Below are 143,813 nucleotides of genomic sequence, written 5' to 3' on the forward strand. Positions count from 1 at the left end.
AGCCATGAAATGACAACCATTTCCTTGAATCATACCAATTACAGTATATAAATGGATTTGGCCCATGCCATGAGGAGTTTCATGCCCCTCGTGGAAAACATGCCTCCTTCACGGAAGGAACACATTATTACCCACAATTCCCATGTAATGCTGAGACATAAACAGGAAATGAGCTATAGATTGATTATGAATATAAAGTAGCTTACAGATAGGTATACAGTGCCTTCAGAAAGTATTTAGACCCCTTGACTTTTTCCAAATGTTGTTACATTACACCCTTATTCTAAAATTGATTCAATAATTGTTTCCCCTCATCAATCTACACATAATACCCTATAATGACAAAGCGAAAACAGGTTTTTACATTTTTTAGCAAATTTATAAAAAATATTCAACAGAAATACCATATTTACATAAGTATTCAGACCCTTTTCTATGAGACTCGAAATTGAGTTCAGGTGCATCCTGTTTCCATTGATCATCCTTGAGACGTTTCTACAACTTGATTGGAGTCCACCTGTGGTAAATTCAATTGATTGGACATGAGTTGGAAAGGCACGCACCTGTCTATGTAAGTGTCCCACAGTTGACAGTGCGTCAGAGCAAAAACAAAGCCATGAAGTCGAAGAAATTGTCTGTAGAGCGCCGAGACAGGATTGTGTCGAGGCACAGATCTGGAGAACGGTACCAAAAAATCTCTGCAGCATTTAAGGTCCTCAAGAACACAGTGGCCTCCATCATTCTTAAATGGAAGAAATTTGGAACCACCAAGACTCTTCCTAGAGCTCGCCGCCCGGCCAAACTGGGCAATCGGGGGTGAAGAGCCTTGGTCAGGGAGGTGACCAAGAACCCGATGGTCACTCTGACGGAGCTCCTCTGTGGAGATGGGAGAACCTTCCAGAAGGACAACCATCTCTGGAGCACTCCACCAATCAGGTGTTTATGGTAGAGCGTCCAGACGGGAGTCTCTCCTCAGTAAAAGATACACGACAGCCCGCTTCGGAGTTTGCCAAAAGGCCCCTACTGAATGGCAAGCGTCACGTCTGGAGGAAACCTGGCACCATCCATACAGTGAAGCGTGGTGGCAGCATCATGCTGTGGGGATGTTTTTCAGCGGCAGGGACTGGGAGACTAGTCAGGATAAAGGCAAAGATGAACGGCGCAAAGTACAGAGAGATCCTTGATGAAAACCTGCTCCAGAGCGCTCAGGATGTAAGACTGGGGCGAAGGTTCACTTTCCAACAGGACAATGACCCTAAGTGCACAACCAAGACAACGCAGGAGTGGCTTCGGGACAAGTCTCTGAATGTCCTTGAGTGGCCCAGCCAGAGCCCAGACTTGAACCTGATCTACCATCTCTGGAGAGACCTGAATAGCTGTGCAGCAACACTCCCCATTCAACTTGACAGAGTTTGAGAGGATCTGCAGAGAAGAATGGGAGAAAGTCCCCAAATACAGGTTTGCCAAGCTTATAGCGTCATACCCAAGAAGACTCGATGCTGTAATCTCTGCCAAAGGTGCTTCAACAAAGTACTGAGTAGAAGGTTTGAATACTTATGTAAATGTGATATTTCATTTGTCATTATGGGGTATTGTGTGGAGATTGATGAGGGGGAAAAAACAATTTAATACATTTTAGAATAAGGTTGTAGCGTAACAAAATGTGGAAAAACTGTCTCATAGGTTTAGCATTGTAGCAGGGTTGGGGTCAATTGGAATTGAAGTCAGTCAATTCAGAAAGTAAACTGAAATTCCAATTCAATAATTGAAAAATGGCCTTATATTTTCAATGACTTCTCGATAAACTAAAATGGAGAACCTTCTGTATATCATAAGTTTTTTTACATTAATTAAAATCACTTCCTGAGTTCACTGACTTTAATTCGAATTGACCCCTGAATTGTAGCACACTGTAAACAGAGGAAAGTCAAAAGTACAGCACCTGATCACCTACTGTATATCCATTATGGTCTGGATTAAGATAAAATACTGGATTAAATTAACCTGAACCAGCATAAAGGTTAAACTTTATCTTGATGTATGGTTCTGTTCTACTAATCCATTAGTGGCATTGTGATTAGTAGGAGGGTTCAGTGAGCAGGATTACAGGGATCTAAGGCTACGTTTTCACAGGCAGCTCAATTCTCATATTTCTTTCCACTAATTCATATTTTGACCAATCACATCAGAACTTCTCACAGATCTTTTTCAACACTGATCTGACTGGTCAAAAGATCAATTAGTAAAAAAAAAAGATCAGAATTGGGCTGCCTGTGTGAAAGCAGCCACAGTGAACTGCCCCCAGAACACCACCCAACCATTAAATTCATGACATAGCACACCGAAGGCACAGTCCACTATGATTTGTGAGTTCTGGAGCATAATGGAGAGGTTATGGGGCCTATATTATTTAATTACAGGAGAGAAATTAAATGCGTAGTGTAGACATGCACACAAAAACACACACACTGCTACAATTCCTTCTCCAACTACTTCATTTTTATCAATGGGACTATGTGTTGACATGAGACAGACTCTAAGACAGAGTCAACCTGCTGAAGGATATGGGACAAAAGATTCTTATGTTAGATGATGCTCCTACAATGACTAATGTAAAATGGATCAGTTGTGTAATGCGCAATAATCCTTTCTTGCCACTAGGTGGAGGTACATGAATAGCAATGTCATTCTCTGCCTGCAGCATCAAAACGCAGTGGCTGACAAAGTGACAGGGATTTCTTGAAGTAGGCAGCCTAGCCACTACGGCCTACATAACTACTGATATCATTGAACCATGGTAGGTTTTGACAGAAATGGTTAATTCAATTTAATCTTGTCTGTTTTGAATGATGACCGTTTGATGATGTACATACCAACATTTATCCATGTTGGCTTACTGTAATACATGAATCACATGTAGAAGCAAGCAACATGAGATCAGGATGGCAGACTGCAGATTAAACACACTAGTGATGACCCTTACTGCATCACATCACAGGAGCTTTGAACAATTGCATAATATATTGCATCTGTTGTGTACACAGATTTGGACTGCAAGGAAGATGGTGAAAATCAAAGCATTACGTCTCGAAGGTAATAGGCAACTGTTCCAACTATGTACAGTACCAGTGAAAAGTTTGCACATACCTACTCATTCAAGGGTTTTTGTTTATTTTTACTATTTTCTACATTGTAGAATAATAGTGAAGACATTACAACTATGAAATAACACATGGAATCATGTAGTAACCAAAAAAGTGTTAAACAAATCAAAATATATTTTATATTTGAGATTCTTCAAAGTAGCCACCATTTGCCTTGATGACAGCTTTGCACACTCTTGGCATTCTCTCAACCAGCTTCACGTGGAATGCTTTTCCAACAGTCTTGAAGGAGTTCCCACATATGCTGAGCATTTGGCTGCTTTTCTTCACTCTGCGGTCCAACTCATCCCAAACCATCTCAACTGGGTTGACGTCGGGTGATTGTGGAGGCCAGGTCATCTGATGCAGCACTCCATCGCTCTCCTTCTTGGTCAAATAGCCCTTACACAGCCTGGAAGTGTGTTGGGTCATTGTCCTGTTGTAAAACAGATGACAGTCCCACTAAGCGCAAACCAGATGGGATGGTGTATCGCTGCAGAATGCTGTGGTAGCCATGCTGGTTATAAAATATATTTGGATTTGTTTAACACTTTTTTGGTTACTACATGATTCCATATGTGTTATTTCATAGTTTTGATGTCTTCACTATTATTCTACAATGTAGAAAATAGTAAAAAATAATGAAAAAGGCTTGAATGAGTAGGTGTGTCCAAACTTTTGACTGGTACTGTATGTCTCTATCTTATTCCCAATTATGGTCGTAATCGATAGTCCCCTATTGGAACAGGTACATATAGGTTAATTGTATGCATATTGTCATGTCCACATACTGTAGACTACCCATATTGGTCTATGGGTAGTCTATGTGGGCATCATGCCCTCCCTGGGACACCCTGGCAGCTATCAGGCTTGTTATTTATGAATGACAGCTGCTGGCAGGGGTCGGTAGGAGCTGGCAGGGGATGAAGTGGCGCCAGTGCAGTTGGGCAGTGCCAAGGCGCCAGTCAGAGCTCCAGGTCTGGACACAGTGGTAGGGAAAAGAGTGGGAGGGGTGAGGAAAAAGCACTGAGTATCCAACCAGTCAGGCAACCAGTCAGGCTCACAGGCAACAATATCAACCAACCTTCTAGAATGGTGGAGGCTTTGTGTGTGTGGGCGGGTGGGTGCGTGCACATGAAAGCATGCCTTTGCGTGGTTGTGTGTGCATATGCATGCATGTGCAAGCATGTGTGCGTTTAGATACACTACATAACCAAAAGTATGTGGACACCTACTCATCGAATATCTCATTCCAAAATCATGTATATTAATATGGAGTTGGTCCCCATTTGGTGCTATAAAAGCCTCTACTCTTCTGGAAAGGTTTTCCAGTAGAGGTTGGAACATTGCTGCGGGGACTTGCCTCCATTCAGCCACAGGAGCATTAGTGAGGTTGGGCACTGATGTTGGTCGATTAAGGCCTGGCTCGCAGTCGGCGTTCCAATTCATCCCAAAGGTGTTCGATGCGGTTAAGGTCATGGTTCTGTGCAGGCCAGTCAAATTCTTCCACACCGATCTCAACAAACCATTTCTGTATGAACCTCACTTTGTGCACGGGGGCATTGTCCTGCTGAAACATGAAAGGGCCTTCCCCAAACTGTTACCACAAGTTGGAAGCACAGAATCGTCTAGAATGTCATTGTATGCTGTAGCATTCAGATTTCCCTTCACTGGAACTAAGGGGCCTAGCCAGAACCATGAAAACAGCCCCAGACCATTTTTCCTCCTCCACCAAACTTTACAGTTGGCACTATGCATTCGGGCAGGTAGAGTTCTCTTGGCATCCGCCAAACCCAGATTCGTCTGTCGAACTGCTAGATGGTGAAACTCCCCGACGTACCATTGGAACACAGGAGTGATGGTTGCTGATAATTGGCCTCTGTACACCTATGTAGATATTCCATTAAAAATCTGCTGTTTCCAGCTACAATAGTCATTTACAACATTAACAATGTCTACACTGTATTTCTGATCAATTTGATGTTATTTTAATGGACAAAAAATTTACTTTTCTTTCAAAAACAAGGACATTTCAAAGTAACCCCAAACTTTTGAACAGTAGTATGTGTATATTTGCAAACATTTCTAAAAACCTGTTTTTGCTTTGTTATTATTGGGTATTGTGTGGAGATTGATGGGGGGGGGGGGAAATATTTAATCAATTTTAGAATAAGGCTGTAACGTAACAAAATGTGGAAAAGGTCAAGGGGTCTGAATACCTTCCGAGTGTGTGTGTCTGTGTGTTTTGACATTTTGAGGTTGCTTGGAGCCATCAGGCTTCAAACCACAATTTTTATACTGAAGATAAAAGATTCTTTAAGAAACACAATAAATATTAAAATACACCTTTCATCTGTTCAAATGACCTCGTTGAATGACTGCATGTGTGATTAGCAGCCTGCCACAGGGAAGAGAACAATGGACTCTGCAATGATCAATGTCTAAATGTATGAAATCAATCTACTTAATCACCTCCCTCACCTCAAGGACTTTTAAGGTCACGTGCGAGCGCTTACGTTTCACATCCATAGCAATTCCCAATGTTATTCTAACGGTGGTAAAGCAACTTTTAACAGACGTGAACTGGAAACAGATGTGCCACAGTAGCCATACACCAATCCTAAAACACTAGAAACAAATAGCAGTGAATATATTATCTGCCCATTCCATTATCTGGGTAAGCGCTATTACACAATTACTGATTCTGATTCTGATATCACTTGCTGCCGTCATACACTTACCAGCACTGTGTGACGCACCAGATTGAAAGCAGATAAAAATGTGTTGTTTTTTATGGGGTTGTTTTAAAGAATGACTTTGGGGGATTATGCACCCAGCTCATAAATTGAATTGGGGTAAAGTAGCAACAGTAATACACAATAAAATGGTACTCTGATATGCTTTATGAATATGGGCCCTGCAGTTCAGCATGTCCATAATAGAAACAGTGAGAAGTCTTAGACGACAGCTTCTCCTCAGGCCAGACAGACACCACTAGGATTTGGCCTATGTGAGCACATTAGTCTGCTTTTTTATTTCCAACAACATTCTCTCCTTATGGCAGTTTAATTTATATATGTATTGAGCTTTTTCTGCCTACTCTGGCAGTGTTGGGATGTTTATAAATTACCCTTTCACTGCTGTGTCCATGGCAACCCATTTCCCTTGCACTGTTCTGTAGTAGTGGGGCCTGTCCTCATTCTAACTCTGTCTTTGTTGTGTTTCCTGTTGTCCCGATTCTTCCTCAGCGCTGCAGTAAGCAGTAGCGGAAAGACAATGACGAGAGAGTTACTACTAAAATGACTCAAGTGTTCTGTGGCTGTCCTCTTTTTCATGGCCCTTGGGGAAGAAAAGGGGCCTTGTCTGGTCGCATTAGGGGCCTGAGCTTTTGTCAAGACACTAGAGAAAGGCTGCTCTACGAGTACTGTGAACAGTGGTAGAGTTGGCAAGCGTAGTCAATGCATTCAATGAGAGAGAATTCTTCAACGCTTTACTCCATGACTTTCAGGCCATACAGTAGGTTTGAGATATAAAATACAGCTATGGAGAGAATTCACTGAATTTAATGACTGGTGCTGTTCAACTATTGACCATCTTTAAAACCAGACTATATACATCCCCGTTGGCACAGGGTGCAGATACATTTGATCTACTAGTACTGGTGAAGATAAAGATCTTATGAGGATAAGGATAAGACAGGTACATGACCTGCATTGGGAGAAAGGGAGGGCGAGCATGATACAGAATGCAAAAACACAGACACCAACACAAGTTTAATATTATATTATTTATTTATCTTTGTACAATGTAATTACAATACAAATATGTAGGTTTAAATACAAAATTCTGTAAATAAAGAATACAAATAAACTCCACTAGTTTGTTATCACTACACTGTGGTTTACAATCAAGTTTAAGAGGTAATTTAGTTCTTATTTTGAACATAATTAACCTACATTTTAATTTAAAGGGCGTGCAAACAAGGGTAATTTAACGAAATAAAAACAGCAATTTCATGAATGACTATGTCTTTTCTCTTAAAAGACGGGGAGAGAATTCATTTAGAAGATCTATTTGTCTAACCGAGCAAAAGCATGGCTCCTCACTACTGCTTTATATCTTTGGGAAAGCAAATGGATGTCAGTCAGTATTGTGCCACGTGAAAATGGCAAACGCCTGATTGGCCGAGTCCTAATGAGTTAATGACCAGGAGAGCGGGATGGATGAAGCCTGTTTATCTAGTTGTGATGTCCATTCAATAACACTGGTCCCCTGGGTCCCACTCCGTCTCACTCCCATACAATCCTGTTGTTTGGGGCAGGATCGTACATAAAGCATTATAATGGCAAATAGCATAAAGCATCCCATCTAAGCACATGCGTTTGCTCCGTCTTGACCTGCCATTGGAAGTCCTGCCAAATGGGCAAAAATTCCGATATGGGGTTGTAGCTATAGTATACTGCACATTTATTGTCTTTGTGTGTTTAAACTAAAGTCACGGAAGGAAATGCTTGCCTCTTTTGAGAATATGATCAAAAAGTAAAGTATTGTTTCTATGGAGCTCTAAATGCATGGTGAGTATCATTCTAACAGAAGTACCTTTGTTTGGGAGCAGTGAAAGGAGTTTAAAGGAATGAAACAACCAGTCTGTTTAACGTAACGTTTTTCTTCTTTCATCTTTTCTCAGTTCACCACAGCCCTTCAATAGTCCACTTCCTCATCTCATTCTCGTAAGTATGCCCTCGATCTCTCCGTCTACCTTTCACCTTCCCGTTTTCTTTCCCTCTCCCCCGACTATCCATATCACTTTCATGTCTTTGTTTTCCCTCTACAAAGATGGATGCTTTCCTCTGTCTGTTTAAAGTGGTAAATGACTCATCACTTCCTCTAGGCATCTTTATTCAGCCTGGTAGAACACACACAGCAGGTGCCATAACGTCTTCCTGTCACAATGGCCTCAGGACAAGAGCCTGGATCCAGAAGCCTCTACAAACTGACTGTAGTCCCACTATGTCAGAAGTGCAGCTTGACCAAGCCCACTGGGCACACACTGGTTGAATCAACGTTGTATCCATGTCATTTCAATTAAATGAAGTTGAACCATCATTGAATTGACGGCTGTGCCCAGTGGGAGGCACTACTTTTGACCAAGGCCCTATATAGGAATAGGGTGCTATTTCAAACCCAGTCCCAGTGACAAAACAACAACATAACTTCCTCTCAAATAAAGCCAGCCTCGCCCCAAACTCCCCATCTTTATCTTACGAAGTGCTCAAGCTCTTCCCTCCCTCCTCTCTTGAACATCAGGCTCAACATTTCCAAATAGACCCTCGTAGTGTTGACTGACTAAACTCGTAGTGGGGGTGACTATTACCCTGTTTCAGAATATAACGCGAGTCAGCCAACCACGTTGGAGTGTGCTGTACTATTTGGACCATTTGAACCCTTTCCAGAAGGTTCTAGGGTTCTAGTGTGTCTGCCGTGCAGGTGGATTGGCACTGGGACAGAGAGGAGTGTTAGGTCACCATGGTGATTAGCTAACAGTGACTCATTTGGGTTGAATAGCAAATTGACGGTTATACGTGGATTGGTAATAAATAGAGGGTGAAAAAAGCATGCTATTTACACTCGTTTCCAGCCTCTGGTTTCATGACTCATTCCCTCTCTTTGCTCCCTCCGCTGCCAGTTACAGTTGCTAGTTATTTCCCTCCTCTCTCCAGTTCCACAAAAATAAATACAGGGAGAAACAACCTTTGAACACTGATGAAGACATTTTTTTTAATGTAAAACTATAACGGTTAAAATCAAAGTAAAAATAATAAATAAAACAATTTTGTCCGTCAAACCTGTCACTCTTATTGGTCGACGCCTCCTTTGGGGTCTCTACCGTCAAGTCGTGTCATTGGCTAGTCAACCAGGGCCTTTGCTGTGCTTGGGTAACATCAACGTAACCTCTCTGTGTCTCATCTCAGTGTCCTGTGATGTGTCCATATTCTCCTGCTCATCCACAGATCCCCATGCAGAACATGATTGCTAGAAATCCCATGGAATGCATCGCGAGGAGCCCCATACACAGTCCCCCCTGCATTCATGTCCCCCCTGCATTCAGACACAATTTACATCCTGGGGTCTCAACAGAGGAGGAGAAAATTAAGAGGGGGGGGGGTAGCGAAAGCATTTAGGGCAGGGGGCTGGGGGGGAGTGGAGTGGTTCAGTCTGGTTGAGGGTCTGCATCATCATAGTCTATGCAGTGGCCTGACCTGGGTTAATACCGAGTTTAAGCTCGATCTCAAATGTCTTTTGCAAGTCATTGGAGAAGGGGTTGGGCGCCGCCTTGGGTTGCGATTTGGTCTCCAGTGCAGCCCACTTTGCCTCGAAGCGATCAACCTCCTGGGCATTGGCTGGGGGCGGGTTGGCCAGCTGTGCGCTCTCTGGTGGCCAGCTGCTGCTACTGCCACCGTTGCTGCTGGTGCCGTTCTGCGTGATGGTGGCGAGGGAGGAGGTGGGAATGTTGTGGGGGAGGCCGTTGACGGTGGGATGAGCTCCAAAGGGTGGCATAGGGAACCCGCCCGGCTGGCCGGAGAAAGAGTGGCGATGCCCACCGCTGAGCGTGCCCATTTTAGGCCCTGAGCCCATGCCCATGGAAGGCCCGCCGGTAGAGCCGCCTGCCGTGCAGAAGACATTAGCCACCATCTGGGAAGGCGTGATGCCCACCACAGGCACACTGGCGTTGGAGTACGTCATGCTGTTGGCCAGGGCGGGCATGTAGGCTTGCATGGGTACAAACGCTGGCTGCAGGGGTGGCTGGGTATACATGCCCACAGGCGCGGGAGTGGCATCAAATGCCAAGGGAAAGGGCTGCATGGAAGTGGGCAGGGAGCCAGGTACCCCTGGCATGGATGCCCCCATTAGGGGCACACAGGACATAGGTGCGCTTGACATGGGTGGCCCTGGAATGGCAGGGGTGGGCTGGATGGGTGGCGGGGGCAGGTTGGGGGTCTGTTGCTGGGCCTTGACGGCCTGGGCCACCTCCTCCAGCCAGCGCTCAGCCTCGGAGGGCGTCCTCCTGTGCCCACTGTGGACCACCGGTGGAGGGGACTGGACCGGGGGCTCCGCCTGCACCCAGGAGGACGTGGCTGTGGAAGAGAAGCAGAGAACCACATGTCAATCACATGTTACATCAACCCTGCTGCTGGATCTCTCTACCGCTTTACCATGTCAAGTACAGAGGACACACACACCCTATTCGGCAGCCTTTTCTGATTAGGGCCGGGATTCAATGCAAGGCGTGCCATATATATAACAAACTTTTTAAGGGTTGAGCCGACATGCACAGCATTTACCATGAATATGACCTCCACAAACATTGGGTAAAAGGCCTTTAAAAAGCTGCATTGACGGCTGTATAGTGACCTGCACTATAGCACATCACAGACTGAATCCCTGCCTAGAGATAACTGACACTTCGCAGGCAAATCAGCCTTACAAGCATTAGAAGAAATACAGCATTAGAAACATTACAAATACAAACACAATACAAACGCATTACAAACGCAATACAAACGCATTACAAACACAATACAAATGCAATACAAACACATTACAAACACATTACAAACGCAATACAAACACATTACAAACACAATACAAACGCAATACAAACGCATTACAAACGCAATACAAACACATTACAAACGTAATACAAACGTAATACAAACACATTACAAACGCAATACAAACGCAATACAAACACATCACAGACTGAATCCCTGCCTAGAGATAACTGACACGTCGCAGGCAAATCAGCCTTACAAGCATTAGAAGAAATACAGCATTAGAAACATTACAAATACAAACACAATACAAACACAATACAAACGCATTACAAACGCATTACAAACACAATACAAACGCATTACAAACGCATTACAAACGCATTACAAACACAATACAAACGCAATACAAACGCATTACAAACGCATTACAAACGCATTACAAACTCATTACAAACGCATTACAAACACATTACAAACGCAATACAAATACATTACAAACACAATACAAACACATTACAAACGCATTACAAACGCATTACAAACGCAATTCAAACGCATTACAAACGCAATACAAACTCATTCCAAATACAAAGTTGGAGTTGAGCTGTACACTACATGTTAAGCCAGACTAGAGCTCATAGAGAGAGAATGATAAGGTAGTCAGTGAGTTACCTTGCAGGGGGGCGGGGGGAGGGGGGATGGCTGGGGGCACAGTGCAGGCTGGCAGGCCGTTGGGGGTGGGGTTGGAGAAGAGTTCCTCAGAGGGCCTGGTGAAGGAATGGTTGATCTGGCTGCAGAGAGCGTTGATGCTGCTGTCTGCCTCGCCACACACAGACAGATCCATCTCTGGGACTACGGGGGGGAGAAGGGTTGAGGATTGGGTACATGACACCGGATGTAAACATTTCTAAGCCTTTTATTGAAGGTCCACATAATCGTTTGTACTTCAAAGTAAGAAAATAAAAGTTCCTCTGTAACACCTGACCAGTCTGTTTTTCATGCATGAGATTCTTTATAGCCTAAATCCTCAGTGTAGAAAACAGAGGGAACCTCTCAACCTATAGCCAGTAGATATAAATAGCTCAGAATTTGTGTAAATCCCCTATCAGTGACCTGTCCCTGACAGAGAGAGAGCAAAGCCTGTGGAGAGCAGAGAGAGCTGTGGGGCCAATCAGAACCAGAGGGGTCAGTGATGGATGTAATCCCTATGGAGCTGCTGCTGCACCGTCCCTCTGTTGGGTCCTATTAATTAGGGCACAACGTAGCAAAACCTTTTGCAACGAAAACAAAAATGGGCATTTCTTATTGGACAAGTTTAAGTAGTCACATCCTGTTTCAGTCTGTTTTCTTCTGTTTGGTGCCTAATGAATATGACCTTGCTTAGAAGAACTACTCCAGGTGCAGATGTAGAGTGTCTTTCTGTCTGGAGAGCCCTGCTGCTTTGTTCATGACTGCCTTGTAATGTCTCTCTTTCTGAACATTTCATTGGCCTATAGGGTTCAGAGAGGACGAGAGCAGCTGTGGGGTTTCTCTGTGTAGTAGTGTTAGTGTGCATGCATGTGTGTGTGCGTGAGTGTGTGTGTATGTGTACTACAATTTCTGGGTCTATGGCTGTGAGAGGGGCTGGCTGGGGGCTGTCTCTGTGGACATGACAGCTTTAAGGGGATGTGCAGGGACTGGTCTAGTGGAGACTGCTCATAGACACATTGTTCACTGAGAGACCAGTGAAATTAGCTGCTACTGTGTGTGTGGGTGGGTGTACATGTGTCCTGTGTGTTCATGCTCGTGTGGCTTCTATTGCTAGCTAAGTGCGTGTGTGGGTGTCTTCTATGCATGCGTGGGATTCAAATAGGTACAGATCCTATACGAAAGAGAGAATATCTGTACACTATGCTAATACTGCTACTGCTGCATACATGAATGTAAATAGATGTCAGGCACAATTGTGCTGCAACCTTCAGAAATGTGTGTTTGTTAATTATTAAAAGCCACGGTCTGCCACCATAAGCCTCATAATAACTATAATCAACATAACTGAGAGGTTTAATCTACCTCACTACAGCAGGAACAAAGCCGTGCTGGGAATCCTAATTATTATACTTATAACCATTACATGGACTCAGCAATCAGCCACAGCAATTAACAACATCCTTAATAACGCACTCATTTATTTATTTTATTTGACCTTTATTTAACTAGGCAAGTCAGTTAAGAACAAATTCTTATTTTCAGTGATGGCCTAGGAACAGTGGGTTAACTGCCTTGTTCAGGGGCAGAACGACAGATGATCAACTCCACTGCTATTATGACCTCAATCAATCTCTGGCTTCACTTGTTCCTGGTCAAATACTACTTTGGTGTAATTATAAACACCACCATACGTTGTCATAAGGGTCCAGAGTTTTTCCTGACCCATGATCTGACCAGGAAATAGCCCTGAGTTAGCCTTGGTCATGTCATGAAGGCAGGAAAACTCCAGGCTCTGGTTGACATTAGCCTTGATTTCCAGGTTTCCTCCGAGTGATGAACACAACATGGAAGGGTGGCACTGCAGCACTATGTTGTCCTATACTGGAGAGGCTAATCACTCTTTGTCCTAGGTCATAGAATGCAGAGACTTAGCTAAGCTAACATGAAGAGGTGAGGCTAACCACTCTTTGTCCTAGGTCATAGAATGCAGAGACATAGCTAAGCTAACATGAAGAGGTGAGGCTAACCACTCTTTGTCCTAGGTCATAGAATGCAGAGACATAGCTAAGCTAACATGAAGAGGTGAGGCTAACCACTCTTTGTCCTAGATCATAGAATGCAGAGACTTAGCTAAGCTAACATGAAGAGGTGAGGCTAACCACTCTTTGTCCTAGGTCATAGAATGCAGAGACTTAGCTAAGCTAACACGAAGAGGTGAGGCTAACCACTCTTTGTCCTAGGTCATAGAATGCAGAGACATAGCTAAGCTAACACGAAGAGGTGAGGCTAACCACTCTTTGTCCTAGGTCATAGAATGCAGAGACATAGCTAAGCTAACACGAAGAGGTGAGGCTAACCACTCTTTGTCCTAGGTCATAGAATGCAGAGACTTAGCTAAGCTAACATGAAGAGGTGAGGCTAACCACTCTTTGTCCTAGGTCATAGAATGCAGAGACTTAGCTAAGCTAACATGAAGAGGTGAGGCTAACCACTCTTTGTCCTAGGTCATAGAATGCAGAGACTTAGCTAAGCTAACATGAAGAGGTGAGGCTAACCACTCTTTGTCCTAGGTCATAGAATGCAGAGACTTAGCTAAGCTAACATAAAGAGGTGAGGCTAACCTGGGTTCTTGCTTTGGAAGTCGGCGGTCTTGCGCTGCAGGTTGGAAGGCAGGTCGTTGAGGCGCAGCGAGAGCTGCCTCTTGAACGGCGAGTTCTTCCCGCTGAGGGCCGGGAAGCCCCGGAAGGAGCCCTGACGCACCAGTTGCTCAATGGGTGCGTGGCGCCTCGGTATGGCGTGCTCCACCCCCTGCCCCACAGGCGAGGCCGCACCCTCAGGGGGTGAGGAGGTGCCAGGGGGGATGGCTGGGATGGTACACGGGGGCTCTGGAGACAGAGAGAGTACAATGGTTAATGTTGGACTACAATGGCCAGGGTAAATGTTGGACTACAATGACCAGGGTAAATGCTGGACTATGTGCTGCTCTCCATCTCCTGATGAGTCATACCTTTCTTCTTGTCCTGCAGCTGCTTCGTGATGTCATCGCGCTCGCCCCCCTGCTGGCTGGACGACGTCATGCGGAACGAGCCCTCGCGCACGAAGGAGGTGCGGCTGGCATCGAATGAGGCTGTGACGCCGCACTCTTTCTCGCGCCGCTGCTTCCTCTCCAGGCAGGCGGCGAAGGCACAGCCCACGGCGTGGCTCATACGCTCGCCCTGGTGACCGCAACACACCCGGTCAACACCCCTCCTCAACACCCCTTTGGTGTGTGTGTACGTGGGCGCATGCATGTTCGCGTGTGTAAAACTCTATTATGTGTGAATAGCCACTAATACTGAAACATACACATTGACAAACCTGAATATAGCCTAAAGCCAGTCAATTTCCATACTGGAAAATGCTTTATCAAACCAAAGCCATGTCTTTGAGCAATGACTTGGCACTATAAAAGTGGTTATCACCCTGTAGAAAATATGTCTCCGAGTGCCAGGAGGTCACAGTGGATAGCGCTCCAAGAAGCAATTCAGATGGAGATAACCCTAGAGTAATCCTAATCTTAATCCCTGGGTGAGCGATGCGGGGATTGGACTAGTCGCTGGGCCTGGGCCCACTCACACACACACACCCTCACCGAGTCCTTCAGGGCCATGAAGCAGTGGCAGATCCAGCGGCGTGTGGTGCCGTCACGGCAGATGTAGGAGAAAGCCTTGTCATAATTGCGGTCGGGCGCGCAGAAGGACACCTTCTCAATGGTCTGGTCTACGATGAGGTCCTAAAGACAAAGACATTACGTTTTAAAGAAGGCTGATTTTGTCACGTCATAAATTAAACGTATCACACATAACATGGTAGCCTATAGAGAATGCATATGATTAAAACACACATACTAAAATATCAAATGTAATTATTTGGTGAGGAAAGATAATCTACCAAGAATCAACCTTTGTTACTCTCAAGCACTAGATCTTGTTCACAGCTCTACAAAACATGATGTAAAACATGATGTAAACATGATGTAAACATGATGTAAAACATGATGTAAACATGATGTAAAACATGATGTAAACATGATGTAAAACATGATGTAAACATGATGTAAAACATGATGTAAACATGATGTAAAACATGATTAAAACATGATGTAAAACATGATGTAAACATGATGTAAAACATGATGTAAACCATGATGTAAACATGATGTAAAACATGATGTAAAACATGATGTAAACATGATGTAAAACATGATGTAAACATGATGTAAAACATGATGTAAAATTATGTAAAACATGATGTAAACCATGATGTAAACATGATGTAAACATGATGTAAACATGATGTAAAACGATGTAAAACATGATGTAAAACATGATGTAAACATTATATAAAACATGATTTAAACCATGATGTAAAACATGATGTAAAACATGATGTAAAACATGATGTAAAACATGATGATGTAAACACTTTGTTTTTCTCTTGTTCCAGAATCTGTATCAGTCTCATTCAGGAGTTTCGGCTGGTGACCATAGGGAACTATCGGGTGAGGAAGGGGCCCCCTCTCTTACACCCCCCCCCACCCCATGCCACTTTGTGGCCCCATGGTTCCTGACACCCTTTGAGTCAGAGTGGAATGAGTGGGAAACAAGCGGTGAAAGGGAAATGGGGCTCACACTCCTCTAGGGACTTCCACTCTTCATCTGGGAATAGGAAGAGGGGGATGAATGAAGCGGGCAAGGAATAAATAACAGTCTATTCATTCAGAGCCAATTAGTAGATGAAGAAAGGCTGGTGGTGGAAGTGAACGTCTGGTTATGTGTGTGTGTGTGTGTGTGTGTGCGTGCGCGTGCTGGACTGGGTTTCCTCTGGGTGGGTGGAGGTGATGGGGATAACAAGGGGTGTGTGTGGGGTTGTGGGGGATCACTCATAGGCATGTCACTGAAAAACTGAAAGGGGGCACAGTGCTGAGTCATGTCACATGGGTCAGATACGGAGGGAGAGGGGGCTTTCTTTCTCTGTGGCGGTGGTGTTCTTTGACGCTGACTGGACCGGGAGAGGGAGGGAGGGGAGGGAGGGGAGGGAGCTTTAGGAGACTGTGCTGACTCAGTGAGGGAGGGGATTACAATAAAGAGGGGAGGTAGAGGGATGCTGAGGGGGGATGGGGGGGATGGGAGGAAACAAAAAAGACTACTTAGTGGGACTGTTTCTCCTCCTTTTTCTTTTCTCTGGCCTGACAAGAAACGTGTGTAATTGCACTCGCAATAGGGGCCCCTGGCGGCCAGACAGTCCTGTGCTGAGGTGTGCGTGTGTGTTTCTGTGTGTGTGTGTGTGTGTCAAATCAAATGTTATGTGTGTGTGTGTACTGTGTCTCCCTCCCCCACCCAAAGCCCCCTTTGACATCCATCAGTAACACATGTCAAGTGTGAAAACTCAGCAGTGCGGCCTAAAGTAAGTCTAATCTGGCCAGCGAGGATAAACACAGTCATCGGGACAGGCACGAGGTACGGTCCTTGTGCTCTGAGTCTGAAGGGTTACATCATCAATCTAAGCCCAGACTGAGAATGGCAGGTGACCTGGGAAAGTGCTGGGGTAAAGAGAGACCTGCAGTGTGGGTAAGGAGAGGGGGGAGAGTAGCAGCCGAAGGGTGGAGAAGGTGGAGGGTAGAGGGGGAGAGTGAAAGACGAACGGGGGAGTAGGGGGAGGGTAGAGGGGGAGTGCCAGCTTCTCGCCTGCTGAGCAGTTTTCTCTCTTTGTCTTTCCAACACACTTTCCCTACCACAGATGTAGGATCTTAATTTGAGGCAGTTTGCTACAGCATAAAAATGATCCTGCAGCAATCAGAAATGGGAATTATTATGTGGATTATAATTATGGAAATGTTTGTAGGGGTTGAAAGATTTCCCTGTGGAAATTACAAACTTCAGAAGCCTTTTTAAACTTCAAAAACACTATATGTTTCAAATGTCCAGCATTGTAGGAAAGTTATCCTGCATCAGAGTGATCAAATTATGATCCTACATCTGTACACTTGCTCTGTCATACGAACTCTGGACTTACTGAGATAGAGACCACCTGCAGGGGTAACTATGGTCCCAGGCTGCTGTTTCATGTTTAGTCACTGTTTACATCTGGAAGCAGACTTTGTATGTTTGTATGTATGATTAGCACACACTTTTATGCTAACAGCCCTGCAGGCACACTCTTACCTTGGTTTTGTCATCCACCACTCTGAGACCGTCTGCTGAAACCCACAGCACTGCTTTCACTGTCTTCTTGCCACTCTGTGGAGAGAGAGCGAGATAGGGAGAGAGAGAGCGAGAGAGAGGGAGAGAGAGAGAGGAGGGGTGAGAGAGAGAGGGAAAGAGAGATAGGGAGAGAGAGAGAAAAGAGAGAGAGAGAGATTTTCTGCAGTATTATAAATGTAAGAGTTTTATACTTCCTCAATAATTGGATTTATACCAAAACATTGCACAACTGATCATATTTCCACCCTACACACCCTGATAGATAAACATGTCCACCACAATAAGACCAAAATGTATGCTTGCTTTATTGACTTCCAAAAAGCATTTGATTCTATTTTACATTTACATTACATTATCCAGAGCGACTTACAGTAGTGAATGCATACATTTCATACATTTTTTCCCCGTACTGGTCCCCCGTGGGAATCGAACCCACAACCCTGGCATTGCAAACACCATGCTCTACCAACTGAGCCACACGGGACCCCTATTCTGGCATATAGGACTGTTCTAAAAGTTAATGAAGGTGGTGTAGGGGGTAACATATAACATAATTCAATGGCAATACGAGTTTTGTCAAAATGAGCAAGAAAAGAATACAATTCTTTAACCAGGTACAAGGCCTTCAACAGGGTTGCAATATCAGCCCCGCGTTCCTCAATATTTACATCAAAGAATTGGCCAATATTCTAGAAAAATCCTCAGCCTCTGGTCTAAGTCTCCACAATTCAGAGGTTAAATGCCTGCTATTCGCAGATGACCTGTAGCTGCTGTCACCCACAGCACATGACCTACAGCAGAGCCTGGACCTGCTAGAGCAGTACTGCCAGACCTGGGCCCTGGCAGTAAACCCCCACAGCACATGGCCTACAGCAGAGCCTGGACCTGCTAGAGCAGTACTGCCAGACCTGGGCCCTGGCAGTAAACCCCCACAGCACATGGCCTACAGCAGAGCCTGGACCTGCTAGAGCAGTACTGCCAGACCTGGGCCCTGGCAGTAAACCCCCACAGCACATGACCTACAGCAGAGCCTGGACCTGCTAGAGCAGTACTGCCAGACCTGGGCCCTGGCAATAAACCCCCACAGCACATGGCCTACAGCAGAGCCTGGACCTGCTAGAGCAGTACTGCCAGACCTGGGCCCTGGAAGTAAACCCCCACAGCACATGGCCTACAGCAGAGCCTGGACCTGCTAGAGCAGTACTGCCAGACCTGGGCCTTGGCAGTAAACCCCCACAGCACATGAGTTCACAAACCTGTTCTACTAACACACTGACGCCTCAGGACCCTCATCCAGCTGGTCCTGGGGCTGAGTTCACAAACCTGTTCTACTAACACACTGACGCCTCAGGACCCTCATCCAGCTGGTCCTGGGGCTGAGTTCACAAACCTGTTATACTAACACACTGACGCCTCAGGACCCTCATCCAGCTGGTCCTGGGGCTGAGTTCACAAACCTGTTCTACTAACACACTGAAGCCTCAGGACCCTCATCCAGCTGGTCCTGGGGCTGAGTTCACAAACCTGTTCTACTAACACACTGACGCCTCAGGACCAGAACATCCAATCAATCTGATTAAACCAAATTACAACACAGTCTAAACAAGACTACATGACCTATTGGGAAACACAAGCACAAAGCAAAATGCTGTGCTATCTGACCCTAAATCAATAGTACACCATGACAAACTATTTGACCATGGTTACTGATCAAAACCATAGAAAAACCTTGACAAAGTACAGGCTTAGTAAGCACTGCCTTGCTATTGAGGAGGGTAGACACAGGAAAACCTGGCTCCCTGTAGAGGAAAGGCTGTGCAACCACTGCACCCCAGCAGAACTTGAGACAGAGCTGCATTTCCTGACAAAATGTACAAAATACAGTATAAAACAATTAGAGTATCATTTAACCAAATTTGAAACGCTTATTAAAGGTTTCAAAGACCTCTCTGACGAAAATATGTCCTGTTGGGGGAGGACGCAGAGAGCTGTGGGTTAACAGTGCACCACATTGCTGCCTGCCATAACATGAGGCAGTGTCTGACAGACCAACCAACCTGCACATGTCCGCTATGCCATTGCTATTGTTATTGTTGTTACTGATTATCCCGTTGACAATCTTGATTATTATTATTTTGATTATGTTAATATTATAAATGAATGAATCACTTAATTTCCAAAGTATGCTTTGGCAATATGTACATTGTTACATCATGACAATAAAGTAATTAAAATGTAATTGAATTGGGAGGGAGGGATTGAGGGGAGAGAGAGAGAGAGAGAGAGAGAGAGAGAGAGAGAGAGAGAGAGAGAGAGCACCAAGGTGTTTCCACTCTCATCCAACACACTCACACCACAGGACCATTCAATCACTCTGGCCTGGCATCATCAATTGTGCACTTATGTGACTGATGCTGCAGGACCGGTGCAGTCAGATCACCAGAGGCCTAAAACATATGGCTGTATAGTAGATCTAAGGGTTTTCATTGTCCTCAAGTGGCAATAGTGGAATGCATGTCCCAGTTGTTCTGTTTCTCTGTAGGAGGCAGTAGATAAAGAGAAATAGAGGCGGGTATCCTACAGAGAGGAGCCAGCTGGCTGTCTCTCTTCACAAGCCTCTCTATCTATTCAGCAGGGGGCACCAGAACAAGGCCAGGCTAAAAATACCATCAAAATATGAGGGTAGCTGGGAGAGCAGTATTCCTGCAATCCTACTGAGGGGCTGAGATGTGTGTGTGTGTGTGTGTGTGTGTGTGTGTGTGTGTGTGTGTGTGTGTGTGTGTGTGTGTGTGTGTGTGTGTGTGTGTGTGTGTGTGTGTGTGTGTGTGTGTGTGTGTGTGTGTGTGTGTGTGTGTGTGTGTGTGTGTGTGTGTGTGTGTGTGTGTGTGCGCGTGCGAGAGAGAGAGAGTAAGAGAGAGAGAGAAAGAGAGAAAGAGCGAGATGAGGGAGACTGAGAGCGCTGCAGGAAATGACTTTGAAAAGCGTGGCAAACCGATGTCAGTATTTTGCATAATCCCAAAGAGAAAGCGCGAGGGGAGAGTAAAGGAGAGGGGAAGGAAGAGAGTTGAGGCAGTGAGAGAGATGAACTAGAGGAGAGGAGGAGGACGATGTAAAAGATTGAAAAGCACGTGAAAAATAAGGTAAAGCGATGGAGAGAAGGTAGCCGGAGAGGAAGAGGAGGCGAGCCTCTGAGAGAAGCTAAGAGTTGCTCCCTGACTACCAGCCAGAATTACAGCCAATCACTATACTGCAGAATGGAGAGAGAAAGAGAAAGAGAGGGAGAGAGAGGGAGAGGGAACTGAGTGTGTGGATAGGTAAAAGAAAAGTGACAAAGGAGACGACAGGGGTGCAGCAGACTTGCTGATGAAGGCTAAAGGATAGAAGAGATACACACACACACACACACACACACACACACACACACACACACACACACACACACACACACACACACACACACACACACACACACACACACACACACACACACACACACACACACACACCACACACACACACACACACACAACTACCCTGCTGAGCAGTGGACAAAGCCCATGAAAGACGATGAGAAGAAAAGGGTCAGTCTGGGAAAACAAACAAGACAGTGAAACACCGGAGCCGTCCAGGCTTCTCCATGGGTCTAGGCCTGCTCTCCCAACTCCTTCCCCATAGACAGAGCCCCGAGGTCAGGGGAGCCTGGGAGCTGACAGGGGGGTGTCTCCTCCTTCCTGACCCCCCTCTGACTGCATGCCACCCTATCCCCAAGACCCTGTCTAGTATACCAGGCTTCTCAGCAGCATTGGCCCGGGCAGCAGCACATGCTATGGTCGCTTTCTCGCTGTTTGCAGCTTGTGCTTGTGTGACCCGGCCTGTTCTGTGTCACACTGTTCGCACGGCCAGTCTGACACTGCCTTCCCAGAGGGCCGAGTGGCGGGCGGCTGTTCTAAAGCTGTGGTACGGGGATGGTCAGGTCTGAGTAGCTGAGCTCATTACTGAGACTAAGGAGGGCTCAGCCCCACCAGGAGAAGGAGCAAGGGGCTTAGATTAGGAATTAAATGCAGATGCTTGGGGTGGGATTGGGCTGAGCTTAAAGACAAAATAGAGGTAGGTAGAGGGCAGAAGAGGAGAGGAAATATGGATCTGGGGATAAGAGGTAAGAGGTGAGTAAGGAGAAAAAAAGGGAATTGGAAGGAAAAAATCGAAATGGGTGAAAAAAGCTGAAAAAATCTTGAGATGGAGCAAGAAACTGCAGTGGTATCGGTGCGCGTGTGTGTGCGCATGCGTGCGCGTGTGATTGAGTGTGAGTGCTTGCGTGCATGTGTGTGTTAAACTACTGCATACGTGCACGGTGCAGGATATCTTATAATGAGTTGATAACTCCACCAGGATAAGAATACCTGCCTATACAACAAAACATGGCTGCTTACGTAAACAGAAATACAACAGAGGTACCTGCAGGGGGTTAGAGTGGAGGGATACTTACAATTTTGAGCTTTTTGACAGCCTCCTCACACACATGCATCCCTCTGGATTCCTCCACCTCCACCAGACCCAGGTACTACAGATAGAGATGGAGAGAGAGAGAGAGAGAGAGAGAGAGAAAAAAAAAGAGAGATAGAAACAACGAGAGAGAGATGGAGAGAGAAACAACAACAGAAAGAGAGAGAAAATGTGAGATACATTAAAACTCAGAGGGAGATGCAAAGGCTATTATGAAGATTCATACAAACTGCATCAACACACAACTGTGCCCAAGTAACCTATGCAATCTAGTTCATATCCTCTGCATTCACATTATCACAAAATAGTGTAAGTCCTTCCATTCCAAAGTGAGCCACCAGACTGTGTTAGTTGCTAATAATGAGGATGAATGAGGGAGGATAAGAGACCTTTTACGGGATTAGATTTCCTGTCCCACAGAGTTCCCTGTGGAGTATCGGCCACAGGCCTTTTGAAAGCATGAGTCACTTTATTTAGCCCATTTAGAGTTGTGTGGCTGACTGAAGGTGGACAGAGAAAATGAGAGAGAGAGAGAGAGAGAGAGAGAGAGAGAGAGAGAGAGAGGGGGGGGAGAGAGAGAGAGAGAGAGAGCAAGGGAGAGAGAGAGAGATAGAGAGAGGCAATGTTCTCTCAAAATTGTTTCATCACTGAGCAAATTTCAGGTCTGCTGAGCTCAAACTTGAACATTGTGTAACTTTGTGCAACTTCCGGCATGCTTTTGCTGTGAACACTGAGGCTGTACCCACTTTAAGTTAGTTTTAACAGTGGTCAAGTAGGCTTCTGTGGCTATCATAATGTAGGCCTAACAATGGAGGAAACACATCCAATAACATTTTAACATGGAAATAGCTGTTCTATCGTTCAGCCTACAGTAGCAGACAATGTGTGTTGTCCAATGTAGGCCGACATTCCATGAGACTTTGAAAAAAACATGCAGGACTTGACATTAACCTGTTTATCCACTTGTCCTTCAGATAAGGAGGTGAATGAAAATGTTGTGTTGTTTGATGCAAGAAACCACTTTACAAAATAAATGCAGCATTATTTCCATACCATTATTACAGAGAATTAGACAAATTATGCTACCCTCTGCCTATTGGCTACTTAGCTTATTCAAGCCTCTCTCAAAATACAACACTGCCCTTTTAGACAAAAAAAGCTCTTTACCCATCTCGCTTTTCAAAGATGTCTAGAAATACACACGTTTTGTGCTCTTGTAGGAAGCAATCACTCCCCCATTGCTGACTACAAAGGATCTATCACTGGGTTAATACCTCACTAACTAGCAAAGGATATGAACAAATGTACACACGTCACTACATGTAGCTCTCACTTTTATCTCAAAACAAGCGTATCTACCCACAACCGCTGATGCTGTAAACACAGTCCAGTTCAAAGTGTATGGCACAGATCCATATATGGCAATGGTCTATTTGCATATAGGGCTACTGCAGCTCTGATTGGTTATGGCGCACCGGTCTGTGTAGAGTAAGGGCTGAGTAGTGGTGTCAATGCAATAGAATCCTACTCCGATGTGTTCTGCCTACAACAAAATATCTTATATAGTTAATTTTGCATACTAAGTCTTGCATAGTTCGTTTTGTTTCGGTATGTTGCATTAAAAGTGGCTAATATTTTGTTGATTCGATCACAATTCCCACAGTAAAGGGAACCGTTGATAGTGTTAACTAACAGGGAAAACTCTAGAAAGCTGAGTGAAGTTAAATCTTGTGCTTCTCTGCGCGTGCTGATATTTCTTCTGTGCAGCAGTCCCGGGGAGCTGCGTACCCACGCAAAGTTTAGAGGGAACATTGGAGAGAGGGAGATAGAGAGAGAAATAAAGGGAGCGAGAAAGAGAGAGAGAGAGAGAAACAGAGAAAGACACCTTGTGTAGACTTTGGCCTGCCTCCAAACACTGCTGCTATGCTCTTGTAGCAAGATGGCACCGACAGACATGGTCGCCTTGTTTCTAGTTCTATAAACATTTCGCTGCGTACGCGACCAATAAACTTGAATTTGTATAGACCTTTTTAACAGCTTTTTGAGGAGGACCCCAAAGAACTTCCAATGCGTTTGTAAACAACAGCTGTTCCGTCGCGGCTGTAAACAGCTAGCTAGCTAAGCTAGTGAACTTAGTATAATTCAGGGGTAGACCGCGAGCTAACAGAAGCTCGCCAAGCAATTATGAAAGTACCTGCATTTTTTTATTTGTTCCATTACAAACTGTCATAAACATAAAGCTCCCAGCTACTATCCAATCAAAGCCACATTTACATTTTCCCACCCCAGGTTTGCCACTATTGGCTTAAAAAGCAAAATGTAAACTAATATCTGCCAATTAATTTCCAGCAATATTTACCAACTGTCTGTTTTGTGTGCGTGTTTGTTTATCACTCCATGTAGCCAGTTAACGATGCTAATGATAACCATCTTGTGGGTAGACAGAAAGACTCCCCAATAACCTTCTCAATTAAATGTTAACTGCAAAGTAGACTTACTGGAATTACAGTACCAGTCAAAGGTGTGGACACACCTACTCATTCAAGGGTTTTTCTTTATTTTTACTATTTTCTACATTGTAGAATAATAGCGAAGACATCAAAACTATGAAATAACACATATGGAATCATGTAGTAACCAAAAAAGTGTTAAACAAATCAAAATATATTTTAGATTTGAGATTCTTCAAAGTAACCCCCCTTTGCCTTGATGACAGCTTTGCACACTCTTGGCATTCTCTCAACCAGCTTCACCTGGTTGAGAGAGTACAGAATGAAGATAGGCTAAAACTGCTTTTCCAATAGAACTCCCTGATCACACTTGTAGGTGATGTCATGGCGACAATGGCTAGCTAAGCTCTTGCATAGAAACACGTCATCGGGTCAAACGGTCGTCTCACGCCGAACTGTGCATGTGCAGGCCGTGAAATGGAAGGCACTCATTTGATATAAAGTAGTTTATTGACCAAAATGAAAACGTGTCAGTTTGTCAATCACGAGGTTGGAGTAATAACATGTTCAACTACTTAAGACATTGTCTCTAATCTAGGTTGTGCCTTTAGATTTAGAGAAAATTAACAACTAAGGAAGATTTTTTCACTTCTCTCATTTACTTCTCAAACCCCAAACCTTGGCCTGGTCTGTTTGATCTATTTCACAAGCGTTCCTGTAAGTCTTACGAAGTTGTGCCTCTGGGTTTAGAAACTCTGTGCCAACACATTCCTCTCTTGCTGGATGCACAATTAAAAAGGAATTACACTCAAAAATCTTTGTTTACCTAAAAAATTGTCATCTGATGTGATTTAAGCATTGACATGGACTCAGAAGATCAATTTTCGTTGTTTCTCCATGAATAATTGTACTATTGAGAGTAAAAAAGCGAAAAAAGATTCTACACCAGGAAAAATAAACCAGCAAAAACAGAATTCAGGAAAATAGAAATATCATTTTGATACTGTTTATTAACAACTATTTTACCAGCTATAATGACATCTCTTGTACACTAAGGACAGAGGGATGAGTTGCAGGGTAGAGTAGAAGAGAAGAATGTGCCTATTTAATAGCTATAACAAAATTAGTAGCTCGCAATTTGTTTTAAGTATCTCTCATGCTAGAAAAAAGACCCCTGGTCTAGTGGTTTTCTCAAGGTTAAAATTAGCATTTTGACCATAGTATTTGCACGTGGGATGGTCCTGGCAACCAGAGTTTCATCTATTTTCATCTATTTAAAATGAATGTTTATAGATTTCTCAAAGAAGCTGCATTTCCTGCATGGATAGTAATGCTAGCAGCAGGAGGTGGTGGCGCTGGGATTATGTGCAGCACACAGGCAAGTTGTTTATCAAGTTAACCATCTATTCCAGGTAACGTCAGCTAGCTAGCTAGCTAGCTTGCTACATATTTTTATGACACAAACGTTAGCTTGATCTGCTAAAAACAACAACATTAGCTACCTAGCTAGTAGCTAAGCTAGTTAGCTAATGAACAGATTTCCAGTCCCAAAGAGAGAACTATGACAACACAAAAACACAATTGCAACGAAATATCAAATGCTATATCACTTGAGAATAATGAAACAAGTCCTGGTCTAATTTCTATGTTTCCTAACCTCAGATTCAGAGACCTGTGAAATCCGTTGAATCCTGTCTATGGATGAAGGTCCCAAAGAAAGTCCCAGGTCCTGGATAAACTGAAGGGTATATCTCCAATGGGCTTCGGAAAGTATTCACACCCCTTGAGTTTTTCCACATTTTGTTACGTTACAGCCTTATTCTAAAATGGATGAAATCGTTTTTTCCCCTCATCAACCTACACACAATACCCCATAATGACAAAGCAAAACAGGTTTTTAGATTTTTTTCCCAGATCCTTTACTCAGTACTTTGTTGAAGCACCTTTGGCAGTGATTATAGCATCACGTCTTCTTGGGTATGACGATACAAGCTTGGCAGAGTTGGGGATTTTCTCCTATGCTTCTCTGCAGATCCACTCAAGGACATTTCGAGACTTGCCCCAAAGCCACTCCTGTGTTGTCTTGGCTGTGTGCTTAGGGTCGTTCTCCTGTAGGAAGGTGAACCTTCACCCCAGTCTGAGGACCTGAGCACTCTGGAGCAGGTTTTCATCAAGGATCTCTGTACTTTGCTTCGTTCCTCTTTCCCTCGATCATGACTAGTCTCCCAGTCCCTGCCGCTGAAAAACATCCCCACAGCATGATGCTGCCACCACCGTAGGGATGGTGCCAGTTTTCCTCCAGATGTGACGCTTGGCATTCAGACCAAAGGGTTCAACTTGGTTTCATCAGACCAGAGAATATTGTTTCTCATGGTCTGGAAAGAGTTAGGATAAGAGTAAAAGTCTGAACTAAGTTAGAGCTAAGGCTAGAGTTAGGTGTGATTTTGTAAGACGAAATACAACTTCCTTCCCTGTTGTTCCAGATAGTGTGCCAATTGAATCTTATCCCTGAATATTTTGAACCAAAAGATTAAGAGTGCTAAGAGTTAGATTGAGGTTTAGTTAAGAGTCAGTTTAAGACCAGGTCCCAGGACAGGGGTCTCAGTCTTACCCTGACAGGGAAGTTGCATTTGCCCTTGCGTACGGCCTCCTCGTCTGCCTGCCACTGGTGGGGTCTACTGGCCTCCGGCACGTAGGTGGGCTTCTTCCTGCGCAGGCTCTGACGCAGCTTATTCATCTCCGGGGTCTGGGGCTCCCTGTTGCTATGGAGACAAAGACACACAGGGGGGCAAGGTCAGTATGGGTTAAGGGTGCACTCGTGACAGCGAAGTGGCGGGAGGGTGTTATCATAGAGGTGAAACGACAATGACAAGAAATGACACCTCTGCTCTGAAAGCGAGAGAGACAACATGGTGGCCCAGAGGGGCAAACCCTATTTTAAAGAAATAAAGTGTTTGCCCCTGTAGACAACACTGTAACACGTGGAACGTTTTAAGTTCCTTGGCGTACACATCACAGACAAACTGAAATGGTCCACCCACACAGACAGCGTGGCGAAGAAGGCGCAAGAGCACCTCTTCAACATCAGGAGGCTGAAGAAATTTGCCTTGTCACCCAAAACATTGACAAACTTTTACAGATGCACAATCGAGAGCATCCTGTCGGGCTGTATTACAGCCTAGTACGGCAACTGCACCACCCTCAACCGCAAGGCTCTCCGGAGGGTGGTGCGGTCTGCACAACGCATCACCGGGGGCAAACTACCTGCCCTCCATGACACCTACAGCACCCGATGTCACAGGAAGGCCAAAAAGATCATCAAGGACAACAACCACCCGAGTCACGACATCTTCACCCCGCTATCATCCAGAAGGCGAGGTCAGTACAGGTGCATCAAAGCTGGGACCGAGAGACTGAGAAACAGCTTCTATCTCAAGGCCATCAGACTGTTAAACAGCCATCACTAATTCAGAGAGGCTGCTGCCTACATTGAGACTCAATCACTGGACACTTTAATAAATGGATCACTAGTCACTTTAAACAATGCCTCTTTAAACAATGCCACTTAATAATGTTTACATACCTTACATTACTCATATCACATGTTTATACTGTATTTTATACCATCTATTGCACCTTGCCTATGCCGCTCTGCCATCGCTCATCCATATACTTATATGTACATATTCTCATTCACTCCTTTAAATTTGTGTGTATTAGGTAGTTGTTGGGGAATTGTTAGATTACTTGTTAGATATTACTGCACTGTCGGAACTAGAAGCACAAGCATTTCACTACACTCATTTCGCTGCTAATGTCACATAATGTGTATGTGACCAATAGAATTTAATTTGATTTGATGATTTGAAATGAATGACAGTAGTGTTTTACACACCTACCACAACCTAGTAATTGAATCCATATTATCATCATTAAATATCTATACAGAGCTCTCTCAATTAGATGTGTCTAATCACATTTCCATCAATGTTTAGAGTCAAAAGGCTTACAGGTAGATTATTCCCCATACCCCAGACGATCCTTTCATCCTGTGGGCTTTGAACATTGGAATTATTTAAAGCGGAACAGACAAATGATCTTACCATCTTGGGCATCTCAGATCTTGGGCATCTCAGATCTTGGGCATCTCAGCGGTCATGCCCCAAGCTTCGGCATTCCTTTCTCCTGGCTTTCACTAAGTATTTGTCTAGTTGGTGTGTTGAAGTGTTCCCAAAAGTTTGATCAGAAAGTATAATCAGCTGATCTAGATAAAGCTCTTCCAAAGCAATCTGTCAGCCCTGTAGAACTGTTCTCCTCCCTTAAAACACACAGGCCAAGGTTTATATACTGACTCAAACACACTGCTATTAGATAAGTCTGGGACACACACATACACACAGCTCTGTCACCTTACGGGATGGGTAGCAGGTGTGAGGCATGGCTGAAGTGAAAGGTGTGTGTACGCGCACATTGGGATCTGTTTACGGGGTACACTCAAAGTGTCTTTACTCATCGCTGGCATGGCTGGCATGTGGCCTCTGCCAAGAGTGGCATGTCCCTTAGAGGCCGAGAGGGAGGGGTGTTTCTGGGCAGCATGCCGGCAGCGTGGCATCTGGCCGGCGCCCCCTCTGGAGCAGGTGCACGGGGGCGGCTGGCGTCAGATGGCCCCCCAGGGAAGGAGCAGTGGAGTGGGCTTAGCGCTCTGCCACAGGCCCCGGGACATGGGGAACCAGCCCAGCTCAGGGAGGGGCCAGGGCTGGGGGAGGCAGGGCAGGGAGGGCCCAGGAAGGGGCCAGGGCTCTGAGTGTTGTGCTCCAGTTTCAGGGCTGATCTAATCGACTTGCTATGAGGTCATGTGACCTAACGGCTGAGCTCCTGCCAAGGAGGCCGCAGAGGAACAGAGGGGAGGGAAACGAGAAGTATGGAGAGAGAGAGAAATAGATAGAGGGAGAGACGGTAACAGAGAAGGAGGGGAATGAGAGAGTGGGAGGGAAAGTGTCAGAAAAGGAGAGGAGAAGAGAAGTGGAAGAAAAGATGAAGACGGGGCAGAGGGAGGGAGGGAGGGAGGGAGGGAGGGAGGGAGGGAGGGAGGGAGGGAGGGAGGGAGGGAGGGAGGGAGGGACTTTGAAATCTCAATCTCATCTGATTGAGGTCACAGTGTTGGTGCTTGCTTCTCTCTGCCAGGGTATCAACCCCCTGCACCCAGCGCCCTGCCACTCACCCCAGTCAGTACAGACCCAGCATTCAGAGGGCGGCACACTTGCAATGCCAGACCAAACTACAGCCAGAGTGCAGTGAAGGAAACTTTGACAACACTTCATCCACTTTCACACGCAACCTCTCACAATTACCGTCTAACTTCTCATAATCCTAGACCACTGTAGCTTTACAAAACATGCATCTCCACGGCTGAGTACAGACAGACCGACACACAGACACAGACACAGACACAGACACAGACATGCACTCAAGCCCAAGTCTCATCCAACTCCTTCCTGCAATGAGAACCAGCTGGAGTTCACAGTTCAGCACAACAACAAAAAGTAAGGAAGAGGGAGAAAAGAGAGCGTGAGTATCCCAGTCTACAAATCACTCACATAAATAAGACACACATGCATATTAATTGCACAAAAAATACACACACACACATATTTGTTTTACTATCTTAGTGGGGACCAAACAATTGATTCCCATTCAAAATCCTATTTTCCCTAACCCATAAACTTTAACCTAACCATTAACCTAACCCTAAACTTAACCCCAAAACCCAAACCCCTAACCTAACCTTAACTTCTAACCCTAGCACCTAAGTCTAAAATAGCCTTTTTCATTGTGAGGCCCGCCGAAATGTCCCCCGAATAGATTTATTTTGAGGATAGAAAAACACCCAAAAAACACACACACACACACACACACACACACACACACACACACACACACACACACACACACACACACACACACACACACACACACACACACACACACACACACACACACACACACACACACACACACACAGTATAGGTCTATGCCAAGTTTCAACTACGAACAAATAGTTGCACCTCGCCCAATATTTTCATTTGAAGACATCTGGAGACATCTGGAGTACATTGTACTGGGAAAGTGTGTTTGGTCGGGGAATGACTTATGGCTTTTTGTCTTTCTTTTGTTTACCGTAGACTGAAGTCATCCTCCCGGTTTGCTCCCTCCTTCACCCCGTTTCTTACTTCATGTCTCTCTTTCTGCCTCTCTTTGCCTCTCTCTCTCTCTCTCTCTCTCTTTGCCTCTCTCTCTCTATGCCTCTCTGAGATTCACATTCACAACTAATCAGGCAGGAAACATGTTGTTTAAACACTACTAAAATATTGCACAGCACAGTTTAAGAGACTAATGTAAACATTCTGCACAGCACTCCATGTTTGGCAACGGAGACCTTTGAATGAAACAACGACAATATAGGAGTTATAGCTTGGGAGTCATGTTTGTTAGCCCAATGTTGATGTTACATTGGCGGCAGGAGTGTGTGTGTGTGGTGTGTGTGTGTGTGTGTGTGTGTGTGTGTGTGTGTGTGTGTGTGTGTGTGTGTGTGTGTGTGTGTGTGTGTGTGTGTGTGTGTGTGTGTGTGTGTGTGTGTGATGAGTACGCCCTTCAGCCAGAGCAGCACCATTAGAACAGCATACAGCTCGAGCTTGAGGGCAAACTGTCAGGGCACCAATCACAGCCAATCAAAACAACCAGGAGGAGCCGCCTCAGAGCTGGCCAATAACACATATACCAGTCCTCACTCACAGACTCCTCCTTCATACACACTCCTCCCTAAAACCCACTCCCCTGTTTGGCTGGCAGACACAAACACAGCGGCGCTAGAAAACGCATTCTAACGCGCCAAGAAACCTGTACTGAGGAGAAAGCTGCATCTGTCAGCATCCAATGCCAAGTCCAACCCTCCCTGCATCTTAAGGTGTATTGTCTTGTACAGTGTGAGGCACTGTGGGCTTCAGATATACATTCAAATCCAATAAATAGTATTAGCTTTATTCATTATCCTTATCAACACAAAACAGCAACTATAAATGTCTGTAGACTAGCCGCAAGGACTCTATCCTCTCTCCCCCTCAGATACCCATCTCTCTCGCTCTCTCTATCTAAAAGGTGTGTGTGTGTATTAGTGGTATCTTCTCTATCTCTCTCTCTCCTCTCTCAATCGATCTCCTCCTCCTCTCTCGTGTGTCTGTGTCTGAGGCTGCAGGAGGGAGTTGCAGCAGTGGCCTGTCCCTTTAAGAGTGTCTCTCTGAGAGTTGGACCTGCTCCATGGGTGGGAGGGAGAACGACGAGCGAGAGAGACAGAGAGAGAACGAGAGAGAGAGAGAGAGAGAGAGAGAGAGAGAGAGAGAGAGAGAGAGAGAGAGAACGAGAGAGAGAGAGAGAGAGAGAGAGAGAGAGAGAGAGAGAGAGAGAGAGAGAACGAGAGAGAGAGAGAGAGAGAGAGAGAGAGAGAGAGAGAGAGAGACAAGCTGCAGCCGTGAGCTGGGAAAGCGACAGTCCTCTCCCACTGTGCGTCCCTGGCCAGCTTTACCGTAAGCCATCCAGACACACAGCTAGTAGGGAAACATACCACCCCGTATGGCAGTGTCTCCACATGCAACATGGGATTGGGCTGGCTTAGGGGTTGGGTATTATTGTGTGACAGTGTGCATAAGCAACCTGTCTCTCTCTCTCTCTCTCTCTACATCTCTCACTCTCTCTCCCTCTCTCTGAATGTCTCCCTTTCTCTCCCTGTATCTCTCTGTGCATCTGTTATACAAACCGTGACATGTCGAATACCTCTGTTCTTACACCCTTTTCTAAGATTTTCTCTCCTCTGTGACTTAATCAACCTTCTTCCTATTTCCATCTCTGTCAGTCTGACCTATATCCCTCCTTTGCATCTCTCCATCACCTCCTCCTCCTCCTTGTTCACCTTGCTCTAGCCACAGATACACAAGCCTGGAATCAGAGCACTAGATTACAGCTACATGGGCTTTCTTTTCTCTCTCAGTCACGGTGCACATAAACCTCTGCGATATTAACAACAGGAATCAGAGAAGTAGAGCAGGCAGGAGGGAGTGTGTGTGTGTGTGTGTGTGTGTGTGTGTGTGTGTGTGTGTGTGTGTGTGTGTGTGTGTGTGTGTGTGTGTGTGTGTGTGTGTGTGTGTGTGTGTGTGTGTGTGTGTGTGTGTGTGTGTGGGTGTGTGTGTGTGTGTGTGTGTGTATGTGTGTATGTGTCAGAGAAAGTGAAGTAAAAAGATATTAAAACAAGACCAGTATGCAGTTATGAGAGAAGCCAAACGGGAGAATGACAAAACAAAGATGAGAAAGAGGTGTGTGTGTGTGTGTGTGCATTAGTGGTTGGAGGTAAACGATGGCAAACATATAGAGAAAGAGAGAAAGATAATTTGTATTGTTTATTATCTATTTCACTTGCTTTGGCAATGTAAACATATGTTTCCATGCCAATAAAGCTCCTTAAATTGAAATTGAATTGAAATTGAATTGTGAGAGAGAGGAGGAGTGGGAGGATAGGCAACTGGAAAAACGGTTGACAGATAGTGGTGAAACCTGAAGCCTAATAAAACTAGGATGGACTCTAGCATAGTAAATCATCAGTAAAACAGAGTTGTGCCACCACACATAAACACACAGCATTGAGGCTATTCACAGTGGAACATCAGAGTACACACACAAAGATAGTGAATTTAGAGCTAAACCATCCTAAATTAATTTGAGAGGAACAGAATTTCAATTTGACTATGGAAAATACGTATTCCTGTTCAAGACTTTGGAAACAGTGTTTGAAACAAAACCACTCCACATAGGGCTTCTCGAGTGACGCAGCAGTCTAAGGCACTGTGCCGCAGTATTGTCACGTCAATACAACTTGGGGTTCGATCCCAGGCTGTGTCATTAACGGCCGTGAACGGGAGTCCCATAGGGCGGCACACAATTGTCCCAGCATTGTCCGGGTTAGGGGAGGGTTTGGCCGGGGAGGCTTTACTTGGCTCATCGCTCTCTAGCGACTCCTCCTGGCGAGCCGGGCGCCTGCAGGCTGACTTCGGTCGTCAGCTGAATGGTGTTTCCTCCAACACAATGGTGCAGGTGTTAAGAAGGTTCGGGCGGTTTCGATGACTTGACCTTCGCCTCTCCAAAGCCCGTTGGGGAGTTGCAGCGATGTGACAAGATTGTAATCACGAAATTGAGGTAAAAATAAAACAACATTTAAAAAAACACTCCACATGCACACTAGGTTAGTAGAACATCAGTCTAGTTCATTCAGTAATGGTAAGTCTGTAGACGAACAACAGAGTTGACTGAGTTTATTACCGTTACTGAGGTAATATAGTTATTATCTCAGTAAAGTATCATGGTCTCCCACAGTTAGAAAAGCCTGACGGCAGGGCAGGGAGCAGGGAAAACGTTTATCAAAGCAAATGAGAAATAGACCAACTAGCCGTGGTCAGGGGTAAGCAGCCGCCACACTGTGAGAGACAGCTAATGCTTAGATTCTACTGGAGATCAGGGAGTGTTGCGGGAACATTCCCCCGGCCATGGCAAAAATGATTTACTGAGGGACTGGTGAGGGACAAAACGTCTATTCTGTAAAAACAGGAATCTTCTTTATGATGTTACCTGCATTCTATTTTTTTTGTGTGTGTATTTATAAAAAAATGTAATAGATCACATACACACTGTGCTGCCTCAGGATGATCCAATTTCCGGGGCCTCTCGGACACTAAATGTAAATACTGAGCGACCCAGAGAAAGAAAAGAGTCGGCTTGTCCCCACGACAACCGTCTGTTTCCGCTCCCCCCTCTCTCCATTCCACATATCCAACCCCCCCTCCCTCCACCCCTTCTCTCTCTGTGTGTGTGTGGTTGTGGAATGAGGGAGCGGAACCAAGCCCACATAAACAGGGGCAGCAGTGTTTTGACTGCTTTCTGACCCTGGGAGAAGAGGTCGGCCCCACTTCATTCCAGGGATACGCAACTCTGGGGTCAGCGGTCCTTCCTGTCGATGTCACATTAGCCATAGTTCATTTGATACAGAGAAACCCCTGAGGAGAGGACAGGCCAGAACTGTATCAGAACACTACTAATACATCACCATCTGTAGTCTGTACTGGAAACACTGAACAAATACAACATTGACGCTCTGGTGGTTACAGTACAGTATGAAGGCCTATACTGTGTACTGGAACGGGATGGTTATGCATATTATAATGAGCGTGGGCTGTGTGCTGGTGCGTCCGTGGGTGGGTGTGTGTGAAAGCTGATGTGGAGAGACAGCTGGAACAGAGGCTGTCATGTGTAAAGGCAGTCTTCAGCCTGACGGACTGACACTCTCTCTAACCAGCACAGACTTCCTGTCTGCCTAGGACGGTCTCCTCTCTACCCCCCACCAACCCTGTTTATCCTCAGTTCACCAGCACTGGGTCTTATTCATTAGGCACCAAAGGGAAGAAAACAGGATGAAACAGGGAGGGTATACCTGAACTTGTCCAATATGAAATGCACATTGTCATTTTGCGTAAAAATAATTGCTTGTGGGTGTGTCGTTATGAATATAACCCAGCTCTCTCCACCATTGTCACAATGCTAACTAGAGGTCGACCAATTATGATTTTTCAACGCCGATACCGATGCCGATTATTGGAGGTCCAAAAACCCCGATGCCGATTAACCGGACGATTTGTTAATTTTTTTATTTGTAATAATAACAATTACAACAATAGTGAATGAACACTTATTTTAACTTAATATAATACATCAATAAAATCAATTTAGCCTCAAATAAATAATGAAACATGTTTAATTTGGTTTAAATAATGCAAAAACAAAGTGTTGGAAAAGAAAGTAAAAGTGCACTATGTGCCATGTAAAAAAAGCTAACGTTTAAGTTCCTTGCTCAGAACATGAGAACATATGAAAGCTGGTGGTTCCTTTTAACATGAGTCTTCAATATTCCCAGGTAAGAAGTTTTAGGTTGTAGTTATTATAGGAATTATAGGACTATTTCTCTCTATACGATTTGTATTTCATATACCTTTGACTTTTGGATGTTCTTATAGGCACTTTGGTATTGCCAGTGTAACAGTATAGCTTCCGTTCCTCTCCTCGCTCCTACCTGGGCTCGAACCAGGAACACATCGACAACAGCCACCCTCGAAGCAGCGTTACCCATGTAGAGCAAGGGAAACAACTACTCCAAGTCTCAGAGCGAGTGACGTTTGAAACGCTATTAGCGCGCACCCGGCTAACCAGCTAGCCATTTCACATGGGTTACACCAGCTTAATCTTGGGAGTTGATAGGCTTGAAGTCATAAACAGTGCAATGCATTGCGAAGGGCTGCTGGCAAACGCACAAAAGTGCTGTTTGAATGAACGCTTACGAGCCTGCTGGTGCCTACCACCACTCAGTCAGACTGCTCTATCAAATCATAGACTTAATTATAACATAATAACACACAGAAATACGAGCCTTAGGTCAAATCCGGAAACTATCATTTTGAAAACAAAACGTTTTTCCTGTCAGTGCAATACGGAACCGTTCCGTATTTTATCTAACTGGTGGCATCACTAAGTCTAAATATTCCTGTCACATTGAACAACCTTCAATGTTATGTCATAATTACGTAAAATTCTGGCAAATTAGTTCGCAATGAGCCAGGCGGCCCCAACTGATTCATATACCCTGACTGCGTGCAATGAACGCAAAATGACACAATTTCACCTGGTTAATATTGCCTGCTAACCTGGATTTCTTTTAGCTAAATATGCAGGTTTAAAAATATATACTTCTGTGTATTGATTTTAAGAAAGGCATTGATGTTTATGGTTAGGTACAGTCGTGCAATGATTGTGCTTTTTTCGCAAATGCGCTTTTGTTAAATCATCCCCCGTTTGGCGAAGTCGGCTGTCTTTGTTAGGAAGAAATAGTCTTCACAGTTCGCAACGAGCCAGGCGGCCCAAGCTGCTGCATATACCCTGACTCTGTTTGCAAGAGAAGTGACACATTTTCCCTAGTTAAAATAAATTCATGTTAGCAGGCAATATTAACTAAATATGCAGGTTTAAAAATATATACTTGTGTATTGATTTTAAGAAAGGCATTGATGTTTATGGTTAGGTACACGTTGGAGCAACGTGTACCTAAGTGATTATATGCAACGCAGGACAGGCTAGATAAACTAGTAATATCATCAACCATGTGTAGTTAACTAGTGATTATGATTGATTGATTGTTTTTTATAAGATAAGTTTAATGCTAGCTAGCAACTTACCTTGGCTTCTTACTGCATTCGCGTAACAGGCAGGCTCCTCGTGGAGTGCAATGTAAAGCAGGTGGTTAGAGCGTTGGACTAGTTAACCGTAAGGTTGCAAGATTGAATCCCCGAGCTGACAAGGTAAAAATCTGTCATTCTGCCCCTGAACAAGGCAGTTAACCCACCGTTCCTGGGCCGTCATTGAAAATAAGAATGTGTTCTTAACTGACTTGCCGAGTTAAATAAAGGTTAAATAAAAAATAAATAATAATAATAATAAAATCGGCCAAATCGGCGTCCAAAAATACCGATTTCCAATTGTTATGAAAGCTTGAAATCGGCCCTAATTAATCGGCCATTCCGATTAATCGGTCGACCTCTAATGCTAACTACTGCCTGTAGCACCACCATCCATCACATAGCACCACTCTCTCACCCATCATTGTGCAACTAAACATTGTTTCTCCTCAATCCCGACCATATATCATTCCACCGTCACACTTACATACAGTACCTTTCCAGCCCTCTCTCTTTCCTGGTCTCTCTCTTTCCCTGTCTCTCTCTCTTTCCCTGTCTCTCTCTCTTTCCCTGTCTCTCTCTCCATCCCTGTCTCTCTCTCCATCCCTGTCTCTCTCTCCATCCCTGTCTCTCTCTCCATCCCTGTCTCTTTCTCCATCCCTGTCTCTCTCTTTCCCTGTCTCTCTCTCTTTCCCTGTCTCTCTCTCTTTCCCTGTCTCGCTCTCTTTCCCTGTCTCTCTCTCCTTCCCTGTCTCGCTCTCCATCCCTGTCTCTCTCTCCATCCCTGTCTCTCTCTCCATCCCTGTCTCTCTCCCCATTCCCTCTCATAGTTCATCCAGCAGACAGTCTCTGTCCTTCATTCATGTCACTTAGGCCATGCCGTAATTCAATCACCCTCCAACACAGTAACGTGGAGCATGCATGCCTTGTGTAGGCTGTGATGGCAGTGTGGGCGACAGCCAGGACTGTGGACTCTGATGTACAGCAGATTATACTGATACATAACCTCTGATACAACACAAACACATCACACACGGCGCGCGCACACACACACACACACACACACACACACACACACACACACACACACACACACACACACACACACACACACACACACACACACACACACACACACACACACACACACACACACACACACACACACACACACACAATCTTACCCCCCACCCACACTTCCAAACAGCGGTGACCCGGATGACCCGCAGTGGTGGAAAAAGAATCCAATTGTCATACTTGGGTAAAAGTGAAGATACCTTAATAGAAAACGACTCAAGTAAAAGTCACCCAGTAAAATACTACTTGAGTAAAAGTCTAAAAGTATTTGGTTTTAAATATACTTAAGTATTGAAAGTAAATGTAATTGCTAAAATGTATATAAGTATAAATCATTTCAAATTCCCTATATTAAGCAATCAAGATGGCACCATTTTCTTGTTTTTTAAATGTACGGATAGCCAGGGGAACACTCCAACACTCAGACGAATGAAGCATTTGTGTTTAGTGAGTCCGCAAGATCAGAGGCAGTAGGGATGACCAGGGATGTTCTCTTGATAAGTGCCTGAATTGGACCACTTTCCTGTCCTGCTAGCCATGCAAAATGTAACGACTACTTTTGGGTGTCAGGGAAAATGTATGGAGTAAAAAGTACATTATTTTCTTTAGGAAAGTAGTGAAGTAAAAGTAAAAGTAGTCAAAAATATAAATAGTAAAGTAAAGTACAGATACCACAAAAAACTACTTAAGTAGTACTTTAAAATATTTTTTACTTAACTACTTTACACCTCTGATGACCCGGATGGGTGTGGGGGTCAGAACACACAGGGCATCTGTTATTGTGGTCAGATAGTTGATGTACCTCGGCATGGCAACAGACATAATTAGCTTTAAACAGGCTGCGACACAACCCACCATCAGTCCTTCCTGTGGCCCTAATGCAATTAGGAAGAAGAAGCCACAGGCCGAGGGGCTTCTGGGAAGACCACTGCTGAGAAGGTCCAAGGCCCAAACTCAATTAGACTGAACCACAGGCTGGTCAGAGAGTAAGTCAGTTAGTATAATGAGAGTGATGCCCTGCCTTGGTCTCTGACTGCCTGTCACTCACACTGCTCTGCTCTGCTGGTCTCTGGGATTCCTCAGCGTATAAAGTACATGAATAAGCTGCATCACCATGACAACAGGTGAGGTGGTGGGACTCTCTGGAAGTAGTTCCACAAACCCACTAATAGAGCACCATATTAGTACTGAACACAACAACGCAGTCATGGGAATATCTTTAAAGTTGTCACGTTATTTATTATTTATGGCCGTGGAGACACATTTCAAGCGCAAACAGCAAGCGTGAAGGAGGGCGCAAAAAAACAAACAAATGTTAAATGCATTAAGTCATAATGCTGAAAGGCATTAAATGTGCCTTATCAGTATTTGTCTTGTTTCTGCAGAGGCAGCATTTTTCTCTCCAGAAGATTAGTAACATTTACAGCTCAGAGCTCTTCCTGAATCCTTTTGTAATGTATGGCACAGTAAACAATGTCTTGCTATTCTGCGCGAACGTTGCAAAAATAAATGTACACATACATGTTATTCAATCATTGCACCCACACTGCTCGCACGTGTCTGCGTGGCCAGGTGCTAAAATAGAAATTGGTTCTATTTGTGACGCTTAACGCGCTGCAAGTTCTGCCTCTCCCATCTCCTCATTGGTTTTTAGGAGCATATACCCACGGGGGGATTGAAAGATTAACTTAGGTCCACACTCCAGTCGGTTGCGGTAATGCACCTAAAGTTGTTTGCCAACCGCCATATTAAGTCCAAAATAATAATAAGAAGAAGAAGCCTGAAGGAAGGAGGAGAGATGACTAGACACGAATTCGGTTTACCATTTTATCTGTGGATTAATTGTCGGAGTAGAGGACCTTGTGCATTTCAGGTAAATTAACCTGTTAGGGCTAGGGGGCAGTATTGACACGGCTGGATAAAAAACATACCCGATTTAATCTGGTTACCACTCCTACCCAGTAACTAGAATATGCATATACTTATTACATATGGATAGAAAACACCCTAAAGTTTCTAAAACTGTTTGAATGGTGTCTGTGAGTATAACAGAACTCAAATGGCAGGTCAAAACCTGAGAGATTCCTTTACAGGAAGTGGCCTGTCTGACCATTTCTTGAACTTCTTTTCCATCTCTATCTTTTACTAAGGATCTCTGCTCTAACGTGACACTTCCCACGTCTTCCATAGGCTCTCAGAGCCCGGGAAAAAACAGAATGTCGTCATTCCAGCCCCAGGCTGAAACACATTATCGCCTTTCTCAAGTGGCCGATCAAGGGACTCTGGGCTTATGCGCGTGACCCGACCGCCCCCGCCTTTGTGATTTTTTCCTCTGTTTGCCGAAAAGGAGATTCCCTGTCGGAATATTATCGCTTTTCTACGAGAAAAATGGCGTAAAAATTGATTTTAAACAGCGGTTGACATGCTTCGAAGTACGGTAATGGAATATTTAGAATTTTATTGTCACGAATTGCGCCATGCGCGCGACACTTCTTTACCATTTCGGATAGTGTCTGGAACGCACGAACAAAACGCCGCTATTCGGATATAACGATGGATTATTTTGGACCAAACCAACATTTGTTATTGAAGTAGCAGTCCTGGGAGTGCATTCTGACGAAGACAACAAAAGGTAATCAAACTTTTATAATAGTAAATATGATTATGGTGAGTGCTAAACTTGCCGGGTGTCTAAATAGCGAGCCCGTGATGCCTGGGCTATGTACTTAGAATATTGCAAAATGTGCTTTCACCAAAAAGCTATTTTAAAATCGGACATATCGAGTGCATAGAGGAGGTCTGTATCTATAATTCTTAAAATAATTGTTATGCTTTTTGTGAACGTTTATCGTGAGTAATTTAGTAAAATGTTAGCGAATTCCCCGGAAGTTTGCGGGGTATGCTAGTTCTGAACGTCACATGCTAATGTAAAAAGCTGGTTTTTGATATAAATATGAACTTGATTGAACAAAACATGCATGTATTGTATAACATAATGTCCTAGGGTTGTCATCTGATGAAGATCATCAAAGGTGAGTGCTGCATTTAGCTGTCTTCTGGGTTTTGGTGACATTATATGCTGGCTTGAAAAATGGGTGTCTGATTATTTCTGGCTTGGTACTCTGCTGACATAATCTAATGTTTTGCTTTCGTTGTAAAGCCTTTTTGAAATCGGACAGTGTGGTTAGATTAACGAGAGTCTTGTCTTTAAATAGCTGTAAAATAGTCATATGTTTGAGAAATTGAAGTAATAGGATTTTTAAGGTTTTGAAAATCGCGCCACAGGCTGCAAGTGGCTGTTACGTAGGTGGGACGCGAGCGTCCCACCTAGCCCATAGAGGATAACAATGTTTATATCCAACGACAAATTAACTGGCAACAGCAAGCTAGCTAGCTTAATTTCCATAAATGTTTCATGCTTTTTGACCTGTCCCCAAATTAATATAATTGGTTCAGAGTTTGTTTTGATATTTCAACCTGCGTGTCGTCATCGCATCTGGTGTGGGTGGACAAAATCAACGTGTGCAGTCTGGTCAGCATGTAAGGCTACAGGTCAAAATAACCGTCTGCATGTGTATGTGGATGGGGTCGAGCTTCAGTGTGTGTGTGTGTGTGTGTGTGTGTGTGTGGACATGTGTGCATGCGTGCGTGGGATCTTCTGCTCTCTGTTTCCATTATATATACACATCATCGAAGAAGGGGTCGAGTGAGTGTGCCAACTGACAAAGCCGAGTTGGAATTTCCATAGTGATTCCATAGCAGTGACTTTCCAGTTCTCAAACATACATTCACCCAGACCAGTACTACCAAACATACATACTGCTAACTAGGAGAGAGCAAATTGACTTCCTATTACAGTCATTACTATTTAGTGCCAACCAAATTTATCAAAGCATCTATCAGAATGCATTTGCAGTAAAGATACAGCAGCATTGTCTAAGGAGTGTCATGTGTTTACAGTAAAGATACAGCAGCATTGTCTAAGGAGTGTCATGTGTTTACAGTAAAGATACAGCAGCAGTGTCTAAGGAGTGTCATGTGTTTACAGTAAAGATATAGCAGTAGTGTCTAAGGAGTGTCATGTGTTTACAGTAAAGCTACAGCAGCATTGTCTAAGAGTGTCATGTGTTTACAGTAAAGCTACAGCAGCATTGTCTAAGGAGTGTCATGGGTTTACAGTAAAGATACAGCAGCATTGTCTAAGGAGTGTCATGTGTTTACAGTAAAGATACAGCAGCAGTGTCTAAGGAGTGTCATGTGTTTACAGTAAAGATATAGCAGTAGTGTCTAAGGAGTGTCATGTGTTTACAGTAAAGCTACAGCAGCAGTGTCTAAGTAGTGTCATTTCATTTTCTGGCAACAAATCAACCTGCTTTCCCAACCAGCATCTCTGCCAAGTGATCTCAAAGTGATGACTCATCAAGGACATCAATATCAAACAGGACAGGAGCAACTTGAGACCAACAATGATCCAGTATTGTATCTGCCTTTCAGATAAGATCACTGAGAGACACGTGGACATGTCCCACATGCCACCCTATTCCCTGTGTAGTGCACTACTTTTGACTGATTCAAATCATCAACTCATCAAAAGGCTTTGATGATTTGAATCAGCTGTGTAGTGCTAGGGCAATAACCAAAATGTATACCCCTTTGGGTCCCAGGGACCAGGATTGAGAACCACTGACATAGGGAATAGGGTGTTGATTTGGGATACAACCACAGTGAGACCTGTTAGGAGCATTGAGGTTTGGGAATAACAAGCTAAAGGGTAACGGTAATACGGTATATGTTTGTGATGTGAAGGTAAGACGTTCTATGCCAGGGACACAGAGACATATGGTGCAAGTAGAGCCTATGTGCCATGTCACCTTTTCTCATCTCATAGACCTGCTACAAAATCAGAACACTTTGACTTATCTGTGTGGGTGGAGTAAATCCTACCAAATGTTAGGGGCAGCAGGTAGCCTAGTGGTTAGAGCGTTGGGACAGTAACCGAAAGGTTGCTAGATCGAATACCTGAGCTGACAAGGTAAAAATCTGTTGTTCTGCCCCTCAACAAGGCAGTTAACCCACTGTTCCTAGGCCGTCATTGTAAATAACAATTTGTTCTTAACTGACTTGACTTGTTAAATAAAGATAAATGTAATGTCCCTCCCAAACACACAGCTGTGCCCTCAGCTTAGTCACACTCCTCTGTCCCTCCCTTTCTTCACAGGCTAAGCTCTCAGCCAAGGGCCTCTGAGTGAAGATGAGATACACATGCCTGTGTGTGTGCTCCAAGACATGGAGATTAACAACAAAAACACCTAAATCCCCCTGTGCCCTTGTAGGTGGGGAGAAAGAGAGCGGGCATGGCGGTCCAGCTGGTCCAGTGTGTTTGTAGGGGCTCCCTAAACAGCAGGACTAATGTAAAAACACAGCAGCCATGTGAAGACCTCTCACATGCTCTTATCAACCACAGGCTCTCTAATTCACAAGGAGTCATTCAGACAAGAGCAAGTGTGCAGACAGCACTCACATCTCACCCTTCTCAAACACACACTGCAGGAAATAACGTGTGAAAAACATTTCCCTTTTCTCAACATAAGAGAAGTGTTGCATTGCCAATCACTCAAACAAAAAGACAAAAACAGTCCCACTTTTCTCCTGTGTCTGCTTAACTTGGCTTTTGCTGCTACTTCTTCTACTAAGATTCCTCCTTTTCTGCTATGAAAACATCCCTAAACATTTAATGTCGCACACGCGGCACATAAACATATCAACTGAGACTCTAATCTGCTCCATATGGGCGCGGGGGCTAATAGAGCTGCTAAGACTATGAGCTCTTGGAATAAGCCAGTAGACGCCCCATCAGTTTTGACAGCTGCTGAAATGGCTATGGCCAATAATAACCGAGGCTAATGCTATCGCTAACTACACACACGCTAGAGCTAGGCTATTGACCTGTGTTCACAGCTACTGCAACACATCAGCCTATCCTACTCTAACCCCCCCCCCCCACCCCAATCCCCCCAGCCACAAACACTCACCTTAGCTCGATGGCCTCCCCCATCTCAGCGCTCAAACTCATCTCAGACCAGTGAAAGCAGAAGAAGAGGCAGAGAGCAGTAGAAGAAGAAGTGGAGAGATGATGAAGATGGTGATGATGGGTGTTCAAAAATGCGAAAAAGAGAACGCCCTGAGACTCGCAGCGGCAGCAGCAGCAGCGGAGGAGAATTAAACTAACAGAACATGCGATGAAAATCTGCTTGGGGATCAGAGAGAGAGAGAGAGAGAGCGAGAGAGAGAGAGAGAGAGCGAGAGAGAGAGAGAGAGAGCGAGAGAGAGAGAGAGCGAGAGAGAGAGAGAGAGAGAGAGAGCGAGCGAGAGAGAGAGAGAAAGAGAGAGAGAGAGAGAGAGAGAACCACACCTCTTCTTAAGAGATTAACTTGGAGAGAAGGCAACAGACACATTCACACACACCCCTGTCGCTGTGTGTAATGTGTACGTGTGTCTCTAACACACACACACTCCTGTCTGAATTGCCTGTGAGAGGGACGGTTCATTTTCAGCCTCTCCAAAACCTGTCCGAGAGGATGGGAGGATGAAGAGGACAGACAGAGAGACACAGAGAGGATGAGAATGAGAGAGGATGAGAGATGAAAGAGTGAGAGGGGGAGGAGCGGAGAGGTGATTAGGCTAGCGGTGATACAGTTTCATCCGTCCATCTGGAATGGGGGGGTTTTCTGTGCCTGCAGCCTGCCTGGCCACACGTTCACCTCTGCCTGGGAGCCATTCATTCACCAAGCACTATACTGCTCCAAAGACAAGGAAGCAACTCTCTCTCTCTCTCTCTCTCTCTCTCTCTCTCTCTCAGCTGGAGAAGAGAGAGATAAAGGGAGAGAAAGAGGGAGCGAGAGATAGCTAGATCTATAAAAATAGACAGTGCGTGAGAGGAGGACAAAGAAAGAGAGATAGCTTCACAAAATGGGAGACAGCCAGAAAGAAAGTGTGTCCATCTGTGTTGTGTAATATAGAGAGATTAGCTTGATAATTCACTGTGGGCAAAGCATACAGCGGTGGGCTGAGCTCTCCCATAAGCCTATTAATGGTATAGTTATTGAACACGATGACCTCACGGGCTGGATGGGAACACATACTGCTCAGATTCCTCCTTACGTAACAAAAATGGCTTCCAAAGAATTCAATCAACCAGTGTTTTACCATCACCATCACACCCTAATCATTCCCATGGTAACACTAGCTCTGCTGTTCACCACTCACCAGAGCCTTGTTCTTGCTGTTGATTACACATAGAATTAGAATATAGTCATTATTTTTCTATGGAGCTAACTAGAGTGCACACCTAAACGAAACTATGAGTAATCTTCCCCTGTGGATTGCATTTAAATTAGGATTTAGATTACAGGATCTTTATGGTTTCCCAACTGTGTTGTTTTTCTGTTTTCCCATGGGATCATGGAGAAGACAAAAGCAGGCAACCGGCGGCCCGCGTGCCAAAACCGGCCTGTGAGTGATCATTTAAAAAAAATATATTATAAAAAATAAAAAAGAGACATATGTGATCGTGTCTCAATGTAATCAAGGTATATAATGATTCTTATTTTCAAAAAAATCTATTTTTGGGCTTAGTTGTGGTCAATTTGCAGTGTAAAAAATATTATAATTATGTTCTGACCCCCCGACCATCCACATCGACAAAAATCGTCTTGCGGCTGAATCTAGTTGTCTACCCCTGGAGTAAAGGTTTTACCCCAACAGAAATAGCCATGCAGCCTGGTGTGGTGTGGTGTGGTGTGCTGAGCCATAGGCACTGTGAACATTGATTGCTCAGTGTTGTTAATTGAATTTCTCATGACCCAAATGAGGGCCCACCAGTAGAGCTGGCTTGGTGTGTGTGTGTGTGTGTGTGTGTGTGTGTGTGTGTGTGTGTGTGTGTGTGTGTGTGTGTGTGTGTGTGTGTGTACATGTTTTCCTACATTATCAAGACCACAATGTCCTGACAAGCCACCAGAACGTCCTGACAGGTAGGAAAACAATACAAATTTGAAAGGTTTAACGTTTGGGTTAGGATTAGGAGTTAGGTTTAGCGTTAGAGGTTAGATTAGGGTTAAGGTTGGGTTAAGGGTTATGGAAAATAGGATTTTGAATGGAAACACATTTTTACTCCCCAAAAATTCACAAAAACAAAGCTGTGTGTGTGTGTACTCTGATGTTCCACTTTTGAGTGGCTTCAGTGCTACGTGTTTATGTGTGGTGGCTCAACGTGTAAACTCTAACGTTTTACTGATGTTTAACTATGCTAGAGTAAGCCAGGACCTGCGGTGGTAGACATATTCTTTCATGTCCATGAACCGACACACACGCGCAAGCGCTCCCACGCGAACACGCACTCACGAACAGTCGAAACAATTATGATCAAATAGCCTGCCTGTACAACACAGGAGGCTGCTGTCGGGAGGACGGCTCATAATAATGTCTGTTTGATGATTTGATACAATTCCACGCGGTCCGCTCCATCCATTATCATGATCCCGTCCTTTCCAATTAAGGTGCCACCAACCTCCTGTGCTGTACAAATGCTCGATACTAAATAATTTGTGCTTGTGAAAAAAATATTACAGACTCACATGCACTACCATGCAAACCCACAATACACATCCCACAATACACATGATTTGTCAAAAATAGTGACGTGGAATCTATATGGAAAATACATTGGATTTGAAAAAAAATCATCAACTGTTGTTTTGAGGGTTTAATTTTAACCACAGGATTATGTTATCATGGTAACCAATTTTTAACATAGACAAACATTTTATAAAATTTGTTGAATTTGTACCTTTGAAACAATGTCAGATCTCCAACATTATCAAAACAAATAAAAAATAAGCTGGGCAGTACCTCCTACTGGAGAATTGATTTATGTACAGCTATCCATTTGATCTCCCATCCAGGGTTTTAACCAAGTCCAGTCCTACTTGACTTCCATATTTGTCACTGACTAATAGCAATGTGCTATCGTGAGAATGATTAGCAAAAGATTTCTTACTATAACTAGATTCACTGTTGCTATCAAAGGCATTCCAAAAGGTAGATTTAACAGAGCAAATGAAATGGAACCATCTTTTCTACGTCATGTATCAGCAAATCCAACATCGGCCTAAATATTGATGAGTCATCAACAGCTATTGTTTCAATTTAACCCAGGGTTCAACTAAAAATAGACAATACAGGCCTAGGGTTTCAAGCTTTGATTGATTTCAAAAGTAATCTTCAATTGTTAATTAATATGTTGAATTCATGTCTCCATCTCAACCAAAAATCTAAGTTAAAGAATAGGACTAAATCAAATCAAACTTTAAATGCCATTCGATTTTTGGTTGAGATGGAGACACGAATCCAACATATCCATTTTTAATTTGTAGACATGGAATTAAAGCCAGGCTCAGTGGCACAAAACAGACATCTCCTTCAAATGTTGATATTTCGTTGCGTTGACAAACAAACACAATCAATATCCCTTTTACAATACATTAAGTAGCCTGTCTATCATTACAAACTAATGGAACAGTATTTACTCAACCTTCAAATGAGAACCACATCCATGGCCACATTTTAAGGTTATGTAACTATAAATGTCTTCATCTGTAATCCTAGAACGTGTGCAGGTTCAAGATATCATGTAAAGGTCGCGGGTCAGTGGAAGTCTTCACAATATGTCTATAATAATCTGCACAGAATCTTGAACAGCGTTGATCACTGTGGCACTTTTCATGTCATCTCAACTGCAATCCAGGTCATTTGGTTGTGCTATTAGATCAAGCACAGTGATAACACATTGTTGTTGCATAAATACAAAATGTCTGACATTGTATTCCCATGTGTACTTTGCTGTGACACTTGTACAAATTCAAGTCAGACTCACATTATCAGACATTATCTGAGTACAAGGTTTTCCAAAAGTGCTCATCTCATCTCTCCATTCTCAAACTCTGTGTCAGTTATTTTCATTGTATGTACATAGTTGTCATGTTCTCTCTCCTATAGGTATCTCTTTTCCTCTCTTTCCCTTTTTCTATCCATGTCAGCGATTCCTCATCTCTTCTCACAACTCTCCCCCTCCTTGTATCATCCTCTTTTTCCTACTCTCGTTCCAACTTTTAGACACACTTTGGTTCTTCTTCTATACACCGTCTATGACAACAATATAGCCCTGTGTTTTCTTGTTGTATTCATCTTTATTGCACACAATTCTTCCAACATTATGGCAAGCCCAAACAGACAGACTATTTCCATGGGTTTGGTATGGAAATTAGAAACCTGCACCAACTGTTGCTGGATGATGTCATTTCCTGAAACATACCACAAGCCGCAGGCATTTCCCAAACCTCAACAGCAAGTGTGTGTGCACACAAAGTACATCCATACTCAAATGCACTCTACTGTTAGGAGTATACGAACAGAGTACACTAAAGATACACTGGGCCAGTTTGAAAGTAACTATGTATGCAGTTGACTTGTGTTGCTGTGCTACTATGATTCAAACATTATGTGCATGGATGAGCTCCAGTGTACGTGTGCTTTCAGCCAGGCTCATGTCAAGTGTGTGTATCAATTGTCTGGGAATGGTGTGATCCGAAATCCCTGTTAGCCACACTGTATGAGATACAGCTCAACTTTCCAAACGATTGTCGCAAATCAGATACCAATCAGCTAAGCCCACAGAAGTAAATAACTCGTGACTCTCCTCCTGTCCAATCATCTTCTGAGCTTCGGGACACAGCCCCACTGTCCGGTCCAGTGCTGGCCAGAGCCAAGTCCAGACACTCATCTAAAAAACACTGGGATCGATGTGTGACTTTGTTCAATATAATAATATATATGTCTCTCTCTCTCTCTCTCTCTCTCTCTCTCTCTCTCTCTCTCTCTCTCTCTCTCTCTCTCTCTCTCTCTCTCTCTCTCTCTCTCTCTCTCTCTCTCTCTCTCTCTCTCTCTCTCTCTCTCTCTCTCTCTCTCTCTCTCTCTCTCTCTCTCTCTCTCTCTCTCTCTCTCTCTCTCTCTCTCTCTCTCTCTCTCTCTCTCTCTCTCTCTCTCTCTCTCTCTCTCTCTCTCTCTCTCTCTCTCTCTCTCTCTCTCTCTCTCTCTCTCAACCAAAAGCATGTTCTGTTCCCCACTACAAAGACACATTGTCACCAATCTGCTAAAAAACTATGGAGGATAGAGAAATGTGTGAGTATGTGTGTGTACCTCCTTGCGGCATCCCAAAACATTCCGAATGCAGCCTATTTAACGGCACCAATTAACCATGAAGTAAATGCTCCAGACTCTCTTTTTTTACTGTCTGGTAAATAAACTGTGGTTCTTGCCTGTAAATTGCCTGAGAGAGAGGATCGATGGCTTTCCTCTCTCCAGGGTGTGTGTGTGTGTGTGTGTGTGTGTGTGTGTGTGTGTGTGTGTGTGTGTGTGTGTGTGTAGAGGGAGCAAGCAGAGTGAATTGGGTCACATGTCTGGTGGGGCTAACAAAGGGGCAGCAGTGAGCCTGAGACCTGATATGCAACACCAGTGCTCTGCACGCACACACACGCGCACACACACACCACACACACACAATAGCTATTACACGTGGGCCACTCAACCTCTAATTGTGTCCACAAGGCAGGTCATTGCAGACGGCTGTAATACTGCACATGGTACAGTTTTCAGAGTAATAGCCATGGAGGGGAGCCCCCAGCCTACGTTGAGTTCTCTGTCAGGCCTGTTTTCAGCACCTGAGGACTGGAGTGTTAGGCTACCCTCTGATTGCTTGTCATAGTAACAGAGTACTGCCCTATCTGTCGCCTCTTTCAGTCCCTCTCACAACGTGTCTCCTGTACACCTTGCGACGCGATTATCTTTAGCCTCCCTCCTTCCTGCCCTCGTTCTCCTATGTTTTTCCTAGTCGTGCAGTGTGTGATTTTCTCTCTCTCTCTCTCTCTCTCTCGTCTCCTAATTCCCTCAGCCTTCTGGGACTTTACTCCTCTCTGATGAAGTTGGCGCTGCTTACACTTGAGATGAGATGAGAGGGAAAAAAACTGAACGCAAACACAACCTTGTGCTGAAGAGGAAATGTACCAGTGTTTACAGCAACAAGACCTATTCCTGAGCGGGATCAGAGCAGAGGAGAGAGAGAGAGAGAGAGAGAGAGAGAGAGAGAGAGAGAGAGAGAGAGAGAGAGGAGAGAGAGAGAGAGAGAGAGAGAGAGAGAGAGAGAGAGAGAGAGAGAGAGAGAGAGAGAGGGGAATGGGAGAAACAGAAACAGGGACTGAAAGACAAAGTAATAGGATGCTGAAAACCTTTCCCTCCCACACACAGCGAAACACACACATTTGCAAACATTTCTAAAAAAAACGTTTTCTTTGTCATCATGGGGTATTGTGTGTAGCAGGTATTCCCAAACTGGGGCAACGCCGTCGGGGGTACGCCTCGTTTCACTGCCAAAAATACAATTAAACCATCTAGTGTTCAGAGAAATAACAACACAACGGCAAATACAGGTAGCCTAGTCAAATAATTAACATCCAATCACATGAACCGTTACTCTCTCGCGGGAAACCTTCACTCTTGCGCAGACATTTAGAAACGAAACGTGACAATTTGAGAAATACGCCACGGGAGTTTTCTGAGCGAGAATAAAGACGACTTTCGAGTAGTAAGACATGTATGAAAGCAACAGATACCATTAATAAGAAGGGGCTAGAAGCTTCTTATATGGTGAGCTACCAAGGGGCTAGGATAGGCAAGCCCCATACTATTGTGGAGGACTTAATTCTTCCTGCTGCCGCGGATATGGCTGGGACAATGCTGGGGGAAAAGGACCAAAAAACTATACAGACAATGTCTTCATCAAACAACACTGTTTCACAACGCATCAGTGACATGGCAGGAGATGTTTTGAAACAATACCTGCTTTCCATACAAGCCAGTGAATTATATGCATTACAGCTGGATGAGTCAACAGATGTGGCGGGCCTGGCACAGCTCCTGGTATATGTCCGTTACGTTTATGGGGGGTCAATTAAGGATGACATCCTCTTCTGCAAACCACTGGAAACCAGGACAACAGGAGATTATATTTTTAAAGTACTGGACAGCTTTGTGACTTTGGGGTTCAAGATGTGTTGGTATCTGTACTGATGGCGCAAAAGCCATGACAGGGAGACATAGTGAAGTGATAACGCGTGTGCAAGCAGATGCTCCCGACGCCACTTGGGTAACACTGCAGCATCCACCGAGAGGCTCTTGCTGCCAAGGGAATGCCTGACAGCTTGAAAGATGTTTTGAACACTACAGTGAAAATGGTTACCTTTGTTAAAGCAAGGTCCCTGAACTCTCATGCATTTTCTGCATTATGCAATGATATGGGCAGCTACCATGTAAAGCTTTTACAACATACAGAAGTGCGCTGGTTATCAAGGGGCAAAGTATTGACACGTTTTTTTTAAATTGAGAGACGAGCTTAAAGTTTTCTTTGCTGACCATAATTTTCACTTTTCTGACCGCTTGCATGATGATGAGTTTCTCACACGACTGGCCTATCTGGGTGATGTTTTTTCTCGCCTGAATGATCTGAATCTAGGATTACAGGGACTCTCAGCAACTATATTCAATGTGCGGGACAAAATTGAGGCTATGATTAAGAAGTTGGAGCTCTTCTCTGTCTGCATTAACAAAGACGACACAGGTCTTTCCATCATTGTATGATTTTTTGTGTGCAAATGAACTCAAGCTTACGGACAATGTCAAATGTGATATAGTGAAGCACCTGAGTGAGTTGGGTGCACAATTACGCAGGTACTTTCCCGAAACAGATGACACAAACAACTGGATACATTATCCCTTTCATTCCCTGCCTCCAGTCCACTGATATCTGAACAAGAGAGCCTCATCAAAATTGCAAAAAGTGGTTCTGTGAAAATTGAATCAGAATTCACTGCCATATTTCTGGATAGGGCAGCGCTCAGAGTTTCTTGCCTTGGCAAATCGCGCTGTTAAGACACTGATGCCCTTTGCAACCACATACCTATGTGAGAGTGAATTCTCGGCCTTCACTAGCATGAAAACTAAATACTGGCACAAACTGTGTGTGGAAAATGATTTAAGACTGAGACTCTCTCCAATACAACCCAACATTGCAGAGTTATGTGCATCCTTTCAAGCACACCCTTCTCCTTAACATGTGGTGAGTTATTCACCATTTTTGATGAACAAATAAGGTTTTATATGTAAGATGGTTAAATAAAGAGCAAAATTGTTGATTATTATTATATTATTATTTGTGCCCTGGTCCTATAAGAGCTCTTTATCACTTCCCACGAACCAGGTTGTGACAAAAACTCACACTCATTCTTATGTTTAATAAATGTATCGTATAGTGTGTGTGTGTGTGGCAGACTTACAATGATGGCAAAAAGCAACATTTGAGAGTGCGCTGACCCTGGTGCTAGAGGGAGTACACAGCTGGAGGTTGAATGTATGAAGGGGTACGGGACTGTGTGTGTGTGTGTGTGTGTGTGTGTGTGTGTGTGTGTGTGTGGTGTGTGTGTGTGTGTGTGTGTGTGTGTGTGTGTGTGTGTGTGTGTGGTGTGTGTGTGTGTGTGTGGGTGTGTGTAGGTGTGTGTGTGTGTGTGTGTGTGTGTGTGTGTGTGTGTGGGTGTGTGTGTGTGTGTGGGTGTGTGTAGGTGTGTGTGTGTGTGAAATCAAAATGTTATTCGTCACATGCTTCGTAAACAACAAGTTAGCGCAAAAAGGGTCAATGCAGACAGCCTGCAAAATATAGATGAAAACTATTTGGTAAATGGTATGGTTTACAGCTTAACTCAGGCGTGCAGAACCTTGAGACTTCCTTAATATTACAGATTGCGCACCAGCTGATGTTAACAAAGACACACCCTTACAGAGCGCTGTCGTAAGGTCTTGACGATGCATGGAAAAAACAGCTAGATGTATATTATCCATGTCCTTGTGCAGCCACAACTCTGAGAACCATAGTGTATATGTGTGTGTATATATGTGTGTGTTGGGGTGTCAGTGTAAGTATGTGTGAGTGTGTCGGTAAGAGTCCAGTGTGTGTGCATAGAGTCAGTGCAAGAGAGTTAGCGCAAAAAAGGTCAATGCAGGTCGTCCGGGTAGCCATTTTATCAGCTATTTAGTAGTCTTGTTTAGCAGTCTTGTGGCTTGGGGATAGAAGCTGTTCAGGGTCCTGTTGGTTCCAGACTTGGTGCACTGGTACTATTTGCCGTGCGGTAGCAGAGAGAACAGTCTATGGATTGGGAGACTGGAGTCTGACCATTTTTGGGGCCTTCCTCTGACACCGCCTGGTATAGAGGTCCTGGATAGCAGCGAGCTCGGACCCAGTGATGTACAGGGCTGTACTCACCACCCATTGTAGAGTCGAGGGCCTTGCAGTTGCCGTACCAGAAAGTTAAGATGCTCTCAATGGTGCAGCAATGGTGTAGAATGTTGAGGATCTGAGTGCCCGTGCCAAAGCTTTTCAGCCTCCTGAGGAGGAAGAAGCACTGTTGTGCCCTCTTCACAACTGTGTGTGTGGACCATGTTAATTCCTTCGTGATGTGGACACAGAGGAACTTGAAACTCTCAACCCGTTCCACTGCAGCCCCATTGATGTGGATGGGTATGTGCTCGTCCCTCCGTTTCCGGTAATCCACGATCAGCTTATTTGTCTTGCTGACGTTGAAGGAGAGGTTGTTGTCCTGGCACCACACTGTCAGGTCTCTGACCTCCTACCTATAGGCTGTCTCACCGTCATCAGTGATCAGTCCCACCACTTTCGTGTCGTCATCAAACTTGATGATGGTGTTGGAGTCTTGCGTGACCACACATTCGTGGGTGAACAGGGAGTACAGAAGGGGACTAAGCACACACCTCTGAGGGGCCCCCGTGTAGAGGGTCAGTGTTGCGGATATGTTGTTGCCTACAATCACCGCCAGGAGGCGGTCCGTCAGGAAGTCCAGGATCCAGTTGCAGAGGGAGGTGTTCAGTTCCAGGGTCCTGAAATTGGTGATGAGCTTTGAGGGGACTATGGTGTTGAATGCTGAGCTGTAGTCAATGAAAAGCATTCTTAAATAGGTATTCCTTTTGTCCAGGTGGGTGAGGGCAGTGTGGAGCGCAATAGCAATTGTGTCATCTGTTGGGGCAGTATGAGAATTGGAGTGGGTTCAGGCTGTCTGGGATGATGGTGTTGATGTGAGCCATGACCAGCCTTTCAAAGCATATAATGGCTATATATGTGAGTGCTACGGGGCAAGTTGATATTACAGACCGGGTCAGGGAAAATATCAGTGAAGTAATCCTCGAATTCCTTTTTCCATGATTAGGGTCTCCTCAGAGAACACCGTTCACTTTTAATTAAGCTTCCACTGCGGCCGAGCACCACATTTACATCCAGGACTGAGCACAGAGAAATAACATCGCAGGGTCAAGCACCGGTCGTGTATTACTGAGGGTGTGTGAATCTAATCCTGGGATATGATAGGCTGAACCGTCCTAGAGGCACATAGTGAGATCACTAGGGATGCATACGAGTTTGTCACCAGATGAACTAACTGCTACACGGTGCTGGGAAATAAGAGTGCGTATCAATAACAGTGTTGAAATATATGACAAAATTCTATTTCAGCAGAGAGGAAGGTGTGTGGCTTTCAAGCCCCAGGATATTTCCTATGCATCAGTATGGAAACATCCAGAACATATATTTCACAACATCCCCTAAAGCAGTTAACCGACCGCAAGAGACTTGTGAGAAGAAAACAAAGTGCTACCAAAAGACAAGTCCCTACAGCCTCCACTTTCTTCCTCAACAGGTTTCACGCATGACATCACTTGATTGACTTCCTGTCCCTCCCTCTTCCTCTCATCCCCCTCTCTCATCCACACGCCCCTCTTCAATGTGGAAAGATGGAGAGGCAGTGGTGACTGGGTATTTCTGTGTCTGTCTGGGCCATACCATTACCTCATGCGGCTCTGGTTTAAAAACGACACTCACATTCTTACATCGTCCCTCTAAGACCGTAGTTGGAGTGACAATGTCATGTTTAACTTTGTCTCGCTCTGATTGGGTATAATGTGAATTACCTCATGGTATTCTAGGAGGCCCCAGTGGTCTAACTGTCTGTCACACCCTGCCCTGCTCTGAGTGACTCACAGTAGGAGAGGAGAGTAAGAGTAGAGGCCAAACACAGATGGCCCACAGCAGGGCTGGGCTGGCCCAAATGGCCCCACCATGAAAGCTAGCAGCGTCCCTGGTGGGGAACAGAACCACGCCACTTTGTCATGTTAATGGAGGGGGGACAGCTGCCGGGTGGTGGGGGGCGGAGGTGGGGTACGGGACCAGACAGGAGGGACACACAAAGGAGGCTGAGTGAGCCCCATACAATCACCCCCACGTGCCCAAAAAATACCATAAAGCCAGGTCCCTCTTCGCCTGTGACCTTTGGCCCCAAGTGAACCCACACATGCGATGCGAGGCAGCCAGGAATGCTTTCACCCTGGACGGGTGGGCAGTCTGTTGTAGTGACCCACTGGGAGATCAGACAGCGGAGTTGGAGAGAGTGGAGTCAGGCTAGCTCTGAGAGATCGATAAGCTTTTAAGTCGGCATGTCTCTGTGACTCTGTCTCCCTCCACTGTCTGTCTACAGGCGGGCGCTCTCACTGGAAGCCGAGAGAAAAGCTTGCAGAATTTTCTAGGGCAATGAGAACAGCGGGGATCCCGGCAGCAGCAGCCTAAAAACAGGCAGCCAGTCACATCCCCTAGCCAATCCTACATTTAACGGAGAGTGTTCGTGCAGAAAGGCACCACTGGGCAAACACTGGTTGAATCAACGTTGTTTCCAAGTCATTTCTATTAAATTACATTGAACCAACGTGGAAAAGACGTTGAATTGACGTCTGTGCCCAGCGGGGCCAGACTCGTCAACAAACATCTGGTGCCACGCAAAGACAGGCCGACTTAAAAAAAGCCAAGTCCAAGTGTTATCGTTCAGAAGTTTTACTGCACCCTATAAGAGGAGGGGTAATTGTCTTCAACAACATCGATTGCAGTTTGGTCGGTGGTGTTTTAGACTCGAGGCTTGTTCCCTGAATGACCTTGACGGGCTACAAAAACAGTATTGATCCCAAACGAATGGCCTGATTGGTGCAGATAAACAGAGATTCAAGCATTTAGTGGGCTACAACAGGACTGCCATGTGTCAATGTACACTTGTAACAGGGCAGAGAGGAGGAGCATGTGCCAGTCAAAGCACTTATCCAGTGAGAGAGAAAGAGAGAGAGAGATCAGACCAGTTGTTTAGTCTCGTTGCTATGAAACAAAAGCGTCAGAGTGGAGAGTGGCCCAGGATCAACAAAAGACACTTTCAGCTCTTCAGGCAGAGAGGAGAAGAGAGGAGAGGAGATGAGAGAGGAGGAGAGGAAGTGAGAGGAGAGAACGTTGACCTTCTCTGCCTTACAGAATGGCCACGGCAGAGAGGAATAACTCAGAGCCCAGGATACTTACAACACCATATCTGTCCACTCCCAAAACCCAGTGAGAAGACAGGCTAACCAAAATAATGACAATACTCCCTAAACAAGCGTGCCAGGACAAAAGCAGGGATTTTGGGGCAGAGAGGGAGGGGGGGATCATGGGAGGAGTGTGGGTCCACAGTGTGGGCAAAGCACAGATTAGAAGCACGAATCACAGATGGCCGCCGCTTCTCCCCTTTTCACAGTAGCGCCGCAAATAATTAACCCAAGTGTCCCCCTTTTCTCTTTTGTCAGCACGCGTCTATCAAATGAGAGCGTGTGTCCGACGCAATGGCTGCCACACAAAGGCCCGCCCACCCCCCACCGTCAGCGTGAATAGAGAGGCACTTGCAACTTGTCAGGGATTGGAACAATGGGATAGGGGAGGGGAGGGAGGGTGTGGCATCAGTCCAGCACGCAGCAGCCCACCCTCGAGGCATCACAGCCAGCCACTGGATTTTAACTACAGCTCCAGGCTTCTACCAGTCCTGGAGGCCTCAGAGGCACACAGCCAATACTAAGCCACAGCCTTTGGTGTGACTGATCAAACATTTGTCTCAAGGGGGATTGCATAGGTGTGTATTTGTATTTATTATGGATCCCCATTAGCTGCTGCCAAGGCTGCAGCTACTCTTCCTGGGGTCCAGCAAAATTAAGGCAGTTTATACAATTTTAAAAACATTACAATACATTTACAGATTTCACAACACTTTGTGTGCCCTCAGACCCCTACTCCACCACTACCACATATCTACAGTACTAAATCCATGTGTACGTGTGTATAGTGCGTATGTTATTGTCTGTCTCTCGGGGTGTGTGTGTGTGTGTGTGTGTGTGTGTGTGGTGTGTGTGTGTGTGTGTGTGTGTGTGTGTGTGTGTGGTGTGTGTGTGCCTATGTTTGTGTTGCTTCACAGTCCCCATTGTTCCATAATATTTTTTTTTTAATCTGTCACTCAGGGATAATGAGTATGTGTGGAAGTGTGCGTGCATGCATAAGTGTGTGTGCATGCATAAGTGTGTGTGCATGCATAAGTGTGTGTGCATGCATAAGAGTGTGTAAGTGTAAGTGTGTGTGTGTGCGTAAATGTTTGTGTGCGTAAGTGTGTGTGTGTGTGCGTAAGTGTGTGTGTGTGTGTGTGTGTGTGTGTGTAGTCAGGTTTGTTCAGTCGGGGGAGAAGGAAAGTAAAAACCCTGGAACAGCTGGGTGGGGTCTGGGGGGACACAATGAAGAGAGAGAAAGGGGGAGGAAGTGAAGAGGGGAGGGAAAGAGATGCAGATGCAGGCAGGCAGCTAGGCCACCTCTCCAAACGCTTGACAGGGTCTTTTGTGACAGCAGCTGGTTTTGGAGGGGGTCAGACCAGCTGTGTTTTCATTGACCCTCCCCTCCCTCCACTGCTCCCCAACCAAAAACAGCCAGCTGTAGGCTGGGGAGAGGGGCGAACAGGGATTTGAGGAGAGGAGTTTTCCTCAAACCCACGGCATGTGGTCACCTATTCCCGGTTCTTAACACTGAGCCTCATGCAGTCTCCCTTGACAACCCACCTGGCTTACTCCAGGACCAGCACATGGCTTAGAGGGAGCGCTGGAGAATGATGATGAGGATGAAGACAAGGATGAGATGACAGGCCACCAGAAGCAGAAAAGCCAATCAACCATCTGTCGGAGAGCGTGTCTGTCATGTCATGTGATTTCCCCCTATACTAACACTGACAACATTTTTGCAGCAACTTCCACCACGTCCCATTAGACGATCAACTGAACCAGCCACAGCCAGAGTTTTCCCCAGAAATCTCTTCTAGAATGGACTAACTGGAAAGCACCTGGACACCAGCACATCCTCCTCCTAGTGAGGCCCAGAGGTCCATATGTGGCCCTACAGGCTCCAGAAACACCACAGACAGCAGAAACAGACAACAACACAGCAGAGAATCTGTTTCATAGTCATACTCTGTACTAGTCATAATCATACCTGTCTCTCAGTCCACATCCACTTCAGCTTGAAAACGTGTAGTTATGGAAGAAAAACGAGTGGCTATCTGACTATTCTCACACGATACTCGTAACAGGGAGCAGAAACACAGAAAGGCAGAGAGCGCGAGAGAGAGAGAGAGAGAGAGAGCGCGAAAGAGAGAGAGCAAGCGGAAGGGAGGGAGGCGAGCGAGAGATGGAGGGAGGAGGAGACAAGTGGGCCAAAGACCTAATTTCTCTGCCAGAGAATAAACAGGGACGGGGTATGGATGGGGGAGTTGTTACGCAAGGCCTTGGCCCAGTCTCTCAGAGGACGAGTACAATGGTGAATGGGTGGTTAGAGAGACTGCACTGTCTGCAGAGGGATAGAAAGGAGCAACTTACTGTAAGTGTTAAGGGAATGCAAGTTGGGCGGGGTCAGTGAAGTCAGTGTTAGCAAGTAGCATTAGCATGGCTTTGGATCAGTATTTTATTTGTATTTTTCATTTAACCTTTATTTAACTAGGCAAGTCAGTTAAGAACAAATTCTTATTTACAATGACGACCTACCTACCTGAACATACTCGAAGTCTTAATCCATGCTAGGCCTATAGTTTCTGGCTATATTCTTTCCAAAAGCACCTTAAACCCCAACCTACATCAGACAGACTCCCACCTGGCCAATCCCCAACCAACCACCACGATGTACACTACCGGTCAAAAGTTTTAGAACACCTACTCATTCAAGGGTTTTTCTCAATTTTTACTATTTTCTACATTGTAGAATAATAGTGAAGACATCAAAACTATGAAATAACACATACGGAATCATGTAGCAACCATAAAAAGTGTAAAACAAATCAAAATATATTTTATATTTGAGATTCTTCAAATAGCCACACTTTGCCTTGATGACAGCTTTGCACACTCTTGGCATTCTCTCAACCAGCTTCATGAGGTAGTCACCTGGAATGCATTTCAATTAACAGGTACGCCTTCTAAAAAGTTCATTTATGGAATTTCTTTCCTTCTTAATGCATTTGGGCCAATCAGTTGTGTTGTGACAAGGTAGGGGTGGTATACAGAAGATAGCCCTATTTGAAAAAGGCCAAGTCCATATTATGGCAAGAACAGCTCAAATAAGCAAGGAGAAACGACAATCCATCATTATTTTAAGACATGAAGTTCGGTCAATCCGGAAAATTTCACACAGGAATGGAAGACCCAGAGTTACCTCTAATGAACTTATCCTCTGCAGCAGAGTCACCAGCCTCAGAAATTGCAGCCCAAATAAATGCTTCCCAGAGTTCAAGTAACAGACACATCTCAACATCAAATGTTCAGAGGAGACTGTGTGAATCAGGTCTTCATGGTCGAATTGCTGCAAAGAAACCACTACTAAAGGACACCAATAAGAAGAAGATACTTGCGTGGGCCAAGAAACACGAGCAATGGACATTAGACCAGTGGAAATCTGTCCTTTGGTCTGATAAGTCCAAATTGGAGATTTTTTGTTCCAACCGCCGTGTCTTTGTGAGACGCGGTGTGGGTGAACGAATGATCTCTGCATGTGTATTTCCCACCGTAAAGAATGGAGGAGGTGTTATGGTGTGGGGGTGTTTTGCTGGTGACACTGTCTATGATTTATTTAGAATTCAAGGTACACTTAACCAGCATGACTACCACAGCATTCTGCAGCGATACACCATCCCATCTGTTTGGGCTTAGTGGGACTGTCATTTGTTTTTCAACAGGACCATGACCCAACACACCTCCAGGCTGTGTAAGGGCTATTTTACCAAGAAGGAGATTGATGGAGTGCTGCATCAGATGACCTGGCCTCCACAATCCCCTGACCTCAACCAAATTGAGATGGCTTGGGATGAGTTGGACCGCAGAGTGAAGGATAAGCAGCCAACAAGTGCTCAGCATATGTGGGCTGTCCTTCAATACTGTTGGAAAAGCATTCCAGGTGAAGCTGGTTGAAAGAATGCCAAGCTGTCACCAAGGCAAAGTGTGGCTATTTGAAGAATCTCAAATATAAAATATATTTTCATTTGTTTAATGCTTTTTTGGTTACTACATCATTCCATATGTGTTATTTCATAGATTCGATGTCTTCACTATTGTTCTACAATGTAGAAAATAGTAAAAATAAACAAAAACCCTTGAATGAGTAGGTGTTCTAAAACGTTTGACCGGTGGTGTATGCCAACTCTACCCCCCTCTCTATCCATCTACTTCCTCTGAAATGAATAGAGCTTTCTATAATAAAGTAACTCTTAAATACCATCATAGCTAAATATCTTTATACGAGCAGCCCTGTATGCCTCCTACTCCTGTTAATCTAAGCTTGGTCGGCTTTCCATGCAACGGCCTGGAGAGTCTTCCAGGAAAGACTGTAGTTTACCGCCAGGCATGCACTCTCCCCTTCACTCTCCTCTTGGATCGGATCGATGTGAGGGGCCTCCCTCCCTCACATCCATCCGATCCTGGCCATCTCCTCTCCCTGGGGGCAGCATGGCTGAATATTAGATAGACATATTGCATTAGATCAGGGCCCGGGACCCAGATAGAAGCAGGGCCAGGCAGAGTAGCATGACTCAGGGAAGATCACACACCACCATGGAGAGTGAGGAATGGAGGATGCTGGAACACAACCACAGACACACCTACACAGTACAGACACAACAGGCGTGTCTGGTCCGACTCCTAGCTGCTTGTTAAATTGAGACTGCCCAGAGAAAGAGACAGAGATGGCGACAAACAGTACGTCGATCAGATCACACATTCCTGTACTTTAAAAAAAATGCACAATGCTTCTGAGAGAGATCGTATTGAGGAATGGGAAAACAACCGACATTGCATACACTCCACGTTCCATTTCCACATGACGGAATGGAAGAGAGTGGCTCTTAAGTGCCTCATGGTATGGCAGCGATGGTGTTATTTTATTAGTGAATAATATTATCAGGCGCACCCAGCAAAATAAATCACTTAGCGATGGAAATGAGGACTCCTACAGAGTCAGAGAGTCATAATGTATTACTTTAATTCACCAGTTTAAGGAGGTGCCTCAGGCACCACTTTACTACTTATATATTTGGATATGTTTGGAAATATGAGACTTCCCTCCGTTGGATTGGGATTCCCAAAAAGCAGCAGCTCGTAGTAAATGGAAAAAAAACGAAAACAAAAAAGATCAGTGACCGTATTCATAAAGCTCCATGTACGTCTGCTGATCTAGGATCAGGTCCCCCCTGTACATATAGCCTAATCATATTCAAAACTGATCCTTAATCAGCACTCATACTCCGTAGCGCTCTATGAATATGGGCACAGGGTGTCTAGCCTACTAGCTACAGCCTTGGGATCTGAGCTGTTCTGTGAGATTCCTCTCTGCCTGATGAAATGTGTGTAGCTATATACCATGAAGATCACATTGTGACTTAAACACCTTGTTATTCATGTAGCTGCATTGTAAATGGGAAGCCAGACGAGAGGAGCACACAAGATCTGTCTGAGGGAGGAGAACACTCTGCTGCCATGAATCACAAGCAGGGATTTTCCTCAGAATCAGTCGGATTTATCAGCTGAACTGTAACAGCAACAATCTCCTGCCAATACTAACCACAGAGGAGTTCAGTACACACACACACACACACACACACACACACACACACACACACACACACACACACACACACACACACACACACACACACACACACACACACACACACACACACACACACACACACACACACACACACACACACACACACACACACACAGTGTAGTAGTGGGCTAAAAAAACGACAAGGAGACACGATAGGCATATCTCCCAACTGCCAGCTACATTCATGCCACCGACAGCATGTGTGTTTGTGCGGCTACTGCTGCTGGGGGATTGGAACTGTGCTGAGCTGTCTGTCTGTCAAACCCTGTTTCTATGGAAATGGACACAGGCAGTGGATGGAAAGAGTGCAGCATGTCAAGCATCTCCTCCACCCACCAGATCTCATACAGTCATAGAGCGAGACAGAACAGCTAGCCAGCTAACCACACCAAGACGAATGTCCAGTCCAACGACAGCAGCACAGCCACACAGAGACATGGACCAGAGACATGGACCAGAGACATGGACCAGAGACATGGACCAGAGACATGGACCACAGACATGGACCAGAGACATGGACCAGAGACATGGACCAGAGACATGGACCACAGACATGGACCAGAGATATGGACCACAGACATGGACCAGAGACATGGACCAGAGACATGGACCACAGACATGGACCACAGACATGGACCAGAGACATGGACCAGAGACATGGAACACAGACATGGACCACAGACATGGACCAGAGACATGGACCGGGCAGACCTGAACAGCTTCCTCTGTGACTGTGGAGAGAAGCATTGTGCGAGGCTGTTGTGAGGATGTCAACAGAACCCATTATGAAAGGACCAGTGTGGTTGTGGCGGGGATTGAGGGTTCAAAGACATGCAGTCGGGGGGAGGAGCGGGAGGAGGGAGGGTGCCGTTTGGGGTTATGATTTTCCTCTGGGTTTCTTGGAATGCCAAGCCGCGAAGCTGGAGCAATAACAAATTCCCCATGTTGAGCAGCCGGAACTGTAACACACAGGCCCCTCCATGTCAACAACAGCACAGGAACTGGAAACATGAACTGACCGACATACAGTATGCTATTCATATTCACTTAGCTACTTAGCCTCGATTCCAGGCTTCCTGCATGAGACTTGGGACTGGGAGTACAGTAACACGAGACTGCTATTCACTTGGCTTAGCTGGTGGAAGGCATTGTGAGATTGTGTATTACTACTATAGGCTACAAGCAGGTGGAAGGAGATCGTATTTATAGGGAGAGAGAGCAACGGGGGCTGGCTTTATGAGCGAGACTCCTACTAGAATAACCTACTAGAATGATGGGTAGACATGTAGTATGTAGAGGAGGAATGGGAAGAATGGGAAAATCTCCCATGGCCCATATGCACTATGTATTGTCTGTCTGTCTGTCTGTCTGTCTGTCTGTCTGTCTGTCTGTCTGTCTGTCTGTCTGTCTGTCTGTCTGTCTGTCTCTCTCTGTCTCTCTCTGTCTCTCTCTGTCTCTCTCTGTCTCTCTCTGTCTCTCTCTGTCTCTCTCTGTCTCTGTCTGTCTCTGTCTGTCTCTGTCTGTCTCTGTCTCTCTCTGTCTCTCTCTGTCTCTCTCTCTCTCTCTCTCTCTCTCTCTCTCCCTTCCCACCATCCCACCTCTCTACAAAATCTACCATGTCGTCTCCAGCATAGCTCAACTCGTGCTCCTTTCCTTTGTCCCTGTAAGCTTTCATTACTCAGGATGGATGCTGAAGATATCAGCAGACACAATCTAATGCTCCCCCAGCCTTCTATCCCCTCTCCTCTCTTCCTCTTCAATTCCCTCACCATGCCCCCTCCATCTCAGCCTTCTGTATCAGTGCTTCCTCAGCCTATAGGCAGAGAGAGTGCACTGGTCTGGTGTGTGAGCAGAGGACACTTCTCTGCTGCTGCTGCTACTGTTAATTGATCCCCAGTGATGGATGCAATGCAGCCCTGGAGCCCTGTCTGGCCAGAGCTCTCTGGCTCTCTCCCTCTCTCTCTCCCTCTCTCTGTGGACTGGCCTACTGACTGAAACCCTGGATGGCCCCAGTGCTCATCATGCAAGCACGACAAACAATGGCAGGTCTGTTTGTCTGTAGGGGCAGACTCCCTGTCTTGGAACGACCACTTCCACCCGTTCGATAATGCTAGATGCCGAGGCATTAGGTCTATGTGAGTGACAGACAGTCACAGGGCAGGGTCGGCCAGAGGGGGGCATTAGGGGGCAGGCAGGCAGGCTTGTTAGCTGTAGTCAATGTCCTGAAAAGGCCAACTTCTCCATTCAAATCCCTGAGGTTTCTTAGGGATAGAGCAGGTCCTCAGTTTAAAGTGCAACGATCTGCAGAATCGGCAGAATAATGTGTTTCTATGACTAATTTTTGACTAAGTAGTAGGCTATCTTCAATGAGCAACCATGATTGTTCCTGTAAGACACCAATAATGGGACCTGACTATGTATGCCTGTAGGCCTACTGTACATCTTCATACGGTGATTGTATGCAGTTCCCAGGCAATGTGACCAGGTTTCTTTCTGATTCTTCATCACACAGCAATAACCTTCCACTTCAACTTGGTTCCCATGCAGTTCCCACACCCTCTGTAGAGGACAACATGGTCGGACATCTTAACAAGGAAACAACCCAGCGGTTTGGGGTCAAGAGTAACACATTCTAGACCCGTTAGGAGCAAACAACTAGGATCTGGCCTCTTCTGCAGCTGAAGGATTGGTGTCGATTGTGAAATAAGAGAGATGTATCTTTCCCTCCCAATCTATCCCTCCTCCCATCCTTCTCTCCCAACCCCCTTCCTTCTCCTTCACAGTGGAACTCCGCGTAACAACTGGGTGACTCGGCCACATCTGGGGAGAAGCTGGGGGTTTTCAGACAGGCACACCAGGAGGCAGGGCTGAGAGGGGCAGGGGAGGGCAGAGAGGGGCGGAGAGTACGAGGTGAAGTGGGAGCAAGAGCATGGCGAAGATCTCGTGTCGAACCAGATGCGCCAAATTGGCTGTGATACCATCAGCCATGGCTACGGTAAGTAATGGCCATAAAAAGAGAAAGGAGCATGCCTCGTTTGCAAATTTACAACCAGAAGTCATCCAAAGCCAGCAGACTCTCCCAACAAAAATATTTAAGCAAGCCTAAAATGGATGGAAACCGGATAAGAGATGATGTACAGAGACGATGTGCAGCCAGAGTGCATCTCAGACGTAACTTTGATGTTGTAACCTTTTCTCAGGGCATGAGTCATTGTCTCTGACTTTCTACACAGCTGGAGGGATCACTCACATCTGCCTTGGATCTCAATTAGCTGTCTCTTCTAAAGCAGTCTCTTCAATTTCTGCTCTCTGTCTGGCTTAAAAGGTAGAAAACATTGCTTCTAAAGCACTGTTTCAAAGGCATAATACACAAAGACAAAGGCATATTCTAAACAATAGAGAGTTCCTTTCAGACAAGTATCTTCAGTCAAGTATCTTCAGTCAAGTATCTTCAGATGAGGCAAAGAAGTTTGACTGGTGTCATCCAAACAACTTTTGAGTCGGTGCTGGTGTCGTGATTTTGGAAAACTGCCTCAGAACTGTGGCCTGAACTGTATTGTTCCAAATGAAGAAAGATTGAAACCTCAGTGACTACTCACGTCTTGAGCTTGATGGCTAGGGTTATAGCTCGAGTCGTTTTCTCTGGAATACCAAACGAGGAACTGTGATAATGTCCTCTGCTCCTCCCAGGTGAGGGATGGACATGACGGAGCAGGGGTCAATCTTCACTTCCATCTCAGATGTGATTAGAGTGACAGGCCCTGATGGAGAATTTCATCTGACATTTTTTTAACCACCAACCGTGTTCCAAAATTAGATGTTTGACAGAGCAGAGAAGTGCTCTGAGCCCCCCCCCCCCCCCCCCCCCCACACACACACACACACACACACACACACACACACACACACACACACACACACACACACACACACACACACACACACACCACACACAAAACCTAGCAGCGACCTACTGCTTCTGTTAACCCCAGAAAAAGTCCTTCCCTGCTGGCTTCTGCCATCCCTTCCTCTCTGTTCAGAGTTGCTTGCCTGGATGTGTTGGGATAATTCAGCCTATGAAGCCATCCAATTCAACCCCCACCCCATCGAAAAAGCACCCAGCCTCACCAGCCCTACCCACCCCCCTGCTGTCTCCCTTCTCTCCACTCTTGACGGAGCAAGATGAATAGCGTGCTCTGTGCTTGGCAGATTGTGGTTCAGAAAGTCCCGGTAAGCTCCACTTCTCTCCTGTCAGAAGACCGAGAGCTCTACCTCAAACTAAGCCCACCATGCAGCACAGAGTCAGACCTGTTCAACCGTGAACCTGTGTATCACACAAGATCACGACCCCAATCATCTTTTGGGGATTGCACTTGTTTGTCACACCGATTTTTTTATTTCACCGATGGCATAGCATTCATACACACACCGACCACATCCAACTTGGCCTTGCTAAGAAACAGCAATTCACTTGTTATCTGCAGCCAAAATGTCACTGAAGCGGAAGAATCAAATCAAACTTTATTTGTCACATGCGCCGAATACAACAAGTGTAGACTTTACCGTGAAATGCTTACTTACAAGCCCTTAACCAACAGTGCAGTGGAATCACTGATTACCAGGGGAAATCGGCAGACGCAAACAAAATTGTATGATTGCTCTCACGCACCAATCACTTCGCTCATACACATACCCAAACACATACTCATACATTTCTTATATGCCTGTTGGACAGAGTTCATTCGGAAAGTATTCAGACCTCTTGACTTTTTCCACATTTTGTTATGTTACAGCCTTATTCTAAAATGTATTAAATTATTTTTTCCCTCATCAATCTACACACAATAGCCCATGACAAAGCGTAAACAGGTTTAGACATTTTTGCTAATTTATTAAAAATTGTAAGTATTCAGACCCTTTGATATGAGCCTCGAAATTGAGCTCAGGTGCGTCCTGTTCCATTGATCATCCTTGAGATGATTCTACAACTTGATTGAAGTCCCCTGTGGTAAATTAAATTGATTGGACATGATTTGGAAAGGCACACACTTGTCTATATAAGGTCTCACAGTTGACAGTGCATGTCAGAGCAAAAACCAAGCCGTGAGGTCGAAGGAATTGTCCGTAGTGCTCCGAGACAGGTTTGTGTCGAGGCACAGATCTGGGGAAGTGTACCAAAAATGTCTGCAGCATTGAAGGTCCCCAAGAACACAGTGACCTCCATCATTCTTAAATGGAAGAAGTTTGGAACCACTAAGTCTCTTCCTAGAGCTGGCCTCCTGACCAAACTGAGAAATCGGGGGAGAAGGGCCTTGCTCAGGGAGGTGACCAAGAACCCGATGGTCACTCGGACAGAGCTCCAGAGTTCCTCTGAGGAGATGGGAGAACCTTCAAGAAGGACAACCATCTCTGCAGCACTCCACCAATCAGACTTCATGGTAGAGCGGCCAGACGGAAGCCACTCCTCAGTAAAAGGCATGATATGACAGCCCGCTTGGGTTTGCCAAAAGAAACAAAATTCTCTGGTCTGATGAAACCAAGATTGAACTCTTTGGCCTGAATGCCAAGCGTCACTTCTGGAAGAAACCTGGCACCATCCCTACGGTGAAGCATGGTGGTGGCAGCATCATGCTGTGGGATGTTTTTCAGCGGCAGGGACTGGGAGACTAGTCAGGATCGGGGGAAAGATGAACAGAGCAAAGTACAGAGAGATGCTTGATGAAAGATTGATGAAGGGAAAAAACAATATAATCCATTTTAGAATAAGATTGTCACGTAACAAAATGTGGAAAAAGTCAAGGGGTCTGAATATTTTCCGAATGCACTGTACATAGCCATTGAGTGCTCTAATGAAAATGACACAATAGGCTGAATGCAATTACCTAGCAAGAAAACCAATCACTCAACTTAGCATATAGGCACAGAAAAGATCAGAAAGTCCTGATGAACGAATGTCTGTGTACAAAATTGTGGGCCACAGCAGCTGACAGAAATACAAATTGAGGAAGACAAGAGAATCTTCTGGCTCAAAGCTATGCACACGTTGATGTAATCATTTCCAATGACCTGAGGATTTTTCTGTCGGGCATAGAGGAAAACAGGAGACAAATAGCTTTTTTTCCCCCGTTGGCTAATTCCCATCTCTCTCTTTCTCTCCCCCTCTTTCTTCTGTGATTAATTCAGCCACCCAAAATAGACTGCTATAATTAATGCTAGGTTACTAGTAGAGCGTAGTCCCTTTCACACAGACTCAGAGTACAAACATGAGAATTGTCAAGAGGCTGACAAAAATAGCACATACCAAAGTCACTTCCTTTAGTAACCTATATATCATTGGGCTGGTGTCAGAGACAAAAAAGACCCCTCCCATGTTCTCGACTGGAAGTTACAAGGCCAAAACCCTAAACAGTATATTCAAACACTGCCGGTCAGAGCGGGGTGGAAGTTCAGCCCGTTGTTCAGCAGTCACACCCTGATTATCACAAAGGGAGCAACACCCTCCACTGCTGGCTGCCGCTCAGCTCGCCACTGATTGGATTACCTTTGACCCCCTCCCTTTGTGAGCCCAGCTGGTCTGTCCCTCCGTGTGTCCGTCTGGCTAACAAAAGGGTGCCAACTTTAAATGCTGCAATCTAACTAAAAGGAAGGGGAAACAGTTTGGGGAGATGAGAGGTTGCCAGGCAATCAGTTGCTTATTCAACTGTACATACTCCTCACCCAAATCCTCAACCATTTCTTACTGACTGCATTAAAATGGTCTGATACCAGCCAAGACAATAGACCTAAGTTTAAAGTCATTGTACCACAGTGCTGCACCCAGGTCAGACCCAGCCCAGCCCTGGAGATTCCTGCCCATGCAGCTGTCTAGCTATCCAGGTAGGTGGTCCTGGATCCTGGGCTAAGCCACACTGTCCCCATGTTAATACTCGGAATGTGACACCAAGGAGGGGAAACTATAGCACTTAGAGGCCAACACACTAACAGACCCCTGAAATAACATGACTCGCTGTGCTCAAGAATGTAAGGTATGCAATCAAGACACGCGTAAAGAATGTTCACGCACTGTTGTTTATCGATACATGATATGCATACCTATATGTCAACTCAAGCATTTAAACAGCTTTTTTTAAATTTTAAATTACAAATACATAGGGTACTCAAGAGATCATTCCTAGCGTTGCTTTGCACATTTGATGGTTGGAGTATTTCACGGGTGGGTGGCTTCGATGTAAAACTTGTCGAGAGTTGTCAACACTTTGGCCTCAAGGAGGGGGGGGGGGGGGGGGGGCATCTGGCTTTCTCATCCAATGAGGTTTGAGAAGGAGACGAGGAGAGATTAGAGAGGACGCGAGGACAACACAATTGAGATCTACCCCTGTTCTCCGTCTCAGGGCGGAGAAACAGATCAATACAGCAGATACGCACCACCTGTCAATGTATTACATTCATCTATCCCTTTCAGACGGGCTGCTGAGTCACATATTTTGCCTAATGGTGACAACACGGCCCCGATGTCAGGGCGCATAAGTATGGCCATGATGGGATAACAAGAAACTTGATGCATCCTCATCATCATCCCCAGCCTCAACATTTTTTACATTTACATTTACATTTTAGTCATTTAGCAGACGCTCTTATCCAGAGCGACTTACAGTAGTTAATGCATACATTTCATACAATTTCATACATATCATACATTTTTTTTCTGTGCTGGCCCCCCGTGGGAATCAAACCCACAACCCTGGTATTGCGAACACCATGCTCTACCAACTGAGCTACAGTTGGTTTCTAACAAGAGGATAAGTGTATAGTGTGGGGGACATCAATGTCTGGACGCTGGTCTGGACACATATCTCAGCCATCCTACCAGAGTTTCAGAACCCGCAAGTCATTGTGTCATAGTATTACCATAGTATTAGGCTTACAAACCAGTCATATATTGTGCATAATGTTAGTGTCGATCCCTCCATACCAGCCCTGGCCTGAGGTCTTTCTTGACCCATTCCCATATGGCCAGAAGGAAGGTCCACAGAACCGATGTGCTTTATATCAATCCATTACAATAGGATACAGTAGGCAAACTACACTTCCTTTCAATCGCACCCATACTATTCCAGTTGACTGTTCACTTTGCCATATCAAAGGATGCTGACAGCTAGCCTACATGACAGTACAAGGTGGTTCATTGCAGGCAGGCGTCGTATAAAAATGCAGGGCGCGTTTTTGAAATGTATTACTGTAGAGATGAATAGGCAAAAACTACTGCCGCACAGAACACGATAGAAGGTGGGCACGGCTCTTATTACACCGAACACAGATATTTCATAGTTTACCTTTAAATAAAACCCAGATCATTTCCCACACCACAAGCAGAATACAATGGTATACATCTGACTCAGAACGTAATGATTCAGCAATGCAGAGGGGTTTGTAAGGGTGGTCTTGATTGAACCATAGGTTACTGCAGGCACTGCAATTCATTTCATATATTACATGCATATAAATAGCCTATTTCAAAATATTGACTGCAGTTATTTTTCAATAGATCTGAATTGTTTCGTATCTTGTCCATACTAATTGATCCCATTTCTTGGATTTGAAAACGAAGAAGACTTCCGAGACATGCACGCGCGGAGATTAATTCATTATTAACCATTAACAATCAACAAAACATCAAGTCCCCATAAATAACGGTATAGGGAATATAGAGTGAACTCACCAATGAGAAGAGTGAATAATTGTGAGTCCGTGCCGCCTTTTGTGTAATCCAATCCCAAAGAAATATGGAAGAACATGTAATTTCAGAATGTCTTCATGAACATTGGATGGAGCGATGATACGATGCGGCCAAGTGGTCTTATTGATGCAAATACTTGTACAAGTCAATCAATCTGCTTATAATAAAATAAAACAAAAAAAAGACGAGCAGTAAAGAACGATTTCAATAAATTGTTTGTAATCTTTATGCTTTAGTTCACTGTGCACTTACTGTCGCACAGACTGGGTTCCTCTCCCAACTCCAATCGTTGGCCCTGCCTTCTGAGCGAGCCTATTGGCACAGACGCCCGGACATGCAAATTTACTTTACCCATTGATGTTTTACAAAAACACGACGGACCCATGTTTCACTCTACAGCGCCACCGTGTGATTGTATAATTCAAAATAAGTAACTGCGCTATTGCCACTGAAGTGACAGAACCTTTCTTTCAAGTTGGATTATATTAAACCTAAATTGATGTTGAAGACTACAATAAATGGACTTTAAATGGACAAATGTGTTCTTGTCAGGCAGAAGATGCCATGATGTCCTGCCTTCAAGATTGTGGATGAGAATCTACTGAATGGCTGATGTGTTCTAAAAACCTTCAGAGATAAATTCTGACTGAAGATCCTTAAAAGTCTCCAGATTTAGCTTCTATAAGAAATGTTTCATTTTTCCACAAATTACTTTGTGGTTTCAGTAGACATCAGCAGCATTTAGCAAGACACAATGAAAAATGGTGCCTAATAAAATGTGTGATTTAGGGCCAAAATGTCCATTTTCGTGCCGATATAAACGAAAACCAGCTGGTCATTATTAGCACCATTGCAATCCAACTTTCCATTACACAAAACTACAACATCACTGAGCCTTTCCTTTCCCAGTGTATGTGCCAGTTATTACATCTTATTTGATAAATGTCCTTAGAAGCAGAGGTGGAAAATGTACTACATTGTCATACTTGAGTAAAAGTAAAGATATCTTAATATAAAATGACTCACGTAAAAGTGAAAGCAACCCAGTAAAATACTACTTGAGTAAAAGTCTAAAAGTATCCAATTTTAAATGTAATTAAGTACAGTTGTGGAAAAAGTACTCAAAAAAGCTATACATCACATTACTCATATTTAGCCAACCAGACTGGACAATTTCCTTTTTTATTACTTTTCTGACAGCCAGGGGCACAATCCAACCCTCAGACACAATTTACAAAGGAAGCATTTATGTTTAGTGAGTCCATCAGATCAGAGGCAGTAGGGATGACCAGGGACGTTCTCTTGATAAGTATGTGAATTTGACCTTTTCCCCTGTACTGCTAAGCATTCAAATTGTAACTAGTACTTTTGGGTGTCAGGGAAAATGTATGGAGTAAAAATAACATTTTCTTTAGGAATGTAGTGAAGTAAAAGTACTAAAAAACATAAATAGTAAAGTACAGACGCCCCCAAAAACAACTTAAGTAAAAATACTTTAAAGTACTACTTAAGTACTTTACACCACTGCTTAGAAGTGGCAATTAATACTAACATTCATACTCGTTTGGCCCTACATGCATAATTGTGTAACTTAAAGCTTGTGACTACAGGACTGCAGCGCAGCACTCCTCTTCTCATACAGATAATAGTTAAGGTTTTCATTATTGATAGCTTCTAGGTTTGACAGTAATAGCCTACTTAGTCAATATTCTACCTTGACAATCAGAGGTACAGTGGCAAGAAAAAGTATGTGAACCCTTCGGAATTACCTGGATTGATGCATAAATTGGTCATAAAATTTGATCTTCATCTAAGTCACAACAATAGACAAACATAGTGTGCTTAAACTAATAACACGCAAAGTATTGTGTTTTTCTTGTCTATATTGAATACATAATTTAAACATTCACAGTGTAGGTTAGAAAAAGTATGTGAACCCCTAGAATAATGACTTCTCCAAAAGCTAACTGGAGTTAGGAGTCAGCTAACCTGGAGTCCAATCAATGAGACGAGATTGGGGTTGTTGGTTCGAGTTGCCCTGCTCGATACAAAACACTACATTTGAGTTTTCTATTCACAAGAAGCATTGTCTGATGTGAACCATGCCTTAAACAAAAGAGATCTCAGAAGACCTAAGATTAAGAATTGTTGACTTGCATAAAGCTGGAAAGGGTTACAAAAGTATCTCTAAAAGCCTTGATGTTCAGCCTTGATGTTCATCAGCCTGTCAATAAAGACAAACGGTCAATAAATGGAGAAAGTTCAGCGCTGTTGCTACTCTCCCTAGGAGTGGCGTGCTGCAAAGATGACTGCAAGAGCACAGCGCAGAATGCTAAATGAGGTTTAGAAGAATCCTACAGTGTCAACTAAAGACTTACAGAAATCTCTGGAAAATGCTAACATCTCTGTTGACGAGTCTACGATACGTAAAACACTAAACAAGAATGGTGTTCATGGGAGGACACCACGGAAGAAGTGTCCAAAAAAAACCTTGCTGCACGTCTCAAGTTTGCAAAAGAGCACCTCGATGTGCAAAATATTCTGTGGACAGATTAAACTATAGTTCAGTTGTTTGGAAGGAACACACATTATGTGTGGAGAAAAAAAAGGCACAGCACACCAACATCAAAACCTCATCCCAACTGTAATGTATGGTGAAGGGAGCATCATGGTTTGGGTCTGATTTGCTGCCTCAGGGCCTGGACAACTTGCTATCGTCGACAGAAAAATGAATTCCCAAGTTTATCAAGACTTTTTGCAGGAGAATGTAAGGCTATTTGTCCGCCAATTGAAGATCAACAGAAGTTGTGTGATGCAACGGGACAACGACCCAAAACACAGAAGTAAATCAACAACAGAATGGCTTCAACAGAAAAAAATACACCTTCTGGAGTGGCCCAGTCAGAGTCCTAACCTCAACCCGATTGAGATGCAGTGGCATGACCTCAAGAGAGCGGTTCACACCAGACATCACAAGAATATTGCAGAACTGAAAACAGTTTTGTAAAGAGGAATGGTCCAAAATTCCTCCTGACCGTTGTGCAGGTCTGATCCGCAACTACAGAACATGTTTGGTTGAGGTTATTACGTCCAAAGGAGGGTCAACCAGTTATTACATCCAAGGGTTCACATACTTTTCCCACCCTGCACTGTGAATGTTTACATGGTGTGTTCAATAAAGACATGAAAATGTAGAATTGTTTGTGTGTTATTAGTTTAAGCAGACTGTCTATTGTTGTGACTTAGATGAAGATCAGATCAAAATTGTATGACCAATTTAAGCAGAAATCCAGATCATTCCAAAAGGTTCACATAATTTTTCTTGCCACTGTATGTCTGGTACAAGGACAAGGTAGATGGGCCAGAGGTGATGGAATATAATGGCTAACTGTCCATTAGATTATTGTGGAGGAAATAGCATTAGAATGGAAAGAGCTATTATCATGATGTTCTGTATGTGGACCCTGGAAGGTCTCCTCTATTTCAGTCCAGAGACATAAACAGTAAATAACTCACGGGGAGTGAAGAAGGAAATCCAACAGCTAGGGCTCACACCAGTAAACCATCTTCTCCGTATGCACCTTACAGTGCTTCACCTTGTGTACATCAGAGAGTTTAGCAGAATATACAGTAAAGATGGGCCATTTAGTCGATGTTCCATTCCCTGCCCCATCTCTTAAACATCAGAGTAAACATGTTTAAGGTATGTTTTTGTGTTATCTGAGCTGGTAAATCACCTCATTACTAGCAGGCGCCTGCTAATACAGGCGTATATTCATTAGTGTATACCATAGCAAAACCTTTTGCAACAAAATTAGCATTTCTTATTGGAGAAAAGGAGGTTATCCTTCACATTTCAGCCCGTTTTGTTCTGAATTTAACCCAATTTAAATAGCTATCGCGTGGCAATAGGTCTCCCTTTTAGTCAACTGTTAATTGCAAGGATGGAAACCCACAGAATAATCATTGATTATGTCTTACGGAGGTGGAGTACGGTCCCAAAGTGCATGGAACAGAACATTAACGCACACATTTATGCAGATGTTTTTTTTACAGACGACGTCATCTAGCTGGACTATTTTATCATACTGTTTTCAAGGACATTAGGGTTTCCATCAAACAGTCCTTTAAAATACGTAGAACAATGCTCATCAACATGCTGTGGAAATACATGCACAAGGCAGCTCAATACTGCAACCAAAGGCAGTGAAATAAGCCTTGTATAGAAGTTATTTTCCAGCATTAAATATTCCCCACATTGTTTTTAGCCAAAATTATACCTGTTGAAGATTGCTCTTTCAAATATTATTGCAATCTTTGTACTGTGTATAATAACATCCACTTCACTTTCAGTGTAAAAATGGCTTTGAGGACAAACACTGCCATTTTCAGAAACAAATACGATGTTTGTGGCATTTACATTAAAAATGACAGTTCGATGGAAACCATTGGACCAGGGCACATCAAAAACACAATCCAACACTCAAAACATATTACCTTTTCCCTTAACAGAGACACAGCTCAAATCAATTATATGTACATCAAGTTGGACCATACCTTTAAACAATTATTATTAACACTAATCTCAAGTGATTCAAATCACACAAATGCTAGAGTTTCTTTCTGTGTTCTTTTATACAAGCAGACGCTCTGCCTCCCACTCCTTACTGCCAGACCACCTCACTCAGTTTTGGAGTGGCATCAAGTCACTGACAGAGTCAAAGTGCTGGGAGTCTGTGGATCATCCATGTAGTGCAGTTACTATATCTTAAATAAACATAGTACAAAGCCATGGGAGTTGGACTGTCAGTTCTGCCCACTAGGGTGCAGTCTGAGAGGGTGACCACTAGTAATGACCTTTGACCCTATCTAGACCTGAATTTGGGCAGCCTTCTCCAGCCGCCGCTGTTGGTAGGAGTTGTAGATGTCCAGGAACATGTCCTTGCAGGCGATTTTGGCGCCAAGCTTGGAGCAGATGAGGAAGGAGCCGGCCATCTTGCGGTGCAGGGAGTAGGTCTCCTCCGGGGGCGGGGTGAGGCGGTGACGCAGCATGACGGGGATCAGACTCTGGATCCGCTGCGTGGTGCTCTGGGTGCCAAAGTCAAAGGGGTGAGAGTTGGCGAAGGCCTCGCCCAGAATCATCACAGCCTCCACGTGGGCGTCCTGGAACGCCTGGGGAGAGAGGGCATTTCAACACAACAACTCGGTAACACTCTGCATGTATAACGCTTTATTACGTGTTATAACCATGTATGCACCTTTATGGCTTATAATATTACTTTATGTCCCTTTGTTTACTAACTCAAAAGTATAGAACAGTACATTGCAACGTATATACCCCAAACCACACATCAAAAATGTATGCGCTTCATGATACCATAGTTACCACTGCACATAAATACCCTCTTACCTTGGCCTCAAACCCTGTGAGGAACTTAAGGTCCTTGGATTTCTCCAGTACAGTCTCCCTATCGCCAATGGAGGCTGCGTGCACCACCTGGACACAGACAGACCAACTTACCATATCAAAAAGGTTACAGAGAACAAACTCAAAGCCATGATTAGATTCTACCTGTGGTAAATTCAATTGATTGTATACCATTTGGAAAGGCACACACACGTCTATATAAAGGTCCCACAGTTGACAGTGCATGTCAGAGTAAAAACCAAGCCATGAGGTTGAAGTAATTGTCAATAGAGCTCCGAGACAGGATTGTATCGAGGCACAGATCTGAGGAAGGGTACCAAAAGAATGTATGCAGCATTGAAGGTTCCCAAGAACACAGTGGACTCCATCATTCTTAAATGGAAGAAGTTTGGAACCACCAAGAGACTCTTCCTAGAGCTGGCCGCCCGGCCAAACTGAGCAATCAGGGGAGAAGGGCCTTGGTCAGGGAGGTGACCAAGAACCCGATGGTCACGCTTACAGAGCTCCAGAGGGCCTCTGTGAAGATGAGAGAACCTTCCAGAAGGACAACCATCTCTGCAGCACCAATCAGGCCTTTATGGTAGAGTGGCCAGACGGAAGCCACTCCTCAGTAAAAGGCACATGACAGCCCACTTGGAGTTTGCCAAAAGGCACCTAAAGGACTCTCAGACCATGAGAAACAAGATTCTCTGGTCTGATAAAACCAAAATTGAACTCTTTGGGCTGAATGCCAAGCGTCACTTCTGGAGGAAACCTGACACCATCCCTACGGTGAAGCATGGTGTTGGCAGCATCAAGCTGTGGGAATGTTTTTCAGCGGCAGGGACTGAGAGACTAGTCAGCAGAGGCAAAGATGAATGGAGCAAAGGAGAGATCCTTGATGAAAACCTGCTCCAGGGAGCTCAAGACCTCAGACTGGGGCAAACGTTCACCTTCCAACAGGACAACAACCCTAAGCACACAGCCAAGACAATGCAGGAGTGGCTTCAGTCACCCAGCCAGAGCCCGGACTTGAACCTGATCGAACATCTCTGGAGAGACGTGAAAATAGCTGTGCCGCGACGCTCCCCATCCAACCTGACAGAGCTTGAGAGGATCTGCAGAGAAGAATGGGAGAAACTCCCCAAATACAGGTGTGCAAAGACTGTAGCGTCATACCCAAGAAGACTCGAGGCTGTAATCACTGCTTCAACAAAGTACTGAGTAAAGGGTCTTTGTAAATGGGATATTTCCAGTTTTTATTAGAAGAACATTTCTAAAACCCCGTTTTTGCTTTGTCATTATGGGGTATTGTGTGTAGACTGATGAGTATTTTTATTTTCATCTATTTTAGAATAAGCCTGTAACGTAACAACATTTGGAAAAGGTCAAGGGGTCTAAATTCTTTCTGAATGCACTAATTGTTAGGGCACACCGTAGCAAAAATGTGTCCAGGTAGTCTGTCCGTTTCAGTCCATTTTCCTCCGTTTGGTGTTAATGCACACGACTGAGGTTAATTTACCTGTACGTAATCATCTGTGAAGGCCTCAGGGTAATCCCGGCACGCACCGAAATCCAACAGAATAATCTGGAGACACAGTGGGCAGAGGTTAAACTACGTCACATCCCCACCAAAACAACAATCGCCACCGTACATGTTCATAAACGCGGGGAATAAAGTGGTATGTTCTCATGAAAATGAATGTTACTTTTTTTGTACATGTATGCTGTTATAAATTCGTTATAAAGCTAATTCATACAAAAACTAGCTTGAAGGTCAGAGTCATGGTATTGATGAACGACAAAGCTCTGATTCCCAAATGGCACCCTATTCCCTACATAATCTGTGCACCCTGTGGGCTCTGGTCAAAAGTAGCACACTATATAGAGAATAGGATGCCATATGGGACGTCCCCAGCATCTTGTCACAGGCTCACTCATCCTCTCACCTTGTTCTGTTCAGCGTTGTAAAAGAAGTTGGCCCAGTTGGGGTCCTCAAAGAGCTCTCTCAGACACAGCTGTAGGATGTTGAAGCAGATCTGGGGGGGGGGGGGGGGGGGGGCACAACCTTACATAGTGAGCGATAGTGTCACCACTCAACTCGGGTTACGGCCCTCTGCTGGTCAAATGGCCCATGTGCATAGTGTTGCATCAGAAATGTGGTTTTAGAGCATCCTTTTAACTTCTACAGGATCAGTGTCCCCCCCCACGGGACATTTGAGCTAATGTGATTAGCATGTGGTTGTAAGTAACAAGAACATTTCCCAGGACATAGACATCTCTGATATGGGAAGAAAGATTACATGATTTTTTATCAAACTGCACTGTCCAATTTACAGTAGCTATTACAGTGAAAGAATACCATGCTATTGTTTGAGGAGAGTGCACAGTTATGAACTAGAAAATGTATTCATAAACCTATCTGGCACATTTGGGCAGACTTGATACAACATTTTGAACTTAAACGCAATGGTTCATTGGATCAGTCTAAAACTTTACACTGCTGCCATCAAGTGGCCAAAATCAAAATTGCGCCTAAGCTGGAATAATACATTGTGGCCTTTCCCTTGCATTTCAAATATGAAAAAATAAAAAACGCATGTTTTTTCTCTTTGTATTATCTTTTACCAGATCTAATGTGCTATATTCTCCTACATTAATTTCCACAAACTTCAAAATGTTTCCTTTCAAATGGTATCAAGAATATCCATATCCTTGCTTCAGGTCCAGAGCTACAGGCAGTTAGATTTGGGTAAGTCATTTTAGGGGAAAATTGGAAAAAAAGGGTCCGATCCTTAATAATCCTCTCAGTTTTCTGTGGTTTCCATTTCATCCCAATGCCACAGGTGCTGAATCATGAGTGAAACATTGTCTGTTTACAAAGTAAGAACCTGGAGCCATTTTAAACCAGATGCTACAAATCACTAGATCCATCTAATAAATATACATGATTCCTCTACTGTAGAGACAATGGCATATGTGATTCATTGCTTCAAAAGGGTTTTGGGGGTAATGCCTAATTTCTTCAAATCAATGACAACTGAGAAGAGCACATTATACAGCTGGTCTGCAGTCATAGTACACAGCTGGTCTGCAGAGTCATAGTATAGCAACATATCTATTAAGGCAGAGTTTCCCCAAACCCAGTCTTCAGGACCCCAAAGCGTGCCCGTTTTGGTTTTTGCCCTAGCACTACCCAGCTAATTCAAATAATCATCAACGTTGGATAATATGAATCAGCTGTGTAGTGTTAGGGCAAAAACCAAAACGTGCACGCCTTGGGAAAGCTGGGTTAAGGGCAGTCATAGCTACAAAAAGGTCTCCGGTCAGTCAACCAGTCACCGAGTTAGACTAAGGGTAGGTAATAATGTGGCCACAACATCATCCCACAGCGCTACCAGGAAAAAGACCATTCATCACATTCACCCAATGTTTATTCTCCTGGCTGGAGATCAGAGGTCAGCTCTTACCTGGTTCCTTGTCTCCTGATCCAGATCTACACAGCTGTCCAGCGGTACCCCTGACACCAGCTCCATGGCCAGAACCCTCCTTCCTGAGAGCTCGTCCACCACAAATGGCACGTGGAAAAATGGGTCATCTGCCAAAAGTGACCTGAGGCAGACATAAATCAATCATCTGCTCAACAGGACTAAACTGGTACATTACTATGAATCACTATACAACAGGCACACAAAGTGGACTACCATCAGATTCACAGTGCATTAGAGAGAGTATCATCTTGATAGGAACTAAACTAAATAAATCTAGAAAATAAAATGAGGGCCAGCATCTCCAATACTGTGGAAAGTGGTATTTTAAGTGGTATTTAATTTATAGTCACGGTATAGTAACATTTGGATACACTAAGAGGACTACTACAGGCTATTCAAGTTAATGATCAGTCCTTCTGAAGAGACTTCATGCTTTATGACAGACTCAGAGGTGTAGGGCTTACTTAAAATGCTTGGCACTCTCCGCCTCTCTCTTGTAGTCACACTCCCACGCCAGCTCTCTTTGAAGGACCTCTAGACTACTGTCTGCAAACAAGCCTGCGAGAAAATAATGTCAATATAAGTTGGGCAGCCTCAGGGCATTTTCCCAAGCACTTGGGACTCTCACTACAAAGCATTCAATACAGAGGACCAATTATTATTTAAGCGTTGAGATCATTTTTGTAATGAAAAGCGCTATACAAGTTGAATACATTCTTCTTATCATCATCATCATCATTATTACAATAGGTTTAGATTTCTGAACCCTTACCCTCTGGTAGAACAAGGCTCATCTTCAGCACAGACATCAGGTTGTTGATGTCACTGTGGATGCTCTCAGCTACTCCTGGGTACTGCAATGGAGGGAGAGAGAGAGAGAGAGTGAGAACAGAATTACATGAGTAAAGATCAAAGACTGTCTGAGAATATCAAGAATCTAATCTTAGAGCTCCCATGACAAAACACAGCGAGAATCTCTTCACCAGAACAAGAACCTTTTTTACAAGTTAGTGTTAAAATAAAAACACACCCAACCACTAACTAGGGGTTGGGATGTTAAGTAGGTTGTTTTTTTTTTTCTTCATCCAAAGACTTTACAATGACAAATTAAACCTCCTCTATTCATGGGTCAGTGACTGATACCATTACTATTGCTACCATTACTATACTACTGAACCTGGCATTGGAGGCTGGTTCCCTTTGGATGTCAAAGGATATTTATGGCATCCCTCACCTGGATCTTCATGGCGACCTCCCTGCCGTCTTGCAGCATCCCGTGATGCACCTGGCCAATTGAGGCGGCGGCGAAAGGCTTGTCCTCAAACGACAACAGCTGCTTCCTCCAGCCTGCACCTAGCTCCTCCTCCAGAACTTTCTGCAGTGACATACACAGCAGAGGGGACATCAGTCTAGAAGTCCAATTCAATTCCAAAATGACTTGCAAACAGTCATAGTAAAACAGTCATAGTAGTGGAAAGTCAAATATATGGAATGTCTATCTGTACTATACAATAACTGAAGTTTAAGAAGATATTTCAGTGTATGCATGACGCACATTCATCTGCCAGGCGGGCATGAAGTCCGCACTCTGTCGGACCCGCTCAAAGATCTTCTGTAGCTGGGGGTTTATGAAGGAGTTATCTACCGGGAAGAACACAACACGTGTTAAATTGACCTAGTATACAGCGCATTCAGAAAATATTCAGACCCCTTGACTTTTTCCACATTTTGTTACGTTACAGCCATATTCTGAAATTGATTAAATATTGATTTGTTCCTCATCAATCTACACACAATACTATATTGACAAAGTGAAGAAAAAAAAAGAAAAAATTAACAAATGAATTCAAAATAAAAAACAGAAATGCCTTAATGACCTAAGTATTCAGACCCTTTGCTATGAGACTTAAAATTGAGCTCAGGTGCATCCTGTTTCATTGATCATCCTTGAGATGTTTCTACAACTTGATTGGAGTCCACCTGTGGTAAATTCAATTGATTGGACATGATTTGAAAAGGCACACACCTGTCTATATAAGGTCCCACAGTCGACAGAACCATCCATCTAAATATTCAGACCCCTTGACTTTTTCCACATTGTTAAGTTGCAGCCTTATTCTATAATGTATTGGGGCTTTTTTCTCCCTGAATCTACACACAATGACAATGTAAAAACAAGTTTAGAAATTTTTGCAAATGTATTAAAAATGGAAATATCACATTTGCATAAGTAATCAGACTCAGTACATTGTTGAAGAACCTTTGGCTGTGATTACAGCCTTGAGTCTTCTTGGGTATGACGCTGCAAGCTTGGAGTTTCTCCCATTCTCTGCAGATCCTCTAAAGCTCTGTCAGGTTGGAATAGAGAGCGTCGCTGCACAGCTATTTTCAGGTCTCTCCCAGAGATGTTTGATCGGGTTCAAGTCTGGGTTCTGGCTGGGCCACTCAAGGACATTTCGAGACTTGCCCCAAAGCCACTCCTGTGTTGTCTTGGCTGTGTGCTTAGGGTCTTTGTCCTGTTGGAAGATGAACCTTTTCCCCAGTCTGAGGTCCTGAGCACTCTGGAGCAGGTTTTCATCAAGGATCTCTCTGTACTTTGCGCCGTTCAGCTTTTCCTCAATCCTGACTAGTCTCCCAGTCCCTGCCGCTGAAAAACATCCCCACAGCATGATGCTGCCACCACCATTTTTTGACCTTCATTTCTACAGGTTTTTCTCATTGAGATAACATTTCTTTTCCAAGAGAGACCTGGTCCAACAGCAGCAGAGGGAACGTTTCAGACAAAACAACTTACATACACTAACACAACATAAAACAAAACTAGAAACATTCATACAGTACAACAAAACCATTTTACGTCAAAAACACGAAAGTGATTCACTGTAGGGATGGTGCCAGGTTTCCTCCAGATGTGATGCTTGACATTCAGGCCAAAGAGTTCAATCTTGGGTTCATCAGACCAGAGAATCTTATTTCTCATGGTCTGAGAGCCCTTTAGATGCCTTTTGGCAAACTCCAAGCGGGCTGTCATGTGCCTTTTACTGAGAAATGGCTTCCGTCTGGCCATTCTACCATAAAGGCCAGATTGATGGAGTGCTGCAGAGAAGTTTGTCCTTCTGGAATGTTTTCCCATCTCCACAGAGGAGCTCTGTCAGAGTGACCATCGGGTTCTTGGTCACCTCCCTGACCAAGGCGCTTCTCCCCATATTGCTCAGTTTGGCCGTGTGGTCAGTTCTAGGAACGGTCTTGGTGGTTCCAAACTTCTTCCATTTAATAATGATGGAGGCCACTGTGTCCTTCTGGAACTTCAATGCTGCAGACATTTTTTGGGTAACCTTCCCCAGATCTGTGCCTCGACACAATCCTGTCTCGGAGCTCTACGGACAATTCCTTCAACATCATGGCTTGGTTTTTGCTCTGATATGCTGCATCTAACAAGTATTCCAAGTAATTTAATCAAAGTTAATGTGGTGGGTGACAGAGGGGAGGGTAGATCACTATACCTTGTATACTGAGCATCTGTCCTATTTTGAGGGCTGCCCCTCTGACTTTGCACAAGGTGTTCACTATCCTCTCAGCATTGGCCTCAGACAAGAGAGGTGAGTCCAACAGGGCACCCTCTGAGAAAGACATGGTGGAGTTTATTACAGAATCAGAGTGAATGAGCGAGTGAAACAAAGTAAAGTCTGAATTCATGAGCAAGACCGAAGTAACTACACTCTTGAGAAACACTGTATATCATAACATACAAAGGGTGAACCAAGCCATATTGAGAGGAACTTCAGTCAGTCCAGCCTGGCAGCCAATCGTACGACCTCCAGTGCCACCTATCATGCAGCTTCTTCATCTCATGTCTGTTTCAGAGATGCATGGAGGAACCTACCTGCACGCTTGGCTCCCATAGATTGCTTCGCCACCTCTGCAATGGCACCTAGTCCCAGCCCGACAGCCAGACCTGCCAAGGAGGCAGACATAAGGAACTATGGTAAGTGTGCCTACCATTATACGCATTCACTTCTGAGACACACCGATCATACACAGTAACATGTACCATTTAAGATGAGTCACAGAGAGCTTGGTGTAAGTGATTATACAGAGGTATACTTGACTCAAGGTCATAGGGACAGGGCTGTGCAATGATGTCATGACTATAATAGTTGATTTAAGAATATTAGAAATATTGATTGTAATATAGCTGCATGCTGGCTGGGTCATGTTTCCTTAGACATCTGTTGTATGGCATTCTAGCAATAGAATCCTATAGGTGTACCTAATACAACTTCAATATCTGGGGGTGATTTACATTAATTGCAGTGAAACGCTTACCCCCGAAGTTAACCAGCCTGCTGATTCTCGTGGAAGGGACCTTCCTCTCTCTTGCACGATCACTAAGCTGTAAAAATGAGAATGTTATTGTTTTAACGATCAAATTTGCTAATTTGAGCTACTGCAAAAAGAACAAGTCTCATACCAAAGGACAACACTGCACATTAACACATGTTAAAAAATATATATACTGCGTGCACAATTAGGCAAGTGAGTATTCTGATCTTATTATTTCTATGCACATTTTCAACTACAAACCATATAAACTTGAATGCTTATTGGATTTAATCATTTTTCAGGTGATATGTATGTGTAATGAGGGAGGGTGTGTGAAAAGTTAACACCTTATATTAAGGTGTGCATAATTATTAGACAGCTTCATTGCCTCAGGTAAAAATGGGCCAAAAAAGAGATTTAACTGACACTAAAAAATCTAATTGTAAAATGCCTTTCAAACGGATGCAACGCTCTTCAAATAGCTAAACTATTGAGGCGTGACCACCAGACAAACGTTTTGTTGCGAATAGTCAACTGGGGCGCAAATTAACTGCAAAAGACTTCAAGCTACCAGGAACCCATTGACCCCCAGTGCCACCATATTCCAGAACTGCAACCTACCTGGAGTGTCCAGAAGTACAAGGTGTCAAGTGCTCAGAGACATGGCCAAGGTCTACAAGGCTGAAACACGACTACCACTGAATAAGATTCACAAGTTAAGGCGTCAAGATTGGGCAAAGAAATTTCTGAAGACAGATTTTTCAAAGGTTTTATGAACAGATGAAATGAGAGTGACTCTTGATGGACCAGATGGATGGTTCAGTAATGGACACAGTGCACCACTTCGAGTCAGGCGCCAGCAAGGTGGAGGAGGGGTACTGGTATGGGCTGCTATCATTAAGGATGAGGTAGTTGAACCTTTTCGGGGTGATGACTACAGACCCGTAGCACTCACGTCTGTAGCCATGAAGTGCTTTGAAAGGTTGGTCATTGCTCACATCAACACCATTATCCCAGAAACCCTAGACCCACTCCAATTTGCATACCACCCAAACAGATCCACAGATGATGCAATCTCTATTGCACTCCACACTGCCCTTTCCCACCTGGACAAAAGGAACACTTACGTGAGAATGCTATTCCTTGACTACAGCTCAGCGTTCAACACCATAGTACCCTCAAAGCTAATCACTAAGCTAAGGATTCTGGGACTAAACACCTCGACGGGGCTGTAGTGGAGCAGGTTGAGAACTTCAAGTTCCTTGGTGTCCACATCAACAACAAACTAGAATGGTCCAAACACACCAAGACAGTCGTGAAGAGGGCACAACAAAGCCTATTCCCCCTCAGGAACCTAAAAAGATTTGGCATGGGTCCTGAGATCCTCAAAAGGTTCTACAGCTGCAACATCGAGAGCATCCTGACTGGTTGCATCACAGCCTGGTATGGCAATTGCTCTGCCTCTGACTGCGAGGCACTACAGAGGGTAGTGCGTACGGCCCAGTACATCACTGGGGCTAAACTGCCTGCCATCCAGGACCTCTACACCAGGCGGTGTCAGAGGAAGGCCCTAAAAATTGTCAAAGACCCCAGCCACAGACTGTTCTCTCTGCTACCGCATGGCAAGCGGTACCGGAGTGCCAAGTCTAGGACAAAAAGGCTTCTCAACAGTTTTTACCCCCAAGCCATAAGACTCCTGAACAGGTAACCAAATGGTTACCCGAACTATTTGCATTGTGTGCCCCCCCCAACCCCTCTTTTTACGCTGCTGCTACTCTCTGTCACTTAACTATACATTCATGTACATACTACCTCAATTGAGCCGACCAACCAGTGCTCCCACACATTGGCTAACCGGGCTATCTGCATTGTGTCCCCCACCCACCACCCGCCAACCCCTCTTTTACGCTACTGCTACTCTGTTCATCATATATGCATAGTTACTTTAACCATATGTACATACTACCTCAATCAGCCTGACTAACCTGTGTCTGTATGAAGCCTTGCTACTTTTATAGCCTCGCTACTGTATATAGCCTGTCTTTTTACTGTCGTTTTATTTCTTTACTTACCTATTGTTCACCTAATACCTTTTGTGCACTATTGGTTAGAGCATGTAAGTAAGTATTTAGTTGTTGTATTCAGCGCACGTGACAAATAAACTTTGATATGGACTGAAACTCAACTCCCAAACCTACTGCCAGTTTCTTGAAGATACTTTCTTGTACCACTGCTTGAAGAAGAAGTCCTCAGCATTCAAGAAGGCCAGGATATTTATGGAGGACAATGCTCCATCATATGCATCCAAGTACTCCACTGCTTGACTAGCCAGCAAGAGCCTCAAAGATGCCCGAATAATGACCTGACCCCCCTTCCTCACCAGACTTAAATCCTATTGAGAACTTGTGGGCATTTCCTAATATAGCACAGACCAACTTAACCCCCCAATGCCCCATCATGATTTACACCTACCTCAATATCAACCCAAAACCCAGTCAGTGTTACAGCCCACACATGAGATCAAAGACAATCAGGAGGTAAGCCTATGCCACTGACCTTCTGCTTAACAATAGGCCTGGCAAATGCCTGCTTGGACTCCCTGGCCTTCTTGATGTCATCTGGGGTGAGTCTGGCCACTACTGAGTCATGGAAAAACCTGCTGTGCCATTGCGTCAAGGCAATGTGCAGGAACCGGGCACTTTGGCCAGGCCAGCCTGCTCCCCTTGGACCCCCAGCTGGGCTGAGAGGCGCTCCGCTGGGCATCTCTGTGGCCTCTAGGCCTGGTGGGAATTCAGAGCCCACCGCCCATTTAGCAGCCTCGTCCGGATCCATTTCCTCCCATCCCTCAGCATCAGGGAACACATCCTCCTTGATGGACTGTTGCTGAACATGGAAAAAGTCACATTCAGTGCCTCATTCAATGTCACTCCAGGCAATATACACCATGGTGCATTCAATTGTATTTGGCAGAGTACTATAACACTTTATGTAGCCTAAAAGCTGAAAAGGACATTGAACTGTGATAATGTCTCCAATATCCGTATATCTATTTGATGTGTGCAGAAAGGCCCCCCTTCTCTCCCGTTTGAACATACCATGGCAGTACCACCCATGACTGTGCCCATCACGCCCTCGACCACCTCCTGGGCAGCTTTGACCCCAGTGCCCAGCGTGGAGTTGCAGGCCATTAGCCTCAGCATCTCCCCTTGTGTGTTGGCAAATGCTTGGCCAACCTTCCCTGCTCCCCGCAGCACCTGAAACACCTCAGCTAGCATCACTGGAAAGACAAACACACGCACATTTTAAACAATCTAGCTACCTATACATGTATTCTAAGCTTCGCTTATCATTAAAGATGATTCAGTGAGCATGACATGTGTGACGACCCTCCCACTGTCTGCCGTATTCTCTCTCTTTGTTCTTGTTTCCTTATTAGGATGCCGGTGGGCGGAGTTGGAAGGGTCGTCAGCTAAATGGGAAGCACCTGGGCCCGGATGGGTCCCAGGATAAATAGACCTCTTCCACAGTCATTAAGAGGGACTCTCTCCATGCAGACACTTTGTTGATTTTGGTTGTGTAGTTTTGTGGCTTTTTGGTTATTTGCTTTGGCACCTTTCAACACCCTGCATTATTACATTCAGGTATGCAAAACACTCACTTACACTACTGATTACACACGCCATTGTTAATTATTTAGTTACTTTAGTTAATAAATATATATTTTGATACTCCTTGTCTCCACGTTGTCTCCCTTTTGTTGCGAACTCAGAGCCGGTTCGTAACACATGTAATACAGACACGTGTGACAGACCTGCACTCATGAGCTAAGGCATTAACTAGCTAATTGACTTATATCCATTCCAAAGACGTTACCGTTTGATTACCGAGTGAAGATGGTGGTGCAAAATTTAAAAATATATATTTGTTTAACGATTGACGCTGTTTCGCAACAACTTTCAAACCCGGAAATAGAGGTTTGACTAACTTGACAGACGTGCCTGTGGTCCAACTGCGCCCCGCGAAATATGAGAAGGCGGGCATAATATAATTAGACCAATCATACGGCACGTTTAAATTATTTAACGTATGATTAACGGATGAAAGTAAGTCCACTGAACAAATCAGAGAAGTAACAGGAGAAGCTACGGCAACCCAATGGCCAATAACTTTTAAAGGGCGTATCACGTTGGAGCAAAATGCAAGTGTTTGGAATGTAGTTACAAAATCATGAGGATGTTGCTGATGCTTAAAGGCGTGTATTTATGGTTGAAAATGTTGCACAATAAAAAAAGAACAAATAGATTATTTTATATCTTTCGTATCTCTGTGTTTCATAAGTTATTCAATTCGCAAGAGGCTGAATGTATCTTACCAGAAAAAGCATACGAGCGAGCGATACAGCGTCCCTCTGTCTCTGTATGTGTAGCCCATCTATCTGATGCTCTGTTGCAGCAGCCAGCCAGCGCCAGCCGTCTGCTCAAAAAGAGTACGCTTCGATCACACCGACAGCGTTATTTCATTTTAGTACACCAGAATTGTATTCATTTCCAATGAAACACTGCGTTTGCCTTGCAGCGTTGCATTGCAGAGGCATTTGCTGTGCGTTCTGTGTGGTGCATACGTTGGATTTATAGAACGTATGCGTCAAACTGTCTGCGTAGACGGCTTGACAGTAATAGTAGCAGAAGACGAATGTTTAACTTTTGTTGCACACATATCCAGATGATGCTGCGTACTATTTTGCGCATTGATACTACAGTGGGGCAAAATGATATGCAGCACGTAACTAAGGTAGATTAACAACTACATATCACAGTCATAGCAAGTTAAACAATTGTTGTTACTGTTACTGAGAATCTTGTTATTGTGAAGGCATGTAGTTGTAAATGTATTTTGTGTCGAAATTACCAAATATATTTTTATACCTGTATTTGATGTAAATACTGGAATGGTATGTTTAGTTGGAATGGAATGTTCTAAATGACTAAAATGTCAAATGTAAATGTTTTACATACAGATCTCATATTACTGTATTTGATATTTTTTAAATATTGATGTCACAAATGTATCATTTGTACAGTTCTTTACTAAAAATGTAGTTATCTGTTACATTTGACTGTGTAGAACCCCAAATCTAGCAGTACTACTTCTCTGAGAATGACAGATCTATAACACACATTTCTGTGAATTTAGGTCACCCAAAAAAGTTACATATTGCAGCTTTAATGAGAATAATTTATATTTTGACAGTACTGTGTGCAAGTGTAACTACATGTGTAAGGTCTGGGAGCATTTTTTTTTTTAAGTTCTCTTGTTTTTCAATCAACCAACAAAACACATTCCACATTCACAGATGTGACAGACTTAAATGTAAAATATAATAATAATAAAAAAATAAACATAATTAAAAATAATTATTTAAAAAAAATATGTATAAAAGAATATATAAAAAAATAAACTTGCAGCAGCACTATCAAGGTTCTTATTAGCTATTTCCAGCCTTAGCTGAGACGGCGAGCAAATAATTAGTTTTTACAGCACCTTACACAACATGTATCTGCTCATTTCCCTAACCACCCCATTCACTCTGTCCAATTTGAAATATACACTGCTCAAAAAAATAAAGGGAACACTAAAATAACACATCCTAGATCTGAATGAATGAAATAATCTTATTAAATACTTTTTTCTTTACATAGTTGAATGTGCTGACAACAAAATCACACAAAAATAATCAATGGAAATCCAATTTATCAACCCATGGAGGTCTGGATTTGGAGTCACACTCAAAATTAAAGTGGAAAACCACACTACAGGCTGATCCAACATTGATGTAATGTCCTTAAAACAAGTCAAAATGAGGCTCAGTAGTGTGTGTGGCCTCCACGTGCCTGTATGACCTCCCTACAACACCTGGGCATGCTCCTGATGAGGTGGTGGATGGTCTCCTGAGGGATCTCCTCCCAGACCTGGACTAAAGCATCCGCCAACTCCTGGACAGTCTGTGGTGCAACGTGGCGTTGGTGGATGGAGCGAGACATGATGTCCCAGATGTGCTCAATTCGATTCAGGTCTGGGGAACGGGCAGGCCAGTCCATAGCATCAATGCCTTCCTCTTGTAGGAACTGCTGACACACTCCAGTCACATGAGGTCTAGCATTGTCTTGCATTAGGAGGAACCCAGGGCCAACCGCACCAGTATATGGTCTCACAAGGGGTCTGAGGATCTCATCTCGGTACCTAATGGCAGTCAGGCTACCTCTGGCGAGCACATGGAGGGCTGTGCGGCCCCCCAAAGAAATGCCACCCCACACCATGACTGACCCACCGCCAAACCGGTCATGCTGGAGGATGTTGCAGGCAGCAGAACGTTCTCCACGGCGTCTCCAGACTCTGTCACGTCTGTCACATGTGCTCAGTGTGAACCTGCTTTCATCTGTGAAGAGCACAGGGCGCCAGTGGCGAATTTGCCAATCTTGGTGTTCTCTGGCAAATGCCAAACGTCCTGCACGGTGTTGGGCTGTAAGCACAACCCCCACCTGTGGACGTCGGGCCCTCATGGAGTCTGTTTCTGACCGTTTGAGCAGACACATGCACATTTGTGGCCTGCTGGAGGTCATTTTGCAGGGCTCTGGCAGTGCTCCTCCTGCTCCTCCTTGCACAAAGGCGGAGGTAGCAGTCCTGCTGCTGGGTTGTTGCCCTCCTACGGCCTCCTCCACGTCTCCTGATGTACTGGCCTGTCTCCTGGTAGCGCCTCCATGCTCTGGACACTACGCTGACAGACACAGCAAACCTTCTTGCCACAGCTCGCATTGATGTGCCATCCTGGATGAGCTGCACTACCTGAGCCACTTGTGTGGGTTGTAGACTCCGTCTCATGCTACCACTAGAGTGAAAGCACCGCCAGCATTCAAAAGTGACCAAAACATCAGCCAGGAAGCATAGGAACTGAGAAGGGGTCTGTGGTCACCACCTGCAGAACCACTCCTTTATTGGGGGTGTCTTGCTAATTGCCTATAATTTCCACCTGTTGTCTATTCCATTTGCACAACAGCATGTGAAATTTATTGTCAATCAGTGTTGCTTCCTAAGTGGGCAGTTTGATTTCACAGAAGTGTGATTGACTTGGAGTTACATTGTGTTGTTTAAGTGTTCCCTTTATTTTTTTGAGCAGTGTAGTTGAGTAGTGGAGACCAGAGTCTATCAAACTTGGACTGTCTCTTGCGGAGGTCAAAAGTGAGCTTTTCAAGAGGGAGAAAGTCAACAATCTGGTCAATCCACATTTTAAATGTAGGAGAGGTATTAGAAGCCCACAATAGAAGAATACATTTCTTAGCAAAGTATGCGATAGTGATAAACAAATTTTCTCTGTCAGGATCAAGAACAAAGTCCTGCTGGGCATTAAAAAGATAGATACACGGGGTCATATCAAACTGTACATCTAGTATTTTCTGTGCAGCAGTATGTATAGATTGCCAGATTTTGGCAATCTCTCTACAGCTCCAAAATACATGCATATAGGTTCCACTTTCAGAGGTACATCTTTTACAGCTATGAGAAATGTCTGTTTTCATTCTATGGAATCTCATTGGAGTGTAATAAAATTTGTACACAAATTTGGAATTAGATTCTTTCAATTTTTACATTAGTAGAGGAGCAGTATACCCTGTCGCAAACCTCCGCCCATAACTCATCACTGATAGTCAGACCAAGGTCCCTTTCCCAGATTATTTCCTCAGAAAGGAGTCTATAGATATAGGAGATTTTGCCTTTAATGGATTGTGCTGTAGCAAGAAGGGTTTCAACTTCATTCAGCTGAGCTCTAAACCTCCTCATATCTAATTTGAAGATATATCTTTTTTTTTAAATGGATCTTGGCACAATGTATTCACTGCAGAGCTCTTGAAAGGATTTCAGTGTAGTGGTTTTCTGATGAAATAGGTCTGAAAAGTTCCTGATCCCTAGAGTATGCCAAATATTAAAATTGGCACCACTCAGGGCTTTGGCAAGTCTGGGTTGCATACTATAGGCGAGTGAGAACATATTTGGGAGGAAATGCCCGGGTATTTCTTACAGTCCCTCCATGCTAGTAGGGTGCTGTTAGCCAAAACCTTTGTGATTATGTTGCCCACTTCACTAAAGTTATTAATGAATATAATTGAGCTAAGGGCCGATGAACCACAGGATTGGGCTTCTGAATCCACGTTGAGTCTTCTCTGTTTGTGATCCATGTTAGCATGTTGCGGATTTGGGCAGACCAGTAGTACAATTGAAGGGAGGGAAGGGCAAGACCAGCCTTAGATTCAGGTTTCGATAGAGTGGAGAACTTGATCCTAGGTTTATTATTGCCCCATATAAATTTGGTGATGCTTTGATTAGTTGTTTTGAAAAAGGAAACTGGGGGATAGCATGGGAGCATCTGAAATAAATAGTTCAATCTAGGGAGGATGTTCATACGGATTACATTAATCCTTCCGACTAAGCTAATTGGGAGGGAGATCCAGGTTTGGAGATCGTTCTTGATTCGATCCAGGAGTGGAAGATCATTTTCCTTGAAAAGGCAATTCAGATCTGGTGTTACAAAGATCCCAAGGTATTGAAACCCCTGTGTCTTCCATTGGAACGGACATAGTGTCTTCATAGAGCTGGTGAGTGTAAGATTGACAGAGTAAACAGTGGATTTGTTAAAATTTCTTATATCCTGAAAAAATTGCTCAGTATGGCAAGTTGTCTAAAATGTAAGGAAGGGATTTCTCAGGGTTGGATATGTAGAGCAAGACATCCTCCGCGTAGAGCGAAATCTTGTGCTGCAGGCCGCCTGCAGAAACACCCATAATACTTGGATTGCTCCTTATCGACTCTTCCAGAGGCTCCGCCCCCAACAAGTAGAGCGGGGGGGGGGGGGGGGGGGGGGGGGGGGGGACAGCGAGCACCCTTGTCTTATGCCCCATCCCAAAGGGAATCTGTCAGAGTTCAGTCCGTTAGTAGTCACCATGGCATTTGGATGAGTATAGGGACTTAATCCATTTAATAAAGTTTGGGCCCATATTGAACTTTTCTAAGACAGAACAGAAAGCTCCACTCCATCCTGTTGAACGCCTTCTCAGCATCCAGTGAAGCCAACAGGACAGGGGTCTTCTGTGCGTTTACTTGATCAAAAATATCAAAAGGACGGCAAATGTTATCAGAAGAGTACCGGTCTCTAATAAATCCAGTTTGGTCCGCTTTTATTATTTTGGAAGAGAGTGTTTAGTCTTTTGGCGAGCAATTTGGTAATTATTTTGTAGTCGAAATCCAACATGGGCCGGAAGGACGAGCAGGATAGAGGGTCCTTGTCTTTTTTGAGCAACACTAATGCGAGCTGTGTGCATAGAGTCTGGGAGAACTCCGTTTTTGCAAAAATCACCCAGCATTGGCATGAAAGTAGGGCTAAGCTAGTGCCAAAAAGCTTTGTAGAACTCTCTGGGGAATCTATCTGGGCCTGGGGACTTATTAGGTGGCATGGAGGTAATTGCCTCCAGGACCTCCTCAGGAGTGAAGGGGGAGTTGAGATCTTCGTGGTCGGTCTCTGATAGTTTAGGTAGTGAGATTCCCTCTAGGAAGGAATGGAGTTCTGCCTCCATATGTTCTCTCAGAAGTAGATAGTTTGCAGTAAAAATCATGAAAAGTTAAATGTATCTTTTTTGGGTCATATGTGACCTCGTCCTCTGCTGTTCGGATAGCCATGATTGTACGCTGTACGCTCTGACTGCTCTTTTTTTAATTGGTAAGAAAGAAATCTACTAGGCCTATTGCTATACTCGTGGTATTTCTGTTTAGTAAAGAAAACTTCATTTTTTTTAAATCTCCCAAATATAGTCCAAGTTCAGTTAGGCTTTGGCTGCTTTAAGTTGACTCCAGGAGGTGCATATTTGGACACCTCTCCTTGTAGAGTTGCCTTATAAATAATAGAAACAGTCCTGACCAAATACTGAATAAAAATTTGAAGGAGTTAGAGCGTCTGTCGGGCCTTAGGCGTGGACATGCTTAATGGTAGAGTTAGATGGGACTCTTTAGGTCGGTTTACTTACTGTCCGTCTTGTCTTGGGACAAGTGTAGTTGATTATGCCATCACCGACGTCAACCCCTTCTCCATTAGTGCATTCACCGTCAGACCACAGACACCATTGTCAGACACTTGATGAAATTTAAAACACAATTCACCAAAATCAGTTCTGGGATATTTAGAACAATTTAAGCACGACAGAGCCACAAGAATTAGCCATACAAGATGAAGGAATTTGGAAAACTTATCTTGATAATCTATACATAAATATCCCACAAAAAGACTTAACCAATTAGAAATTCAAGTTAAATTTAGCATCCTTGAATTAGTAATGAAAAAAAAAACTCCACTAGATTACCCAATAAGAACAAAATGAAAAGCTATAAAACCAAAGGCTTGTGGTCTAGATATCAGAAATGAAATGCTGAAAAACAGCACACCTTAGATGCAAAATGCTGTGCTTAAATTGTTCAACATAGTAAAAACTTCTGGCTGCTTTCCTGATGTCTGGAACCAGGGGCTCATCTCCCCTATCTACAAAAGTGGAGACAAATCAGACCCCAATAATTACAGGGCAATTTGTGTAAACAGCAACTTGGGAAAGGTTCTGTAGCATTTTGAATTCAAGAATTTCTTCAAGAAACAAAATAAGTAAATGTCAAATTGGCTTTTTCCCCCCCAACCATCACACTAATAAACACATCCAGCCCACCCCAATTTTTTTATTTATAAATCTGTTAAGGTGTATGACTTAATGAAATGTACACAGAAAAAAAATGTTCACAACCCCGAGGTGTGAGACAAGGCTGCAGTTTGAGTCCAAACCTTTTCAACATTTATATAAGTGAATTAGCAGACATGTTGGACTATCCTCCAGCCCCAGGACACACTATAGTATTTGACAGAGGTAAAATACCTGCTATATGCTAAGGATTTTGTTCTGTCACTAACCAAAGAAGGTCTTCAACAGAACCTTAACATTCTAGAGCAATATTGCCATAATTGGGCCCTCATAGTAAATAATTTAAAACAAATCATGATTTTCCAGAAAGAAAAAAAGTCAAACAAATATAAATTCACCCTGAATTCACCCATGATTGAACGCACAAAAAAAAAATACTCACACCTTGGTCGGACCATATCTGCATCAGGAAACTTTAATATGGCAGTGAATGCACTCAAAGAAAAAGCCTGCAGAGCATTGTATACAATAAAAGTGAAATTATTCAGAATCAACATCCCAATTAGAATTTGGACCAAAATATTTGACATCGTAATCCTACCAATAGGCTCTTTGTGGAAGTGAGGTTGGGACCACTCAATAAACTGGACTTTAAAATGTGGGACAAATATCCAATTTAAGCCCTACATGCAGAATTCTGTCCAAAATTCTACAATTCCAAAGAAATACCAACCAATGCATGTAGGTGTCATGAATACTCAGGGAGAAAAATTTGTAGATTCACACGCAGCAGGTGACTATTTAGTCTACGCAGGAATCGGTCACACGCAGGTAGGCAAACAGGCAAGTAAATCAAAACTTGGACTGAATGCTATAACTGGATCTCACAAACAGACAAGGCTTAGTAGAGTCAAAACAAACAATACCTCACAAAGGCACAAACAGAATGAACTGAACTAAATAAGGAGCTGATGAGACCAGGTGAGTAACTAACACAGGTGAAATCAATAAACAAAAATGAAAGACAGGGCTACATTCAGGAACACACAGAAACAGGGCTACGTTCAAGAACACAATGAAACAGGGCTACATTCAAGAACACAACGAAACAAAACACAAGGATGACTAAGAAAATAAACACAGAACCTTACAGCAGGGCAGAATTTGGCCGCTTTCCAGTGATAATGAAAACACACAAAAGATCATAAACATTTTGGCTACATCTAATTTCAAGTCCAAATTCAAGTCTCCAATTTAAAGCACTTCAAACCCAAGAGCTAAGCCCAGAAACGAGCCCTTTCAGTCAGCTGGTGTTGGACCTAACCAACCAAGCTGACACCAGTACTGCTCCAAAAAGAAAGAATTCAAATAAACAAAATCATGAACCAATCAAAGGACTCATATTTACAACATTGGAAAAAACGAAACAAAATCCCAAAGCCGTATAAATTGCTATTTGGCCCTAAACAGAGAATATGAATTGTCTGATTATCTCTACTCTGTCAGAAATACGAAGCAGAGACAGATCCTTACCAAGTACAGACTGAGTGACCACCAATTGGCAATAGAAACCGGCAGACATAAAAAGACATGGCTACCCAAAGAGGAGTGTGTATGTGGTCACCTCACATCAGGGGAGGTAGAAACAGAGATGTACTTTCTCCTTTACTGTGATAAATCTTCCTCACCAAGAGATTCACTATTTACAGAAATTACTAAATTTATTCCAAATTTTAACTTATTAAACCCAGAGGAAAAACAAAAACGGAATAATAACACCTGCATAGTAAACAGTAACTTAGTTATTATTATTGTTATTACTATTATATTGTTGTGATTCTTATTCCAAATAGTAGTGGTATGGGTGATGGTAGTGATAGCAGTTTAGTGATGGTGGTGGTAGTAGTAGTGGTAATGATGATGGGAGTTGTAGTACTGATGTAATGCTGAGGCTGACAGTTAGTTAGTTATAAGTTAGGTATAGTTTCATTTTCCATGTTTAGCCTTTTATATTTATTATATTTCTAGTATTGACTGTTACCATTTTATTGTTGTTATTTTGTCTTATTATGATTATTTACTACCATTTTATATCATTATTTGTTATTCTTTATTATTTTATTTTATTACAATGTATATTGTATACATTGTTGCTTTGGCAATATTGATGCAATGTTTTTCATGCCAATAAAGCAGCTTGAATTTGAATTTGAGAGAGGAAGACAGGCTATGTGCACACTGGCCACAAAATGAGGTGGAAACTGAGCTGCACTTCCTAACCTCCTGCCAAATGTATGACCATATTAGAGACACATATTTCCCTCAGATTACACAGACCCACAAAGAATTCCAAAACAAATCCAATTTTGATAAACTCCCATATCTATTGGGTGAAATACCACAGTGTGCCATCACAGTAGCAAGATTTGTGACCTGCTGCAACAAGAAAAGGCCAACCAGTGAAGAACAAACACCATAAACCCATATTTATCCTTATTCATTTTCTCTTTTGTACTTTATCCATTTGCACATCGTTGCAACACTGTAAAAATACATAATATGACATTTGTAATGTCTTTATTGTCTTTTTGAACTTCTGTGAGTGTAATGTTTACTGTTCATTTGTATTGTTTATTTCACTTTTGTATATTATCTACTTCACTTGCTTTGGCAATGTTAACATATTGTAACGACCCTTGATGTATATGCGCAGATATCGATTCTGCCGCTTGAGCATGCTTTTGGGGCACAGTCGATAGCACGCTGGACTTCGGGCTAGAAGGTCGAGGGTTCGAGGCCTGCTCCCTGCCGGTTTCATTATAATATGTTTCCCATGCCAATAAAGCCCCTTAAATTGAATTGAATTGAATTGAGAGAGATGCGGAGGAGTGAGACCTAAGAAGGGGGGTGAGTGGGGCCATATATGCCATATATGGGCACACCATCGACTCTGCCTTGCTATTGGCTGTGGGCCTTATGCAGCTGCCTGTCAACAAGATGGCCTTCCTCTCCACGGATGTTCTGACTCCGATTATTTTGGTTGTTCAGAGAACATACCGTAAAGGTCAGCCTGTGTCAGTTCTGAAAAGGTAGCCAGATGAACGAGGAAGAGTGTGAAACAGGATCAGTATAGATAGGTTGTGTAGAATTGAAAAACGGACAGTAGGCTTCGATATTAACATTAGGTTGATATTGGAAAGTACTCTGCAGCCAGATAGCTAGCTAATGGACAAGTAAAAGATAACCCGAGTCACCTGCACCCCTATCCTTGCTCAATCTGATTCATCGGTCGGTTGTTGAGAGGAAAACAGGTTTTACGACCGGGGGGGGGGGGGCTTGCTAGTAACGTTACTGTCATCAGCACTGTTGCAGGTCAAGTGCTTGCGGATCTACAGGTAAGATGACAGAAACATTAATTACTTCACTTTAGCGAAGCTTAGCTGTATTTAAATTCAAAAGCTAGTCAACGTCGTTAGCCAGCAACACACAATATGGGTTCCATTGCAATTTTGTTTGGCTAACCAACGTTAGCCTAGTCAGCACACAACGTTACACCCCTTAACGTAGTTGGCTAACTCGTTTTATTTTCGTCAAAGACGATCAGTTGGTGCCTATCAGTTAGCCGCGCCTTGGCGAGTGTTCGTAACATCAATGTAACAACGCGATTGTTGTTGGCCTTTGGGCTGTAGCGCGCTAGCTAACTCAGCCTAGTTAGTTAGCCAGCCAACGTTAACTTTTTAACGTTAAGCTAAACTAGCAGCAAAGAAATGATGTTGGTTAGCTAACGTTACCTAGCTAGCTTTGATAGCTAACGTTACCTAGCTAACATGAGTGTTTAACGTTACTTCTTTGGCCTGCACATCATATAGTTGCTAGTTAGGTTAGTTATATGAGAATCACTTTTACTAACGTAAGCTCACATTAGTTAGCTAGTTAACCAACTTGGTTTATTAATACGGACCTCGGGGGTTAACTTAGTTAACGTTACTGTAGTTGTAAGAATAGTTAAACCACACAGGCTGGATTTCTGTTTCATCCTATTCCTAGCTAGATTGCGCAATTCTTGTAAAATTATGACATTTTTGCACATTTCAACTTACCATTTGATCAGCGTTAGACAACTGAATGAACACCTATGAGCATGTCAATAATTAGTCCTTGGCTAATCATGGTTACCCATGCTGACCACCTGTATGTTACAACCTAATGGAAATGTGCCTTACAATTCTGAAGGCGCTTTGTTTATAGCTAGTCAATGTCACCTGTACTTCCTCAGTGCAGTAACGTTTCTCTGTCTATTTAGTTTTCAGCTTCTTGATTTAGCATTGGCTAGGTGACCACGTTTTCCAAACACTGTTAAATATATACTCTGAATTAAGATTCAACCATGTCTGCAGAAACAATGGGGTGTCAGCTATGACACCTTGATATATTTTGGTTATTTAAAAATGTATTTTGGTTATTAAACTACAGTATGAAGTGGATTTAGAATTGCGATAACAGAATTTCATCATAGGTCCCTGATCTGTACTACACATAAATGCTTGCATCATTATGGATATTAAGGTGTTGTATCCTAAATAGGCACACAAATGTAGAAATATGCAATATAGACCTCTGCATATTTGGGTATTATTCTACACACTGGCTATTTTAATGAGACCACATTTGGTTGGACCGGGCCAAATCTGAGCCAGTCATTGATGTCTGTTTCCACATTTGCCCTCAGAACAGCCTCAATTCGTCAGGCATGGACTCTACAAGGTGTCAAGTGTTCCACATGGATGCTGGCCAATGTTTCCCACAGTTGGCTGGATGTTCTTTGGGTGGTGGACCATTCTTGATGCACACAGGGAACTGTTGAGCTTGAAAAACCCAGCAGCGTTGCAGTTCTTGACACAAACCTGTACGCCTGGCACCTACTTCATAGCCCGTTCAAAGGCTCTTAAATATTTTAGTAGTTCAGCACAGTACATTAGTGTGCTTTACTGTGTATTCAACTGAACTCTATTCTACTCTGCTGTACTGAAGTATACTGTACTCAACTTTTTGTGTTGTGCTCTGAAAAACTTGTGAAACATAATCTGGACCAATCATGGATGTCTATTTGTGCCAAATCAAGGCCGGTCTGGACCGGACCAAAAATAAGTCATCTGTGGGCGTTAATCTTTTCTCAAAGACTAAAGAAGTAATCAAACTACAGGATGAGCACCTATGTTGTTGGTGAGCTGGTATCTGTTATTCAACTGAGAACTAGGCCTATACATCTTTATCTTTGGTACTTTAGAATCAGAAGTATGGGAATAGTGGAGCAATGGGGCATTGAAACGTAAAGCCTTTGGCGCCAAAAATATTCAATAGTTAAGTTCCAGGGAACATCCATTGATGCGCCTGCTTGGTTCAGCCTAAAATCCTCTCAGAATAGCCTGTATATCAGTTTTGTACTGGCATGGTTTGTATTCAATGTTTACAGATAAACAACAATTCACCATTTTGGCGACCACTGTCCTGGCCCTTACAACCAACACTATTTGAGTAAGGGGGTTGATGAACTATTTTTTATTAAATTTTTTTAGTTGAAGCCAAGTGGTGGAAGAAACAACCTGATGAAGAGCTATAGTTTAAAGGAGTCCATAGATATCATAGACAGACCAAACAATTCTATAGCCAGCTTGTCTGCCTGACCTTCTCATGACGAAGGCACTCTGGGTTCATTTTATCGGGGATGGGGGGAGTCCATTGTTTTTGTAGACGAGTATCATCAGCCTCACCTGCTGCAGGACTACTGCTGTATTGTCCCTGCAGGCGCAGCCAAGGCGAGCACCATTTATCACCTCCCTGCATTGCCCACCATTCCCATAGCCTCTGAGAGGGAGGATAGCCCTGGAGGTGAATGAGGGGGCTGTCTGAATTATCTGAGGACAGCCTGGAATTAGAAGAAGAAAAAAATAACAAGTGTTTTTTTGTTTGAAAGGTCCTTCCCTGCTTACTGTGCCTAAGTTGTCTTTTCAATATGACATTTTCTCTGTAATAGAATAGGAATGGTGTAGTGCTGAACATTCCTTCAATGCCTGAGACTATTCTAACGGTGGTATTTTAGTGGGCGTAATGTTTCCGAATGCTCCAGATAGAAACGCAAGTTTTAGAATTGACATTTTATTCTGTGGCTGTCATGTGGCCAATTGACAACTGTTTTGTTTCTATACATTCCCTGGTTAATCTGGAGCATTGTGTTATGATGTTGAGCCTGCTGAATCTCCTCCAACAGAAAGTCTCTGGATTGTTTGAGCGAGGTCATGATGGAGGAATGAATCCTCCTGCATTGGTGTGTGTAGTTCAGAGGTCGGACAACTTGGGGAGACAGTGAGAGACGAGCCTCTAGCACGGCACTCAGCGATTTCTGTACTGCTGGGCATGGACAGGATTTGGTGGATTATGCAAAAAGATTAAAACAAGCCTTAATTTGCAGGAATTGTTTCAAATGAGAAACGAAAAAACCTCTGCAATAATAATGCAGTTATCATCTGTCGGGGAATGAAGTCTTCATGAATACAGATTGTCGGCAACATCTGGGCCATGTTTTGGCCCGTGGATATCATTCGAATACAAGGAAGGGACTTCTAGTCTCATGTCCTCATATTTTATGTGGACTTTCTCATATATTCAGGTTATTACTCATTACCTGATATTAAGCCAGTATAGATGTCTTTAAACATCTCCCTGCAGAGTTTAGCTTTGTTTAACACCTGGTATGGAGACAAGTGTAAAATAGCTAGCCTATAGGCTACTAGGCCAGTCATTAGAACTGCATACTGCATGCCATCTATTACCATCGTAGCATTTTACTACCACCTGTTCATCGGCCGCCTTACTTCCTAATTAAATTGCAGGGTAAACCGTCGTATAGCCTATTAATTGACAACGAAGACTACAGCATGGATTAAAGCTACTGACTCCAGCCTCTGGATGACTGGTAGTGGACTGCCCCCCCCCCCCCCCCCCCTTGCCCTCTTCCATCTTTCCATCTTCTGAAGCACTGTTGGCTGGCTGGCTGGCTCTGAATAATAGATACTGGTCAATAGAGAGGAAATCTGACTGGAGCCATTCAATCATGCACTGGCTGCCACTCACTGCCTCTCTCTCACTGCTTCAGGAAGTGCCTGTTTTAGTCACAAAGATGGACTGACGCTCACTGTCCCTGTTACGCCATCCAATCTTTTTATCGGTGGGGTGGTGGCCCTGGGATGTACTTCATACAGAGAGTAATCTGCAGGCTCTTAGCTGGAGCTGTGTGATTATAAAGCCCTTAACCAGCCCAGGAGTAGTTCTGGCCTCTGACGCACACACACACACAAACAGCCTGTGTAGCAGACTAGTCAGACATTCCTCTTCAGCCGAAGGTACACATTTCACATTATCATGCTTTCAACTGGCGACAAGTATAGATAGGCTAGATATCAACCTACGTTTGCCTGGTAAGAGTTGCCAAACTATAGTGTTATACTAGTGCTGTCTGTCTCAACCTGTTTGGGATCACAGGATGGAAAGAGTGGGGCTTGTTCAGTCATTTTACTATGTTTTGTATGTACAGTTGAAGTCGGAAGTTTACATACACCTTAGCCAAATACATTTTAAACTCAGTTTTTCACAATTCTTGACATTTAATCCGAGTAAAAATTCCCTGTCTTAGGTCAGGATCACCACTTTATTTTAAGAATATGAAATGTCAGAATAATAGTGTAGAGTGATTTTATTTCAACTTTTATTTCTTTCATCACATTCCCAGTGGGTCAGAAGTTTACATGCACTCAATTAGTGTTTGGTAGCATTTCCTTTAAATTGTTTAACTTGGGTCAAATAAGCTGGGTGAATTTTGGCCCATTCCTCCTGACAGAGCTGGTATAACTGAGTCAGGTTTGTAGGCCTCCTTGCTCATACACACTTTTTCATTTCTGCCCACAAATGTTCTATAGGATTGAGGTCAGGGCTTTGTGATGGCCACTCCAATACCTTGACTTTGTTGTCCTTAAGCTCTTTTGCCACAACTTTGGAAGTATGCTTGGGGTCATTGTCCATTTGGAAGACCCATTTGCAACCAAGCTTTAACTTCCTGACTGATGTCTTGAGATGTTGCTTCAATATATCCACATAATTTTCCTACCTGATGATGCCATCTATTTTGTGAAGGGTACCAGTCCATCCTGCAGCGAAGCACCCCCACAACATGATGCTGCCACCCCCATGCTTCATGGTTGGGATGGTGTTCTTCGGCTTGCAAGTCTCCCCCTTTTTCCTCGAAACATAATGATGGTCATTATGGCCAAACAGTTATATTTTTGTTTCATCAGACCAGAGGACATTTTTCCAAAAAGTACCATCTTTGTCCTCATGTGCAGTTGCAAACTGTAGTCTGGCTTTTTTTATGGCGGTTTTGGAGCAGTGGCTTCTTCCTTGCTGAGCGGCCTTTCAGGTTATGTTGATATAGGACTCGTTTTACTGTAGATATAGATACTTTTGTACGTTTCCTCCAGCATCTTCACAAGGTCCTTTGCTTTTGTTCTGGGATTGATTTGCACTTTTCGCACCAAAGTATGTTCATCTCTAGGAGACAGAACACGTCTCCTTCCTGAGCGGTATGACGACTCATTGAACAAGCATGGGAAGTAGTGTTTAAACCCTTTACAATGAAGATCTGTGAAGTTATTTGGATATTTACGAATTATTTTTGAAAGACAGGGTCCTGAAAAAGCAAAGTTTCTTTTTTTGCTGAGTTTGCATAGGCGTACAGAGGCCCATTATCAGCAACCATCATTCCTGTGTTCCAATGGCACATTGTGTTAACTAATCCAAGTTTATCATTTTAAAAAGGCTAATTGATCATTAGAAAACCCTTTTGCAATTGTTAGCACAGCTGAAAACTTGTTCTGATTTATAGAAGCAATAAAACTGGCCTTTAGACTAGTTGAGTATCTGGAGCATCAGCATTTGTGGGTTCAATTACAGGCTAGAAGGATTACTATATCCTATCCCAGGTATTCCTTAAAGAGGTGGGGTTTCGGGTGTCTACGGAAGGTGGTGATTGACTCCGTTGTCCTGGCGTCGTGAGGGAGCTTGTTCCACCATTGGGGTGCCAGAGCAGCGAACAGTTTTGACTGGGCTGAGCGGGAACTGCATTTCTAAGTGACCCCAACCTTTTGAACGGTAGTGTACATAAATACAATACCGGTCAAAAGTTTTACGACACCTACTCATTTAAGGATTTTAATTTTTTTACTGTTTTCTACATTGTAGAAATAATAATAGTGAAGACAAACTAGGAAATAACTCATGGAATCATGTGGTAACCATAAGTGTTAAACAAATCAAAATATATTTGAGATTCTTCAGTCACCATTTGCCTTGACAGCTTCGCACACTCTTGGCATTCTCTCAACCAGCTTCATGAGGTAGTCACCTGGAATATATTTCAATTAACAGGTGTGCCTTAAGTTCATTTGTGGAAATTCTTTCCTTAATGCATTTGAGCAAATCAGTTGTGTTGTGACAAGGTAGAAGATAACCCTATTTGCTTCAAGACAAAGTCCATATTATGGCAAGAACAGTTCAAATAAACAAAGAGAAATGATAGTCCATTACTTTAAGACATGAATGTCAGTCAATACTGAACATTTCAAGAACTTTGAAAGTTTCTTCAAGTGCAGTCGCATAAACCATCAAGTGCTATGATACAACTGGCTTTCATGAGGACCACCACAAGAAAGGAAGATTCAGAGTTACTTCTGCTGCAGAGGATACCTTCATTAGAGTTACCAGCCTCGCAAATTGCAGTCGTAATAAATGTTTCAGAGTTCAAGTAACAGACACATCTCAACATCAAATGTTCAGAGGAGACTGTGAATCAGGCCTTCATGGTCAAATTGCTGCAAAGAAATCACTACTAAAGGACACCATTTAAGAAGAAGAGACTTGCTTGGGCCAAGAAACACGAGCAATGGAAATTTGTCTTTTGGTCTGGAGTCCAAATTGGAGGTTTTTGGTTCCAAACACTGTCTTTGTGAGATGCGGTGTGGGTGAATGGATGATCTCTGTATGTGATGGTGTGGAGGTGCTTTGCTGGTGAAACTGTTGGGGATTTATTTAGAATTCAAGGCACACTTAACCAGCATGGCTACCACAGCATTCTGCCATCCCATCTGGTTTGCACTTAGTCCCACTATCATTTGTTTTTCAACAGGACAATGACCCAACACACCTCCAGGCTGTGTAAGGACTATTTTACGAAGGAGAGTGATGGAGTGCAGCTTCAGATGACCTGGCCTCCACAATCCCTCGACCTCAACTAAATTGAGATGGTTTGGGATGAGTGAAGAAAAGCAGCCAAGTGCTCAGCATATGTGGGAACTCCTTCAAGACTGTTGGAAAAGCATTCCAGGTGAAGCTGGTTGAGAGAATGCCAAGAGTGTGCAAAGCTGTCAAGGCAAAGGGTGGCTATTTGAAGAATCTCAAATGTATATAATATTTTTGATTTGTTTAACACTTTTGGTTACTACATGGTCCCATATGTGTTATTTCATAGTTTTGATGTCTTTGCTATTATTCTACAATGATGATGAAAATAATAAAAATAAAGAATAATCTTGAGTGAGTAGGTGTTATAAAACTTTTGACCGGTAATCTGTATATAAACAGTACCAGTCAATTTTTATGCGCTTCAACACTCGGCGGTCCCGTTCTGTGAGCTTGTGTGGCCTACCACTTCGCGGCTGAGCTGTTGTTGCTCCTAGACGTTTCCACTTCCCAGTAACAGCACTTACAGTTGACCAGGGCAGCTCTAGCAAGGCAGATATTTTTTGAAAAGGTGGCATCCTATGACGGTACCATGTTGAAAGTCACTGAGCTCTTCATGAAGGCCAATGTTTGTCTATGGAGAATGCATGGCGTTGTGCTCGATTTTTATACACCTGTGTATGTGTAGACGCCTCTTCACATTAGTGGATTTGGCCATTTCAGCCACACCCATTGCTGATATAGATATATATCACGTGCACTGCGACTTGGTTTCTGAACCGCCTAGACGCTGATTTGCCTATCATTTGCTGTGCTCTTGCTGTAATGAACGGCTAGAAGGTGAAATTTGATCCAGTGAGTCTCGCACCCTTCCATAGTGGTTGCTTCTGAATCAGCATGTCTCACAAATAATTTTTTTTTCTTCATTTTTATACTATTTTATTTTTGACAGGGAAGTCATACTGAGACTAGGGTGTATTTTACAGATGAGCCCTACATACATCAGACACATAAAATATACGAAATTACAAAACCATATTAAGAACAACAGACAGCTTCATCAGAGGTCTAAATGTCTTGTTGAAACAGTCTTGTGCCACTTATACCTCTTAAGCCCCCAGTGCCACATTTTTGGCCTGGTAACATGAAATGGCACGGGCACCCTTCGTAAACGGTTTTCCTGCAGGCCGCAGCCAAGGTCCTTTACTCTCAACATCAACTCCACTACTCTCCCTTTCTAAAAATAGGTTAGGCATATGCCTTCCTTGCCTCCTATTAGGCAGGTCCTCTTTGAAGCGTCAGGATGGGAATCCATTTTCTTCCCCTCATCCCCTCCTTTTATATCTCCCTTCATCTGCCCCAGACACAAGGCCCCGAAATGGAAGCCTTTAATTAGATTGAAAACCTTCAAGGCGAGAGAATTTATATTACAGTGAGCGTATGTAATGACTAATTGAGTTTCGCTGTTGAGGCTGTCTGAAAGCATGAGTTTTCCTGACTTGTGCACTGTGACCTTTGTTTCTGAACCACCAAGAGGCTAGGAGCTGATTTGCCTATCATTTGCTGTGCTCTTGCTGTATTGTATTGAATGGCTAGGAGTTGAAATAACCTTCCATAGTGGTTGCTTCTGAATCGGCATGTCACACAATTAGATGAGGTCATTTTTAGGGACTTAATACTAATGCAACATGTAGAATGCATGGGAAGAAATTCTCCCTCCAATTACATTTTTAGATGTGTAATTAATTACATTTGATGAAATGACATTACTCATGTTTGTCTCCCCCAGCTAGATGACCTATGATGGTGAATATTGTAATAGTGCTCCTGTAATAAAATTCCTCTCTCTCCCTACAGATTGTATGCCCTCTTCCCGTGACGGTGCCTGCTGGCTCGCACAGAGAGAATGAGTGGTGTGGTGCACAGCAGATGCCCAGCCTAGACGCCGCCGATATGCTTCCCTCTGGCCCGTGATGGACCGAGACACCTTCTCCCACATCCGACTGTGGTGCCCACGCCCCTTTGGCACCTACTCCCAGAACAAGCCCCGCGGTACGGGGGGCAGTGGGGTAGCCCCCTTCCTCTGCAAGGCTGACACTGCGGGGCGCACGTCGCTGGAGGTCGGGGGAAGCGTGGATGGCCAGGAGGAGGAGGAGAAGGAAGAGGAGGATGCCGGCTCCGAGAACAGTCCCCCAGACGCCGACCCGGCCTCGGCACTGCAGGCTCCCTCCACCCCTTCTGGCGCCACTCAGATGGAGGATGGGAGGGTGCTGCTGGACACCTGGTATGTCATCAAGCCGGGCAACACCAAGGAGAAGATTGCCTTCTTCGTGGCCCACCAGTTCAGTGGGGTGGGCCTCCCTCGACCCAGCGCCATAAAGGTGAAAGGGAACTGGGCCACGGACTGCACTAAGGCCAAGCGCAGGCGGCGCTGCTCCTCCTATGACCCCCCCGCCCGGGCCCAGACCAACATTATCCCCACCACCCCGCCCCCAGAAGCCTCCACCCCAGAGGACATCCCGGGAGTGTGCGAGACTGACCTGCTGTCCGTTGCTGAGATGGTGGCCCTGGTAGAGCAGCGTACAGCCATGGCCTTGCAGGGCATGGTGACCCAGGGACAGACCGCCACAGAACACCCCGAACACACGCTCCTGCAGGGCACAGTCTCCGACCCCAGCCCCATGGTGTTCCTGTCAGAGAGCCCTGACCCCCCGCACCCCCCACACGGTGTCCTGGAGGAGGAGGAGGAGCAGCAGGAGTCGCGGCGTGTGGCTAAGGCCATAGCCCACTTTGAGTCCCAACATCAGCTCCTGGAGAACACACTGAGGCCCGTGTCGGGCCTGGACTCGCCCAGGGAGAGGGAGCGGAGCGGGGACTCTGGGCCCACCCACGGCCGAGGTGAAGTGAGGATTGCCTTCCGGGTGTCCAGCCTAGATCCTGGCTCGCAGTCAGAGCCCGCAGGCAGGCCCCGCTGCATGTTCATGAGCTGTGGGGGAGGAGGGGGCCAGGCGGGGGCCCGGGCCAACGAGAAGATCACCTGTGATCTCTACCAGCTGGTCAGCCCCTCGTCACGTGACCCCAGCCTCCTGCTGTCCGGCTCTCCAAAAGCTGACCCCCATGGGGAGGGCCATACGGACCGGCCAGCCTCCAGCAGCCCGGACCCCAGCCAGGAGCTCGGCTCTGGGGAGCAGAAGCCTGTGGCCCGGGAGAGGGTGACTGGCTTCCACGTGGAGGTGGTGGTCACAGGTGCTGTAGACCAGTGTGTGTTCTATGGCAAGGACAGCACAGAGAATGTGCAAGAGGAGACTGTGTGTTTCGCCATGCCCAGTGTGGCCGACAGCTCAGAGGACCCCCCTCCAGGCCAGCTGTTCTTCCTGCAGCCCCAGAGAGGGTTTGACGAGGACAGTGGCACCGGCAGCAGCAATGGAATGTGCTCTTTGGACTGCACCAATAACAACAATCCTGCTGGGGATGCTGCTGACCGGCCGGACTCCCCCCTGGCCGGTGTGGAGGACTGCTCGGACCCCTCCCTGTGCCGTCTCTACCGCCACGTCTCTCACGACTTCCTGGAGATCCGCTTCCAGATCCAGCGGCTGCTGGAGCCTCGTCAGTACATGCTGCTACTGCCCGACCACATCATGGTCAACATCTTCAGCTACCTGCCCACCCGCTCGCTGGCCGCCCTCAAGTGCACCTGCTACGACTTCAAGGTTCTGATTGAGACGTACGGTGTGCCCGCCACCGACTCGCGCTGGAACCAGGACCCGCTGTACCGCGACGACCCCTGCAAGCAGTGCAAGCGGCAGTACGAACGGGGTGATGTGTCTCTCTGCCGCTGGCACCCCAAACCTTACCACCACGACCTGCCTTATGGACGCTCCTATTGGATGTGCTGCCGGCGCACAGACAAGGACACACCGGGCTGCCGCGTGGGGCTGCACGACAACAACTGGGTACTGCAGCCCTGCGAGCTGGTGCAGACCCGCGCTAAGAGGGAGGACGGGAGGTAAAGGGGCCATCCCCAGCACCCCTCTTACTCCCTCTAGACCCCACTGGCCCTGGTGCTGAACTAAAGACCAGGGTTCTCTCCTGGGTTGTCAGCTCTCTGATCGTTATCACCTTGTTCTTAGCAGTCGACTAGCTCCCTACTCGGATGTTAGTACATGTGAAAACTGGACTCATGATGAGTGGGCCCATGCTCGTGGTATGGTATGGTGCTGCATGGGGCCTGATGCTCAACGTTTCTGCCTATTGGTCAACTGACAGTCGCGTCCTAGCCGTGCTGTCAATGCTAAAGCTGACCTCAACTTTACTGACCATAGGGTCAGCCACTGAGGACTGACTGGCTGGCTCACAGAGGGAGTCTGTGAAAGTTTAAAGGTCCAATGCAGCTGTTTTTATCTCTATCAAATAATTTCTAGGTAACAATTAAGTACCTTACTGTAATTGTTTCAATTAAAATGGTCAAAATGAAACAAAAATATCATCTTGGTAAAGAGCAAATTCTCAAGCAACAATTTTTGATAGGACTGTATGGGACTGGTCTGCTCGGGAGGGGAAAACTGTTATTGGCAGAGAGGTTTGGAACTCTTTCTTATTGGTCTATTAACAAATGTACTACCCGTTGTCACCGGGCAGGCCAAAAATACATCACCAAAATTTCAGACTGTGTTTTTAAACAGCTCTTACACTAAAAGGGCATCTTCACAATTGCACAGTATAATTCCAACCGCATAGTGTGAAAATGTATGTACAACACAGGCAAGTCACGTTTTTGACTGCACTGGGCCTTTAATGAATGAGACTAACAGTGTGGGGCAAGAGAAGGCAATTTGATGTCACTTTGTACAAGTTTTGACTGCTTGTTATCAATTCTTTTAGTTTTTTGGTGTGAGCGAATGTTTGCTGTTATTTCCAGTTTTTTCATTTTTTTTTTGACTGTTCTCCCTCCCTTAACCTTTTTTTTTTTTTTTATTGTTTTAAAAAAAAAAAAAATTGCCGATCCCCACTAACCCCCAGACCCAACCTGCTAGTCGGCAGAGGGCAGTCTTTGCCAAAGCCGTCGTTTGCGTCAATGCGGGTGAAAAGAAACACGGACCATAGAGCTCTCTACACCAGCTTCCAGCCTTAACCCCACTGGTCCTGCTCACAATCCCTAAATCTGCAAAACCTTGACAAATACAGTATAGAGAACTTTGTTCACTTGACCCCTCTGACTGGGTAGGGGAGACCACTGTAGGTTTCAGTTGTACAATGCTAATGGGAATGTGCTTCTCAAATAAACAGAAATGATTAAAACTGGAATTTTACCCTTGACATGTTTCCTTCTGCATGATGACCTGTGTTGGTAACATGTTTATTTTGATAGAGAAGTTGCTACAGGCTAGGCCAGGGGTGGGCATCTCCAGTCCTTGGGGGCCTGATTGTCACTCTTTTTCTCCATCCCTAGCAAACACAGCTGATTTAATCAAATTGCTTTCTAAACTGACGATCATAATTAGGTGATTATTGGAGTCAGGTGTGTTAGCTGGGGCAAAACTGTTACACCAAGCAGGCCCTGGAGGACTGGAATTGCCCACCCCTGGTCTAGGGGTTATTGAACATATATTGATTTACTTTTGCTTATTTATAGATTAGAAATGATTTGCAAACCATTTGTCCTCCACATGACTCTAGTTGACGCAAGATGGTGACGCTTGATATGTGCAATGGCCACGAGGGGAGAGATGTGTGCTAATATCCAGGTTTAGCATAGGAGTGTGGATTATTGGTTATACCCAATTTCATAACGATGATAATATTTCAAGAAAGGGGCTACACAGAACTACTTTATTTTCATGAATAGATGTGTCCATTGAATGACATACACTTTTGGTTTAATTCAAAATCTAGTGAGAATGACCGAAAGTGCACTTTATCAATGGTCCCTAGCCCCCTCATGCATAGTAACCCCACAGGAAGACTGCCACAGCCATCATAACCAGGGCATTAGCATCAACAATATGCTTCCAGAAGGGCTCCTCACTAATGTCAGGCAGCTCTTTGGATGCCTCAGTAACCTCCTCCTCTGTGAGCTCTGGGACCTGAGTGCCGCTGACGCCACAGAACCAGCCAACGAGACGACAGATACCTGATTTGGGTTCTTCAGCATCCACTAACAAAGGAAATAAAACAAGATTATGGGCTTGTTAGACATTGCAGGCGAGTCAAGACAATCTACAAATCCTTTCGCATAATAAATAAACTAATCGTAGATCAGTCAGTCCCAATTTACCCACAACGCATCATGGATTTGATCTGCACTACTGTAGTGGTGGGGGGCGTTGACACCAAAGTGGAAGTATGTTCTCTCATACCTGGGCTGTCCTCAGACTTGTCTCTGCTTTTCTCCTCTGCCTCCCTGCGTGCTATCCTCCCCTTCACTTCCTGCTTCCAGTCAAGGTCATCCCTCTCTTCCTTGGAGTGGCGGAGGCTGAACACAAGACGGTGGAGCTAGGAGAAGAGCAGTTCTATCAGAAATCACTCACAGAGCATTACATGGGTAGATGCATACCACCGTCGGTTTATTCGTCTCTGTGTTTCTAGTAAATTCTCATTATAATGGGTAAGATTCCCTTGCATTAATAATATCTAATGGATGCAGGCATTTGATAAAACAGTTGAGGCACACTGTCTATTCTGCCTACGAGCACTCACATGTTTGTCATCTATGGCCGGTGTACAGTAGCTGACCAGCAGCACCAGGATGGAGGTGCAGAAGAAGAGCAGCACAGCGAAGTAGAGGTAATGGACCCCACACACCAGAGTAGGGCAGTTTGAGGGGAACAGGCAGCTGCCTGAGCCAAACCAAAACTCTGGCCCCATACGGCACAGCCCCATAGCTAGGCCCCCCATCAGGCCCCAAAACGCCCCCTGAAATAAAAATGTAGTACCAAAGTAAACGGAAGGAAAAGTTCATCCAGTGGTATATGTCTGGGTCTGTATTCACAAAGAGTCTCAAAGTAAGAGTGCTGATGTAGAATCAGTTTGGCATTTTAGATCGTAATGAATAAGGTTATATGAACGGGGGGGACCTGATCCTAGATCGGCAGTCCTACCTTGAGATGCCTTGTGAATAAGGGCCCAGATGTCTCTCTCACATTCATAGGTTACATTGCCAATGCTTTTCCTATGTCGTCCCTCTCACAACAATGTAACTAGAACACAACACACCCTCTGACCTCACCTGCTCATTGACCCTCTTCACAAACACAGCCAGGAAGAAGACTGAGGCGATAGGCGGGGCCAGGTAGCTGGTCACTGATTGGATGTAGTCAAACAGCTGACCGCTCTGGGCCGCCTGGACCACAGGGATCCAGCAGATACTGACGGCTACGATGACGAGGACCCACACTCTGAGAGGGAGAGACGGAGTCAGTGAGAGGCAGACATTTTATTGACCTACTCCAGCAAATGGTCTGGGACAGCTGAACTTTTCTACCTAAACCAAGTTTTTCTATGTAAACCAAGTGAAAAAAGGCCCAGACCTGCCAACGACCATGAGCTCGCTCTCTCTGGCCTGCGGTCTGAAGCGGGTCCAGATGTCCATGGTGAACAGGGTGCTGCTGCTGTTGAAGATGGAAGCCAGGGAGCTCATCAGGGCCGCCAGCATGACCGCCAGCATCAGGCCCCTCAGACCTGGGGGAGAGGGAGAGGAGATGGGGGGAGAGACAAATTCTGTGTGTAAAATATATATATATAATACGGTAAAAGTGTCACCCAGATCTGAGCAACAAGTTCAGCAGAGGAAAGAGACTTCTCACCATTGGGCATGACAGAGACCACCAGTTTGGGGTAGGCGATGTTGGAGCAGCCCACCTCCGTCCCACACACCTTCTTACACACCTCTGGCACCACACAACCCACCTCATCTGTCAACAGAGAGAAGACAGGCTCTGTTACCATAATGACAGGAGGAAAAGAGAGGGAACACCACACACACATATTCAGGGTAAAAAAGGTATTTTACTGACTCTTTTGCTGTGTGCTTGTTTCCCTGTTCATGAAACTCTCCACTCAACTCTGTGTCAATCCTATGATGGCATATTTTTGGGAACTCACCTGGGAAGAGCACGCGGCTGATCATTCCGGGGAACACCATAAGGAACATGGGGAGCAGTTTCAGGTATCCACACATGATGCAGCCCGCCTTCACATGGGTCAGACTGCGGGCCGCCAGGCAGCGCTGCACGATCACCTATACACACAGATACCAGATCAACTCAACCAACGATTTAATCGTCCCATCTGATCCATGTTGTTTCACATCCATCAAATTTAAGTATCTCTCACCATAGCAACAGAATGAGCAGAGCAGACATCAACATTATGTCAAATTAGATTCAGTCAGCAATGTGCAGTTTTGAATGGGTCATCTACATCTAAATGCACTGTGAAATAAACCCACATATGAATTCCATCCACTGTGTTCCTATGAGCTTATTTACCTGGTCGGTGCACCAATACCAGCCGCCCACAATGGCGATGCCAAAGAGGACCCCCGGCCAGGGCAGGTCCCCGGTCACGGGGTCCCTGAGCAGCTGGAAGGCGTCGTCGCGGGGGGTGAAGCACTGGGGGGAGATGTTGTAGCGCTGGGGCTCCAGGGACTGGTTCTTGGAGGGCAGTGCTAACCTGTACTTCTCCAGCAGAGCGTTGTAGCCCCCCACCTCAAAGAAGGCTGAGGACAGGATGAGAAAGGAAGAGGGACACACACATAATGTCACATAGGGAGCAGAGGTCAGGAGGAGTGGACTGGGAGATCTATAGTGGGTCTACAGTGTGGATAGGTCAAGGAAGTGGTTTACTAAAGGTGGTGGTGGATGAGAGAGGGAGGTTGGATGAAGGAGTGGGTGGTGGATGAGAGAGGGAGGTTGGATGAAGGAGTGGGTGGTGGATGAGAGAGGGAGGTTGTATGAAGGAGTGGGTGGTGGATGAGAGAGGGAGGTTGGATGAAGGAGTGAGTGACTGAGGAAGTGAGTGAGTGAGTGAGTGAGTGAGTGAGTGAGTGAGTGAGTGAGTGAGTGAGTGAGTGAGTGAGTGAGTGAGTGAGTGAGTGAGTGAGTGAATGAGTGAGTGAGTGAGTGCACTAACAGATTCAGTAGACACGGCAGCTAATTGAACATGACCAGTTGAGTCAGTTGTCACTTCACAATGATACAATAGTTGACAATACAAAATACACATTTTAAAAGTCACACTGTGGACCACTGAAATAGTGTTTTGAGACACTAAATGCAGTCATAACTAAAACATGGTAAAGTATTTAATTTGGAGGTACAGTATCTATAATACATGACATCATCTGTACATCATTGGTATCAGTTAGTTTACAGTTCTTTCAGAAAGTATTCAGACCCCTTCCCTTTTTCCACATTTTGTTACGTTACAGCCTTATTCTAAAATGAATTAAATAAAATATGTTCCTCATCACTCTACATACAATACCCCATAATGACAAAGCAAAAACCGGTTTTTAGACATTTTTGCAAATGCATTAAATAAAAAACAGAAATACCTCATTTACATAAGTATTCAGACCCTTTGCTACGAGACTCGAAATTGAGCTCAGGTGCATCCTGTTTCAATTGATCACCGTTGAGATGTGTCTACAACTTGATTGGAGTCCCCCTGTGGTAAATGTAATTGATTGGACATGATTTGGAAAGGCACACACCTGTCTATATAAGGTCCCACAGTTGACAGTGCATGTCCGAGCAAATACCAAGCCATGTGGTCGAAGGAATTGTCCGTAGAGTTCCGAGACAGGATTGTGTCGAGGCACAGATCTGGGGAACTATACTAAAACATTTCTGCAGCATTGAAGGTTCCCAAGAACACAGTGGCCTCCATCATTCTTAAATGGAAGAAGTTTGGAACCACCAAGACTTGTCCTAGAGCTGGCCCCCCGGCTAAACTGAGCAATTGGGGGAGAAGGGCCTTGGTCAGGGAGGTGACCAAGAACCCGATGGTCACTCGGACAGAGCTCCAGAGTTCCTCTGAGATGGGAAAACTTTCCAGAAGTACAACCATCTCTGCAGCACTCCACCAATCAGGCCTTCATGGTAAAGTGGCCAGACGGAAGCCAATCCTCAGTAAAAGGCACATGACAGTTGCTGTTTGCCAAAAGGCACCTAAAGGACTCTCAGACCATGAGAAATAAGATTCTCTGGTCTGATAAAACCAAGATTGAACTCTTTGGCCTGAATGTCAAGCATCATGTCTGGAGTAAACCTGGCACCATCCCTACGGTGAAGCATGGTGGTAGCAGCATTATGCTGTGGGGATGTTTTTCAGCAGCAGGGACTGGGAGACTAGTCAGGATCGAGGGAACGATGAACGAAGCAAAGTACAAAGAGATCATTGATGAAAACCTGTTCCAGAGCTCTCAGGACCTCAGACTGGAGCGGAGGTTCACCTTCCAACAGGACAATGACCCTAAGCACACAGCCAAGACAACGCAGAAGTGGCTTCGGGACAAGTCTCTGAATGTCCTTGAGTGGCCCAGCCAGAGCCCGGACTTAAATATCTCTGGAGAGACCTTAAAATAGCTGTGCAGCGACGCTCCTCATCCAACCTGACAGAGCTTGAGAGGATCTGCAGAGAAGAATGGGAGAAACTCCCCAAATACAGGTGTGCCAAGCTTGTAGCGTCATACCCAAGAAGACTCAAGGCTGCAATCGCTGCCAAAGGTGCTTCAACAAAGTACTGAGGAAAGGGTCTGAATACTTATGTAAATGGGGGGGGAAACTATTTATTTAATCAATTTTAGAAAAAGGCTGTAAAGTTACAAAATGTGGACCAAGTCAAGGGGTCTGAATACTTTCCGAATGCACCGTATATACACATGAATGCATAAACAAAAAGGACATTTAAGCACCGATTGATGTCACTTTGTACAAGTTTTGACTGCTTGTTATCAATTCTTTTAGTTTTTTGGTGTGAGCGAACGTTTGCTGTTTTTTACTCCGTCATGCGTTGAGTAACAAGTGGAGTCAACAAGATGGAATGTGTGGCACTCTGGACACAGGACTCTGAACCTACCGAAACCTGTGAGGCTGAAGGCGCCAGCGATGATGACAAATGTCTGGACGGTGTCTGTGTACATCAGAGCAGCTAGGCCCCCTAGTGAGCAAAACAGATCACCACAGATTAATACGTTTCAAGTTTCAGTGTCAAGTACAGTGAAATGCCTTTCTTGACAACTCAAAACACAACAATGCAATAATCAATAACAATGTATTACTAGGAAAAAAACACAAGAAAGTAGAATAAGAAATGCACAATAAAGTAAATAAGTAAGCATAAGTTCCAATAGCATATTTACATGTGCAGGGATACTGGAGTGATAGAGGTAGATATGTATTGGGGTAAGGTGACTAGGCAACAATAACCCAGTTAATGAACAAACCACTGAGGTCATCTAGGACAGTGTTTCCCAAACTCGGAGTTGGGAAACATTCCTCTAGGATACACACACACAATACAATGATTATCTATTCACCTCTAGATGACCCTACACACACTTTGGGCTGAGGTTAACAGACAAAATGCCCGAGGCTCTGTTTTTTCCCTATGGGTCATCTTTTCCAATCATGACCTCTCTTTAATCGCGGACAGCCTTTTCTTCAACAAGTAATGAAAGAGTTTTGTGCATAATTTGATCAAACAGACCTGTGACTGTGTACAGAGCTGTGATGGAGAGCAGGGCTATCACAGCCACATAGATGTTCCAGCCTAGAGCCTGCTGGATGAACACAGCCCCAGAGAACATGTCCACCTGGAGAGAGAGATGAGGAGACAGACAGACTGGTCCACAGGTATGTTTATACCGCAATAAAACGTACAGAACTCAGGAGTCTTAGCAATACCACAGATACAATCAATATTGAAGAAAATGTAATGATGAAGGACTGTGGGGGACGTTTCTAGCATGTTACAAACAGTGCCCCATAGTGCTGTCCTAGACCAGGGCTCTCCAACCCTGTTCCTGGAGAGCTACCCTCCTGTAGGATTTAAATCCAACCCTGTTCCTGGAGAGCCACCCTCCTTTGGGTTTTCGCTCCAACCCCAGATGTAACTAACCTGATTCAGTTTATCAACCAGCTAATCATTAGAATCAGGTGTGCTAGATTAGGGTTGGAGCGAAAACCTACAGGACGGTAGCTCTCCACGAACAAGGTTGGGGAGCCCTGTCCTAGACTCACAGAGATTTTGGTGAAGATGTAGAGGAACAGAGAGATGACGGAGAGGTACAGACTGATCCTAGTTCCCCCAAACCTCTTCTTCAGGTACTGAGGCATTGTAATTACCTAAGCAATGGGAAATGCAGAAATTACAGACAAATGGGCACAAATCTCTGCAGTATGCCATGTTAGCTGGCATATAATGGTCTTGTGTAACTTACCCCCGCTGTGAGGTAGACGGGGACAAACAGCCAGCCCAATAGGAGCACGATAAACAAGGCCTGGGTAGAGAAAGAGGGCTCCAATGTCAGAAGAATCTCAATTTCCTGATCAGCACATTTTACAAAACAAAACTCTCTAATAACATGTCATAACTTATTTTAAGGGGGCAAATTATACTTACATTCCACTCAAACCCCCCCACAGCAATTCCACTTGCTGCTCCGGTACCAGCAAGGCCCACAAAGTGACCACTACCAATATTACTGGCAAACAGTGATGCTCCAACCTAGAGAGAGAGAGAGAGACACGGGGGAGAACTGTTCAAGGAGAAACACATCGTCATGATGTGGCATGTGACGCTTTGCTTCTGGAATATCCTATATCTTGAAAACTTGACTGTTGACATGCAAAACATATTGGGACTGTATCAACAGTGGACTAATTAAACAAATACCAAAAGATAGCTTTTGAGTGGAATTGTCCTTGAACACACATACAGGCTGTAATGTATACAACGGGACTGGGCAAAACAGGAAAGGTGACTGGAAGCAAAAACTAGTGGAAGCAGAGACCCAAAGGGTTAGTTAAAATACAAGAGTTGTCAAAGGGGTTAAAGGTCAAGTTGAACTCACTGGCCACCATGTCATGGTCCGTCCTGCCAAAAAGTAGCCTCCCACAGTTCCACGGTTGGTCCGGAACATAGACTGGAAGACAGGACATTCACTGGATGTAATCCCTAAACAGTGGTTTACCTCATGACGTACTCTACTGTATTGTACATGTCAATAAGTGGAATATGACCTATACAAATACCCAGTTTGACATAACATCATTATGATCAATTATACATGGAGAGTCATGTATAACTTAAAACTATGTAGGCTACAGACAGATATACAGATAGGTGTAACTACGAACCCAGACGCCCACGCCAATGACCAGAATGAAGTAGCCGATTATGACCAAGATATCAGCTAGATTATTAATGGTCCTCGTCGCCGGTGTGGTCTCAGACGTGGGATTCTCCATTTCTCAACAAAAATGAAGAACGGCGTCAACGGCCCTAATAATGTCAAACCAAAGGGTATCAGTCCAGGACTTGGAGGAAAGGATAATGATAATACAAGTGTCTATTAAATAGAGGGCTCCCTTCCTAACGTCCGATAAGAGAAAGGCCAGGTGAAGGAAAGGAGAGAATGGTCAGAGTGGATGGTCAGTAAGACCTTTGGTCGCCAGAAAAAGACTGACTCAGGTGTTTATTAATGACAGTAATAATTAACGCCTAGCCTCTTCACTTACACACACGGCTGAGTTCTAGTAAAAAAATCCATTAGTTCAGTCCAACCTTCTATCGTAACATGTCAAACAAACTTGATTTTCTCTTCCATGTGAAAATGGTTATATTGGTAACTTAATTCAATTGTTACAGGTGTCAACATTTGGTTTACCGTGACCCAAAATGTGCCTAAAGCAAGAACAAAGACCACATCTGCTGTCATATCGGTCTCTGACCAAAGGCTTCACCCCCACCACTACAAAGACCCTGCTGGAAATGTGTTGAGCGAGACTACGAGACCGTCCATTCTAAATGTGACTCTGGTTAATGATTTCTTCTCTTTTAGTAACATACACAAAATAACAGAATGACAAACGGACCGATGGACCTGTTGTCATAGCCCAGAGAGGAACATTGTAAAACAGGAGAATAATCCCCAAAATCTTAAACATTTCCTTTAATCATTTGATAGAATAACTGTCATCAAATTATCAATTTGTCTTTCAGTTCAAAAACACAAATCAGATTACATCAGTGAGGTGATGTTTCTCTTAAGGGGTATGAGGTATTGGGGGGATCCCTTGTTGTTACATACCATAATCCAACATTCACTCCCCAACACAGACACATTTGCACTCTTCACACAGCTCTATGGTGCAAAGGGGCGTGCTCAACTAAAATCCAAAATAAACATGTCCGTCTAAAAACCAAAAAGATGTCAGGTATTCTGGTGGATCTGCCTGCTCTTGGTCTTGTGGTAAGTAAGTAACCCATGCATCTGGAAATTAAATCGAATTATGTGGTCTGTAATCTGAACCAAAATAAAACTGAATTTTCAGAAATGAATTGTTTTGAGACCTTATTCTTTAAAATTCTAGCATGGATTACAGTTGTTTGAGTGTGAAGACTTGGGTGCAATAGTGATTACGAAACCACGCTATCCCGTCTGATGATAACACGATCTGATTGGAGGAGTGTTAGGGTGAATAGCGATGAAGAGAAACTGACCAAAAATAACAAGAGACTAAAATCTAGGTCATGTTTATTAGAGAAAAAAAAAAACGTTACAAAACATGTTGCAACGCAAACCAAAAATGAATGTATAGGTTATTGGACAAGTCCAGGTAGGTGGTCCTTCCCTGTTTCAGTTAATTTTCTTCTGTTTGGTGCCTAATGAACATGGCCCTGGAATCACTGGATAGTGAAAGATTAAAGTTACATAAAAGTGGGATCCTTTGGTGAATTTCATAAAGTTTGGGATAGAAAAGGCATAAATAAAAAATGAAAACACCTCATCAAATTTCAATAAAGAAAATGTAAACCCTGCCAAACATTCACAGCCAGTCATTCACAACATAGGAATTTAACGGCTGCATAGGCCTATAAATTGGCAAAGGCTGAGGATGTGTGTTCAACAGGCAGACAAGTTTCAAACCATTTTAATGCATTCAAATCATGTTTGAGAAGGACTTGAGCGTTTTTGTGGCATACGGTGGTTACATTCAGATGTGAGTCCCTTTCCCCCCCACTGTCTCAAGTGTTAAAAGTTAATAACATTACATTTCATTACTGAAACCCCATGAATGCTGGTCTTAGCCACAGCTCATTAGTCCTGCTGTGGCTAGTCATCATCAGGATTGCGGTCCTCCCGAGCCAGTCTCAGTCGGGACAGGATGTGTTTCTTAGGGAACTTGAGGGTGGTACAGCCGAACTGGCTGACTCCCCCCGTGTCTCCGGGTAGTTTCTCCCGTCTCTGGACCCAGCTGCGCCAGCCAGGCTTCCAACAGTACACACTGTCATAGAAACGGGAGCCGTTCTCTCCGCCCAGCACGTATATCCTGCGTTTCCACCTGGCCACGCCCCCGGCAGCGATCCGCCTCGGCAGCCCCGGGAAAACCACCGGACTAGGGGCCCGGTCGCTCCCCCCACTCCTCTCTGCCACCACCGCCCCCGTCACCTCCCGCTCCACCCCTGAGCCCCGGCCCTCCCTGAAGAACAGCACTCGCCCCGTGGCGTCCAGAGGTTCCAGGTGGGTGTAGTTCCCATCTATAAACTTTGTGGCGTCCCTCATGTAGCCTCCGATGGCACAGACCCCTCCCCGCACCGCCACCCCTCCGGCCAGGCAGGTGGCGCCAGAGTCCAGTCCCACACGGGTCCATGAGTCAGTCAGGGTGTGGTAGATTAGCACGCCAGCGTGCACCACCGCCCGGTTCTGCTCCAGCGTGGTGCCGCCCAGAAGGTAAATGCGGCCGCGCAGGGCGGCACAGGCAAAGGAGCGCAGCGGCAGGGGCAGACGGGGCCCGGGGCCCCACTGGAGAGAGGCCAGGTCCAGGATCTCACAGGAGTCCAGCATGGCTCCTCTGTTGCAGCCCCCCAGGGCGTAGAGTGACTCCCCACAGCCCAGCAGACCCAGCATGGCCCGGGGCTGCACCATGGGCGACCGCTCCTGCCAGCGATCCAACACAGAGTCATACTCATGGACCTCTGTGGACACCGTGCCCCCCCGCAGGATGCCCCCCGCTACGAACAGCCGCCCCCCGATGGCTGTGCAACCTGGGCACAGCAGAGAGCCCAGGGCAGCCAGCTTCTCCCATTTCCCTGTACGCGGGTCGAAGCAGTCCACAGTGAAGTCCCTCTCGTTCAGCGACTCGTCCTCCCGCGGCTTCAGGTCCACACACACGATCTTCTTCTCGAACATGCCTTCCCGGGGCCTCAGCGGGCCCCCCAGGCCCTCCCCGGCCGCCGCAGGGCCCAGCTCCTGGCTCAGCCGCCGGCTCTCCTCCAGGGACAGCAGGCCAGGGCGGAGGTGGTGGAGCAGGGCCGGCATGTGGCTGTAACGGTCCAGGGGCTGGTGCTCGGCCCAGCGGCGTGCCGCGTCGTACACCTCTGCCTCAGAGTCTACGCCCAGGCGGTCGGAGCCCAGCAGGCTGCCCAGGGTGCCTGGGTCCAGCAGGAGAAAGTCCTTCTGGCGGGCCACGCGTGGGAAGTGCTGTGCCACCAGCCTCAGAGAGGCCCTCAGGAGCAGCTGGTCGTGGTGGGAGCGGGCCAGAGAGTACATTCCCAGGCAGTTGTCCACAGACAGGTGTTCAAACAGGAACCTACGGACACACACAGATGTTTGAGGATGGAAACCCAGACAATAAAAGATGGCTTTTAAAAATGCTATAAAAACTCTGTGGCAGTTACTGAACTGCACAGGCTTAAGAGTATCAGCAGCATTCTGGACCGGGGAAAAGACAACGTATCTGTGTCAGGCAGCACTGACTATATAGTTACCTGGAGCACAGGTCCTGCAGGGGCATCACTTGAAGCCGATTGGCCGCCACAAACAGGTCCTCGGCCGTGTCCAAGCAGAGCCCCGCCTCCCCAGTGTAGACGAACTGGATGACAGTCTCCATGACTGACGGCGTCACCTCCTCCAATCGGATCTCAGTGAGACGGGACTCCACCAACGGGCTAGTGAACATGGCACGGAAATACGGACTGACCGCTGCCAAGAGGACTCTGAAGAGAGGCAGAAGCACGACGTCATTCACATAAGGGTGAGATAGGGTGTGACTACAATGAACTGCAGGACACTGGAGCACTGAAACGGCAGTAGGCATCGGAGTATGTGTCACATAGTGCATGTTGCTACACACAAAGGAATGTCTGGATGTCTGTAGTACACTAGAATTAAGAGAAGATCATTGACCCTACCTGTGACACATAAACCTCTTCCCCTCCACTAACAGAGTGACGTCACACAGCTGCTGAGCATCCAGTAGCTGCTTCAACCCTGACGGAGAGAAGAAGTAAAGAGTGAGGAGATAGAAAGAGACTTATATGATATAGGCAGCACATGAGTGATGCATTCATTTGGATGTTCCCATTCCACCGGACCATGTGTGACGTAGTCTCCTAAAGGAGTGGTGCTGTCGTCGGGAAAGTCCTCTTCTTCGGAGTCGCTGTCCGAGAGGGGCTCCCCGCCCCCACCATCCCCGTCCTGCCAGGGCTGTGGCCGCCAGGTGATCGTTCCTCCACGGACTGCACTCATCTGAAGATAGTCAAGTGTTGACATAATATACCACAGGAATATCAGGAACCTTTAACAACAAAAAACATTATTTCTCTCTCAAGGAGCCAGATACACAAGATGATGGCCAGTTATAATTATGATTTGTTTGATGTAGATAGATCTTAGTAATCTATTTAATCTATTTAAGAGTAATTAGAGGGTCATGGTCAAGCTCAACTTCAAAGCCCTTTATGAATCGTATCCAACACTAAGCTACAGGCTGAATGAATGAATGTCTTGCAAAGCTCTCAAAGGCAGCATTCCCTAGTCCTCTCTCTTATTGAGAAAATGAACAGGGTACATTCAGGAATAATGACAACAATGTTGTTGACTTTACCTTGATCAAAGGGAGACTACCCTACTTGGTGGTCCTGTCCTGGGCTCTGATTGTGTGGATGTCACCAGGGGCCAGACAGTTAGTAGTTTCACCTTTAAGCCCGATTGTCTGTAGTCAGTCAAGAAGGGAAGCTGACAGTTGCCATCCGTGTGTCCCACCCTCCGATCAGCCTGTCCTGGTCTGAGTGAGTACGGCCTCCAGTGTGGGGTGCAGCACGACTCATGGTTCTCAGAACCACCATGCAGGCTATAACAACAGACCGCCCGGCGGCGGCTAGCTAACGTTAGTTAGCAACTGCTGAATGCAGCTCTCTAAAATAACATCCGCCAAAGCACCCTTTTCTGTCTTATCCGGGGAATCAGTAAATCATGACAAGAAATACAAACATCTCAAACGCATTACAGTTGTTAAAAATATGAAACACTGGTTGTATTGCCCCAAGACCTGCCTGACTATTGTCGGCCGCACGATTCACTTTTCCCCCTGTCCCAACTGTATTATCGCAATGCAATAGTTCCGCTAGTCTCATTGGCTAGCCTTTGAACCCGTGCACGGATGTGACGTTTGTTTTGGACTCGTTCGTGCGCCTTATTTTATAACTAAAGCAAATTTAAGCGATATTTTGTTTTATACTTTCTAAACATTACATTTGTTACAGATTTTGCTCATATAATTTTCAGGTCCCATCATTTCATTGGTTGTCTTATTTGGTTCCGCCTCTATTTACCAACCTACTTCCGCATTGAAACATGGCGACTTGCATTGGCATGGTTACCGGCTTTGCACATTGAACGTCTTAAAACCGGTTTCAAGACGCTTTACAAGGCAGGGAACGAAAGTATTTACCCCCAGCCGCTCCACCCATGAGATGCGAAGTAGTCTGTACGAACATGTCCGCGAGGAGACTGACAAAGTCATTGCCTATGTGAAGACTCGGAAGGAGATCTACGGGGAGCAGATGTCAGGGAGATTGTAAGCGTTTCTGTATATCCCATCTCACTATGTTGAATATTGTAGATGTAGCCTAGTTACATGCGCTTTGCATGCTCTCTTGACCATCAAGTCATTGAAGTGTCTTTGATGTCCTTTCATATGCTCTGTCTGTCATTTGCCTTGAAGTACATTCATATGAATACAGCCTCCCTGAATGTGGCAGTGTAGGCTACTGCATTTGTATCAAGCACATTGCCTGGTCTCTATAGGCCTACGTCAGTGGTGTGTTTCTGATGTAAGTGTGTGTTTGGCAGCAACTTAAGGTGGTGAGTGAGGAAATCTCACAGCTGGAGGAGCAGAAGAAAGTGATAAGAGAGTTCAGGGACAGAGTTCAGTAACAGAGTTCAGGTTCTTGTGGTCAGTTGATCTATTGACAATGATACCAATAACTGTGCTTCGAAACATTGTTTTCGTGTTATGATGAGATATTATTTTGTGGGATTATTGTGATAAACATTATCCATGCACTGTACAGTGTATTTTGACATTTGTACACACCATAGCCATATATTTACATATACACTACTGTTCAAAAGTTTGGAGCTAGGTCGCCCAGCACACAGGAAGTACGACATTGAGGCGTGGATGCCAGGGAGGGACAGCTATGGCGAGGTGGGCATGATGGTACTACTATGATTGGTTAATCATATCCTGGATGGATGTTGTTTTTGTTTGAAAATCATTTCCCATTTTTGCTCTCAAAGCACTCGTGTCAGTTTTGTTGTCCATTCTTGACATTTTTGTTTCTTCATTGGCTTGCCTTTGATTTCCAGCAGGTCTAACTGTACAGACTACCAAAGCAGATGCCTAAATATCCTATATAAGGGGAAGGATGGTAGCCTACACTGCGCTCATACAGTGAGACCAGGAAGGGGCCAGTACATTCTTTATGTTATGAGATTCAGTGTTTCTGTAATAGATTGCACAAGAAGAGATGAACCATTTTCTAAGCGTTTGAAGGTTATAATAACCACCATTATTTGCGTCCTACTCCAGGTGAATGCCACAGCGTGTGCTATTCCTCGTACTATCATTGCTATACTGGAGACTCATCAGACCAAGGTAAGAGAGAACACCTACTGTATTCCCAATACTTTTGTGAATACATTCACCCATCATGAAAAGAAGTGTCTCTGATAACATGGAATGTATCTTTGTTACTCTCTATATCTCACTCACATGTCCATTTTCAGGAAGGGACAGTGTGTGTGCCTCGTGCCTCGCAGCCCTACCTGGGGATGGAGGTGAATGAAAAGCCAAAATGCACTCCTTTTGAAATACATCGGACCGAACCAGCCCAATCGCATGCCCCACCCTGTCCCAAAGCCCAGATGACATCATGCACCAACACAGTTACATCAAGAGAACAACTGAAGCCTTTCCATCTACAGTTGAAGTTGGAAGTTTACATACACCTTAGCCAAATACATTTAAACTCAGTTTTTCACAATTCCTGACATTTAATCCTAGTAAAGATTCCCTGTTTTAGGTCAGTTAGGACCACCACTTTATTTTAAGAATGTGAAATGTCAGAATAATAGCAGAGAGTGATTTATTTCAGCTTTTATTTCTTTCATCACATTCCCAGTGGGTCAGAGGTTTACATACACTTAATTAGTATTTGGTAGCATTGCCTTTAAATTGTTTAACTTGGGTCAAATTTTTCGGATTGCCTTCCATAAGCTTCCTACAATAAGTTGGGTGAATTTTGGCCCATTTCCTCCTGACAGAGCTGGCGTAACTGAGTCAGGTTTGTAGGCCTCCTTGTTCGCACATGCTTTTTCAGTTCTGCCCACAGATTTTCTATAGCATTGAGGTCAGGGCTTTGTGATGGCCACTCCAATACCTTGACTTTGTTGTCCTTAAGCCATTTTGCCACAACTTTGGAAGTGTGCTTGGGGTCATTGTCCATTTGGAAGACCCATTTGCGACCAAGCTTTAACTTCCTGACTGATGTCTTGAGATGATGCTTCAATATATCCACATAAATTTCTTTCCTCATGATGCCATCTATTTCGTGAAGGGCACCAGTCCCTCCTGCACCCCCACAACATGATGCTGCCACCCCCATGCTTCACGGTTGGGATGGTGTTCTTCGGCTTGCAAGCCTCCCCCTTTTTCCTCCAAACATAACGATGGTCATTATGGCCAAACAGTTCTATTTTCGTTTCATCAGACCAGAGGACATTTCTCCAAAAAGTACGATCTTTGGCCCCATGTGCAGTTGCAAACTGTAGTCTGGCTTTTTTTATGGCGGTTTTGGAGCAGTGGCTTCTTCCTTGCTGAGCGGCCTTTCAGGTTATGTCGATATAGGACTCGTTTTACTGTGGATATAGATACTTTTGTACCGGTTTCCTCCAGCATCTTCACAAGGTTCTTTGCTCTTGTTTTGGAATTGATTTGCACTTTTCGCACCAAAGTACGTTCATCTCTAGGAGACAGAACATGTCTCCTTCCTGAGCGGTATGACGGCTGCGTGGTCCCATGGTGTTTATACTTGCGTACTATTGTTTGTACAGATGAACGTGGTAACTTCAGGCGTTTGGAAATTGCTCCCAAGGATGAACCAGATTTGTGCAGGTCTACAATTTTTTTTCTGAGGTCTTGGCTGATATCTTTTGATTTTCCCATGGTGTCAAGCAAAGAGGCACTGAGTTTGAAGGTAGGCCTTGAAATACATCCACAGGTCCACCTCCAATTGACTCAGGCTAATTGAAATCATTTATCAGAAGCTTCTAAAGCCATGAAATTATTTTCCAAGCTGTTTAAAGGCACAGTCAACTTAGTGTATGTAAACTTCTGACCCACTGGAATTGTGATTAAGTGAAATAATCTGTCTGTAAACAATTGTTGGAAAAATTACTTGTCCTAACTGACTTACCAAAACTATAGTTTGCTAACAAGACATTTGTGGAGTGGTTGAAAAACGAGTTTTAATGACTCCAACTTAAGTGTATGTAAACTTCCGACTTCAACTGTACATCAAGAGAACAACTGAAGCCTTTGCATCTACAAGTTTACTTATTCTGTGTAGCTCTGCCTCTGCCATGTAAATATATTAATGCCATTCTGTTTGTGAATGTGTGTCACGATGACACTATCATAAACTGTCCTGTTTTGGTCTGCAAAAGATTAAAACTGCATTACAATAAAGAATTCCAGATCTGCAACCACACAGTAGGCTACCTTCAGAGAACTCAGTTCCGCTCTAACAAATCTAGACATATTATATACTCAGAAACAACATATTACGGCAAATAAGTATTTCAGATGTAGTGGTTTTATTCATTGGGCCCCTGTTTATGCCCCACATAGGTGCAGTGCTGAGCCTGTGGCTGAACAGATTGCTCTGTCAGAGGCTCATCACTCAGGAGTGAGATCACAGGGTCCTTCACGCCCGCTGCCTCGAAGTACTAGCACACTGGAATTACTGGGTGAAGAGGCACCAAACAGCTGGAATGACTGTGTTCCTATCCTTAATGCTGGGAAATGGATTAGAATAGAATTGGTAATGAAGCCCAGATGTATAATGTGCCCCATCCAATAGCCAGAAAACACAGGCAAAGATGTGGACAAAATGCTGTGCCATTAGACTGGGCATTAATTGTCATCAACTCTAAATGTGTAATTAATTGTGCTAGACACTACTATAATATAATGGAAATGTACACTACTTGTCAAATAAAAAACATGTAATCTCCCTTCCCCCTCTTTACATAAAGCATGCATGCCTGCAGCATGGCGGGTTATGTGTTGTAATACAAACCTGCTGCTGAGACATGAGATTGAACAGCAGGGAATTGGCGTTACCTCCGGTCAGATGTGGTCAACTCAGCTTGGAGCGAGCAATCCTCTCGTTATCACTGCGTTAGTTGTTACGCGTTGACGGGGCATCATTCTCCCGACCTGTTCTCCTGCATTACCTGGCCCTTTGAGCCAAGCATACGCGCCTATCAGCTCTTTAGCGGGTCCTTGCACGCTCGATTTGAGAATAAGGTCGCGGCATTATTATTTCAAGGTTATTTCCTTCTCTTTAAGGCCTTTATATTCAGATCCTATGGGAGTTTTTATTTTCACGGCGTTGTTTTGGACCTTAAGTGGAGGTAAGGAAAATCAGGGTTTCATTTGTGAGGCTGCTGATCAGTCGATGTATGAGCGTATCCAGTGTTAGATAACCCTTACGTTAGCCGAATCCATAGCCTGCCTGTTCTAACAGCCTTTTTAGTTATAGCTTTGCTTGGGACATTAGCCAAAACGTGTGATTGCAGGCTATTGATTGCAGTTAAGCGGAATGTTTATGTTATTTAGAGAATGTTTCAATTTTTTATAATATAGCCTATAAATAAAACGGAGGGGATAATGGATTGTGCGACAATTAAACCAAGAGGAGAAAAGTATAAAAAGGTCAATTGGTAGAATATATCTTAGCTTTTAAGATTTAGGATAAAGATGGACTTGTTACATAATTTGTTTAGAGCGCACCTTATCCAGTCCGTCACAAAATCGGTCCGTTAGCTATACATTTTCAACCGGTATTGTGACTACATATTGATTGTTATTGAATACATGTGTATTGGAAATAGCCTTATGTAAGAATTACATCATAAATTAAGGGTATTTCTACATCACCCAACCTAAAAGGAAATGATGTTGTCGTGCAAGACGTGATGAAAGCAGGGCACGTACGCTCCTGTAACTGTTAAACCTATTAATAATGCGCGTTGTGTTACCACCATGTCCTGTTTGAATATGCAAACATTGACCCCATCACCATGGTTTGATGTGAGCAGTTTTGTATCGGTGTCAGGGCCTTTCAGGGAGTGTTTTGGGAGTAAAGATGTACCGATGTAATGTTGTGAGAAAGGGAGGGTAGGCTATACATGTATTATATAACAGTGTTGTATAAAAATATAACTGAGCTTAAGGGTAATGGTCTGTGTATAGTGAAATGGTTAGAGGCGTTACAATCACCAACGTGCATGTGTGTGTGTGTGAACATACAGACCCCAGTCTCCTTGCCAATTGCCTTGTGAATAAAGAGGGTGAAGGGAGGTCTGCCAAGCCAATCAACATGGGATTGCAGCTTTAAAGGACCTGTGTCCCAGTTTAGGAGGAAGCATAACACACTCTCTCCCACGCAACCTACAGCCCCTGTTGTTCGCACGTGCCTTTGAATTAAGGCCTACCATTCTCCATTATCAATAACCTTAATGTGATATGTCAGGGGATATGACTCAAAGTCGTTTAGCACTTGTGTAAAATTCATTGGATGCCATGTGAGGCTGTAAACTAATAACATGGACATTTCCACTTCCTTGTTGAGGGAGGATTATAAGATCCTGTCCTGCTAGCTGCTTGGCATGTGACTGTCTTGGCCTTAAAAATACACCCTGCTACTTTTAGGCCAAACAATTCAATTACTTTCCTTTTCTTTCCTGGCAGAGTTCAATCACCTCACTATGTATGTGTTTGTAATTTGATTTATTAGGATCCCCATTAGCCAACGCCAATGGCGACAGTTCGTCTTACTGGGGTCCGACACATAACGAAAAAGACATTACAGACATTACAATACTTTACAATTGACATACATTTAAAAACATGAACATGTAGTGTGTGTGTGCATCTATTAGTTCCACATACATGTCAGTACATACACACAACAAGTAGGTGACATGGGGGAGAGGCGTTGTGCGGGGAGGTGTTGCTTTAATAGTTTGTTGAAACCAGGTTTGCTGTCCACTTGCGCTTTGAGATGGAAGGGAGCTCCATGCACTCATGGCTCTGTATAATAAAAATCTAATCAAATCAAAGGTTTTTTGTCACATGCGCTGAATACAACAGGTGAACCTTACCGTGAAACGCTTACTTAACCAACAATGCAGTTTTAAGAAAAATAAGAGTTAAGAAAAATATTTACAAAATAAACTAAAGTAAAAAATAAAAGAGCAACAATAAATAACTATAAAGAGTCTATATACAGGGGGTACCGGTACCAAGTCAATGTGCGGGGGTACAGGTTAGTCAAGGTAATTTAGGTAATATGTACATGTAGGTAGGGGTAAAGTGACTATGCATAGATAATAGATAATACTGTTTTCTTGAATTTGTTCTGAAACCTGGGTACAGTGAAAAGACCCCTGGTGGCATGTCTGGTGGGGTACGTGTGTGTGTCAGTGCTGTGTGTAAGTTGACTATGCAAACAATATGGAATTTCCAACACATGAATGTTTCTTATAAAAAAAAGAAGCGATGCAGTCAGTCTCTCCTGAACTCTTAACCAAGAGAGACTGTCATGCATAGTATTAATATCAGCCCTCTGATTACAATGACGAGCAAGAAGTGCCGCTCTGTTCTGGACCAGCTGCTGCACATGACCATATGACTGGACAATAATAAAGATAAGATAAAACTAGAGCCTGCAGGACTTGCTTTGTGGGTGTGGTGTCCAAAGAAATCAGCACATTTCTTTATTACGGACAGATCTCTCCTCATCTTTACAACCATTTAATCTATATGTTTTGACCATGACAGTTTACAATCTAAGGTAATGCCAAGTAATTTAGTCTCCTCAACTTGTTCAAAAGCCACACCATTCATTACCAGATTCAGCTGAGGTCTAGAATTTAGGGAATGATTTGTACCAAATACAATGCTCTTTGTTTTAGAGATGTTCAGGACCAATTTATTACGGGCCACCAGGGGTCAAAGAAGATTACATTTCTTACGGTACGGGACACCCAAGTGCGCGCATGCCTTTTTTAAAATTCTACAAAAATGACAGGGCAGCCTACTCTGCTGACACTGACAAACAGATGTTGTCTGATCCATATAATCGTCCTACGAAAAGGGGAGACATAAATACAATATGACATCCATCTAACCTGGAGGAGGAAATTCTTCTCCAAAAACAAACAAAAGTGGCACTAAAACACAGATTGGAGTCTTTTCATTCTCATCTCTTTACAGCGGAAGCCATTTGCTTTCCAAACAGTTTTTCCGCGATTGTATTTTTCAATATTGCGATATGCCTGGCTGGGTCTCTCTGCTTTTCACTGACAGTCGCAACTCAACAATCATCTATTTGATATTTGCTGGGCGCGCTGCCCAAATTGCAGGACCTTCAGACTGTAGGCTATGCAATTTAAAACAATCCACAGCTTTCATTTAAGAATCTAATGATCCTCTGTGGCCAAATCATGTTTTTTGGTGTAGTAGCCTATTTTGAATGATTTTTAATTCTGCATTGCTGATTGGGATATATCATTTTGGCTATTTAATTCAATTTACTTCAGGGAAAGCTTCCCCTAGCCTTATGGACACGCCGCCTATGCGCTTTAATGTGGCATAAAATCAACCAGTCATGATTTTTTCATATGATTGTCAAACAATCACTTAACAAAGGCACTCCTGTAGGCTACCCGCGCACATTCAGCATCCAAACCCCAACAGTGCACTGTGTACCTGCAATTTGATGATGGAAAGAGACTGTTACAAAACACCTACATATAGTGTAATGAAATTCTGCGATTGTCATTAGGCCTATACTTGTAGCCTGAACTGATGCATCCACTGTCGTCCACATGCATCTCTGTCTCGGCTACTCATCTCCGCCTTGAAAAATGTGTGTTCTCCTTAAACCCCAACCCAATTTGGAGCGAATACCACCCGGTTTCCAGTCAATTCACAAATTTTCTCATGCGGCTGACATGCAGTAATGTTAAATAATGGTGTAATAGCCTATCTTTTTTGGGGGCATGTTGTATTAATTGTGATAGGCTCACGTTTTACCAGTAGGCATACCCCCACTACCATGCCGGACCGCACCGCCTTACTTTTACCCCTGCTGGCCACCCATTCCAAATCTGACTTCAAGCCTTTAATGGTTTCAGTGACTTCATTAGCTGTGGTTGCTGACATGTATATGGTTGAATCATCAGCCTACATGGACACACATGCTTTGTTTAATGCCATTGGCAGGTCATTGGTAAAAATAGAAAAGAGTTGAGGGCCTACAGTGCTGCCCTGCGGTACACCATACATTACATGTTTGACATTAGAGAAGTGTCCATTAAAGAAAACCCTTTGAGTTCTATTAGATAGATAGCTGAATCCACAGTATGGCAGAGGTGGAATAGCCATAACACATACATGTTTTCAACAACAGGTTATCGTCAATAATACAATATATATACAAAGTATGTGGACACCCCTTCAAATGAGTGGATTCAGCTATTTCAGCCACGCCTGTTGCTGACAGGTGTTTAAAATCGAGCACACAGCCATGCAATATCCATAGACAAATATTGTCAGTAGAATGGCCTTACTGAAGAATTCAGTGACGTTCGACGTGGCACCGTCATAGGATGCCACCTTTCCAACAATTCAGTTAGTCAGATTTATGCCGTGCTAGAGCTGCCCCGGTCAACTGTAAGTGCTGTTATTGTGAAGTGGGAATGTCTAGGAGCCACAACGGCACAAGCGTGAAGTGGTAAGCCACACAAGCTCACAGAATGGGACCGCCGAGTGCTGAAGCGCGCAGCCCGTAAAATTGTCTGTCCTCGATTGCAACACTCACTACTGAGTTCCAAACTGCCCCAATGCATAGTGCCAACTGTAAAGTTTGGTGGAGGAGGAATAATGGAATATTTCATGGTTCAGGCTAGGCCCCTTAGTTCCAGTGAAGGGAAATCTTAACACTACAGCATACAATGACATTCTAGACGATTCTGTGATTCCAACCTTGTGGCAACAGTTTGGGGAAAGCCCTTTCCTGTTTCAGCATGACAATGCCCCAGTGCACAAAGCGAGGTCCAACAGAAATGCTTTGTCGAGATCGGTATGGAAGAACTTGATTGGCCTGCACAGAGCCCTGATCTCAACGCCATCGAACAACTTTGGGATGAATTGGAACACCGACTGCTAGCCAGACCTAATTGCCCAACATCAGTGCCCAACCTCACTAATGCTCTTGTGGCTGAATGGAAGCAAGTGCTCGCAGCAATGTTCCAACATCTAGTGGAAAGCCTTCCCAGAAGAGTGGAGGCGGTTATAGCAACAAAGGGGGTACCAACTCCATATTAATGCCCATGATTTTGTAATGTGCTGTTCGACGAGCAGGTGTCCACATACTCAAAGGCTTCACTGAAATCTAACATTACGCCTCCCACAAGCTTGTTATTATCAGTTTCTTTCAACCAATCATCAGTCATTTGTGTTAGTGCAGTACATGTTTGGTGCCCTTTCTAAGAATTCTGAAAGTCTGTTGTTAATTTCTTTACAGAGAAATAGCATTGTGTTTGGCCAAGCACAATTTCTTCCAACAGTTTGCTAAGAGCTGGCAGCACAACCTGGTCTCAGAGCATTTCGTATTATTCTGTATGTAAATCAGTGACACTCCATTTAGTATGATATGTTACATTTCGTATGCTATGTATTAACTTGTGTATGTCCATCTCCCATTTCGTATGATATGTTATGAATTACAATTTGTATTATATGTTACGAATTCACAAAACGTACAATATGTTATGAATTATCAAAACTAACAATATGTTACAACTTTGCAAAACATATGATATGTTACGAATTCTAGCTAGGTGGCTAACATTATCTAGCTGGCTAATGTTAGCTAGGTTAGGGTTCCGGTTAGGGTTAAGTTTAAGAGTTAGGTTAAAGGGTTAGGGGAAGGGTTAGGGAAAGGGTTAGCTAAAAGGGTTAAGATTAGTGCTAGGGTTAGGGGAAGGGTTAGCTAAAATGCTAAGTAGTTGCAAAGTAGCTAAAAAGTGGTAGAGTATTTGCTAATTAGCTAAATTGCTAAAGTTGTAGATGATGAGATTTGAACTCAAAACCAACCAACCTTATTTATTTTTAATGATTCATTTTTTTGAACGTTTTACCCCATTTTCTCCCCAATTGGTAGTTATAGCCTTCGCTGCAACTCCTGTATTGACTCGGGAGAGGCAAAGGTCGAGAGCCATGCGTCCCCCGAGACACAACCCTGCCAAGCCGCACTGCTTCTTGACACACTGCTCACTTAACATGGAAGCCAGCCGCACCAATGTGTCAGAGGAAACACCGTACAACTGGCGACCGTGTCAGTGGGCGCTGGTCCAATTGTGCGGCGCCTCATGGGTTTCCTGGTCGCGGCCAGCTGTGACACAGCCCGGAATTGAACCTGGATCTGTAGTGACGCCTCAAGCACTGCAATGCAGTGCCTTAGAACGCTGCGCCCCTTGGGAGGCCTCATGAACCTTATTTCTAAGGCTACATATATTAATATGGGCTAATATCAGCCCTTTCCTGGGTAGCTTATCAGAGATAAACATAATATGTAAAAGAGCAAACAAAGCAAGAGAAAAAAACTAACATTCAGCAGACACAATATACAATTATTTGGAAAGACTGCATTTGTATCTCCCTCTCTACTCTCTCTCTCTCTCTCTCTAGTGGGATGCCTGCCTCTATCCTCCTCTCTACAGGTTGGAAAGGTCAGAGACAAAACATTTGTGTTATCTCTATGATGTTTATTTTGAGTGTATTATAACACTGCTAAAATATTGTGTGTAATTGATATTGACATCGTAATTGTTAATTTGTGTGTGTGTGTGTGTGTGTGTGTGTGTGTGTGTGTGTGTGTGTGTGTGTGTGTGTGTGTGTGTGTGTGTGTGTGTGTGTGTGTGTGTGTGTGCCCTCAGGTTGCTGACTGTATTCAGGACTCCCTGAATAGTAATGGCGGTGTGCCACATCCTGGCTGTGACAAACAGAAAACTGGTGACAACTCCTATCTTATCTCTTATCTGACATAACCTCCTTCAGCTGCACAAATTCACTAGACCACACAGTGCACTTATTCTATATTCCCTATGTAATTGTAATGCGTCAAAATTGAGATTGAATTTATCATGACAATGGAATCATGCCACTGATTACTGTACGTGAGGAATACCCTTTATTTCATCTTTCCACATTTGACTATAATGCTGTTCATTATTTCATCAATATAATCAATCTTCCATTACAAATAGTCATGGCAACACCTGTCACTGAGGCAGATAGGTATGATTATGTCTAGTCTGATAAGATGGACATGGTCAGTGTTGAGCAACCAGTGTTGTGTTGTGTTGTGCAGATGATGCTGTCCACAGGCACCAGGGTCTCCTGAGGGAGCTGCAGGAGCTGGCCCAGGAGGGTAAGTCTGACTACAGTTATTAGCTAATACTTTACTACTGAAGTACCCAGGGACAGACTGGGATCAGAAATGAGTCTGGGTATTTCTAACACACCTGTCCATTTTTTTCTTTGAATTATAATTTGGCGCAAAACCCCCAAATTAGAAAGGCCCATTGGGCTTCAAATGGATCGGCACTTCTGGGCTACTTCCATCTCTGGAAGTAGACCTGCCAATGGTGTCATCATCACAGTAATATGGAATATCAAAACATACTGACTTATTGAGAGAAACAGTCTAATTGCTGCAATATCTTTGCTATGCTATGTTGGTTTCAGAGTCAGGTAATTATACATGGAAATCACATGGAAATCAAGATAAAAATCTTCCTAAACATGTTTTGTTGAACTTGCTGTAATATGCTTTAAATTGTACAGTAACTAACCACCTAAATGTATTTTATTCTTACAGAAAGGGAAAGAGAGAGAGAGTATGGGAGGGAGAAAGAGCGAAATGAGGAGAACCAGGCTGAGGGAGAGAGGGACAGAGAGAGGAGGGAGGAGGAGGAGCAGAATGATGACCAGAAGGAGACTGAGAAAGAAGAACTGAGAGAGAAAGAGATGAAGGCAGAAGGGGTAGAGCAGGAGGAGGAGAAGGTGGAGATTAAGGACAGAACGAATGGGGAGATGAGAGAAGAGCCCAGACTGGAGGAGAAAAGGGGGGATGAGGAAGAGAACGTGAAAGAGCTGGAGGAGCTCTTCTCAAAGGAGCAGAGGAAGATAGGAGAGGAGGAAAAAGAGGACAGGGAGCTCGAGGAGCTGCTCAAGGAGCTGAAGAAGAAAAGGTACGAGTCGGTGAAGGAGAAAGAGCTCCAGAGAGGGTCAGAAGCAGAGGAGGAGAGGAAGAAGGAGGAGGAGCCGAAAAAGGGAGAGAGAGAGCGGCTGGAAATTCTTGAGATTGAAGAGAGGAAACGCAGCAAGGAGAGGAACAACAACGAGGTGGAGCTGCTGGTGGAGAAAGAGAAGGTGGAGCGGGAGCTCAAGGAGCTGCTGGAGGAACAGGACAGCAAGAAGAACGTGGAGAAGGAGAAAGAGAGGGAGGAAAAACAGGAGGAACTAGCGGAGCTCCTCAAAAAGATGAAACGTGTGCAAGAGGAGGAGGAGGAGAGAGAAGAGGAGGAGAAAAGACAAACTGCCAGGGATGAGGCGAAGGTGGACAACGAGAGCGAGAAGGAGGGAGAGATTCGCAAGGAATTGGAGAAGGTGAAAGCGGGAGAGAGTGAGAAGGAGGTTAAGGATCCTCAGCAGAAGAGAGTGATGGAGAAAGCGAGTGATGAGTCGACCCGTCAGTTTGAAAAGGAGAGGAACAGGGACGATGACGATGATGAAGAAGCAGATGAGGTTGAAAACAATGAGGATTGGGAAGAGGAAGAGGAGGATGAGGACAAAAAGGAGGATGTTGAGCAGGATGAAGGAGAAGTAAGTGGGCGAGAGTCAACAGGATTTAGCACAGCTGAGTTTGCTAAAGCTGATACTGTAATTGCTAATTGACTATGTCTCTCTGTGTGTGTGTGTGTGTGTGTGTGTGTGTGTGTGTGTGTGTGTGTGTGTGTGTGTGTGTGGTGTGTGTGTGTGTGTGTGTGTGTGTGTGTGTGTGTGTGTGTGTGTGTGTGTGTGTGTTGTGTGTGGACCTAACACACTGTCTGACCTGTTCTGTGTGCCTACAGGAGCTTCTGGAGATTGAGGCAGAGCTGAGAAAAGTGGCTGCAGAGCTTCGGGAGCTTCACAGGGGTCGTTAAGTTCTAAATCACACACACACACACACACAACACAAGACAGACAGACAGATAACGACACATTGCAGCACTCTCTCTCATGCTATCACACACAGAAACACACACAACTAACATACTTAGAAACATGGTATAATCATAATGCTTTTGATGGGATGTACTTCTGTAAGTAGTTGCATTTTAGTACAAACATACAAGTACACTTCTCCCCATCCCTGCATTCAGAGATTAAAAGCTCTTTAGATGTGTCTTTCTGTGTGCTGCCATTATCAAAGATTGTTTAGTAGGCAAGATGTACAACCTTGCTCATGTAAAGCTATCGTTAGTCTACATCTCATGATACAAGGTCTTTAAGTGGGAAAGACATCTCATTTACGGTATGTCTCGTGTATATATTTTGTGCAATAATTTAAAATCTATGTGTGAGATTTGTTATGGTCATTGAGACTGTTAATATAAGCAATGTATCACTGTTATTTATAATATTGACATATTGATTTCTGTGATTGATTTCCATGTGTATATCAACAAAATGTGAGGATTGTGCTATCTGGCTAATGCACTGTTAATATCAGACTGTTAATTAAGAACTGGGGTGACACTCAGGGACAATCTCCATTGCATACTCCTCGCGTACTCTCCTCACGTCCTTCTCAAAACCCATTGGAGGAGAAGGTCAGAGGGGCGGGACGTCTGTCTTTCTCATCCAATGGGTTTTGAGAAGGTGATGAGGACGTGAGGAGTATGCAATTGAGATTTTCCCTCAGAAAGAGACGGCGTGTGACCACGGAAACCTCTTTAGTATTGATGTACAGTGTGTCATAACACAACCTAATGTTCTATAAAAAGATGAGCATGATTGTTCCTGAAGTTTTTTATTTTTGCAGTTTGGGTCACCAAGCTGGTCAAGAGTCATAGAAATCGAATGAATGGGAATGTCGGTTCTAGTAATGATATTTCTTTGGTCAGGGTGGCACCCCAGCTCTTCTCCCAACTTTGCACTCCTATCTTAACCAGCCAAGGAAGACTAGAGAGGGGAGCGACATCACTAAGACATCTCTAGTATGTGGTCCTAATAAACAATGACAGTTCTAAAACTTTGTTTTTAAGTTGGTAAGATATTTAATATTCACCGTCATCCTTTTTCATAAGTTTGTGATCTCCACTGTTACGCAGCCATGTTTGAATAAGAAATATTAGGAAACAGTTCCCCACATGTTAAATCAATATAAGCTGCATGGTTAATAACATGTGGAGTAATAACAATAACTGCAATACAAGAAGAAGAGGAATATTAAGACAACTTATTAAAACCTATAAAGCTATAAAAATGTACATATTAAAGCCAAATATATGATGATGATTTTCTGTAAATGTACTTTATTATGTAATTAAAATGCATCATAAATTGACTTTTAAATATAAACACTCCTTTTCTATCGAACATTGATTTACAATTATATGTAAATCCTATGTGGTTCGAGCCCTGAATGCTGTTTGGCTGACAGCCGTGGTATATCAGACCGTATACCACGGGTATGACAAAAATTTTATTTTTACTGCTCAAATTACGTTGGTAACCAGTTTATAATAGCAATAAGGCACCTCGGGGGGTTGTGGTGTATGGCCAATATACTAAGGGCTGTATCCAGGCACTTTGGGTTGCATCGTGCATAAGAACAGCCCTTAGCCATGGTATAATGGCCATATACCACACCCCCTCTGGCCTTATTGCTTAATTATATAACACTGGTAACTGTTGGGACGCATATAAAACTAATATAAAACACATCAACACCATGTAAGGAATCAAACAGGCTACTCCCTACATGTTGTGAGATTTACTCAAGAATGTATACCATTTCAACATTAGAAATATATTTACCAAATGTATTTCATCAGAAAGAGGTTGTGGATTGTTAGTGGGATGTAAAGGACAAATTAATGGAGGTCAACATTTGTAATTGTACTGGCCCAATCAGAGTCCGGCATCTGTGCCTGCTGTGTCTTATATGCTAAATGTCAATCAATAAAATCACAGTGTATGATATTTTTCAATCATTGTTACTTCTATAAGAGTAGTGGTTGGTTGTCTTCATTGACTGATCACAGTCTCTTATCTATTCATACAAAATTCTGACACCTACTCATTCAAGCGTTTTTCTTTATTCTTACTATTCTCTACATTGTATAATAATAGTGAAGACATCAAAACTATGAAATAACACATATGGAATCATGTAGTAACCAAAAAAGTGTTATATTTTAGATTCTTCAAAGTTCACCTACTCTGCGTCTCACAAAGACACAGCGGTTAGAACCAAAAATCTCAAATTTGGACTCATCAGACCAAAAGACAAATTTCCACCAGTCTAATGTCCATTGCTCGTGTTTCTTGGCCCAAGCAAGTCTCTTCTTATTATTGGTGTCCTTTAGTATTGGTTTCTTTGCAGTAATTCGACCATGAAGGCCTAATTCACGCAGTCTCTTCTGAACATTTGATGTTGAGATGTCTCTTTTACTTGAACTCTGTGAAGAATTTATTTGGGCTGCAATTTCTGAGGCTGGTAACTCTAATGAACTTATCCTCTGCAGCAGAGGTAACTCTGGATCTTACTTTTCTGTGGCGGTCCTCATGAGAGCCAGTTTCATCATAGCGCTTGATGGTTATTGCAACTTCACTTGAAGAAACTTTCAAAGTTCTTGAAATTTCCGTATTGACTGACCGTCATGTCTTAAAGTAATGATGGACTGTCATTTTCTATTTGCTTATTTGAGCTGTTCTTGCCATAATATGGACTTGGTCTTTTACCACATAGGGCCATCTTCTGTGTGTAACAGTGTAGGTTCCGTCCCTCTCTTCGCCCCAACCTGGGCTCGAACCAGGGACCCTTGCACACATCAACAACTGACACCCACGAAGCATCGTTACCCATCGCGCCACAAAAGCTGCGGCCCTTGCAACGCAAGGGGAACAACCACTTCAGGTCTCAGAGTGAGTGACGTCACCGATTGAAACGCTATTAGCGCGCACCACCGCTAACTAACTAGCCATTTCACATCGGTTACATGTGTACCACCCGTACCTTGTCACAACACAACTGATTGGCTCAAACGCATTAAGAAGGAAAGAAATTCCACAAATATACTTTTGACAAGGCACACCTGTTAATTGAAATGCATTCCAGGTGACTACCTCATGAAGCTAGTTGAGAGAATGCCAAGAGCGTGCAAAGCTGTCATCAAGGCAAAGGGTGGCTACTTTGAAGAATCTCAAATATAAAATATATTTTGATTTGTTTAACACTTTTTTGATTACTACATGATTCCATATGTGTTATTTCATAGTTTTGATGTCTTCACTAAAAAAGAAAGAACGAAAAACCCTTGAATGAGTAGGTGTGTCCAAACTTTTGACTGGTACTGTATGTGTCTGCAAGGAGAGGAGACTCAGACCCATATTATGAGATTTATTTAAAGGCAACCGTCATCAATTAGGTCTCCTACTTCCAGGGGCTTTCTGTATGTATCAGAAAAGATGAGCCGGGTCAGGGTCAAGAGTCAACGGTGAACCCAGGTCAGAGTTCAGAGGTCAGTCTGGGGTGCAGAGGGAGCAGGAGGACATGTTGCCTGGGGGACTTCCAGTTCCTGGTGGTCCAATACTGACTCAATGTGACTGAGGAGGGAGGAGAAGAACTGAGGCACTCCCTCATAGCCTGGAAGAGAGGGACGGAAATATGTGGTTGATGAGGGAGAGAGCTAGAAAGAGAACATGAAATTGAGTAAGAGTGAAAGTGTAACATGGAAGCAAATATAGCAGAATAAAGTGACTTTGATGACTGTAAGTCGTTCTGGATAAGAGTGTCTGTTAATGACAAATGGAAATGAAGGATGGCCCAGTGACCTGGGAAGATGTTAATGTCGATGATAGTGAGGGTGTGTGTGTTGATGTTGACGATGACGTCCACCCCGAACAGAGCCATGCCCAGCTCTGCCCTCAGCTCTCTTACTAGGGCCACCATGGCCTCACCACTGGGGGGAGGCAGCCTCGGCACCTTCTCATCCAGCTGAGACACAACACCACAGGACAGATGATCAGTTCATCTGTTCAGGGTCCCTTTTCACAATGTGTATCAGAGTAGGAGTGCTGATCTAGGATCAGGTCCCCCTGTTTATGTGATCTTATTCACTATGATCTTTAAAAAAAAAAGATCTTAGCTCAGTACTACTACTTTGAGACATATCATGAATACGGGCCCTGGATAGGACAAGACCTATTGCAGACAGTGGGTCAAGTAGAACAGGGAAAAATAGATTGAATTCAATTGTACAGGAATCAGTGCCAGTGAATCAAATTGAACAGAGTTGATTGTCAGAGTGGAGGTCGTACTAACTGCAGTGAGGTGGGAGCAGGACTCTGGCTTGGACACCTGGTGACTGTTGAAGAAGATCGTCTTCCTCTCTGGAGTCACAAAACACACCACAGACATTAGGAAGAAGTTTTATTGCAACAGATGATTAAAAACAGTATAAGCCTGAGAATGAGAAAGATCGAGAGAGGGAGAAGAAGAGGGAGAAAGAGGTGAGGGTGTGTCCACACTAACCATAGGGTCCAGGGGGGAAGTTCTTCAGCGAGGGCCTCTCCACAGTGAAGTGGTCCTCTCCCACCACAAACACCTTGTGCAGCACGGCACCGTGGTTGACGAAGCTCTGCAGCACACAGGGAGGGTGGGCCTCTGACAGACCAGCCATACTGAAGATCAGAGACATCTATGGTATGGAGAGAGAACAGGGACACTAAAGACTGAAGAACTAGAGGGAGAGCCATGGGCCACTAAACACCAATACACATCTATAGAGAGAGATCACAGTGTCAACAAAGCAGCAACATACTGAGCCACACAAAAAGGCAGATTTAAAAAAAAAAATGATATATGGAATGTATGGGAAAATATGCAAAAAGACAATAGAAAGACAGACAGTCTCTTACGTCATGGGAACAGGATCCATGAGCCACCCTGGTTTTACAGACTAAGAAGAAGAGGAATAGTGAGGTGTGAGGAGACACAATACAACACGCGATCCTATGGGACAGTTTCACGGTCACAGGTTAAGCCTAGTCCTAGAATAAAAGTCACTTTCAACGGACAATCTTCATTGAACATGCTTCTTATTCCAAGACTAGGCTGAATCTGTGTCCGGGGAATCGGCCGTAAATGTCTTATAAATTAGATAAAAGGAGTTTGCCAAAAACTGAATCACCATTGCCTGGTGTGAAGCCTCTGTATACAATAAGATTAATTAGGCGTATGTTTATGTGTTTAGTTGTAGACAGTCCCTCACTGACTCAGAGGGAAGCTGAGGCCCTTGCTCTCCACGTCCTGCTGGATGACTGACAGGTCACTGGTGCTGATCTCCAGGTAGGGAGGGCTGCTGATTCGCCAGTCTACAGGGGGGCGGGATCAGGAAGAGCATAAGGAGAGAGAGCGCTTGGCTTGATAGATGTCTAGAGGAAGGACAGTGAGGCCACTGTACTGTACCTCTCAGGGAGTTCTGGAGCTGGCTCATAATCCGATAGGAGGCAAAGCGATCCAGTAGCTGGCTCATTGCTGGAAGGGGGTCCAGGAGAACAGTATGGGGATGGGTGGACACATAACCCTAAAACAAAAACATATACTTTAGTATGATAAAATATGATGTTGTTATCGCTGTTGTATCTAATTAAATGTGCCATTTTACCATACCTGGAAGTTGTCAAGGAGCTGTTGCGATTGGCTGTCGTACTCGGCCTTGACAATGACATCAGAGAGCTTGTGTACAATGACCGCAAAAGGTCCTTGAGACTCCAATGGCTGACTGAGATCTATCTGTATCCGAAGAGAAAAGGAAGTGTGAATGAAATATCCTCTGCCTCAGGCACAACTTGATGTGTAGACATTCAAATGTAATGCTATGACATGCACTTGTGAGGCAAAAGCTATAGTTCCCCTCTGTTTGAGAGGAGCTCCAAGCAGGTGACTGCAGGTGGCAGTGACAGAAATGACTGGCATGTCAGACATCTGAAACTGACAAGACAGAGACAGAAACAGACAGGGAGAGAAGGAGGGGTAAGTGAGTGTGTTAGAAAGAGAGCGAGAGAGAGAGAGAGAGAGAGAGAGAGAGAGAGAGAGAGAGAGAGAGAGAGAGAGAGAGAGAGAAAGAGAGGGGTGGTAGGGTGAGAGAGAGAGAGGGGGGGTGAGAGAGAGAGGGGGTAGGGTGAGAGAGAGAGAGAGAGAGAGAGAGAGAGAGAGAGAGAGAGAGAGAGAGGGGTAGAGAGAGAGAGAGGGGGGGGTAGGGTGAGAGAGATGATGATGGGAATTGGAGATATAGTTGGAATAATAAAAGTGCAAACAAGAAATGACAGAAGGAACTTAGACAAACAAAGGAATGACAGAAGGAACTTAGACAAACCAATACACTTTATTTGATGTATAAATGTGTGTGTCTATGTAACACAAATTAACATATAAACAAAACCAGAAATTGTTCAACTGGCATAACTTGTTACCCAGCTACACTATAAAGTAATTACTAATGTATTACTCACATGCCTACAGATTGTA

The 143,813-nt window shown here is 44.3% G+C and overlaps 7 protein-coding genes and 1 non-coding gene across 17 annotated transcripts; 3 read left to right on the top strand and 5 right to left on the bottom strand.

Moving 5' to 3' along the window:
• Positions 1-6,911: 6,911 nt before the first annotated feature.
• LOC106580830 (numb-like protein) lies at positions 6,912-71,198 on the bottom strand. Of its 3 annotated transcripts, none has more exons than XM_014162296.3 (9): positions 70,891-71,198; positions 27,196-27,346; positions 22,118-22,192; positions 17,593-17,667; positions 15,021-15,161; positions 14,397-14,604; positions 14,011-14,274; positions 11,372-11,551; positions 6,912-10,279 (listed from the first exon to the last, which is right to left on the bottom strand). In XM_014162296.3, the coding sequence occupies exons 2-9, from the start codon at positions 27,319-27,321 to the stop codon at positions 9,387-9,389; spliced, it is 1,962 nt and encodes a 653-aa protein (XP_014017771.1). In that variant the 5' UTR covers positions 27,322-27,346; positions 70,891-71,198; the 3' UTR covers positions 6,912-9,386. The 3 variants fall into 3 exon arrangements, with proteins under 3 accessions (XP_014017771.1, XP_014017773.1, XP_014017770.1); XM_014162298.3 differs by lacking the exon at positions 70,891-71,198 and adding an exon at positions 58,515-58,634; XM_014162295.3 differs by lacking the exon at positions 70,891-71,198 and adding an exon at positions 44,014-44,316.
• Positions 71,199-72,071: 873 nt separating this feature from the next.
• LOC106580831 (atypical kinase COQ8B, mitochondrial-like) lies at positions 72,072-88,870 on the bottom strand. Of its 2 annotated transcripts, none has more exons than XM_014162300.3 (15): positions 88,502-88,870; positions 87,225-87,406; positions 86,686-87,012; positions 84,133-84,199; positions 83,690-83,761; positions 83,310-83,426; positions 81,362-81,447; positions 81,041-81,181; positions 80,579-80,660; positions 80,271-80,364; positions 79,786-79,927; positions 78,265-78,354; positions 77,838-77,903; positions 76,319-76,405; positions 72,072-76,080 (listed from the first exon to the last, which is right to left on the bottom strand). In XM_014162300.3, the coding sequence occupies exons 2-15, from the start codon at positions 87,402-87,404 to the stop codon at positions 75,778-75,780; spliced, it is 1,854 nt and encodes a 617-aa protein (XP_014017775.1). In that variant the 5' UTR covers positions 87,405-87,406; positions 88,502-88,870; the 3' UTR covers positions 72,072-75,777. The 2 variants fall into 2 exon arrangements, with proteins under 2 accessions (XP_014017775.1, XP_014017774.1); XM_014162299.3 differs by lacking the exon at positions 88,502-88,870 and adding an exon at positions 88,003-88,093.
• Positions 88,871-97,832: 8,962 nt separating this feature from the next.
• Positions 97,833-110,447, top strand: LOC106580832 (F-box only protein 46). 4 transcript variants are annotated; one of them, XM_082966532.1, is made up of 3 exons: positions 97,833-98,251; positions 99,586-100,079; positions 107,001-110,447. In XM_082966532.1, exon 3 carries the CDS (start codon positions 107,117-107,119, stop codon positions 109,151-109,153), a length of 2,037 nt encoding a protein of 678 aa, XP_082822658.1. In that variant the 5' UTR covers positions 97,833-98,251; positions 99,586-100,079; positions 107,001-107,116; the 3' UTR covers positions 109,154-110,447. The 4 variants fall into 4 exon arrangements, with proteins under 4 accessions (XP_082822658.1, XP_082822656.1, XP_014017778.3 ...); XM_082966530.1 differs by lacking the exon at positions 99,586-100,079 and adding an exon at positions 105,091-105,288; XM_014162303.3 differs by lacking the exon at positions 99,586-100,079.
• A 511-nt stretch (positions 110,448-110,958) lies between these two features.
• Positions 110,959-118,765, bottom strand: slc5a2 (solute carrier family 5 member 2). Its single transcript, NM_001140069.1, is given in 15 exon segments — positions 110,959-111,297; positions 111,500-111,635; positions 111,840-112,055; positions 112,369-112,537; positions 112,670-112,820; positions 112,946-113,053; positions 113,244-113,379; positions 113,630-113,859; positions 116,223-116,303; positions 116,853-116,958; positions 117,386-117,490; positions 117,586-117,645; positions 117,768-117,872; positions 118,219-118,290; positions 118,505-118,765. Coding segments are annotated over 15 exon segments (2,004 nt in total). The 5' UTR covers positions 118,616-118,765; the 3' UTR covers positions 110,959-111,079.
• A 1,122-nt stretch (positions 118,766-119,887) lies between these two features.
• Positions 119,888-123,756, bottom strand: LOC106580833 (kelch repeat and BTB domain-containing protein 8). Its single transcript, XM_082966533.1, has 5 exons — positions 123,257-123,756; positions 122,745-122,898; positions 122,562-122,640; positions 122,139-122,366; positions 119,888-121,960 (listed from the first exon to the last, which is right to left on the bottom strand). The coding sequence occupies exons 2-5, from the start codon at positions 122,896-122,898 to the stop codon at positions 120,484-120,486; spliced, it is 1,938 nt and encodes a 645-aa protein (XP_082822659.1). The 5' UTR covers positions 123,257-123,756; the 3' UTR covers positions 119,888-120,483.
• A 229-nt stretch (positions 123,757-123,985) lies between these two features.
• Positions 123,986-127,424, top strand: LOC106580835 (uncharacterized). Of its 4 annotated transcripts, none has more exons than XR_014381887.1 (4): positions 123,986-124,228; positions 124,786-125,123; positions 125,246-125,311; positions 125,443-127,424. It is a non-coding gene; the product is annotated as an uncharacterized LOC106580835 (transcript). The 4 variants fall into 4 exon arrangements; XR_014381886.1 differs by having other exon boundaries at positions 123,988-124,228; positions 124,786-124,861; positions 125,023-125,311; XR_014381884.1 differs by having other exon boundaries at positions 123,987-124,228; positions 124,786-125,311.
• A 620-nt stretch (positions 127,425-128,044) lies between these two features.
• Positions 128,045-139,289, top strand: LOC106580836 (uncharacterized). The gene is made up of 6 exons (XM_014162312.3): positions 128,045-128,352; positions 134,699-134,739; positions 134,947-135,022; positions 135,381-135,440; positions 135,891-136,897; positions 137,146-139,289. The coding sequence occupies exons 1-6, from the start codon at positions 128,307-128,309 to the stop codon at positions 137,215-137,217; spliced, it is 1,302 nt and encodes a 433-aa protein (XP_014017787.2). The 5' UTR covers positions 128,045-128,306; the 3' UTR covers positions 137,218-139,289.
• Positions 139,290-139,493: 204 nt separating this feature from the next.
• LOC106580902 (inositol-tetrakisphosphate 1-kinase) lies at positions 139,494-143,123 on the bottom strand (the record flags this gene model as incomplete). Its single annotated transcript, XM_082966534.1, has 7 exons — positions 139,494-141,278; positions 141,606-141,673; positions 141,816-141,981; positions 142,202-142,242; positions 142,559-142,657; positions 142,752-142,869; positions 142,956-143,123. Coding segments are annotated over 7 exons (1,149 nt in total), but the record flags the coding sequence as incomplete, so codon positions are not given.
• Between the last annotated feature and the right edge of the window lie 690 nt (positions 143,124-143,813).

The sequence above is a fragment of the Salmo salar genome, chromosome 20 (genome assembly GCF_965601325.2).
Source record: "Salmo salar chromosome 20, fSalSal1, whole genome shotgun sequence".
Classification (NCBI taxonomy): Eukaryota; Metazoa; Chordata; class Actinopteri; order Salmoniformes; family Salmonidae; genus Salmo; species Salmo salar.

Excerpts from the sequence above, each read along its gene's own strand:
- LOC106580833 (XM_082966533.1), bottom strand. The coding sequence starts at position 122,898 with ATGAGTGCAGTCCGTGGAGGAACGATCACCTGGCGGCCACAGCCCTGG. Across the intron at positions 122,641-122,744 it reads AGGAGACTACGTCACACATG|GGTTGAAGCAGCTACTGGAT; the intron begins GTCCGGTGGAAT and ends TCTCTCCGTCAG. Across the intron at positions 121,961-122,138 it reads CTGCAGGACCTGTGCTCCAG|GTTCCTGTTTGAACACCTGT; the intron begins GTAACTATATAG and ends GTGTGTCCGTAG.
- LOC106580831 (XM_014162300.3), bottom strand. The coding sequence starts at position 87,404 with ATGCTAGCTGAGGTGTTTCAGGTGCTGCGGGGAGCAGGGAAGGTTGGC. Across the intron at positions 80,661-81,040 it reads AGGTCGCCATGAAGATCCAG|TACCCAGGAGTAGCTGAGAG; the intron begins GTGAGGGATGCC and ends CCTCCATTGCAG. Across the intron at positions 79,928-80,270 it reads GAGAGTGCCAAGCATTTTAA|GTCACTTTTGGCAGATGACC; the intron begins GTAAGCCCTACA and ends TGTCTGCCTCAG.
- LOC106580836 (XM_014162312.3), top strand. The coding sequence starts at position 128,307 with ATGGGAGTTTTTATTTTCACGGCGTTGTTTTGGACCTTAAGTGGAG. Across the intron at positions 134,740-134,946 it reads CCTCTCTACAGGTTGGAAAG|GTTGCTGACTGTATTCAGGA; the intron begins GTCAGAGACAAA and ends GTGTGCCCTCAG. Across the intron at positions 136,898-137,145 it reads TTGAGCAGGATGAAGGAGAA|GAGCTTCTGGAGATTGAGGC; the intron begins GTAAGTGGGCGA and ends GTGTGCCTACAG.
- LOC106580830 (XM_014162295.3), bottom strand. The coding sequence starts at position 44,054 with ATGAGTTTGAGCGCTGAGATGGGGGAGGCCATCGAGCTAAG. Across the intron at positions 17,668-22,117 it reads CTGTCAAAAAGCTCAAAATT|AGTGGCAAGAAGACAGTGAA; the intron begins GTAAGTATCCCT and ends CTCTCTCCACAG. Across the intron at positions 14,275-14,396 it reads GCTGCAGGACAAGAAGAAAG|AGCCCCCGTGTACCATCCCA; the intron begins GTATGACTCATC and ends CTCTGTCTCCAG.
- LOC106580832 (XM_082966532.1), top strand. The coding sequence starts at position 107,117 with ATGGACCGAGACACCTTCTCCCACATCCGACTGTGGTGCCCACGCCCC.